Source organism: Coenobita brevimanus, chromosome 26 (genome assembly GCF_032717465.1).
Source record: "Coenobita brevimanus isolate Jiangsu-jjx chromosome 26, ASM3271746v2, whole genome shotgun sequence".
NCBI classification, from domain to species: Eukaryota; Metazoa; Arthropoda; class Malacostraca; order Decapoda; family Coenobitidae; genus Coenobita; species Coenobita brevimanus.
This window is the reverse complement of record NC_136979.1, coordinates 3,079,068-3,223,246: the sequence shown is the minus strand read 5'-3', so window position 1 is coordinate 3,223,246 and position 144,179 is coordinate 3,079,068. Positions and strand designations below refer to the sequence as shown.

The 144,179-nt window shown below is 40.3% G+C and overlaps 3 protein-coding genes across 4 annotated transcripts; 1 reads left to right on the top strand and 2 right to left on the bottom strand.

Moving 5' to 3' along the window:
- Positions 1–38,610: 38,610 nt before the first annotated feature.
- Positions 38,611–72,537, bottom strand: Snx16 (sorting nexin 16). Its single transcript, XM_080268111.1, has 12 exons — positions 72,438–72,537; positions 65,490–65,732; positions 61,017–61,105; positions 58,465–58,613; positions 54,692–54,781; positions 52,771–52,897; positions 50,538–50,629; positions 49,914–50,050; positions 47,569–47,646; positions 40,199–40,249; positions 39,824–40,051; positions 38,611–38,620 (listed from the first exon to the last, which is right to left on the bottom strand). Exons 2-12 carry the CDS (start codon positions 65,714–65,716, stop codon positions 38,611–38,613), a joined length of 1,278 nt encoding a protein of 425 aa, XP_080124237.1. The 5' UTR covers positions 65,717–65,732; positions 72,438–72,537.
- Positions 72,538–84,144: 11,607 nt separating this feature from the next.
- On the top strand, positions 84,145–100,579 carry Kr-h2 (transmembrane protein 33-containing Krueppel homolog 2). The gene is made up of 4 exons (XM_080268019.1): positions 84,145–84,340; positions 86,931–87,180; positions 87,955–88,088; positions 99,057–100,579. Exons 1-4 carry the CDS (start codon positions 84,162–84,164, stop codon positions 99,274–99,276), a joined length of 783 nt encoding a protein of 260 aa, XP_080124145.1. The 5' UTR covers positions 84,145–84,161; the 3' UTR covers positions 99,277–100,579.
- Positions 100,580–110,430: 9,851 nt separating this feature from the next.
- LOC145394048 (vesicle transport protein SFT2A) lies at positions 110,431–125,972 on the bottom strand. 2 transcript variants are annotated; one of them, XM_080268017.1, is made up of 7 exons: positions 125,912–125,972; positions 120,355–120,451; positions 118,242–118,265; positions 114,768–114,937; positions 113,372–113,489; positions 112,380–112,522; positions 110,431–110,790 (listed from the first exon to the last, which is right to left on the bottom strand). In XM_080268017.1, the coding sequence occupies exons 2-6, from the start codon at positions 120,433–120,435 to the stop codon at positions 112,391–112,393; spliced, it is 525 nt and encodes a 174-aa protein (XP_080124143.1). In that variant the 5' UTR covers positions 120,436–120,451; positions 125,912–125,972; the 3' UTR covers positions 110,431–110,790; positions 112,380–112,390. The 2 variants fall into 2 exon arrangements, with proteins under 2 accessions (XP_080124143.1, XP_080124144.1); XM_080268018.1 differs by lacking the exon at positions 118,242–118,265.
- Between the last annotated feature and the right edge of the window lie 18,207 nt (positions 125,973–144,179).

Below are 144,179 nucleotides of genomic sequence, written 5' to 3'. Positions count from 1 at the left end.
TGGGTATTCATGCCGTTGTTAAGTGATTCTGGATAGGGGAATCTGGTGGACACTTACCCGTGCCAGAAACTCCGGTTATGTGGTTACCATCCAGCGTGGCAAATGGTTCCCTGGTGTACAGGAAACCATTAGGCTTGTTATATATATATATATACTGTATATATATACTGTATATATATATATATATATATATATATATATATATATATATACTGTATATATATACTGTATATATATATATATATATATAGATAGATAGATAGATAGATATACATACCAGTATATGAAGAATGGGTGCTACATTACATCAAGGCAAAAGTGTATAGGCTACACATTTTGTGCAATGCGTCAGCAGTAAATGCATGCAGCCCCAAAGGCAAAACAGCTTCATTTCTTTGGCAAGTCACTCCTGGCCTGGGAATGGGGTAGAAAAGTTAGGCCTGGCTGGCCCGGGAAAGTGTTATGGTAATTGAGAAAAATTACAGTTTATGGATTAACTGACAAGTATACCAGACCTTGGGGAAGTAAGGTACACTACACCCTTTTACTCTGACTTGGTACACAACTACCATCTCTCTGGCCAAAACTTCCATCTCTCTGGCCAAAACTACCATCTCTCTGGCCATAACTTCCATCTCTCTGGCCAAAACTACCATCACTCTGGCCAAAACTACCATCCCTCTGGCCAAAACTACCATCACTGGCCAAAACTACCATCTCTCTGGCCAAAAGTACCATCTCTCTGGCCAAAACTTCCATCACTCTGGCCAAAACTACCATCTCTCTGCCCAAAACTACCATCACTCTGGCCAAAACTACCATCTCTCTGGCCAAAACTACCATCTCTCTGGCCAAAACTACCATCTCTCTGGCCAAAATTAACATCTCTCTGGCCAAAACTACCATCTCTCTGGCCAAAACTACCATCTCTCTCTGGCCAAAATTACCATCCCTCTGGCCAAAATTACCATCTTTGGCCAAAACTACCATCTCTCTGGCCAAAATTACCATCTCTCTGGTCAAAACTACCATCTTTCTGGCCAAAATTACCATCTTTGGCCAAAACTACCATCTCTCTGGCCAAAACTACCATCTCTCTGGCCAAAATTACCATCTTTGGCCAAAACTACCATCTCTCTGGCCAAAATTACCATCTTTGGCCAAAACTACCATCTCTCTGGTCAAAATTACCATCTTTGGCCAAAACTACCATCTCTTTGGCCAAAATTATCATCTCTCTGGCCAAAATTACCATCTTTGGCCAAAACTACCATCTCTCTGGCCAAAATTACCATCTCTCTGGCCAAAATTACCATCTTTGGCCAAAACTACCATCTCTCTGGCCAAAATTACCATCTCTCTGGCCAAAATTACCATCTTTGGCCAAAACTACCATCTCTCTGGCCAAAATTACCATCTCTCCAATTAAATTCTGAGTTGTAATAAACAGAGTAATGCAAGGATACAATGCTAATCACAAAGAAGTGCTACGGAAAGGATGTAGAGCACTAGTACAGTATTGCTTTTTTCTGCCACTGAGCTAAGGGAAATAAACTGCAAAGGAATTAAAATCTTTGCCAAGTTCAGATGAAAAAACTATACCTGATGTCTATGCTGACTTCCTCCTGACTCCTTGCTGATTTCCTTTGACTTCCTGGCAATTTCCTGCTGACTCCTTGCTGATTTCCTACTTACTCCTTGCTGACTCTCTGCTGCATTTTGATGGAAGGAAGGTTGGGGTAATATCAGGCAGGTCGGTTCAGCACCATCTGTGCAGGTAAAAATAAAGCCATTGGTGTTTATTTATCTATTCTCCAACCTTTAATCCTGTAAGGGGTGGCCATAAACAGATTGCCTCCAGGTTGCCTTGTCCCCTGCAATTCACTGCCCTCCTCCCAGAGAAATTACCATCTCTTTTAATAATGATAATAATAATAATAATAACAATAATAATAAAAATCACTTATCTCTTGAGTGATTCAGATGCTTTATGAATCCATAAATATGTGCTTTTTAGTAGAGAGGCTGTCTGTCCATAAACACACAAAATATACTGTACGATCTCTTAATAATAATAATAATAATAATAATAATAAAAATCACTAATCTCTTGACTGATTCAGATGCTTCACAAATGCATAAATGTGCTTTTTAGTATGGAGGCTGTCTGTCCATAAACACACAAAATATACTGTACGATCTCTTAATAATAATAATAATAATAATAATAATAATAATAATAATAATAAAAATCACTAATCTCTTGGCTGATTCAGATGCTTCACAAATGCATAAATGTGCTTTTTAGTATGGAGGCTGTCTGTCCATAAACACACAAAATATACTGTACGATCTCTTAATAATAATAATACATGTAATAATAAAAATCACTAATCTCTTGGCTGATTCAGATGCTTCACAAATGCATAAATGTGCTTTTTAGTATGGAGGCTGTCTGTCCATAAACACACAAAATATACTGTACGATCTCTTAATAATAATAATAATAATAATAATAATAAAAATCACTAATCTCTTGGCTGATTCAGATGCTTCACAAATGCATAAATGTGCTTTTTAGTATGGAGGCTGTCTGTCCATAATCACACAAAATATACTGTACGATCTCTTAATAATAATAATAATAATAATAATAATAATAATAAAAATCACTAATCTCTTGACTGATTCAGATGCTTTACAAATGCATAAATGTGCTTTTTAGTATGGAGGCTGTCTGTCCATAAACACACAAAATATACTGTACGATCTCTTCATTCATTCATTCATTGCCAGACGCCATGTATCCCAAACGGGGTGGCCAAGGGCTTAGAGTTAATTGTTTTACAGGGAGGGGCACTAATCCTCCACCAACCCCACTTGACACTAATAATAATAATAAAAATCACTATTCTCTTGGCTGATTCAGATGCTTCACAAATGCATAAATGTGCTTTTTAGTATGGAGGCTGTCTGTCCATAAACACACAAAATATACTGTACGATCTCTTAATAATAATAATAATAATAATAATAAAAATCACTAATCTCTTGGCTGATTCAGATGCTTCACAAATGCATAAATGTGCTTTTTAGTATGGAGGCTGTCTGTCCATAAACACACAAAATATACTGTAAGATCTCTTAATAATAATAATAATAATAATAATAAAAATCACTAATCTCTTGACTGATTCAGATGCTTCACAAATGCATAAATGTGCTTTTTAGTATGGAGGCTGTCTGTCCATAAACACACAAAATATGCATTAAATGACAGGCACCACCTGAGATGCCTGTGTCCCACCCTTACCAATGTTGTGATGACGTCAGAGTTATGGATTTCCTGAACCCAGTCACCCTCACAAGACTGGATACAGGCGGGTCCTGTTATATGACTGGGATGTGTTAATGGATGACTGCTTCAATAATGGATATGATACTCATATAATGCAGGGGGGGATACGTACTGTATAATGGAGTATGACGTGGGAGCAGGGCAGAGAAATGGCGGGGGACCGGGTGACATGGAGGTGATTTGTTTGTGGCCACCCCTTATGGGATTAAGGTGTCTGACAACAGACAGACAGATAATAAAACTTACGGGAAAAATCAGGATAGGTTAACTGATCCCACCAGCATCACCGAACCTGGGTCTAAATTGCCCATTCTCATATCATCCATTTCTTGTATTGCAGACAAACATGTAACTGAACCCACATGTACAGTACTCTATTGTACGGCATTTAAAACTACTTTATCATTCCAAATTGTGAAGTCTCGTATGACTGGATGCTCTTACTTTATGGCATTTCAAACATTATGATACTAGTTTTTTATCACTTTTCTTGGTTCCAAAATTATGAAGTCTTATATGATTTGATCCTCATACATTATGGCATTTGAAACAACATTATGATACTCTTATTTTTAATCACTATTCTTGATTCCAAAATTGTAAAGTCTTGTACGACTGGATTTATGGCATTTGAAACACTAACAATAACTACTATTTATTCTGAATCACATTTCTTGGCCTTTCACCATGTCCTTTCCATTTTTTTTTTTTTTTTTTTTTACAATAGCATCAGTGTGGCAGCTTTGAAATGTGAGAATCAGAGTTTGCCAAGGCTGCTGTTACAAATCATGAAGTTTTCACAAATTCTCTGCAGCCAACTGCATTTCAGCAATGGAATAAATCTGAGTGGGTCAGGTTAGCTGAACTGAGGTTAGGTCAGGTTGGATTAGAACTGAGATGAGGTTAGGTTTGGTCAGTTTAGGTACCGTACCAAAAAATCGGGTTAGGTTAGGTTAGTTTATGATAGGTTATGTTAGGTTGTGTTAAGAGGTTAGATTAGGTTATAAATGAGGTTAAATTACAATAAATGAGATTAAATTACATTATGATAAAGGATGCTGGGTTAGGATAAATTAACACAGATGAGATTAATTTATATTTATGGTCAATTTAGGTTACAAGAAACTGGATTAGGTTAGATTAGTTTACGAGGTTCCATTAGTCTGTGTTAAGAGGTTAGATTAGGTTATAAATGAGGTTAAATTACAATAAATGAGATTAAATTACATGATTATAAGGGAAGCTGGGTTAGGATAAATTAACACAGATGAGATTAAGTATGTGATGAAATGGTGTTCCAAGACAGCCATCATAAGGTTTGGTAAAGGTGAAGTAGGTCAGGTTAGGATAAATTAAGTTAAATTACATTCAGCTGGGTTAGGATAAATTAACACAGATGAGATTAGTATGTGACAAACTGGTGTTCCAAGACAGCCATCATAAGGTCAGGTAAAGGTGAAGTACGTTAGGTTAGGATAAATTAGGTTAAATTACATTCAGCTGGGTTAGAATCAAATTACCACAAGAGAGATTAGATGATTGTCCAGCTGGCGTTATAAAATGCCGACCTGCTTTTGGTGTCAATCGGCAGAGTTGTGATTATAATTCTAATTCCATCTACTGCCAGACGCCTTAATCCCGTAATGGGTGGCCACAAACAAATCGCCTCCATGTCACCCTGTCTCCCAACATTTCACTGCCCTCCCCCAGCTCACACCACCCTCCCTCACATACCTCTCCATTCTATCCCTCCATCTCATCCTCAGCATCCTCCTCCCTCTCCCTTCCTCCACCTCACTTACATACACTCTCCTCATTAGTCTCTCATTCTACATCCTCTCGACATGGCCAAACAATTCACTAATTATAAAAGAAATACACATCAACACTTTAAAATACACACAGAAAATACCATAAAAATAATCTACAAGGCGTTGTTAGGAAAAAACAGGAAAACACGGCTATCATATTAAAGGCAATCAGGATTTAATATCTGACCTGTATGAGTGTCATAATTCCCGTAGCGGTGGCCCAAAGCTGTCAAGCGATGACAAACCTCTCTCACCTCTTCCCCCTCATGGTCGCCCACATCCTAAGTTACAGCTCAGGTCATTATACACTCACCTGCAGCGTTTTGGTAGGCGGAGAAGATGCCAGGGCAGGCTAGGTGGCCAATACACACATAATATATCGTCCTTTTATCCTAAATATCAAAATAAACATTCAAAATACAATTCACATTTTAACACCGACGCCAAATCCAGAGAAGCAAAACACCGGAGGAATGGAAAATCTCGCCTTCGGGACAAACTCATAATTTTACCAATTTTTCAATATATATAGCATTTACAGACGACTTTTGACTTCCCATAATTATCACTATATTCACATCGCACGTGCTTGTTTCATAAATATAAAAAAAATAATATTTTTCACACAACTATAGGTGTTTATTGTTGTAGTTTTTTTTTTTTTAAAGTTTTGGTAATATAGTTCCCATACTTATTTCCTATCCGATTTCTTCAAGAGAACATTTCTGTACATCAATATCTATACGGAAATGTTAAGAAACCAATCGATATAAGAGAACTTAAATAAAACACAGAGGTTGAGAATAGAAGAGTTGACCCGCGAGATTTAAAAGCCTCTCTCTCTCTCTCTCTCTCTCTCTCTCTCTCTCTCTCTCTCTGCTATTATACATACCATATAGGTTATAGTGCAAGGCATTGTCATGGTACATAAAGTTCTCTCTGCTACTATATACATCATAATATAGGATACAGAGCAAGGAATAGTGAAGCATTAGCACCAAGCCATAATATGGCTATATGGCACTGCAGGAGTAGGGGGAAAATAAACTGCCAGAAGATCTTTAGTGGAAAAGTTTCTAGAGAAGGGAAAGAAGTTGTATGCGGCTTTCATGGATTTGGAGAAAGCATATGACAGGGTGGATCGACAAGGATTGTGGAAAGTGTTAAGAATATATGGAGTAGATGGGAAGTTGTTGAATGCTGTGAAGAGTATGTACGATGGTGCGAAGGCTGCAGTGCGTGTGGATAGTGAACTAAGTGAATTTTTCTCTTTGAAAGTTGGTTTGAAACAGGGATGTGTCATGTCTCCATGGTTGTTCAATCTGTACATGGATGGGGTAATAAAAGAGGTACAAGGTAGGGTAGTGGATGTTGGAGTGGCCCTGGTGAGAGAGGATAGTGTTTGGAAACTCCCTGTACTGTTGTTTGCAGATGATACTGTGTTGTTGAGTGAAGACGAAGGGGAGCTGCAAGGCTTGGTGGATGAGTTTGAGAGAGTGTGTAGGAAACGGAACCTAAAGGTGAATGTAGGGAAGAGTAAAGTGATGGTCTTTGAGAGAGGTGAAGTTAGTGAATGTACAGCGAGGTTGGATGGTGAGGAATTGGAAAATGTGAGTACGTTTAAGTATTTGGGTAGTGTGATGAGTAAGGATGGAGGTCTGGAGGGTGAAGTGCTTGAAAGGGTACGGCAGGGAAGAAAGGTTGCTGGTTCCTTGAAAGCAGTGATAAGAAACAGGGAAGTGAGCATGGAAGTGAAAAAGTTGCTACATGACAGTATTGTGATACCAACTCTAACGTACGGAAGTGAAGCTTGGACATTGTTGGAAGGACACAAGTCAAGAGTGAGAGCAGTGGAAATGAGTTATTTAAGAGGAGCCTGTGGAGTCACGTGGAGAGACAGGCTGACGAATGAGGATATAAAGGAGCGTTGTGGTGTGGATGTGGATGTGATAGGAAGCGTTATGAGGAACACACTGAGATGGTTTGGCCATGTGGAGAGGATGAAGGATGAAAGACTGACGAAGAGAGTGTATGTGAGTGAGGTGGAGGAGGGAAGAGGGAGGGGGAGGCCAAGGATGAGATGGAGGGATGGGGTGGAGAGGTACAGTATATGAGAGAGGGGGGTGTGAGTTGGGAGCAGGGCAGTGAAATGGCGGGGGACAGGGCGACTTGGAGGCAATTTGTTTGTGGCCACCCCAAACGGGATTGAGGCGTCTGGCAAAAGATAGATAGAAGAAACACGGAAATATCAAGAAGAGGTAGGACAGAAGAGGAGAAGAGGACAGTAAGGAGATAAAGACTGGAGACAAACAAGCCCCTTTTAGTCGCCTCTTTCGACAAGCAAGGATGCAGGGTAAGTATTTGGCGAGCAACATTCCATGAACAATAAAACCTAACCACCCTTTGGGACCTAAAAATAATATGAAGGCAATGACGCCAGTGCACTATAGCCTACATCAGTATACAGCATGTAGACCCATATCACTGATTTCCTTGTGCGGTAGAGAACTATTCCATAAAGGGGAAAGTGCGCATATGTGACACGCTATACTACAACTACAACAACTGCTACTATTACCACTATCTATTTATCTATTGCCAGACACCATAATCCGGTAAGGGGTGGCCGTTTGTCTTTGAGTTATTATAGCCAGCTTCGTGTGATTGCAGTGGGAGTGCTGTGTAGCGGCAACTTTGAGCTTTAGTCTAACATTGCCGCATCACTCCATGAAGTCACCGAGATACACATACCTGAGTGAATGTGTGTTTAGTGCACTTGATTTGTTGCAGGCTGAACAATGAAGGACCTTGAAGAGCAACGTGTTGGTGTGAAATTCTGTTTCAGATTGGGAAAACCTTTTGCAGAAACTTTTCAGATGTTCCAGCAGGCTTCTGGGGAGGAATGTTTGAGCTGTACACAGTGTCACAAGCGGCTCCAGCGATTCAAATCGGAAGAACATCTACCAAAGACGATCCCAAATCTGGCCGGCCTTCCATGTCGAGAGACGACGATCACGCTGGGAAAGTGAGTGTTGTGATGCACCAAGGTGGTCGCCTGACTGTCCGTGAAGTTTTCGAAAAAGTTGGCATCTGTAAAAGTTCCTGCCACATGATTTTAACAAAAAAACTGAAGATGCACCGTGTTGCCGCAAAAACTGTACCACGAAAGAGAACTGCGTCACAGTCCGTCAGGAGCTGTTTGTTGCAATGCAGATGAAAACTTTCTGAAAAATATCATAACAGGCGATGAAACGTGGGTGTATTGCTGAAATATAGAAACAAAAAGGCACCATCTCTCTCTCTCTCTCTCTCTCTCATATGAATCGGTGTATGATAAGCGTATTAGCATCTTGTTAAACTGATGTAAAGCTTATATTTTTTTCCAATATTAAGTGTATCAAGTGCGAACCATAATGAAAAGTAAGACTGTATGAAAAGTACACGTTCCTCATCTTAGCGTTGGCATTTGGATACTGATCGTTCATCTCTGCAGCTGGCCTGCCTCATTGTCCTTCTTTTCCATCAGAATGCCTTGATGCTGATTTTATCATTCACTTCTCACAGCACCAAGTACCTTTTTTACTATTAATTTTGAAACAGACGACGACAACCACCTCCTCTCTCCCCTACAACAGCCTCCTCCTCCTCCCCCTCCTCTCCCTCTTCTTCCATAAGCTGTGTGTGGACAAGTGCGGTTGCTCAGTGTGATTTTATATTGAATTGTAGTATTCATTAACATTTTTTCTTAGCAAACTCATCTTGTTATAATTACACAAACTAAAACTTATACATGACAGAGCCGTGCAAAGTGGCTCATAGATTGTAATTAGTGGTGCATTAAATTGGATCGGTGGCAACTTCAGGTGAGGTGGTGCGTCGTGCATGTGTGCACATCAGGTGTACCAATACTTCAGATGCACTCACAGATCGACAGGTGATATTGTCTCATTTTATTTCCTATAAGATTAGTTGTCTCGGCATGCGAAACTCTTAGAGCCACTTTATATCAAGCCAGAGATGCTGAAAGATTAGCTAGTACCCTGTGTGGTTGTGTTTGATGCTTATGGATTACGTAACAAGTGGTGTGTGGCAGGTGTGGTTAGTGACGCGTTGACACAGCACGGTTGGCACACCTGCCCTGCTTAGCACCTGCCACTTGCCTTGCTCCCACACACTTGCCACCACTTTTTTTTCCTAAGAAGCATCGCAGCAGGAAGTCATCTTTATTTTTGTGTGTGATTTGGTCTCAGCGTGATCTTCGAGGACACGAGTGGCTGTGGACGCTGGTGGCCTGGCGCTGGTGTGGGTGTCAAGGTGTGGGGGAGACAGGAGGCCAGGCTGAGGTGCTACAAGACGCGAGGTGCACTGCCCCGCCACCACGACGCCACCGGCAAGGTCAGCCATTCTGATCTTCGTCCTCCAGTTTGTGAGTGCAGGGTCTTTGATAATTTCCTCTTACTGCAACTACCTTACCGGTTTAAACTCATTGCTTTCTGAATGTGGTAATTATTTGGATGTTATATGGAGTAGGGAAGGTGTTATTATCGTTGTACAGTTACTTAAAGCTTCAGTTACAGTAGTTAATGCTTACCTGCCTGCCGGCTTGTATCGTGCAGGTCATTTAATAAACGTAATAATGATTGCACAGATGATTAGCTGGATATTAAACATTGTTTCTTCTTCCCCCTTCCTCTTCTTCATGTTCTTCATCTTCTCCCTCTTCTTCCTGTTCCTCTTTTCTTCCTCCTCCTCTTCCCCTTCCTCTTCATCTTCATCTTTCTTCTCTTCCTCTTCCTCCTGTTCCTTTTCATCTTCCTTCTCTTCTTCTCCCTCCTCTTCCTCTTCCTCCTCTTCCTCTTCCTCCTCCTCTTCCTCTACCTGTTCTTCCTCTTCCTTATCTTCATCCTCTTTTCCCTATCCTTCTTCCTCTTCCTCCTCTTCTCCCTCTTTCTCCTACCATTCCGCATCCTCCCTTTTCCTCTTCTTCCTCTTCTTTTTCCTCCTCCGCTTCCTCTTCTCTTTCCTGTTCCTCTTCATTCCTCTTCTTCTTTATTCCTGTTCTTTCTGTTCCTCTTCTTTGTTCCTCTTCTTTCTCTTTATCTTCGTTCACTTCCTTTTCTTCTTCCTCCTCTTCCTTCTTCTCCTCTTATTCTTCCTTCTTTTCTACTTCCTCCTCCTCCTCCTCCTCCTCCTCCTCCTTCTGTTATTACTATTACTACAACTACTACTACTACTACTACTACTACCACTTCCTCTTTTTCTTTTTTCTTCCTCCTCTTCCTCTTCTTCTTTCTCCTCCTCTTCCTCCTTTTCCTCTTCCCGTTCTTCCTCCTCCTCCTCTTCTTCGTCCATTTCCTTTTCCTCCTCTACTTTTATTCTTCCTCCTCTTCCTCTTCTTGTTCCTCTTCTTTTCTTCCTTTTCATTTTCCTTCTGCCTCCTCCTCTTCTTCCTTCTCTTCTTCCTCATCCTCTTCCTAATCTTCTTCCTCCTCTTCCTGACCTTCCTCCTCCTCCTCTTCTTCCTACATTTCCTCTTCTTCCTTTTCTTCTATTCTTCCTGCCTCTTCCTCTTCTTCCTTTTCTGACCGCCTTCTCCTCCTCTTCTTCCTCTTTTTCCTCTTTCTCTTCTATTCTTCCTCCTCTTCTTTTCTCCCTTTTCTTCCTTCTGCCTCCTCTTCTTCCTATCCTCTTCCTCATCCTCTTCCTAATCTTCTTCCTATCCTCTTCCTAATCTTCTTCCTCCTCTTCCTCTTCTTCCACTTTTCTTTCCTTTTTCTTTCTTGAATCTTCTTGCTTTTTATTCTCTCCTTCCATTCTCTCTCTCTCTCTCCTTTCTCCTTTCTTCCTTCTTCTCTCTCCTTTCTTCCTTCTTCTCTCTCCTTTCTTCCTTCTTCTCTCTCCTTTCTTCCTTCTTCTCCTTTCTTCCTTCTTCTTTCTTCCTTCTTCTCTCTCCTTCCTTCTTCTCTCTCCTTTCTTCCTTCTTCTCCTTTCTTCCTTTTTCTCCTTTCTTCCTTTTTCTCCTTTCTTCCTTCTTCTCCTTTCTTCCTTCTTCTTTCTTCCTTCTCCTTTCTTCCTTCTTCTCCTTTCTTCCTTCTCCTTTCTTCCTTCTTCTCCTTTCTTCCTTCTTCTCCTTTCTTCCTTCTTCTCCTTTCTTCCTTCTTCTTCTTTCTTCCTTCTTCTTTCTTCCTTCTTCTCTCTCCTTCCTTCTTCTCTCTCCTTTCTTCCTTCTTCTCCTTTCTTCCTTCTTCTCCTTTCTTCCTTCTCCTTTCTTCCTTCTTCTCCTTTCTTCCTTCTTCTCCTTTCTTCCTTCTTCTCCTTTCTTCCTTCTTCTCCTTTCTTCCTTCTTCTCCTTTCTTCCTTCTTCTCCTTTCTTCCTTCTTCTTTCTTCCTTCTTCTCCTTTCTTCCTTCTTCTCCTTTCTTCCTTCTTCTCCTTTCTTCCTCCTTCTCTCTCCTTTCTTCCTCCTTCTCTATCCTTTCTTCCTTCTTCTCCCCTTTCTTCCCTTTTCTCTCTGTTTCCTCCTCCTCTTCCTCCTCTCTCTCCTCCTCCTCCTCCTCACTTCTACATCCACTACTGTTATGTTACTACTTCCACTACTATTCTACTTCTGTTTTTCCTGCGTCTACCTTTACTTCCACTTCTAATTTTACAACTACTTTTCTACTTCTAATTCCTCAGCTTCAGTACTTCAATATCTACTTCAATATCTACTTTACTTCAATATCTACTTCTATACTACTACTACTACTTCTACGCCTGCATCCTCAACTGCCATTTCTGTTTCTACATCTAATGCTCTCTCTCTCTCTCTCTCTCTCTCTCTCTTTCCCTCCTGTTTTCCCTCCACCACTGCCTTCCCCTCCTCTCCATTTATTCCTACCACCCTACCTTTCTTCTCCTCCCTCCTGCCCCTCCCTCTCTCTTTCCTTCACATTTTTTCTCCTTCTTTTTCCATTATAATCATGGGAGAGAGAGAGAGAGAGAGAGAGAGAGAGAGAGAGAGAGAGAGAGAGAGAGAGAGAGAGAGAAGGAAAGTGTGCCTCGTACCCGCATGACCTATACCGCCAGGTCAGGGGTCAGGGGTCATCCAGTGCAGGAAATATCCAAAGCGCTAACATGACCACCTTGCCAGCGGTCAATGCTAAGGCTGCCCAGATTATGAAGTGTGAATGTGACTTTGTTCGTTATCTTTTGTGTTCACTGTTTTTGTACAATGTACTCCCATGCTGGCAATGTACGTCAGCCAACACGCGATGCACCCTACCCCTGCCTACTTGTGTACAGTCGTGACCCGCCAACGTGCTACCTATCCTTGCCTTTGACATGAACTCGTTGCTATCTATCTATCTATCTGTCTATCTATCTATAGCCCGACGCCCTAAACCCGCCAACGTGGTGCCTATCCTTGCCTTTGACTGACTAGGTAATAATGCCAATGGACGAGGCCGCTGCTGACTGCACACATGAACTCAGTGATATCTATTCTATCTATCTATCTATCTATTGTCTATCTATCTATCTATTGCCCGACACCCTAATTCCGCAAAGGGTGGCCACAGACAAAACGCCTCCAAGTCGCTCTGTCACCTATCCTTTGACTGCCCTCCCCCCAGCTTACTCCGTCCTCCCTCATATACCTCTCAACTTCATCCCTCCACCTCATCCTCGGTCTTCCCCTCCCTCTCCCTGCTTCCACTTCACCTACATACACCCTCTTAGTCAGTCTTTCATTCTCCATTCTCTGCTAGTCTCCATTCACTGCTGCATCAGACAAAACACTGGGGTTCAGTGGTAATGCCGCGTGCTGTGTTGTGATACGGATCTGGTGATGATACGGGGCAGTGATGACCCGATTGAGGACACTGTTGTACCGTATTGTACCGCTGGCTTATACGCAACGATGATACGGTATGCAAATACGCAACGATGATACGGTACACAAATACGCAACGATGATACGGTACGCAAATACGCAACGATGATACGGTACACAAATACGCAACGATGATACGGTACGCAAATACGCAACGATGATACGATACGCATATACGCAACGATGATACGGTACGCAAATACGCAACGATGATACGGTACGCAAATACGCAACGATGATACGGTACGCAAATACGCAACGATGATACGGTACACAAATACGCAATGATGATACGGTACACAAATACGCAACGATGATACGGTACGCGGGTGAGCAACGATGATACGGTACGCGGGTGAGCAACGATGATACGGTACGCAAATACGCAACGATGATACGGTACGCAAATGCGCAACGATGATACGGTACAGAAATACGCAACGATGATACGGTACGCAAATACGCAACGATGATACGGTACGCAAATACGCAACGATGATACGGTACACAAATACGCAACGATGATACGGTACACAAATACGCAACGATGATACGGTACGCGGGTAAGCAACGATGATACGGTACGCAAATACGCAACGATGATACGGTACGCAAATACGCAACGATGATACGGTACGCAAATACGCAACGATGATACGGTACGCAAATACGCAACGATGATACGGTACGCAAATACGCAACGATGATACGGTACGCAAATACGCAACGATGATACGGTACACAAATACGCAACGATGATACGGTACGCAAATACGCAACGATGATACGGTACGCAAATACGCAACGATGATACGGTACGCGGATAAGCAACGATGATACGGTACGCAAATACGCAACGATGATACGGTACGCAAATACGCAACAAGAGGAGACCCAGCCGTGGCAAATAAAATTCCTTTGATGGCAGTTAGCGAGTCGTATTCCCGCTGGCATTGGAGACTTCGTAGCATGTCTTCTTAGCGGTTTGTTTAGCCTATCACACCTTAATAGTCTCTTATACGTTATTCATATCTTTCCATTATCAACATAGCTGCCGTTGATAATGTAAAGGAGGATATTAAGGTCCAACGTGCACGATAAATTGGCGAAGATGAAACGAAATCTCCAAAGCCAAGCAGAAAACACGCGCGGGATTTGAAATTGAAACGTGAGGACGAAAATGCATAGTACACTGCGTGCAATAATAATCCCTTAACCCCTTCAACCCGCCGACTTATTTTCCACACACAAAATAGATTGTGTCACCGGATTGAGACGGTTAATGGTCGGATTCTGAGAGGCTGGATGTTTAGTAACTGTTCTTCCTTAGCGATTTATTTTGTACAGTACACTGCAATATTATTTTGCATGTACAGGGTACTTGATGAAAACCATGTCGAAATTAAAACGCTACAAATGGCCTACAGGAGAATGTTAATGTGTAATGTACGGCATAAATCACTTAGGTAAAGGTGCTACGAAGCCTGCTAGTGGATGCCAGTGTAAGGTAGCTCTATGATGCTGGTAATAAGGCTCATATCCCAGAGATAAGCGATGGAGCACACACACGAGCCACAAAATTAACACAAAAGCAAGAGGCTGTCGCTTCGGGCTCGGCGCCAAATTTTTAAAATATCCTTAAGATGGAGATTTCGTAATACCACTTCCTCGGTAATTAATTTGGCATGTGACACATTAATATTGATTTTCATGTAATCTGTCACTTTCAGAATCGACGTACACTCCATTTATAACATACTGGAGGATTTTATGGAATATGCGCCAAGTAATCGCCGAGGAAGAGACGCTACGGAATCTCCAAGGCAATTTCGGCCTGAGTTTTAATGTCGGCACAATTGCAAGTCAGAGTAACATAGAAGAGAATATTAAGGTGTATGGTGCTAAATAAATCGCTGAAGAAAAAGTGTTACGGAACGATCAAAGTTAGTTGAAAATTAATCCGTAATATCGCTGGAATGGTGGGCTTGGCATCACTTGTTCCTTAGCGATTCATTTTCAAATTAGGCCTTTCCGTTGGCTTGTATGATATTTATACTTTGCTAATACCGCCATAGTTTGCATCAATCGCACACGAGACGATATTAAGGCTGAGTGTGCAAAATAGTTCGCCGAGAAAGAAATGTTACGAAATCTCCTATATGAGAGATTTCGGCTTAAATTTAAATCTCGGCTCAGTTGCCTCAGTAACACAATAATTTACTTTATCTCCCTAAGTTGTATTATTTATTAGTTTGTTTGGTCAAACCATTAAACATTTCAAAAAAATATATACCTGCGACAAAAAGTTTTGAAATTATCACGTAACTGTTAAAATACAGTATTACTCTCAAGCTACAACATGAACCGGATTTAAGGCACACGCAAACGTTTCACCAAATCCCATTTTAATCACATGCAAATGACATAATTTAATAACAACAATAAAATTACCTTAATACATCTGCTCAGTTGGATTAAAATTTGACGTTTTACGTAAAATGTTTTTCTGATATCCCGCCACATTAGAGAAACGTCTCTGCAAAAGTTATAAGGAGCCGTATATGGAACTGAATACTTTGGGTTCCTATTTGAGAACCAAAGCAAATATACCACAAAATCACTTCCAATAAAAAAAATAAAAAAATAAAAACGGGTGGGGTGGGGTGATATTTCGTGTTTGATACCGAATGCACTGAAATAAGTTATAGTTTGCTAGATTATATAATCTTAAGCAGTCTATGAAATACATATGCTATATCAGGCTGTTTAACAAGGTTCTTTACTAGTTTAAGTTACACATTTCTGACATTATGTAAGTGCTGGCGACCATCATCCACACATTTAATGGACTATTACTTCTTCCTTCACCTTTATCATTCTTTTTCTGTGTCTGCCCTCCTCTTCCTACTTCTCTCATCTTTCCTGTCACTTTTTATTACTCTCTTTCCTTTTCAGGTGATTGAGTGACAAGCCACTCGGTTTCTTGTAAGCCAGGAAATGCCCTTCTCTTCCTATTTCTCCCTTATTACATGTTATTACTCCTCTTTCCTTTTCAGGCGATTTACATTGACTGACAAGCCAAACGGTTTCCTGTAAGCCAAGAAACCATTTACTACGCTGGATGGAAACCATATAATCAACCCATACTTTAGTTGGCGAACTTGGTGGAGGGTTAGTGCCCCTCCCCTTAAAACAACTAATCAAGACAAACGGTCACTCCTTACGGAATTATAGCATCTGGCTATAGACTGATAGATCAGTAATTAAGAAAACTTTGGCACCAACTTCTCATACTTATTTGCATAGTTTAATAGTGTATTAACACCAGTGACTTTCATATTACCGCTGTGCTTACAAAATGAAAATAATATTGGTGGATATCTAAGGGGCCCTTCAACATAATCAGATTTAAAGTCCCCAGAAAGCAAGAACCGGCAGTGTTGTGGGGGGTGGGGTGTACTTTTGAAAATGGACCCGCTTCCTTTTTTTTTTTTTTTCCCTAGAATTCCAGATGGCACAGGGGTCAGATGAGATGATGCATGGAAAGAGGAGTGAAACACTCCCAGATTTATCAAGGATGCTCTATTTTGCATTATACATACTGTACCTGTGTAGCCCCATTGTTTCCTGGATAAGACTTCTTATCAGTGAAAGGTATGATCAATATATATATATATATATATATATATACACACACATGAGGGGCTTCACCAGGGATTAGTGTAACCTTTGTTCACCTCCAAAATAACTTTTTATAAAATGACCCATTAGCTATGTCTCTATGAAAGTTCTTGCCTTGAGACTAACACACAGAAGACACAGAAACAGGGGAGTTGGCTAATGGAGGGTCAACTTTGCTCAGATTTTCTCTATGCTAAACCATTTTTTAGGTATTCCCAGTTACTGTATCTGTTTTCTGTCCAAAATTCCTGGGAGATGGGTTCAAATTAAGTAAAGGAATATTGTGGTGATGTGGATATAACTGATAGTTTTAAGAGAAATATTCTGTGATGGACTGGCCATTTGGAAAGGACAAAGAGAGAATGGCAAAAAGAGTGTATGTGAGTGGGGTGGAAGGAGAGGGGAGGAGGGGAAGACTCAGGATGAGAGGAGGGATGGAGTGGAGAGACATGATGGAGGGGTGAGTGAGTGGATGGAGGGCAGCCAGTTGGCAGGAGACAGAGTGATGTAAGGCAATTTGTTTGTAGGCACTCCTTACAGGATAATAGTATTGCATCTGACTATAGATGGACAGAGATGAATTTACCAAGCAGTGAAAACTGCCACTCATAAAAGATGGGAGACAAAACAGATTGTGTGTTACCTGGTAGAGGGAAAGCCAAAACTGGGGCATACAACCTTTTCATACTTTACTCTAGTTAATACTAGACAAACACATTCAGTCCAGAGTCTGAAAAGCCTGAGTGTATTAACACTATCACTGTTAACCCTCTCATGGGCAGGACATTTTTTGTACTCATAGTCTATTCCAGCTATGAAGAGACAGTTTTTCTCAACTGAGCGTGAGACCTGACATCCTATAAGATTTAATCAACAAATACTTCACAGTTACAGGAATCAGGCAGCTCTCACAGTTTGCAGGCAGCCTCCTTTGCTGCCACCATGAACTGAACATGTATGATAAGTACACAGACTGGCTTTACCACCCAAAGTAAATGGGAGAATATAAACTCATACTGTATTTGTGTTATACATGGCCATTTATTAAGAACAGTGATTTTTTTTTTTTTTTTTAATCCATTTGGAACTTATCATAATACAGTCATACTTAGTTTAATGTTAATTATCATCTATAACGGTCTTACAGCACCACCAAATACCCAGCTTCAGTATGGCAGTTCTCTTATTGATATAAATGTTATTACAAGAGCTTACTAAAACAATCTCACATACTGTGCTTTATCTGAGTTCAAGAGCTTGTCATAAAAATTATTTATTGCCAATAATATTTGATTATGACTAGATATACTTTGTCTTTATACCAGGTAAAATTATGCATGATAATACAGTATCAGTGCAACATGCCAGTAAATGCAGCCTGTTAATCTTCTGTATGGGAAAACATCACTTGGGTGTTGTATTTACAATACTGGCAGCTGAGAAAAAACCCTGCCTGACAAAGGGTTAAACGAATAATAATAATCATAACAATAATAATAAATCATAATCATCATCATCACCCTGACATTTTTTCCCACCTAGGGATAAAGCTAGGTTGGATCCAGAAAACAAGGAAAGAGAAACTACAAAGATAAATAATAATTGATATGCCCTATGAAAATGGTTAGACACTCAATCACATACCATTCACACCTCAAGAATCCTGGCATCACCTCACAGGCCTAACAATCTCCACATTTTTCTTATTTACAAATGCACTTCACTTACACCTGCTGGAGAGAATCAATCTATCAATTATCAAGTAAAGAAAAGGGTGCCAAACCCTTATCATACGTTTCTCCAATCAATGTTCATTCAATCAACTCGATCCTCGACAGTTTCCTTCCCTCAACACCTAACATACCTTGCTTCCCTACACACTCATTTACCATATCCATCCACCTTCTTGACCTGCCATGTTTCCTCCTAATTTCAAACTCACACACATAAACCCTTTTCACCAAACTACAGTATCTACTTCCATTTTCTCTTATGACCATAAAATCTGATCAAATAGAGTCTGGCCTTGCTATATGATATGAGTTATGTCATATGAAGTCCAACCACATATCGATTTAACATACTGTACTGTATAGTGAGGCGATTATATCATGGGTTAAATTTGGATACATTTTTGGTCAAGAGCCACCCAAAAAAAAATTCTTAAAAAAAGTTTCTAACCCCACTTAACTGTTAGTCATTTCAATTTACGACATTTCACTCATTGGCTACCACCAAAAATGTCTAAAAATTAGTTTCCAATTCACATAAGCCAGTAGTTATTTAACTTCACTGCATTTCACTTGCAGCTTCGGTTCCAGCGCCACATTATTGTATGTTTCATCACTACACAAACATACCCGAGTGACTAAGTTCAAAGGCCTTCTTAGATCAAACAAACAATTGTAAGCTTGCCTCTTGGCAATCATATAAGTGATGAAAATAGCCATCATACATCAACCAGTGAGGCTTCATACAGGATCATGATATTGCAATAGCAATTTTCGAGACTGCTCGCCGAGGTCAGGTGGAACTCATCCCATCATTATAGTGATTCACTTCACAGTGATGTAACATATAGCAAGGCCCAATTGTAGCACTCTTTTTCTACTCTTTTCTACTACCAACAGACTTCCACTCCCTCAATATGACTAAAGCATCTAAGCACACTCTCTTCTGCCCTTTTACCACATCAACAGACTTCCTTACTCCCACACCTTCCATATAGTAGAATACTGTCTTATCCTATCCAATATTCATGACAAATTATAATAATAATAATCATCATCATCATCATCATCCATCCATCCATCATCCAATCCTACATTGCCCCATGAGGAGCGTAGGAGCCCGGGGCTAGGCAGTTGGTCCCGACATATAAGATGAGAGTGACCAGCCTCAATCACTGAGTGGCATTACATGAGCAATCAACCCCAACCACCCCTTGGATATAAACCTACAAAGACTCATTCCAATTGGAGAACCCTAATTACCCACTAAACCACCAGGTGCCATAATTTGGTCATATGGTTACCACCCAGCGTGGTAAATGGCTTCCAGGCGTACAGGAAGCCACTTGGCTTGTCACTCAGTGTAGTCACCCATAGGCAGAAGGAAGAGGAAAGACTGAAGGAAAGAAAGACAGAAGAGGGAGTGTAAAGTCACCCATAGGCAGAAGGACGAGGAAAGAACAAAGGAAAGAAAGACTGAAGGGGAAGGAACGAAGAAAGGAAATGGCAGAGGGCAGACACCCAATGCAGCACTACATCAAATGAATGGATGGTAACAGTAATAATAATAATAATATTACCTAATTCTAAATAATAATAATAATAATAATAATAATTATTCACCCATCTTAAATATCAGGACCAACTTGCCTAGCCCAGGGTTCCTACGCTCCTCATGGGGCGACATAAGATTGGATGATGGATGGATGGATAATAATAATATAAAAATAATAATAATTCTATCTCTATCTATCTATTGCCAGAGGCCTTAATCCCGTAAGGGGTGGCCACAAACAAATCGCCTCCATGTCGCCCTGTCCCCCGCCATTTCACTGCCCTGCTCCCAGCTCACACACCCCTCTCTCATATACCTCTCCATTTCATTCCTCCATCTCATCTTTGGCCTCCCCCTCCCACACCCCCCCCTCCACCTCACTCACATACATAATAATAATTCAATAGTATTAAAATACCCCAATTTTTCATCCATGTAACTACAATACACATTAAATGTGTACTATACTGTACTGTACTAACAGTTCATGAAGTAACATATTCAAGACAGTTTCCTTTACTGTCTGAGTTCTATGAAAATCAATACTTACACAGTACTGTACTACTGATAAACAGAAGCTCCTGAACATCATACTGCAGAGATAAACGTGGCCAGTCCTTTCACTGTATTAAAGGTATTAGTTGGTTTAATTTAATGCTATGTTTATTAATGACGTATAAACTTTAAGATAAAATTAGTAATGTATTTATTAGATCAACAACTGCATTAACAAATATAAACCCTAAGTACACTGTACATTATGTGTTGGTGTATTGGTGCAGAGGATGAAAATGCAGGATTACATTTTCTTCCAATCTCTGGGATTGCCAGAGACAATTTAATATCCTAAGTATTGGCCTGAGCTCTAGTTTCTATATATCTGTATTCACGTTAAGTAACAAGGCTATTGTGCAACTGGGTACTGAACATTACACTACAAAGTTTACAACTTCTGGTGTTGTAAATATCAGCATATTTGTTGTGTCAGAGAGTTTGTGATAAGGAATGTCATCAGGCAGGGATAAGAAATGTAAATATCAAAAGGGTCACTTAAGGCAGGGCTGGATTCAGCACTCTATATAAGGGGGGGGGGGGATGTGATTCTTGTCAGAACCGCCAATAAACTGTTTAAATAATCAATTAAATGTACACTGCTTGATTCCATCAAAGAAGTACTATACAATAATACTGTATAGGCAAGTGCAAGTGCAATAAGATGCACTAAGATATTTATTGTATACATTTTGGTAAAATAATGGTGTTCCTTTGGTATATGTAGGAATTAGCCTGCCAAAAATAGGGGGGGTGCCCCCCTTAAACCCATGCCTGTCCACATCATACACTTCAACTATACTGGCCACTACAAACAACCTAATAATAATCTGTATCATGTATAAAGTGCCATATGACCAATGTCTTGCTGTATTATATAGTACTATTAAATTTATGCAAACAAAATTTTGCAGCTACACACTGGCAAGAGTACCAGTTTATAGTCAACATTTTACAAACCCTGGAAGGACTACAATAACTGAAAACATATAGCTTTGATGGTGGTGGCTACTTTGAATATTACATCATACTGTACTTGTAAATATAGGTAAGTCAGCTCTTGGACAGTGTTGCATTACACTGTCACTGAACAGTACTTGCCACTTATTCAAGAAGAAATACTATAAGAAAGTGCTAATTAGTCTGCAAGCCTAACAGTTATTACCCGACCATATCACTGACCACAACATATTACATGAAAGAATTATTTCCACACAAAAATATGTTGCATTCTGGGAAGATATAATAGTTTCAGCTTGACCTGGATCCTCTTTCAAGCTGTCCTGAAACTTTTGTTACTTCCCAATGAACATAATATTCATATTTAGGTACAATTCTTCCATGTGAACAATTCAGGGTACTGTGATATACAATAAAAACACACAGCATTTTTCAGTAAGCTAATGTCATATGCAGACAGAACCTCCCAAGACTGTAATACATCACACCATCTTTCACACACTATATGAATTATGGCTACACTGCCAAACATAATTCTTAGCTATCAGACGCTTGCTAACTTTACACCACGAACAAACAGTTTATGAGACCATTAAAAGACTACTATAAAATTTTTCTACTTCAGTTTCAACAAAGCATGAGAGAACTGGCACTGAGATAAACTGGCACATCAACAGCAGTGAACTGGTGGGTTAAGAGCACTTACTTCTGAGTAGGAAAGAATGCATCAACACTGCCATTACTATGAAGCTCTCAGCAGATAAGTACTGTACCAAGAAAACAAATCAGAGAGGTGCAAAAGATTGTCACAAATGTGTGAAAACTTAATTATGCATAGTGGTTTTTCTTCCTATTTGACATCTAAAATACTGGAAAATATAAACCCTTATAAAGCTGATTCTTTTTAACTAGCTCCCCCCCTGAGACATTCTTTTTTAGAATTAAATTATATGTATATATTTATATATATATACACACACACACACACTCACACCACACTTAAGCTGAATATGTTATAGATTTATTGTAATCTAGCTTAAAAAATAACAAGGAAATACCAGACATATTCAGTACACATATATTCACCAGATAATATATCACATAACCATAAAATCCAGCCACTACATCTGGAACTTGGGGATTACAGTGCTTTTGGATTTTTTTTTTTTTAAATTGAAAAATGCATTAAGACTCTATTTTATCACAGAAATGACAAAATACTATATATGTTCAATAAATACATACATATAATTTCAATACTTAATACATTTTGTAGAATGGAAGCCATTTACTGCCAAACAGATTTTGAACATCACTTCCTCTATGGCAGTCAGTGCTGCTCAAACAACATCTTTTAAGAGGTGATTAGCACTTTACTGATTAATAATGAAAAATATTATGCAATGTTTGTTTACTGCCTCCAGTATATTATCTTTTATATTCTATTCATTCTCATGTTACTGTAGTGAATGACTGAATGAACATACAGTAATCTCTCAATTATCCATCATCACAATATCCAGCCCAATGCAACATCCAGAGCTTATTGCTCAGCTCCATTGAAACAATATCTGGCGAAATTAGGCAAATGGGAAGCAGTTGGCGGTACTATGCATTTTTCGGTGACAAGTGTATCATCTGGCTCAGACATGGGACTCTGCAACAAGCCAGCCAATCATAATGCATTGTGGGAGCAGCCCACTTAACACCCCAAGCCTACCGTTGTTCTCTGTCTCTCCTGTGGATGTCGTATAGTGAGGATGTATCTGTGTGTTGTGCATTTGTGACCCATTTGGTGGCTACCCCCTAATGCTGTGACAGCCTGTGGCCACCCTATGCTGGAGTAATCTTTGTGGGAGCCATGCATCACTAGACCAAATGAGATTAAGTGCACTGTACTGCACAGTGTACTACTCTACCCACAATCGATGCCAACACTAGATGAGTACAAAATGATTATAGCATGTACTGTATTACTGTACTATACATACTGTATCAACACTGTATTGTATTTTACACTTAATTTTAATCTTTTACTCATGGGTAATATTGTATGAAAGTTTTTAGGATACAAGGTCGAGACAGATAGCTTTAAGCAGTGACACATCACCCGGCTCAACGCCGAATGGAGGACCAATTGGGAGTAAGTACGTAATATCTGGCGTGGGGGTTGGCTGAAATACACTGGATACTTGAGAGATTATTGTACTGCTGTATCCTTCTTGCAAACTTCTGACAGAGGTGAACAGTTCTCCTGTACAGTATATGTTTAAGTTAAAGGCATACAAACAATCTCCACTGACCTTTTCTTATTCTGTTTTTGCTACATATACTGCTTTGCTCAACCTAGGAGACTCCTCATAATGGACAGGCCAATGAAAAAATATATGTCCAACTGCAGTTAAACAAAATGAAACTGATGAAAAAAATCGCATCGGTTTTCATCCACATCTGCACCCAAAACAAGGGCCAATTCTCTGCTAACTATAACCCTTTGGTCAAAAGCTGAATTTCTCCATATACTGTATAGCATTCTCTTGGATCATCATCATCATCAAAACCCTATTCCCACATATTTTGATACAGAGAGATTTAACTGTTTAATTTTTATCTTTTGTCAGTTCTTATTTTTTCTAAACATCCATACCACATTTTCTCAAACATTTACCATACCCAACCATCATCATCTTGGCCTTCTATACCACCTTCTACCATCAAATTTGCTCACTTGTGCCCAGTTCACTGGTCCAATCACATCCATTCTCTCTAAAGTGATCATACTATACGAGTACACAGCGCCGTTGTCTCAAATGTGATCATACTATACAAGTACACAAAACTATCTTCTACAATTTCATTAGTGGACTCCCCACTCCATCTCTCACACATCTCAGTACTTTTCATCCAGTCCAATTTACTCACTCCACTTAGAATCGTTAACATTTCTAATTCCACTACTCTCAATATACGCTACCCTACATAGTGTGAAAATAATCAACATGGTGTTAGTTATAAGGAGAGTGATTACATGTATTTCCACTTGTATATATAATTAGTGAAGAATATATGCTAGCTTTACAAATTTGGTAATGAAAAGTTATATTTGACAATGAAAGTTGAGGAGATTGGTAATGTGGCTGTTGCGATCTGGCAACTCTGTTACCCCACCAACATCAACAGTCACAGCTTAACTCCGATGGAGAGCAGATACTCATAACAGTGCAAGCCACAGGTGCTTGTTTTTTGTGAATAAAACAGTGAATAAACTGCAATACCTTGCCACTAGAACACACGGGAATTTACAGTGTTGTGCAGTGTTAAGAAATTAGAATTTACAGTGCAGAGGATTAACTGTGGACTGCAAACTGGTGGTTCAAACCAGTCCAAGAGCAAGGGACTTGTAAGTACCCAGAATGTTTAATATTGTATAAACTCACCTCTAAAACCTCATTTTATGGTTCTTTTGCATTTATTTCAGTCTTTTATGTCCCTTATTGGTGTGATTTGGGTCTTAAATAGGTGCAATGCATGTCCAGAGGGAGTTGTATAGGTGTTTTTCAGAGTTAGGGTCCATAAGTACAAGTCCATAAGCTGGGGCCCAATATCCGGACAGGACCACTATCCGGACCTGCCTATGGCTCTATTGATCCGGATATTGGAGGGGTTACTGTATTATTATCGTTCTCATTCCTTACCAATAACCAATATATATAAGTTAAAATTTGGCACAAGAAAAACCTCATGCAGTTTTTAACCTCTGTACTTTGTTTGTGTTCTGTATCAAGACCTTCATAGTACCAATCACCTTTCTTCCTTGCATCCCTCTTCTTGATATTTCCCTTGCACACTTCCCTTATCTTTTCTGTTACTATATTAAAGCATTGTCAGGGACAAAAAGCTAATCTACTAATCCACTCCACTTACTTCACACTTAAGACATAACTGTCACTCTCCTCATGGACACATCATACCAAAGAGAATCATCTAAAGACTGAAAACCACAGTAAGTCTCTCTCAGCTTGGAAATATCAACCAGCATGGGAAAGTGATGAGCAGAAGTAGTGAAATATACGGTAAAACTTTTGTTCCTGACCGTACTGAAAATCTATTTCTCTCTCACCATTCACCAAGATATAACACTATGAATCACTTTCTCATTCAATAACCATCAGTTATTTGCATTTCTCCCAATTATTCACAAATCTTGATTCATTCTGCTAAGACTTCATTAACATAAGGCAAACAACACCACATCATCTGCATAACTCAGATCTGAAATACTGTGTTCAGTCTTCACCATCTACTCTCAAGTTCTCTTCATAACCTTCTTATAAACGAATCCATCACACACACACCTGTCTCACTCCAACTCAAATACTGAACCTGTAATTCAAATATACACCTATTGTGCATAAGCTGTGTTACTATCATAGAAAACTCCTTACAGTATTTAGTAATTTTTCCTTACATCATAAATAACACTGAACAATACAACTTTGCCATAATAGTATTACCAAGTTATTTAATATTTTCATCAGATTTACAATTAACAAATCTTACTCTGTTCTAAAGAAGAATCAGCCTTATTATCACTGCCATGTCTGAATTCATCATACCATGGGTCTTCTGAAAGCTCTAGTCATTTACACACTCAAGTGATCAACATTCAAAACAATTATGCAGGTACAAGTAACAGTCATCATCATCATCATCATGACAGCACCACATCAAGGCAGTGTTCCTTCAAAGAAGAGTGCTTCAGGACTTCTAATACTGTATTCAAACCAATACTTGGATCATACACGTAGCACCTACTCATCCATCCATCAATAATCCAATCGTTTATTGCCCTAACAGGAGCACAGAGTACCAAGGTTAGAATACTCAAACCAGACATTCAGGATAATCATGGCCACTTACTCGCCCCTGAATGCCATTATGCTTGCAATAAACCCCAAACAAATCCCTAAGCACCACATCCAGCTGGACTGCCAATAATCATTAGATCACCAAACATCCATTTACTGGTTATATGGTTGCCACCCTAGTGGCAGGTGGGGGCGCTCGCCATCCACTCACTCACTCGATGTAGTGCTGCTCTCTGATGTCTGCCTTTTCCTCTCCTCCATCCTTCTTTCCTTCCATCCTCTTCTGTCTTTCTCTCCATCATTCTTTCCTCGTCCTTCTGCCTACAGGTGACTTTACACTCCCTCTTCTGTCTTTCTTTCCTTCATTCTTTCCTCTTACTTCTGCCTGTGGGTGACTCTACACTAAGTGACAAGCCAAAATTAATGGTTTCCTGTACACCATGAAACCATTTACTACGCTGGGTGGTAACCATATAACCAAATTTTGGCGCTTGGTGGTTTAGTGGGTAATTACTGTATGGCACTCCAATTGAATTGAGCAGGTGAAGGTTTATATCCAAAGGATGGTTGGAGTTCATTGCTCACGTAATGCCACTCAGGGATGAGAGAAGCTGGTCACTCTCAGCATAAATGTCGGGACCAACTTGCCTAGCCCCAGGCTCCTACGCTCCTCATGGGGCAACATAGGATTGGATGATGGATGGATGGTTATCACCCAAAGTAGTTAAGTACTTCCTGCATAAAGCACCATTAAAAAATAATAGTACCAGTAATAATAATAATGTTGTGAGCACAGAGTTTACACATATCAGAGCATAACATTTTGTCAGTCTGACACTGGACATAACCAACTCTGAATTCCTGAAGTTTCTTCTATCCACTGGGAACTAGAAAAACAGGAAAACTGTGCAACTGATGCAGTATTCAGAAAACTGTGCAACTGATGTAGAATTCATTCTCTAATTAGAAGCACTTTTAAATAAACATGGGAAACACTTTTCAGTACAGTGTCTCCAATCTACTTACCTATCTTAGTGTTCAACCAGGAATGGCCACCAAAAAATGATTCACTGTAATATTATACCAATTAGTGGTTGCAAGCTAGGCAGTTGTGAATACCCTGAATTACCTGTTTGAAAAGAAATGTTCTTAATCTATGTCATGCAGTGTCTCAACAAAGCACAACCCTGTCAAATGAAAATACTGTACTGTATTGTAACAGGGTTACAGACTGTGCACTACTCTCATTTTACATAATAAGAATCTTTGATAAAGTTTACTCATATACCACCTAAGGTTTTTACATTCTAATTTTATAATATGCACAGTCTCACTATTTCTAGGTGTATACTATTAAACTTTTGAAGAGTAAACCAACCTTTGGTACACAAAACCCGTGAGCAGAAACTTATCTGGACCGATTTGCTGATAATGTAGTACAAAGTCTCCTGGAACTGAGTGTAGCATATTCTTCAAACTACAGTAACTAGTAAAGACAGTCATAATAGGAATGTGGTAGTGTCAAAAATATATAATGTAAGACACAGACAAAAACTGTGCCTGTACTTCAAACACACTATCATATGGTCAATAACATGTAAAGTACACAGATGTGCAGTAAATTCCAATAATTTGAGTACCTTATTATCAAAATTATTATCAGAGAACATTTAGTACAATGCCATCTATTGTACCAATCTTATTAACTGACTCAAGCACTTGCAATGCAGTTGATTTCCCTTAACTTAAACATTCACTACCAAGGATCTCTCTTAATTCATTTTTTTTAATCTTTTGTAGGAATATCATTGCTATCTGCACATGACTTTATTCAGCTTCAGAGACACCACTGAAACTAAGGGACAACCTCTTCACTATGAGAGTCCTTTTCAAGGCTGAATAAAAGTCTGACTGTAGCAAGAATATTTCAAGGCTGAATAAAAGTCTGACTGTAGCAAGAATATAAGACATCCTCAGGCTGAAAAGGTTAAGATGAACATAACTGTCTGGCAGCAGCTGGAATATAATTTATATCACTGCACCAACAGACTTTGTAAGCAGTCTGGTGCATGAACAAAATCAAGTATATTGAGAAACAGTTCAAAACTTTATGTATTATACATAATTTATGACCAGTGAAGTTACTTTAGTTCATTTCAGATCTGAGTGCAATACAACCAATCTGATCACACATTTGCATGGATGCATTTATAAAATACTGCAACATTTCAAAAGTTCCAATGATAATGTGAGATGTAAGACAATAATATTTAAGTAGTGACTATTAAACAACAGATGTCAATCTTTAGTTATGACTGTTCTGCCTCCTGTACAGTATTTAAATGACTGTTACCTGAACTGATGGATATGAATGGAGGTATGAAATATTTAATATACTGTAAAGTAAGTCCTCATTATATACAAGGAGCTATTAGAAGCCCTGAATATTTCTGCCCTAACTAATGTAGAGTATGAAGAGATTTAATTCAAGCATTAAAAATATTCGAAGGACCCAATAACATGGCTGTCAATAAATACTTCATAGTTGATCACTCAAATTATACTAGAGGCAATGGGCATTCAAGAATTGGCAAACGATTCCAGTTGCATAACGCTAAGCATCTCTTCTTTAGCAGAGTTGTAAATATATGGATCAAATTGCCCTCCAATGTAGTAAACTGGGATACAATACTGACCTTTAAAGATCACTTGGATAAGTTTCTGTCTTCTAATCCCCAACTTAATATGTTTACCTTTAAAGGTCACTTGGATAAGTTTCTATCTTCTAATTCCCAGCTTAATATGCTTACTCCTGAATAAAATACTTCTGTATATATATTGTATATATATATATATATATATATATATATATATACGATTATGTGAAGCTACAGAACGTGGTGAATGTTTTTTGGCATATCCGATAGAGCCAGGATTCCGGGGGCTTGAATGGTGAGTGAATGGAGGCGTGGCCCATTGGACTGGGCAATTTTGGGCTGTCTGGACATTGCTACTCCTCACCCTGCCCTTGGGTGTGAAAGGAGGTCCGGATGATGATGATGATGATTATATATATATATATATATACAGTATATATATATATATATATATATATATATATATATATATATATATATATATATATATATATTTTTTTAGAGCTCAGATGATGTAACCCACAGAACAAAAATGATAATAATGTTGACTTCCTTTTCAGGTAGATAGTTTAGATTAAAATTTCCTTTCCCTCTTTCCTATGAAATTTCTATGACAGTATGCTGCATGGTGATCCTTCTCACTATTTCCTCCTGGCTCCGGCTGGAGGGTTTGGTGGGTAGGGGGGGAGCCTTCCTGCTTTTCTATCCTTGTCCTTAACTGGTAGAATAGATTTGTTAGTTACAACCTTCCCTACATCAAACAACCATGAAAGGACCAACAGGTCTGTTGCTGATTGCTTTCCTTTGTACTCCTTTGCATATGTCATCATCTTTTTCTTATGCTACTTTTTTATATTCTGTTCCTGATATATTAACTCTTTGCCTGCTAACCTCGTCAACTGATGATCTTAGTTCAACAATAGGTAACTATTATTCGACTGAGGATCAAGTAATACAGAGTATGGATATTTTATTTTTTGTGTGTTTTATAGTGGACATAGAGGTACGGTAATTTTTTGCATGATTTATGAGTTAAGAAAAATTATCAAAACTCTTCTACCTAAAAATCAGAGTTGCCAGTTTCCCAAAATTTCCTGAACCAGACATATGCAAAAAGTTGCTAGATTTAGGAACACATCCCTGGCTGATAACAAAGCCTTATTGTGTGTAAGCCTTAAATTATTTAAATATCCTTTATGGAAAATGGCAGCTCCAGTTACCTTCTCACTCACCCACCCAGGTTATCACTCCCTCTTCCAAATGTTGTAAAATTCGTTGCTCAAGCAGCATCACACTTTCTATTATATACCAGTACTTGTAATGTCAAACTGTGTTTGCAATTCTCATTCAAAAAATGGTCTATATTCCCTATGTACTTAAGTGGTAATGCTTTAAAATCTTATGAAACACTTCCTGAGCAACTAAAAACCTGTCAACAAAATTATCATTTAGCAACAGCTGCAATGAATGACTAATATTCTGAAAATAACAAACTATTCTCAAGCACTTACATGTATGAATATCTGCTACTGTATATTGTATCAGGTGAGAGATCAGTATAATGGACTGCACTAACAATAAATTTATATAAAACTACTTCAACTCAATGAAGCACTGACTGTAGTGTATACATTTTGTTTTGTTTTTAAAGGCTCCAACATGCTTGCCTGCATCAGCCTTGGTCACCTAATCGCAGCTCTACATGCTGCTCGATCTCTGGCAGCTTCTGTATTCAGTCCCTTATCCCCGAAGTCACGCTCAATGACTTCATCCCAGGTCTTTTTCGGTCTACCTCTTGCAACCCTACCGCTAACATTAACACTTCTCACTGTACCCAATTATCCCTCATCCTCCCCACATTTCCAAACCATCTCAATATACCTCTCCTCATCACAATACCAACACCCTCCAATCCCATCCTACCTCTCGACTCTTCCATCATAAACCTAGCCCCCCCAAGCTTCACACTCTGGGACGCATTGTCATTTCTGTACGTTTGAGCCTGTGAATATCCACTTCCTTTACTGCCCAGGTCTCACTACCAGACAACATTACACTCCGAACAAATGCCACATACAAAGATCCCTTAGCACAGACGGAGAGCTCTCTCAATGCCAGGAAAGGCAACAGCTCCCTGAACTTCTTCCAACCACTCCTCACTCTAGCCACAGAATTAGCTCCAGCCCCACCTCCAGCACTTAACATGCCTCCCAAATAACAAAACTCTTCCACACACTCGAGACTCACCAGCAAGATCAATCCTTTCGTGCCTGACAATTCCCACATGTTCTCCCAGACACTCCGCACATATAAAATCAGCATTATCACACAGTCTACCTCTAATACCACTACATCTCTTATACATCCACTTATCACAACCACCGCACAAGATTGAATTACTTCCCACGTCCTTGTGACAAATCACACGTGGCCATTCTCCCTCGTCTTTGACAGTGCAGCCACCAGCCCTTGATACCATCACTATTGTTTTATGTGCATTTACTCTTAGCTCCTTGTGTGCCCCATAACATCTCTCCACTTCCTTAGTCTTTGCTCTGTTTCCCTTTCATTCTCTGTATTCAACACCAAATCATCAGCATACAACACCTCCCTCGGGAGTCCATTTCTGAAGTCACGTGAGAGGGCTTCAAGTACCATGATAAACAATAAGGGGCTCAAGACTGACCCCTGATGCACACCAACAATCACGCAAAACTCATCACTCAAATCTCCATTCGCCTTTACTTAGGTTCGAGCACCCAGGTACATTGCCATTACCACCCTAACCGGCCACTCCTCAATCCCAAGCTTTCTCATTGCCCACTTCACCACCACTTCAGTGACTCTGTCAAAGGCCTTCTCCAAATTAACAAAAACAAAGTACAGATCCCTTTTCTTTCCTATATATTTTTCCTGAAGCTGTCAAACAAAAAATATGGCATCAGTGGTCCCTTTGCCAGGCATAAACCCAAACTGCATCTCATCAACATTCACTCCTCTGATCATACCTTCTAGACTCTTTCCATTACCTTCATTATCTACTCCAAAAGCTTTATGCCTCTATAATTTCCTCTTTCCAGGGCATCACCCTTCCCCTTGCCCCTTGCACACATTAACAATTACACTCTTCAGCCAATCATGTGTAATTTAAATTTTCAACCCATCACCTCCAAATTATATTGTATCGTGTACTGGCCTTACAATTACTGCTGTAACGGAATTTTTAGTATTTCTATTTCTGAAAATATCAATCCTCTTTGGGTCTATCAATTCTTATACTCAACCATACAGTAATCCTTCTACTACTCCTCTCTGTCTATACATGCCATATACGTCTCACACTCTTCTCACTTTATCTAAGACATACAATCACTGTATAAGATAATCATCTCTACATGCTGCTGTTTCTATGACTGTAGTGATATACAGATCTTTTAACCTTCTTCAAAAGGTAAATTTAAATTTAGGAGTGACAATCTTTCATCACATCTGGTAAGTTACACAGGACAAAAAACTAAATACCTTAACTAGAAGTATTTGACTACCTTTTAAATGCATAAACATTGTAAAAATGCATTAACTCTTTGGCTTACATTCCTTCATATAACAATGGGCACATTATCCTTCACAAAATAATAGCACCAAGAATTTTTGATGAAACATAATCAATTTTCTGTCAGAATCATAAACTCCAGTCGTGATAACTAATATCCTTGCATAATCCATCATCATCATCATCCGGACCTCCTTTCCCATCATAGGGCAGGGTGAGGAGTAGCAACGTCTAGACAGCCCAAATTTGCCCAGTCCAATGGGCCACACTTCCATTCACTCACCATTCAGGCCCCACTTCCAAACAATCTCTCCCCCTCCTAAATCTTTCCTCTGCCTTCCTTTCATTCTCTGCAGTAAACACCAAATCATCAACATACAACATCTCCCACGGGAGTCCACTTCTGAAGTCACCTGAGAGGGCTTCAAGCACCACGATAATCAATAAGAGGCTCGAGACTGACCCCTGATGCACACCAACATTCATGGAAAACTCATCACTCAAATCCCAATTCACTCACACCTGAGTGCAAGCACCCACATATATAGCAATAACCACTCTAGCCAGCCACTCCTCAATCTCAAGCTTTTTCAAAGCTCGCTACATCACCTTACTAAGGACTCTTGAAAAGGCTTTCTCCAGATTAATTTACAAAACTGAAGTCTATTTACTGCTATCTAGTTTTGGGCAACTGCTTTACATTATGAAATAGAATTTCTGATGTACCATTACAGTGAATTAACTGATTAGATAAGGCTGACAATGGGAAGCAAAACATACAAAATTTTTCTGACCTTGGACACTGCTACTCCTCACCCTACCCTAGTGGGAAAAGAGATCCGGATGATAATGATGATGATTCTGACTTGGATGATTTATCAAATTTTAAAAAGTTTTTCTTGTCAGATTTGATTATATCATGTCCTGTGTTACTCTGTGAAAAATATCTTTACTATCTAACAATACTTCTGGAAATACAGTAATTATAAACAACAAACAGAATGTTATGTTTCCAAGTAATTCTTGACAACACAAGTCTTCATATGCTGTATGTACAGGAAGGATGGGAAAACATCACCTAACATTTCATCTCTTCTTCTTACAATTTTCCTTTGCTGATTAATATTCTTAAGCTGAGAGAGGCTTGGTATATTTTTCTGTCCACTCATAATTCTTTTTGTTATTATACTGCAGGTATAAAGGTGAAGTAAAATCTAAGTGTGAAGCAGACACAGTGGAACTGTAGGCAAACTTTTGTCCCTGTCTGCAAAGTGCAAACAATTAGCTACGAAAATACAACAGGTATTGTCTTCCAAAATACAAACACACACAAAAAAAACAAAATGCTTCCTACCAAGCGTAATCAGATAAAAACTACATCAGGCAAAACCAAAAGCAGAAAAATACAACCTAGTGCTGGAATAAATGTCGATAAAAGGCCCAACATACTGAATTCACAATTAGGATGTACCAATTATTTTGCATTTTCTTCCAACAACTTCACTGTTCAATATTATAAAGCTGTCCATTACCACTGTTAACTACACTCTTCGTATACTTCTGGAAATTGGCCTGACTCACTTTCCTCCAACGTCTCAAAGAATAATCAACCAAATGTCTGATGCCTAATACCAGCAATCACTTTAGCATGAAAGTCACATCAAGCCATGATTTTATGACCCAAATACCACTCGTCTACCCTTTAATCATTATCTCCCAACAACAACCTATTTTTACATTTGAGAGGTGTTACAGATCAACCGAGAATCCACATATTCCACAGCACATCCTCCACTGTGCCTCTACAGCAGGCCATAGTCAAAAGATGATGTAGCTATATGACTACAGTGCTCGTCAGAAGTATTCAGCGATGTCCGCCGGGCGCGCAATACTTATGGCCCAAAAAGAATCACCCATTTTTGGGGGTAAGAATTGAGCCACAAGTTTGAGCTCCGAGCATGACGTCACGGTAGCCTGAGGCCTTCTGACGCGCTGGTTGGTTCCCGCCTCAGTTGCCCACGGGCTGCCTGAGAGAGAGGAACTCCGCCGAGTGTCCCTCTCAAATTGCGCCATTTTTTACCGAGTGTCCCGCAGTGTTTTGGCCTTCAAAACTTTGTTATGGCACCTATCCGTGAACTATCGAGTGAAATCATATCCCAGATCATTGCTCTAAAGGAGGCAGGCCACCAGACAAAGGAAATTAGTGAATTGGTTGGTGTGGGACGATCGACAGTGCGTCGTTGGTGTGCGCGGTTTCGGGAGGAAAACAGTGGTGAAGTTCCCACAAAGAAACCGAGGTCTGGTAGGCCTAGGAAAACTTCCCCAAGGTCTGTTAATGTTTTAAAACGTGCAGTGGAGTTTAATCCTTGTGTGAGTGCAAGGAAAATTAAGGAGAGCAACCCAGAAGTGTTTGGTGAGGTGTCAGTGAGAACAGTGTCTCGTAGGGTGCATGAGCTTGGTTACACAAGTCACAGGCCTGTGAAAAAGCCTCTTCTCTCTAGCAGCCAGAGAATTCGTAGGCTTGCCTTTGCTAATAAATATCTAAATTGGGGTGAGGAGCAATGGTTGTCAGTGTTGTGGTCTGATGAGGCAACGTTTAGTGTTACCTGTAACAGAGGAACATGCAAAGGTAGTGACCCACTTGACCCACGGTATGTAGAAAGCACAGTTAAACATCCTGATTCACTCATGGTATGGGGTTGTTTTTCAGGGAAGGGTTTGGGGAAGCTTGTTGTACTTCCCAAGAACCTCAGAGTGAATCAGGATGTTTACCTGGAGCTTCTGTGTGATCATTTACCAGACTCCTTCGAGCTAACAGGTGCACGAGTGTTTCAGCAGGACGGTGCATCTGCTCACAAGGCCAAATCGGTCACCAATTGGCTTCGTGACTGCGAGGTATCATTCATGACAGACTGGCCAGGAAATAGCCCAGACCTCAACCCGATTGAAAACCTCTGGTACCTCGTAAAGAAGAGTCTCCAAGGGAAGGACGTGAGCTCTCTGCCTAAGCTGGAAGCCGCCATTCGTGACTCCTGGGACAAAATACCCCTCCAGCACCTCAGGAGCCTCGCCCTTTCACTTCCAAGACGTCTCAGGTCCGTGAAGAAACGTAAAGGCTACCCTACGAAGCACTAAAGGTAAATAAAATGCATTATTTATATGTTTTTTCAATGTTGAAAGGTTTGTTTCTCAGGAGGGACGCAGGGCGCCCCATACTTCTGACGAGCACTGTATATCAATCCCTTCAAGGCTTGCCGAGATTATCTAAGATGAGGAGGGGTTCTACAGTTTGCCCAGTTTTGCTTGGGGTGTTGTCCTGTCATCTCAGTAAAGTCAGATCTCTCCTGCTGCAAAGAGCCAACCACACTGTGTTTTCATGACATTACTCTTGCGCTTAAGGGGAAACCATAAATTTATACTCTTCTCCTCAACCCAAATGTCTAAAAGACAGATCCCAAATACAAAAAAGTTTACAAAACCCAAAATAATTTTAACAAAAATTATTTTGTACACCTATCACAAACTTTTTTTTTTTTTTGCCATACTATCTCAACTGAATGTTTACTACACTGCTTATAAATTTGAACTGGATGAAAACTGAAAAACACTTCAGAGCACAGTCTACAGCTTTCCATCTAATCAATACTATCCAACATCTTTGTCTTGACAAGTAGCACATTAAATATTCCTGATAAATGATGATTAAATAACTGCCCAAACTACTTAAACGGCCTAACCTTTCCATCAGCTTTATAACCTGACCAAAGGTCTACATGGAAACTGAAGATAAAGTGAATTAACTACATAAAACCAGAAAAACAGATAGGACTTGGTGGATGACAGGATAATGTTCTACTAAAAAAATACATGAAGTGGCAAACTAGCTGAACAACCTTGACACCAGTATTTCTACACTGATATAAATGTGACAGGACAAAAGAACTAAAAGGGCTCTCAAGTGACCAGATGGTAATCATCACCATAATCATTCTCACCTTAAGCTTTCATGTGCATTCTAAAGACAAAGGAGGATGGAATCTTAATCCTAACAGATCAGAATGTTCAACCATCCATCCATCATCCAATCCTACGTTGCCCCATGAGGAGTGTAGGAGCCCGGGGCTAGGCAAGTTGGTCCTGACATTTAAGATGAAAGTGACCAGCCTCACTCATCCCTGAGTGGCATTATGTGAGCAATAACCCCAACCACCCCTTGGATATAAACCCTCACTGGCTCAATCCGACTGGAGTGCTGTAATTACCCACTAAACCACCAGGCGCCATAATTTGGCTATGTGGTTACCCCCCAGTGTAGTAAATGGTTTCCTGGTGTACTGGAAACCATTCGGCTTGTCACTCAGAGTCGAGTCTCCCACAGGCAGAAAGAAGAGGAAGGAATGAAGGCTAGAAAGACAAAGGAGGAAGTGAAAAGTCACCCGAATGCAGAAGGACGTGGAAAGAATGAAGTAAAGAATGACAGAAGAGGAAAGAAGGAAGGAATGGAGGGAGGAGAGGAAAGGGCAGACACCCGAGAGCAGCATTACATCAAATGAGTGGATGGTGAGCGCCCCTCTAAGCTGGCAACTTATTTTTAGTAGTTTCACATAAATCACCCAATAATTGAACAGACGATCTCAAGCCTATGTGTGACAGACAATAGGGCTACCCACTTGCTGTGAATGACAGGTACGGTATAATATCTAATGGAAAGTGCACATCATCCATCTGATGCATAACAGAATTTTAATTCAATTCCGAGGGGCGTAAGTGTGTATTTTAAAACATGGGATGGTGTTTTATCTAGCTAGATGGTTGACTGACTTATGCATTGATGTGAATAGGGTATATCCTGTATTTATTCACAACTGATTATTATCTTATACAATCTTATAAAACATACGCTGGGAAGAGGCACCACTGGATTCTGTGATTAAAATAGATGTATTGTAATGATGATAATTACAACCTCAGGATACTAAAATTACTCGGATAAATGATAATCCTGGAAATCTTAAAAGTTGAAAAGCCTACTTACATGTAATGCAAATAACTGAGGGCTTCCTATGGAAAAATCAAAGGTTATATACCTGCCTAACTACTATTTGGTTATACAGAAGACATATCACAGTATCAGCATTGATTAATGTTATCATTTGTGCATCCAATTATAAGTAACCAACCACAACACTGCAGCTCTTAAGAAGAGCCTACAATTTCATTCACAAAGATTGCATGGGAATTTTGATAACTTTCACTTAATTCTTCCAAAATACAGCTATATAATCTACTCAAACTGACCTACAATTAATTTGCCACACTTTGGTGCAAATACACCACAAAACATTAGACGTAAACTGCCTCCTTAGGGAGTAGAAAAGTCTTCAGACTATATATATAACTTGCATTCCACAAGCTATTCTGGGAGCAATCTGTAATATATGGCCAGACATTTGTGATCAATCTGGTGTACATCAACAGTATCCTAAGCTAAAATATTTTTTGAAAAGTGGCTTCTTTTCCTTGACTTCTAGAATAGTAATTTTCATTTTACTCAAACCAGTAATGCAATAGTGTCTAATTACGGCATGCTGCCTTGAAAAGAAGGTATTACAAAATATAATCTTTAATCTCTATTGATCAACACACGCATACTTACATCCTGATGAAAACTCATACAATTAACTTTGTACCAGATAAATATATCAACCTAAATTCTTTTTCTTCAGTGCAGGACTGTAAGCCTATACAGCATATCAAAATAATAACAATGTAGCAAATATATATATACTTTTAAATACATATGTCACAGGCCACCAAGAAAATATTAAAGATTTCTATAAAGCTCAAACTACCATCTCTCCATTGTAAGAAAACTCCTGCAAGTCATACTGTACTGTAGCATTCTTCCATTTTATGAAATACAAACTACTCTCCATATTCTCAGGTTTACAATACGCAGGTTATGGTGTCTTAATATACACCATAAACAAACAGATTCTAATGTTTGATGATGTTATGGGGCACTGCAATTAGATTTTAGGGAATCATATAGTTAAATTAAAACTGCAGGAGTCATTTTGGAGAGGTAATTATTCAGGGAATTTCACCATTCACAGGCTACTTTGTAATATATTCCCCATGAATATGGAGGGCTGATTGTATAAATATGCACACGTGAAATTTTTGTACAGTACATGGAGATGCATAAAATTATACATTTATGGATATCAAAATATCAAAATATATCATTCATATATACACATCAGTAATCAGCACTAGTATAAGTCTAGACATATGATTCAAAGAGTATGAAATAACTAAACACTGTCATTAGTAACCAGTAAGTGCCACGTAACAAGTCATGAAGGAACAGTATTACAACAACAACCCTGCAATCATATCTGGCTTACTATCTAATAAACCATTCACCATTTATTGCCATTTCTATGTAATCCAAGGAATGAGAATTAATTTTGCTGTTTCCTCTACAGAAATATAACCAATGGATTAATTACAGTACTGTAGAGATGCAAAATTCCCAAAATCTAGGCACTGGCATTCATGTATGTGATCTGTTAAAAAATATACATATATAGGTGTACATATATCTATATCTATCTATCTATCTATATACTGTATATATATATATATATATATATATATATATATATATAAATATATATATATGTATGTGTATCAGGGCTATTGCTAACTGCCGATAGCTGCGAGCCATTTGGCTCCTAGGGTTTCATATTTACGAGCCAAATAAATTTTTAGTAGCCAAACTGACTACGAGCCAAAATATTTTACAAGAAATAAATATATTTATTTACACACTATGATGATTAGACTCATATAATGAGGTTTTAAACATTCACAATGGCAACAGGGAAAGACTTAATAATCGATCACAACGTATTTTGTTCATTTAAGTGAGATTTATTTTGTTGTTTACTCCTCGCCAAAGTGGATGTACTTTCTCCTCGCCACAAGGCGACTTGCATGTAAAATTTGTTCGCCAAAGGGAATAAATACTCGCATTTGCGAGCTGTGGCTCGCCAAACATGAGCCCTGTGTGTATATGTATGTATGTGTTAAAATATATATATATTAATGCCAAAGACAACCCAACAAATCAGGGTTGCCACTGCATAAAAAAATAAAAAAAATGCAAGGGAAGTATACCAAGCTGCAATTCTAAACCACTCTTGCTTTTTCTCACTCACCTAGGTTCTCTCTCAGCTGTGTCCAACTGAACCTGGCTCTGTGACTGTGTGTGGCTATTCTTACAAACATTCCCTCCATCACTGCTGCTGGTGGGAACTGAGGTGACCGAGGTTGACCTAGTAAGGAAGGCCTTCTCAAGAGTTCGTCGCAAAGGGGACTTCACCACATGGTTTGGCTGGCTTCCATGCACAGGGCTGGTGTTCACATTGGAACCAACAACTCCATTTCTGCAAATTATATTAGTAGTTGTAGGCAGTCGTCTTGATTAATGATTGACAGTCTATTATACAAGGAAAGTACAACCATAATGAAGGTGACTGGAATATTTTCAGCATCACTGTCTAGTCATCTTCTACATTCTTTATATATCTCACCTTGACATTTGGGAAGTGCCTCCAAAGCCCTCTTCAATGGTCTTCTCACAGCTGCAAATATCAGAAATTTAATTTTAAAAGGGCAATGTGTTAACCCCCTTAATTGTCAGTAGTAGGTGAATTCAAAGTCAAGGAGTGGTTTCCTGATAATATATTAAGCACTGCTGTACACCTCCACCCTTACTCACCTCCGTGCTGTTACTGACTGGCTCTCCAGCCAGCGTGCTCCTCTCAACTGAGAGTATCAGCAAAATTTGAATCAAGCCAGACCTTAGGTAAGGGATTTAGGTCACATCGACCTACTTAGAACACACTTATAATATACTTACATACTATAAAATGCAAATGGTTACAATTTTCCCTCGCATTAAAAAAAAGCGTGTCTCCTGACACAGTGGTGGAGGTATCAAATCATAATATGGCAGGAGTGTAATTGGACAGATAATACAGTCAACTGTGGACTGCATGGGAGTATTATAATGTAAGAAGTTGGATGCAATAAGGAAAGAAATATATTTACAGTGTATGGCCATGTTAGAAAGGCAAGGAAAGTGATAATTATTAATAAATGCAAAAGAATGTAAGCAATGCACTATCATGTTATAGGTTACAACTTAACAAGGGATGTAGTACAGTATATGACAAGCATAGTGACAGCAGACATAATGATATAGTATACAGTTCTGGTCAAATTCACAAATGAATTTCCAAATATATATATATATATATACTGTATATATATATATATATATATATATATATATATATACACGAGGTGTGTTCAAAAAGTATCCGACCTTTGTTCATAAAAAATACTCGTATCCAGATACAACAAACTTACACTAATCTCCTTCAGAGTAGTCCCCTTGGGCTGCCACACACTTCTCCCAACGGTTCTGCCACTGTCGGAAGCAGCGCTGGAACGCCTCTTTTGGCATGCCACACAGCTGGTCCATCGCATTCCGCATGATGTCTTCTCTGGGCTGAAATCTGTTCCCTTTGAGGGGAATTTTCAGCTTGGGGAAAAGCCAGAAGTCACACGGAGCCATGTCGGGAGAGTAGGGAGCCTGACGAAGCACAGGTGTGTTGTGTCTGGCCAGGAAACTCTGTATCAAATGTGAAGAATGGGCAGATGCGTTATCGTGATGCAGCTGCCAATTGCCTGCTGCCCACAGGTCCGGCCGTTTGCGTCGCACAGCATCACGAAGGCGACGCAGAACCTCTTGGTAATACTCCTTGGTGATGCTTGTGCCGTGTGGTGCGTACTCGTGATGAACCACGCCACTGGAGTCGAAGAAGACGGTCAGCATGACTTTGACATTGCTGCAGACCTGCCTTGCTTTTTTTGGCCTCGGGGATGTTGGATGCTTCCATTGTGATGACTGCAACTTGGTTTCTGGGTCGTACCCATAAACCCAGGACTCATCGCCAGCGATCACTGTGTTGAGGAAGTTGAGATCGCTGTTCACAGTCTCCAGCATGTCCTGTGCAATCTCCAAACGGAGTTGCTTCTGCTCAATCATTAGCAGCTTTGGTACGAACTTCGCTGAGATTCTCCTGAAGCCCAAATCCTCCTTCATAATGGAATGAACGGATCCAATGCTGACGCCCACCTCGTCTGCAAGTTCTCTGATCGTGATTCGACGATCCTGCATCACCAGGGTCCTCAATTGGTCAATGACGATCTCATTTCGGGATGTTGAGGGCCTACCAGAACGTGCTTCACTCTCCACTGATGTATGGCCATCTTTGAAGCGATTGTACCACTCCTTTATCTGTGTGTTGCCCATTGCTTCGTCCCCGAAGACCTGTTGAATCTTGCGGATCGTTTCCACTTGGGAATCGCCAAGCTTTACACAAAATTTGATGCAGTAGCGTTGTTCAAGTTTTTCCGTCATTTTGTCAAAAAAGAAAATCCGACGGCTCTCACTTACACTTCCTCACTCATCGGCGGTCTGCCATCGAATGACAGCTTCTGCTGGTGGGAAAAAATTCACGCATGCGCATTAGGAACGCCTACATACGTGCACCAAACCACGTCTCCCTAGCTTCATTTGTTTACGCACGAAAAATTAAGGTCGGATACTTTTTTAACACACCTCATATATACAGTATATATATATATAAGGTAAGCACTGGTAATTATAATCATATTTCTATGAGGAACATATAGCACTGAAGACACAATAGTTTATCTACACAGGAAGGCACTATTTTGAGAGTGACCATACATTCATTTCCCTTTTCTTATTTGTACTTTATTAGTTTTCACGTCACTGAATCACTGCGTAGTAATTATGTTTATATTATCACATTTTGTTTAACACAATTTTCAGCCCTCCATAGGGATTCTTCTTTCAGTATGATCTTCATATCTTTACTGACCATAATCAGTGTCACTCAGAACTACCAGTTTCTAGGTCTCGTGCATGTCGCACCAATTTTGCTGCAACACAGATTTCGTGCAGTCTTTTGTCCATTTGTCTGACAAAACAGTATAGGATACATATAAGTCATAACCTATAACAAATAATATCAACATGATGTACTGTACCCATCTCTTCATCATCATCATCTGGACCTCCTTTCCCACCCTAGGGCAGGGTTAGGAGTACCAACATCCAACAGCCCAAATTTACCCAATCTAATGGGCCACGTTTCCATTCACTCATCATTCAAGACCCCAGAATCCTGGATCTATCAGATACCCAACTCTTAAAAAATAAAAAAAAATAAAAATAATAATAATAATAATAATAATAACCATTCAAATCTATAACTGGATCTCTCTCTCTCACAAATTCACAAATTATGATACTCTATCAATGCAGCTTCAGTCACTGTCAATACTGTACTTCAAATGATGCTCAGCTGTTTGAGGCAACTGACAGCAAACCCTTTTCTGTATCCTCCTACTTTCTCTACACTCATTTCAAAGCCAAAGGCGGATGTTGTGTATATATACGCAACGACTTATTTTGCTCTCGAGTTCCAGAACTCGATTCTTCTGAATTCTCTACACTCTGGCTTCGGCTTTCCTGTCATTCTCTGACTAAATATATCTGTGCTGTTTACTTATCCCCTAATTCTACTGACTATCAAAAATTCTTCAACTATCTTACTTCTACGATGGAACACATTCTATCCAATTCTCCTTTCTCTGAAATTTCCATTTTAGGAGATTTCAATGTTCACCACCAACTTTGGCTCTCCTCTCCTTTCACTGATCCACCTGGTGAACAAGCCTACATCTCTTCTATCCTTAATGACCTAGAGCAGCTTGTACAGCACCCTACCCGTATCCCAGACCGCCTTGGAGAGAGCTCCAACATACTTGACCTCTTCCTTACGACAAATCCTTCTCCTTACACTGTTAATCTTTTCTCTCTGTTGGGCTTCTCCAATTACAACCTTATCACCTTAACCTGTCCTAACAATCCAGTACAGCCTGTGGACCCTCCAAAGAAACATCGTCTGTGGCACTTTGGACCTGCGGATTGGGAGGCCCTCAGGCAGTACTTCTTTGATTTTCCCTGGAATGATTATTGCTTCCATGGCCGGGAACCATCTGAGTGTGCCTTACGCATTACGGAGGTTATTCTTTCGGGCATGGAAACATACATTCCTTTCTCATATCCTTTGTCTAACGCAAGAAAGCCTTGGTTTAATCACGCTTGTTCTAATGCTGTCCGCAACAAGGAGAGGGCCTACAAAAGGTACCAGAGCCAACCCACCCCTGAATCACATCATCTTTACGTTTCTGCCCGGAATCGTGCTAAGTCTGTTCTTCACTCTGCTAAAAATAATTTCATCCGTACTAAACGCTCTCAACTCTACAACTCAAATTCTTCCCGCTCCTTCTGGCACCTTGCCAAAAACCCTTCTAACAACTTTACCTCATCATCCTTCACTCCTCTTTTCTACTCTGATGGTTCTGTAGCTATTTCTTCTACTGATAAAGCAGAACTCTTCACTCACACTTTCTCCTCTAATTTCATCTTAGACGATTCCGGTGCTGTTCCTCCATCACTTCCTCATGGCTGACATTAAAATTTCTTCAGCTGATGTATTTTCTGCCATCACTGGCCTCAATACTAACAAGGCATATGGGCCTGATGGAGTCCCTCCTGTTGTTCTCAAGAACTGTGCTTCTGTGCTTACACCCTGGCTTGGCAAACTCTTTCGCCTTTGTCCATCAGCTTGTACCTTTCCTTCTTGCTGGAGGTTTGCTCTCATTCAGCCAGTCCCAAAGAAGGGTGACCATTCCCAACCCTCTAACTATCGTCCAATTGCTGTAACATCCTGTATTTCAAAAGTTTTCGAGTCAATTCTTAATAAAAAAAATTTTAAGGCATCTTTCCCATCACAACCTTCTCTCTGATCGTCAATATGAGTTCCGTCAGGGACGCTCCACTGGCAATCTTCTCACCTACCTTTCAGACTCCTGGTCATCCTCCTTTCGGGACTTTGGCGAAAGCTTTGCCATTGCACTTGACATCTCAAAGGCTTTCGATCGAGTCTGCCATAAATCTTTAATTTCCAAACTGCCCTGTTACGGTTTCTATCCTTCTATCTGTGCCTTCATCGCTAGCTTCCTTTCTGGTCGTTTTATAGCCACTGTTGTAGACAGCCATCGCTCTTCTCCTAGATCTATCAACAGTGGTGTTCCTCAGGGCTCTGGCCTATCACCAACTCTCTTCCTTTTATTCATCAATGACCGTCTAAGCTGTACATCTAACCCTATCCACTCATACGCTGATGATTCCTCCCTTCACCTTTCCATTCGGTTCCCGCAACGCCCATCTCAGCAGTTACCGTACTTCAACAAACAAGGGATGAGGCTATGGCACACCTAATATCTGACTTGGCCCGTATTTCTGACTGGGGTAAAAATAATATAGTTGTTTTTAACGCATCTAAGACTCAGTTCTAACACCTATCAACCCGACAAAATCTTCCACAAGTATACCCACTAATGTTTAATAATATTCAGCTTAATCCTGCATCATCCTTGAACATGCTTGGGGTTTCATTTACTGGGGACTTATCTTGGAAAGATCATATTAAACCTCTTGTAAAATCTGCTTCAAAGAGATTAGGTATGCTATGCCGACTCCGTACCTTTTTTACCCCTGCACAATTGTTGACTCTATACAGGAGTTTTATCCGCCCCTGTGTGGAGTACAACTCTCATGTGTGAGGAGGCTACCCACATACAGCTCTTCTCAATACGGTGGAGTCAAAGGCTTTTCATCTCATTAACCCCTTAAACGCGGCTGTGTACGGCCGACCCCCCCGCTGTGGCGGGGTTGTAGCGGGGTCTGAGTACCTGTGGGAAAATATTTGCCAAAAATCAGAGATTAACCCTAGAGCATTAAAATTTTTATGGCATATAGTACTTACATTCAGCTTTCTCCTGAGACACATGTTGAGCCTTCGTGGACTACCCAAGGACTTGTGGAGACTTGCAAAGTTGGGTAACCAAATCTTCACTTTCACACCTCCAGCAACCCGGTTTCCCCTCTACCACAGCCTTATTCTGTCACAGTAAACTTTATACTACAATGTAAAGGTAGTTAGGAATCTGTATTTGTACAATAAGCACTGAAAATAAGGCTAAAATCAACGGAGCGTACGGCCGACATGCACTGTGGCGGTGGTCTTCCCGTCACTCAACAAACATTTCCATTTTCACAGCTAAAAACATGTATACTACATTATTTTCAATCATATTACTTCCCAAAAGATCACCACGGCACGCTTTTTATTCTGCCTTACGTCCGCCACTTTATTCTCGTTCCTGTCGGCCGCTTGCACTGACTGGGAAGAGCTAGAACTCGCCATAATCTCACTTTGAAAGCCTGCAGTAAACTGACGCTAAACAGGGGCAAACCGTGAGAAATAAAGCTAGTGTTACAACTGGGGAAACAAGCGTTTCCTAGTAGCATAAACTGCTTGTGAGAGGCGATCGCAGATTTACAGTTCTGAGTGCTCAGAGTGCTGCCATGTATCACAGCCAGGCTGGCCGGGCCGTGGTGGGGGGGGGACGGGGGGAATACGCGATATTTGGCAACAACTGAGGTCAGTAGTACAAAGGTAAAGTATGCTAGTTGTAGCTAGAGGGTGGTGGTACTGATAGACAATACCAGCTGGAGCCTGCTTGCCCGCGGTTATTCAAAATTTACTCAAATCGCAAACGCGACGATCCGCCGTTCTGTCCTTTGGGCCGACCGTCGCAAATGCGACGATCCGCGTTTAAGGGGTTAACTCTCCTCCTCTTACTGACTCCATTCAACTTCTGTCTCCTCGCCGCACTGCTGCATCTTTATCTCTTTTCTATCGCTACTTCAATGGTCACTGCTCCTCTGAACTGTCTGCATGCATTCCTCCACCTCTACGACGGGCGCGTAGCACCCATCTAGTAGCAAACTCTCATCCTTTTTCTGTCCAACTCTCTAATGCAAGAGTTAACCGTTACTCCCAGTCCTTCATTTATGCAACAAGTCAACTCTGGAACTGTCTCCCTCTGTCTGTATTTCCTGCTTCCTATGATCTCCAGTCTTTCAAACGCAGTGTGTCCAGGCATCTCGAAATGATCGGATCTTGAATTTGGCTCTCTCTTGTATTTTGTTTTTCTCTTGGAGGAAACTGTTATTGCAGGCTCATGGCCTTTGGTTCCTTCTTCTTCACATAAAAAAAAAAGAAAAAAAAAAAAGAAAAAAAAAATCACTACCAAAACTATATGAACTGTTTGTTGTTCCTTCTGCTGCATAACCCCAGTCAGAGTGGCTGAGCAAACCCGCTGACCACAAGTAAGAAACTGACTCTATGGGTCCATCTAACCATCACACTTTTCTGGTACACAGTGCCTTGTCAAGGCTGAATCAGGGTCCTTCCCCATGGCAAGGTGCAGGGAAATATGAGGAGGTTTGGCTCCTGGGTGGATGCTGCAGCAGCTTCACTCCACCCATGGTACACAGCACCACCGTGTGTAGGCTCATCACCATCTGTTTATTTTAAATCTTGTGAACATATTTACCTTAAAAATAAAATCACACATTGTCCTCAGTGGAAAAAATTGCTTGTGTTACATACATGTGCAGGTACTTGTTGTATGAGCCAACAATGTTGACATTTTTGTACATTAATTCCTCTTGGGAGAAAAAAAAAAAAAAAAAAAATCAGTACCAGATTTCACACTCTACAAACAATAACAATTACTGGTATCATATTCTTTTTGACAGTTTTCCGAGAGAGTCCATCCTTAGTACGTATGAAGTATTAATAATGCAGAATAATCACAAAGTCCCATCATTATACTGAACAACTACTACCAGCAAGACAGCAAATATAACAAGAAGGGTACTCACATATTGAGCAGAGCAACATTAAGGTCATGTGTTGAGCCTTGGAAGTTTGTCTCTCCACCCTTCAACTCACACTCCAGTCTGCAATTATATCCAGTTATAATGCTATGTTAGACCATAAGACATGAAGCTATGTAAATGCTATAAAATAATGTGAGGTAATAACTTCATATATAAATAGAATATCTTATACAGAGTATGACAAATAAGGAGTGTAAAGTCAAGAAGAGGAGGTGGGATTTAAAAAGGAGTTTATCTAAAACGTGGAATTTCAAGCAGTTTTTCAAACTGTAAATAATAATTTTCAAAACACTTGGCACAGTTCAAAGTGGTTGACTGAGATATTCCATGGGTTCAAGAATATATCATGGAGCTAAACTTCATTCTAAAATGTACGGTATATCAAAACTCCTAATTTTAAGCATACTTTTTTAACATTCCTTTTTGCTATTAAGTCTACAGTAAGTTATAGAAAAAGGTCTACTAAATTTCCACTGCTGCCTACAAAGCTAATGTGCTAGTGTCACTCAATTTACTGTACCAGTTGTATGGATAAAGCAGCAGCATTTCAGAGAGCATCTTTGACTTCCAGTGAGAAGTGCTGGTACAACAACCAGTTTGCAGTTTAATATGAAAATACAGAGGTAATGTTCCAGGAATATATTTACAGAACTAATTAACACCTGCATGAGGTTTTGTATAATATATTCTTACCACTAAACAATTTTATTCATCTTAATCTCATCAAGTATACAAGAAGTCTTTCCTGAGTTGAAGAAAGCTAATGTGAAAAGTCTTTCCTCAATAAACTGCCATCATTCATGATGCAACTGACTTATGTTGATTCTTTTAAAGGACAGCTCAATCAAGAGGCACAAAAAGGGGAGAGGTGTTATGATGGATGATTATAAGGTTTAATTGCTGTCACTTTTGCTGATGAAGTCTGTAGCATTTATTGTATATAAGTCATGTCACAATTCATGTTATTCGAAAAAGCAAATGAGTGAAAAGCGCTAGTGAATTCCTTAGGAAAAACTGGTGCTTTTGAGAAACAGAAGACATGAGTATTATTATTGTTGTTATCCATCCATCTATCCATCATCTAATCCTATGTTGCCCCATGAGGAACAGAGAAGCCTGTGGCTAGGCAAGTTGGTCCTGACATTTAAGATGAGAGTGGCCAGCCTCACTCATCCCTGAGTGGCATTATATGAGCAATTCACCCCAACCACCCCTTGGATATAAACTTACACAGGCTCAATCTGATTGGAGTGCCCTAATAACCCACTAAACCACCAAGCACCATAATTTGGTTATATGGTTACCACCCAGCATAGTAAATGGTTTCCTGGTGTACAGTAAACTATTTGGCTTGTCACTCAGTGTAGAATCACCCATAGGCAGAAGGAAGAGGAAAGAATGAAGGAAAGAAAGACAGAAGAGTAAGGAAGGAAGAGAGGAAAAGGCCGGCACCCAAAGCAGCAATACATCGAGTAAGTGGATGTTGAGTTGTTGTTTTTGATATTATTATAGGAAACCATTTACTACGCTGGTTGGTAACCATATAACCAAATTATGGCGCCTGGTGGTTTAGTGGGTAATTACATCATTCCAGTTGGATTGAGCTGGTGAAGGTTTATATCCAAGGGGTGGTTGGAGTGTAATGCCCATGTAATGCCACCCAGGGATGAGTGAGGCTAGTCACTCTCATCTTAAATGTCAGGACCAACTTGCCTAGCCCCAGGCCCCTACGCTCCTCAAGTGGCGACCTAGGACTGGATAATGGATGGATCATTATTACTACTACTACTACTACTGAATAATGCTGTTTGAGGGTAGCAAAAATAACATTAATTAAAAAAATCACCAGGTTCTCTTAACTGATTTCTTCATTAACTATGTACAGCTCAAAAATAACAATGGAAAAAAAATTTAATGCTGTCATCAGTTCCTTTCTTTCATTATCTATGTAGAGTACCATTTAATCCTTTACTGCCCCAGCAGGAGCACAATGGCCTGGGGCTATGCTACTTAGACCCAATATATATGGCAAGAGTGGCCAATCCCTAACTCCCGAGTGGCATTTATGTGGGCAATAAACCCCAATTACCACCTGGCTGCAAACTCTTAAGGGGCAGATCAAGCTGGAGCACTTTATCCCACTAGAACATCATTAGCACAATGATGTCTCATTAATTTTATTTTTTCTACCAGTACCTCAGGATGATTCTATTCAACTCAAGGGAGGTATCTTGTAGTGAAAGGGTTAAGCGTCATTTCTGGCTATAAAGTTCTGTTCCATGACGCTATTTTTTACGAGTCAAAGGGTATGGAGATATTGTACTGACCTTAATGCCTTAATAAGTGTGTGCTGCTGAGCCATAAGAAAGGATACCTGAGAACGCAACACGGCAATCTCTCCATCCTTCTCACGCAGTTGCTCCTGCAAATCAGCTACACTCTCCTCCAGTGTCTGACACATTGCCTGTGATATTTTACAGCAAAGTTATTATACATGAAAGGCAGTATTTTCTTTCATGGCCAGTTCAGTTTCATAAAGATCTCATAATAAGTACACAGTGAGTTCTTATCATCATTTTATGCACCCTTACACTGCCTAATTACCAGTTAGGAGGTGCTGCAGGATGCCTTTAAAGAGTAGCATAAATGTCCAATAACTCCCTCCCCATCTCCCAAGAAGAGGATGGTGGACTGCAAAAATAAATCATACTGCATACAAGAAAAGTGAAATAGAGGACAGAGGACAAGAAGGACAAAACTAGTGGATGCTGAGAACCATGTGACCATGTGGTTGCTTTAGTTTTAGGATTGCTGTTTTTTGGCTGCACAACTGGCAGATCTTTTCCTCATAACTGGTATACCTGTATGAACTGTCTGTGATCATAACACCATTCATACATATGTGTTAGTACAGATCATCAGCAATACTGTATACTGATGCAACAATTTACCCGACTCTCCTCCAGTGTGTCATGGGGACCAGGAGGATGATCAAGACAGAAGAAATCACGAACACACTTCCTCTCACGGATTGTGGTGTGGCCTGAGAAAGGAAGTCATATTTTTATATTGAAAAAATAAATAAATAACAGAAAAAGGCAGCATTTGGCTGGCTACCACTGACTACATGTGGTATCACCATAAGTGCGACTTGTAGCAACTAGCTAGGGATAAGTGACCACATAATCATCAGTCTAAAGTAGGGTACTCAGTCATATGCAGAATCAAAGCCTTGGCTGAAACTTACACCATTGTATTGCAGCTTAGATTTCTTCTTGCTTTTAAATTTTATTTCGGTGCAGAAGGAAGAAACCAAATGGTTCAAGTATGCAAGTCATCTCTTCCAAAGAAAACTGAACCAACTTAAGAAAGTCACAAGAAAGATGTGCTCATTTTGAGATATCTGAATGCACTGCACTTATCCTGTACTGTGCCATGTTCATATATATAAGGACAAACCAACAGTGTCAAATTTGCCGAGTCCATATACATACGGACTAACTCACAGTACCCCCAAACTGCCGAGTCCATACATTTATGGAGACATCTGCGCTAAACTGTCTGAGTCTGCCCCTAGTGTGTGACAGAAAATGGGTTGACAGGCACCCCTCCTATGCCTTATACCCCCCCCCCAAAAAAAAAAAAAAAAAAAATGAAAATACGTAAAATTAGCACAGAACCTAACTTCCCATCATCATAGTTTCGACTGTAGCTGCTTTACATACACCAGGTTGTGTTTCCATACCATAAATACTCCATGCATCCACCTAATCAACACCAAAATGGACTATCTATCCACATCAGCTGCTGACGGTATCTGAAATTTGCCATCTGATGCAAATCTAGGTCATGCTGCACTGCCAATGAGATTGTGCTTACTCCCAACTTCCAGTCAAAGTTTGAGAACTTCCCAGTGATGAACTAACTGATAGTGATGCATAAATTGTGTATATAATGAAAGTAATATATGTAAATGAATGTAAATAGAATTAAATCATAAAATCACATAATGTAAGGGTGTTGAAAAATGTGTGATTTACTGCAACTAATGTGATTGTGTGAAGCATGAGTATTTATAGTGCCTTATACCGATATAATACAATAAAAAAGTGAAGGTGAAAATACGTACTTTCACCATGGAACCCCAACTTCCCATCATCATAGTTTTGACTGCGGACGCATTACGTAAACCAGGTTGCGTTTTCATGCTACAAATACACCATGCATCCTCCCTCTCTACACCAAAGTGGACTATCTATCCACATAAACCACTGACGGTACCTGAAAGTAGCCATCTGATGCAAATCTGGGCATGCTGGACGAAAACACCTGTTTTTGGGTGGAAAACAGCCGAAGTGAGCACTTTTACTATCACTATGCTTATTTTGACGACTTTTCAGGTCTGTTCATGGAAAGAAAAGAAAATTGAATATGGCAAGCATTCTAGATAATTCTGCCACCCAGACACATGGCAATCTACGCACACACGCCGAAAAAGGCTTCGGCAGTGAACAGGTTAAGAGGCTGGAAGTCATACGCAAAGAGAAATACTCAATATGGAAAATTAATCCAGAGATGATGAATCATGGTATGTACTGCTGAATTCACAAGTCTGTGGTACAATGGATGGCACATCAAGTATGAACTGATAAGGCTGAGTATGTCACAGCACATCTTGCTGAATGGTCTGAATCAACCTCTTGATAGTGGTCACACTTTACTGTTACTCCAGCATTCCCTCTGCATCTACAAAGAATGACAGTTCAAGCCACTGCAGCAGGAACTTCTAAACTCATCTATATATATGGGCATTAATTTGTATTTGTGGTACACCGTCCAAAAGTGTACGATGGGTGCATGCACATCCAGGCAAGCATGAGGCAGAACTTAGAGACATCAGTTCATACCATCTACTGTATAGCATCTTCTTCCCTAGATATATCTTCTGTGAATACTGTACCTTAAAACACAAGAGACTATTTCTGTTGGGAGCTCAGCAGTCTTCTCGTAACTGTTCAAATAACTGAATATAGATGATTAACTCACTCATGGTCAAGACAGATGTAACACTGTGTTCCAGCTAAACCCAGACAATTTTATTTCACTGAGTCACAAGAGCCTACGAGTAAAAAAGAAAAAGGGGGGAAAAAAGAAGTACAGTAAATCCTTATCTCAGCAACTCACTGATGATATTATTGATGAAGGCCTGAAGTCCAATCTGCCTGTCCTCCAGGAAGATGGGATCAAAGTTGTCTCCAAACCATCGCTTGGGTGGCAGTGCAAATCTCAACCCAGGGAACTCTGACTGAAGCTGAGTACAAGAAAACAGAAGATATATAATTCATTCATCAAAACAAAAGGATGTTGAAAAATTTTTAATACAGTAGACTCAATTTTCCCTTGTCACAATTTCCATCCAATCGCATTATCTGGCACTCTTGTCTTGACCCTATTAAAACAATATACAGTGAAATTAGGCGATATCCAGCTCAAAAATGGGAAGTAATCAGTGGTACTATGCATTTTTCAGCAGTAATGTGTACCATCCAGCTCAAAGATGAGACCCAATCAGCATATGGCCACCCCCTGCAACATGACACCCAATCACAATGCATTGCGGGAGCAGCCCACCCAATGCACCAAGCCAACCATCACCCTCTCATTCACTAGATGCTGTATAGTGAGGACCTAACACTTGGTCGCTCATAATCATGCATGTATATGATTACAGGTACTGTACTTATTGTTTATGATATGTATGATTATAATTACTGTATCATGTGCTCTATTACTGTGCTATAAATACTGTATCAATACTGTACCGTACAGTATTTATGCTTGATTTTAATCTTTTACTCATGGGTAATACTGTAGGAAAGCTTTCAGGATAGAGGGTCAAAACAGACAGCTTATGGTGGTGATGTATTATCTGGCTCAATGCCAAATGGATGGGCGACTGGGAATGCTGATGCAATATCCGGCACTTTGCAATATCCAGCAGGGGGGTTGGCTAAATTATGCCAGATATTTGAGAGACTACTGTAGTGTCTGTATATGAGAAGGGAGACAAGAATCTTACTGTTAAAGAAAAGACAAAAAGAAAAGGCATTTATGAATAATGAAGATAAAGAAAAAATAAAGGTCAACAGAAGGATTTGTAATATCATGGTTAGAAAGTGAGTGAGAAACACTAGTATTACAAGAATTGATGGTGTAAGAGAGGTTCTCTCTTTATATATAAAAGGAACTAAATATAGTTACTCTATTGAATTATTCCTCCTCTTCTTCCTAACACTACTTTGCATTACATGGGTGGATAACTCAAAATATGAAAATCAAAGCATGTAACTTTAAAGTTATCAACAAAGAGGCCAACAACAAGGAGCCACAAACACATTCACTCATTATCCAAGCTTTCAAAATTCTTGGCAGCATTTCAAAGACATACAGCTCCCACAAAATAATTCTTTATGTAATTAAGTAAGGTTCTCAGTAAAATGGGCTTGGAATTTTTTTTTTTTTCCCACAACACCCCAACTTAGTCAATAACTGTAAAATGTAGAAAAGCATGGGCCACCAGCCTGGAATCCAAATACTGCAGTCCTCATTATAAGTTGCCTTGCTGACAAAGCTTTTTGCTATTAAGTATACATTAAAAGAAAAACTACACAGCAAGTTCCATTCTTACCTGTACAGTTGACCTGCTAGTTTCCTGCACATTACAGCAACAGTTGTATGGAAAATGCTGTAATATTTTGGAATATACCTCTCACTTATATGGAGGACTGTCTATACAGAGTACAGGGGGTTTACTCTATGTCTGTGTTTTTAATATGAATTACTAACCAGTATGTACACTCAATACACTGGTGCACACTTACCAACAACCTGACACCACAGCTAACTCCTACAGCAATATGCCCAGTAAATTCTGCCCCACACTGGTAAACTTATTTTCACAATGGTGCCACATATTACTTGCTTGTGGCATTTCCTAGTCAACAATGGTATCATATGCATAATGCTTTTTTTTGATACTATGTACTGTATACTCTATCTTGCTTTCCTGACACTCATGCTGGTAAAACATAATGAACCAACTCACCCTCTTGTTGAGTCTGACAAAGTCAGTATAGCGACGGAAAACAAACCACTGGTCACCTGAAGGCTGGTGAAGGACCTGTATCTTGAATACCTGTCAAACCCAAGTACAACTGGTGTGAATTATTGTTCCTGATATTTAAATTTAAGAGTACATATTGGTGTGCTTTTAAGTAGGAATATCATGTATACTAGACATATAAAACATGAATACCACAACTAAACCCTCAATAAATCTGGAACACATGATGCTTCTGAAATATTTTAATCAATTTTGTAATAACTATGCCATATGTTACCACCTGTGACTCTAAAGCATTAAATTTTTCAATAATTTCAAAATCATCTCTCCTAAGAGCTTCACAGCTTCTGAACAGCAATACCGAAGTGTTCCTGACATTATCATTTTCTGTATATCAACATACAAAGCAACTGGTTAGTTTCAATTTTCCAAAGATCACATGCAGATAAGCACCTGAGTAGTACCCCAATGTACTGATTATGCTAGAATATGAACTAATCACAACTTCTATACAACAGACGGAACAATAAGAGAAGTACAACTTGGATCCCAAGTTATCAAATACTTATTAGGCTCACTGATGGTCAGAAAAGATATACAGTAAGTATGTAGACATCTATCAGACATCAATTTCTATCAAGGGAAAAAAAAAAAATCACACAACAGTAATTATCAAATTCCTTCAAGTGCAGACTCTAACTTCTCTACAAATAGTATCAGTAATGGAGAGGAAAAAAAAAAGAAAAAAGGAAGAAAACAGCTAGTCTCATACCATACTGACTGCCTATGGTTATAATTTCATGAGTATTTGTGGGGTATTTACATGCCCTGTTTTACCCTGCTGTAAAGTACACCATCATCATCATCTAATCCTGTGTTGTCCAATGAGATGTGTAGGAGCCTGTAGCTAGGCAAGTTGGTCCCAACATTTTAGATGAGAGTGGCCAGCCTCAATCATCCCTAAGTGGCATTACATGAGCAATAAACCCCAACTACCCCTTGGATATACACCTGCACAGGCTCAATTCAGTTGGAGAACCTTAATTACCCACTAAACCACCAGGTGCCATAATTTAGTTATATGGTTACCACCCAGTATAGTTTCCTGTGGCTTGTCACTCAATGAAGAGTCATCCTTAGACAGAAGGAAGAGGAAAGAAAGAAGGAAAGAAAGACAGAAGAGGAAAGAAGGTAGGAAGAGAGGAAAGGGCAGTCACCCAAAGGCAGCACTACATCTAGTGGGTGGATGGTGAGTTTCCCCACCTACCACTGATGTAAAATACAAAATACAATAAAAAAATATTTTCAGTAACTGTTCAAACATTGCACCTTCGTGAGGATACAGTAATTCCTTAATTAACAAACTTTCACCTAACATATGGTATTTTTTACATCATTATCATCATCTAATCCTGTGTTGTCCCACGAGAAGTGTAGGAGCCCAGAGCTTGGCAAGTTGGTCCTGACATTTAAGATGGATAGTGACCAGCCTCAATCATCACTGGGTGGCATTACGTGAGAAATAAACCCCTACCATCCCTTCAATATAAACCTGCACAGGCTCAATCCCACTGAAGCCTCTTAATTACCCACTAAACCACCAGGTGCCATAATTTGGTTACATGGTTACCACCCAGCATGGTAAATGGTTTCCTGGTGTACTGGAAACTATTTGGCTTGTCACTCAGTGAAGAATCACCCATAGGCAGAAGGAATAGGAAAGAATGAAGGAAAGACAGACAGAATAGGGAGAGTAGAGTCACCCATAGGCATAAGGAAAAGGAAAGAATGAAGGTTTAAGGACAGAAGAGGACGGAAGGAAAGAAGGAAGGAAGAGAGGAAAGGGAAGTCACCCGAAAACTGCACTACACTGAATGAGTGGATGGTGAGTGCCCCCACAACAATGCTGTTCATCAACACAAGAACACTTCACATGACATGCCGTCATTCATTATTTATCCCTTAAATCCAGTGAGGACTTTTTTTTTTTTCTGCTACAAGATTATTTTATTCAAACTGAGAGAGAGAGACAAGGTGATTCTCAGTGTTATGCGCCGATGTGTGGCGAGAGATGAAATGGTGAGGGAGCTGAAGTACCTGGATGCAGTAACAGAAGAGAGGTAAATGTGCGGGGGAAATGGAAAGCAGTGCAACACTGGGAAGGGAAGCGGCTAGTGCTTAGAAGGCCTTGTTACGAAACAAAAGTCTGAGTATGGGAACTGGAAGAGACTTATATGAGAGTTTTAGTGCGCCCCTCAACAGATGCATATGAAACTGGTGTGGCACGACTAAAAAAAGTCAAGAGTTAGAGCAACGGACACAGCGAGTGGTCAGTGGACAGAGAAAGAAATACTGTACCTTGTCATGCGATTTACGATATGAAAATCTGTGGACACCAACATCAAAGAGTGTGTGCTTAAATGATATATTCATCTAGAGAAAATGGATGTAAACATGGTTGTGAAGAATTATACGTGAGTGGGTGTCAAGGTGGGAGACAATGATGCTGGTCAAGAAGTATGTGAATAGATATGGTACATGAGTGCAAGAGAAAGTGATGTATGAGGTTGTTGAGACTTGGGAAGCAATAGAGGATTAAGCTGGCTGGATGAATTTTGTTTGCAGGTGCACAGGACAAGGGTATGGAACCTCTTTTAAAACTTATACTGTAGTTGTTAGACAGATTAACTAACACGTAACATGAGGTGCATGTGTAGGAATGATTATGCCTGTGAGGTGGAGTTAGGATTACAGAGCTTGAATGGTGAGTGAATGAGAGTGTGGCCCATTTCACAGGGCATGCTATTGATTACTTCTCCCTCAATCATGCTTTTTTTTTTTTTTTTTCCCCGGATACTAGCTCAATACATCTTTGGGTGAAAAAAAGAGGTTGAAACAATGACAACGATGATGACAACAACAACGATAATGGCAGTGACAACATAAAGGAGGAGGAGGAGGAGAAGATATCCCTTGTGGAGATGAAGTTAATGAAGAGTATATCTAACTCCTTCAGATTTCCAAAGATGAAGAAACTGTCAAGTGACAGCAAAAATAAAATGAGATTTATGTCACCAGATTGAAGGGGCTAGCCTAAGCAGTCAGGTTGTGCTGTGAAGAATCTGAGTTGATACAACTTGCAAGCATTTGTCTCATTTGTGACTTATTATTTAGATTGCTTAAGAACTTGATTATTAATAACAAACAAATATATCCACGCACAAAACAAATACAAATACTTGTCAGAGGATTTAAATATCATCATCATCATCATCATCATCATCCAATCCTACATTGCCCCATGAGGAGCGTAGGAGCCCGGGGCTAGGCAGTTGGTCCCGACATTTAAGATGAGATCATTATTTTAATATATCTTTCTGGCTAGTGCACAGCATACATCTCAGTGAAGCAACCTTCACTTAACATAGCAGTCCCGACATTTAAGATGAGATCATTATTTTAATATATCTTTCTGGCTAGTGCACAGTATACATCTCAGTGAAGCAACCTTCACTTAACATAGCAGTCTTTAAGAAGAAAGCTCCACTGTTTAGTGAGGAATCAATATATAACATCTTAAACAATATACAGGACCATATACCCATACATTCCTCACAACTTCCTTGCCCAACAGACTTTCTTCTTTCCTTACTTCAATTCTTATTCTCCATATACTGTACCTTCTTTCCCCATCCCAAACAGGTCAGACATACAGTAATTGGTCTGATAAACAGATAAAACTGAATATTTCTCACAGTGAACCGGGATCTCTCTTCCAGAACCTCGTATCCAACAATAGGCATACGGTAGAGACAGGAGTTGGTGGTATTGTTGTTGTCAGGGGTGGATGGGAAGCCTAGTGTAGCCAGAGGCTCAGACAAAGGTGATGGGTCTGTAGCTGGCCCTCCTGTTTCAGATGAAAGGTGACATTAGAACAGAGGTGGAAAAGGTAAGCAATGCATTCAAAAAGCATTAGCTCCATGTAAGCCAAACAGAACCCAATGCTATACACAAGATGAAAACTTAAAATGGGAGAAAAAATATCTATATACTTCAAATGGTTTTGGGAAAGGTTGTGGTTAAGTGCTACAGATGTGGTTTACTAATTATTTGACCACAAAATCAATTAACTAAATATTTACATTTCACTATAACAGCCTTATCTTCCACATTATCCATAAATTTGTCAAAGAGACATCCTCACTATTATCCTCATGCAAGTCCTGAATGGCACAGTCCTAGTACATGTCATTACTGTCAGTAAGGTATTAGCATCAAAGAGTTACATATTATGACAGTAGATATGTAGCATCATACAATATGCTTTGTGAGGGAAAACTGCTGGATCTCATGGAATGGACTGTCTACTGTCTATGCCAGTGTTGGATACACAGTCTAACCTCATTAACCACCTAATACTCTACCCATACCTCTCATGTTGTAGGTGACACTATGACTGGAATATTCTAACAAGTCTAAACTACACTGACAATGATGATGATAATGATGATGATCAAGGGGATGGCAGTGCAGATTCTGAGTGATGAATAACCATACCTTCAAACCATCCATGCATAACAACACGGGAGAGGGAGCTTTTTGCTAAGCCATCTTGGTGAGGAAGCAGTCAACATAATGCATAATTTTTGCAAACTGGCATAGGTTAAAAGGAAAATACAGGAAAATGAAAAATAGGGGAGTAACAGTTCTTTTGTACAAAGGGAAATTTAGTAAGGATAAGGAAGAATTTAAGGAATCACTATGGGATCAGTCTGCTGAGAATAAAAGGGAAGATGTGTGATAAGGGATTTACATACAGAATGCAGTGCATTTCAATAGAAAACACAGACAAGAAACATGGTGTCTTGAGAAATGGTAGGGAAATGAGGATGGTAATAATATGGTGAAAGGGGGAGTATCTCAAATCTGAAGTGTTTAGATGATGCAGTGTTGCTAATAATGAACAAGACTTGGCAGACTAGTGCAAAGTTTTATGGATGGATGTTCGAGTCATCTTTGAATGAAAAAGTACAAAGGACAGAAGTAAGTGATAGTTGTCAAAAAAGTGAATTTGTTTCATGTGCTTGTGAATGAAGCTGACTTGAACTGGTGAGAAACGGTGTAACTGAGAGCAGCAACAGAAAAGTGAGGGATATGTGCAGAGGAAATGGAAAGCAGAGCGGCACAGAGCAAGCGGCTGGTGCTACGAGGGCTTAATACTCAACAGCGGTTGGAGCGTGGGGACTGTAAGAGGAATGCATGACGGCATTTTAGCACTCACATAAATATACATGGGAAAGAGATTTTCATGAGACAAGAATATAAAAACCTAAGAGTAACAGTAGTGGACATGGGATAATTAAGGAATGTGTGTGGAGTGAGCAGAATGGATAAGATAAGAAATACTGTACTATGATTCATCAAAGATGTGGAGTAAGAAAGTACAGTATGTTGACAATCAGACTGAAGAGTGTGTGTGCTTGAATGGATGATCATACGAAGAGAATGGAGGTAAGCTAGGGGGATGAACTGGGTATATGTGAGTTTGAATGTGGGAGCGGGCACGGTTAGCTATGAAGTTGGATGGATATTGTATACGAGTGTAAAAGAATGCAAAGTATGTTAACTGATGAGGCTAGGAAGATGATAGGGGTCTACACTGGCTGAATGAAATGTGCATAGAGGAGCACATTACAAGAGTAAGACATCTTTCTCTTTTAAATTAACAGCCTAGCCAATCACTTTTTATTCTGTCTGGCTGATAATGTGTAGCTAGTACAATTATAGGGAAAAACAAAATAAATACCCTGATAGTTGGGCCTGTGAGGTCGAATAAGTATATAATTCCAGGAACTTGAATTGTGAAAGAATGAATGAATGCCTGGCCCATTTCATTGGGCATGCAGTTGATAGTTCTCCCTTACCATATTTCCTTTTTACTTGCTTTCAGGATCCAAACTCATCCTATCTTTAGGCAGGAAATGGGTGATGATGATGATGATGATGATGATGAGCATGAGTTTTTGCACAGGATTCTCCAAAGGAAGAATTATACAGGACGATGATGAGAATGACAACAACAAGGATGACACTGATGATGCCAATGACAACAATGAAGCTAATCACAATAATAATGACGATAATTATGATGATGATGCTTATGATAATTAAACTATAAAATATATATATATATATATATATATATATACTGTATATATATATTCAGATATAGATATACTTCCATACATCATACAAATACCTAAACTACAGCAAAAGCATTAGTATAATGATGCAAGTAAACAGTTACCTGAGTCAGTGGTATTATCTGAGCTGGGAGTGGAATCCGAGGAGGTCAAGTTACCGGTGGAGTTGTACCAAGCACGTCGTCCCATGTTTCTGCATCATTATTATGCATCATTATTATTATTATAACCATCTTGCATTGGAAAAAAAAAATGTGCAATATATTACAGCTATTATAAAGAATAATGTTTGGAATCATATCATGGTTAAATACTTCACTGAATAAAAACTGACAAGGGATTGAATGATAAGTGAATGAGTGTGTAGCCCATTTCGCAGGGCATGCTTTTAATCAATTCTCCCACTATCATTTTCTTTTTCTTTTTTCTTGCCACTTGGACCCTATTTCACCCCACCTGTGGATGGGAAAAAGACATTGGATGATGATGACAATGATATCCATTGTAAACTTTTGAACAAAAGCCACAGTATACAGCAATTAATACAACACTAATGCATATATCATAGATCAAGATAATTCATTCACTCCAATGATGCAGAGTACTCTCTGGTTAATCTTGCTATCTCCATATGAATTTACTCACCTTTGGGAAGACTCTTTAACCCGTTAACTGCTCTACACAGCCTGGGCTGTTCCGAGTGCGACTGCTCAATACAGCCCTGGCTGCGCAGGTGAATTTCGAATATAGTGCCATGGTGACCAAGGCCGACCCATGCAAGCATGTTTGAGCCTTCAAAACCGAAACCGAAACCGAAAAAGAAAATGAAAACTATACATTCCAATAGGGAATCAGACACTTTGATGTTCATCCATGGCTTTACCAAGGTAAATATTGAGCTAATATTTCGTTACTAGGGTAGACTGCCCAATGCAGACGCATTTTTTCACACCTTTTTTTTTCATTGCGTTGTTGTTGTCAGCCTGTACCAGATTAGAAATTGGGGGCAGGGGGGATAAATAGCTAAAAGATTATATTTTCAAAAAATATGATCAGTTTTTCTTTCATTATTTACAGTTTAGGAGTACAATGCAAATAAGACATGCGTCTCGTTAGGATATAAAAACCCTAATCTGACACCCCTTGACTTAAGGAGACGCAATAGTGTTAAACAAAAAAAAAAAAAAAAAAGTGCCAAATTATAACTTCTATAGCTGCTAGAAAGCAGGAAACAAAGAATGCTACCTTAGACTGTAGGCTTACAATGCTTAGTCAGCAGAAGTAATTGAGATTTGCAGTATATAAATCAAAATTAAAAAAAAAGGCACAGAATGTATCTCAAATTACTCAGTTCCTGCATTGGCTCCATGTAGGATGCAAACATAAGACTTTAAATGATGCAGGGAAGTGATACACCAATCATTTATCAACTACTTATGATTACTGTATATGCTGAAGCAAAACTAAACTAAAGCTGTACTAAGAGACATAAAAAAAGTAAAGGCTTTCTGAGAATTGGCATAGGCCTAGTTGTTCCTTGGCTTAAATTACTTTTGAAAGTAAGAGGTGATTGATACTGTTATGGTAGATGGGAAAATAAAGCCCTTCAAACGATTCTGTTTTTAGGTGCACTTGACATAGTTTTTAATCATGCTCTAGCTGTAATAACGATCAGATTTCATGCACCTGGAAAGAAGTAAAAGGTTAGTATGATTAAACAGTGAGGGGACCGTGCATTTCACTTATTAGAAGAGTTTATTTATGACGCCATAAGGAAACGCAACCAGGCCACCCTATGCACAAGCACGTCTCTATAAGCATTACGCAGTGCGTCTCCATAGGTACTGTTCTACTCTTCTTGTTCTCAAGGTGGTAACTCCGTCTATGGTGAAGGAAACCCAACCTTTTTTATACCAGACATAGAGGTAGGGTTGGCATTCTACCAGTGAGCTTTATGACCCTCTGGCTCCACCTCAAAAAACTGCGTCTGCATAAGACATCACCTCGTTTTACAGTACCTATGGAGACGCACTCTCCCCTCCCTTCAGGCATGCAGGTACAACTCTTCTGGTCGTGCAGTGGTATTCTTCAAGCCATGCACAGTGCACCAGCAACAACAGAAAAGAAGATTGTATTAGGGAAATGAGAAAATCGGCCTTAAAAAAAGTGAAATTCTTAAGATTTCTGTAAGAAATCTGTTGAAAAACACACTTTCTTTCACATGACCTCAAGTTGTACCATTACATAGGAAAATAAGATGATGATACCGCAGGAGACTCTCAGGCGATGGTTAAAGAATGTTTTGGCACACTACTCATGCTTCCATCTATTCATCCCCCGTATGTGGAAGTTTTTTTGTTCAAATGCGTCTCCTTCGGATCTTGAATTTGGCTCTCTATTGTATTTTGTTTTTCTCTTGGAGGGAACTGTTACTGCGGGCTCATGGCCTTTGGTTCCTTCTTCCTCGCATAATAAAAAAAAAAGTGCGTCTCCTGTGGCACATTTACCCTATATACTCTGGCATGTGTTCTCTCAATTCCTAAGGCACAATTTGGCCCTTGGGAAATTTCATTTTTACCCCTATGTCTGCAAACAACGGACACCTCCAAAAAAATGCCATGCACAGTTAATGGGTTAAACTGCTTCGCTGAATACAGTGCATTATTTCATTCACCACTGAAGTTCTTTTTAAACAATCTATCTGTCTATCTATCTACAGTACAACCAGATGCCTTAGGCTAACCCCATAAGCCGTGACCACATGCAAACCACCTCCATGTTGTCCTGTCCCCTGCCATTTCGATGCCCTCCCCTCTCTCATACACCTCTCCACTTCATCCCTCCAACTCAACCTCGGTCTCACTCCCCCTCTCCTTCCCTCCACCTAACTCACATACACCCTCCTAGTTAGTCTCTCATTCGCCATCCTCTCCATATGGCCAAACCACCTCAACATATTTCTCCTAATGCTTTCTATCACATCCACATTCACACCACAATGCTCCTTCAATTCCTCATTTCCTAGTCTGTCTCTCCATGTACAGTAACTCCACATGCTCCTCTCAAATAACTCACTTCCATTGCTCTCTCTTGACTTGTGTCCTTCCACTAAGGTCCAAGCTTCACTTTCATATGTTAGAATGATGATAACAATATTGTCATGCACCAGACTTTTTACTTCTATGCTCACATCCCTATTTCTTATCACTGCTTTCAGTGAACCAGCAACCTGTCTTCCATGCTGCATCCTTTCAAGCACTTTATCCTCCAAACTTCCATCCTTACTCATGACACTAAACAAGCACTTATATGCACACACATTTTCCATTTCCTAACTATCCAGCCTCACTGTGCATTCTCTGATTCCCTTTCTCTCAAAGACCACAACTTTACTCTTCCCTACATTCACCTTTAGATTCTACTTCCTACATACTCTCCCAAACTTAATCACCAAGCCTTGCAGTTCCCCTTCATTTTCACTTAACAATACAGTACAGGAAATTTCCAAATGCTGACCTCTCTCAATTGGGCCATTCCAACATCCACTGGCCTACCTTGTATCTCTTTTATAAATCCATCCATATACGAACTGAACAACCATGGAAACATGGCACATCCCTGTTTCAATCCAACATTCAGACTGAAAAATTCACTCAGTTCATCATCCACATGCACTGCAGCCCTAGTGCCCCCATGCATACTCTTCATGCATTCAACAGATTTGCATTTACTCCAAATATTTTTAACATTTTCCACATTCCTTGTCTATCCCACTCTTACATGTTTTCTCCAAATCCATGAAGGCAGCATACAACTTCTTTCCCTTCTCTTGAAACTTTTCCATTACACACCTTAGGATGAATATCAGATCTACAAAACCTCTTCCTCTCCTGAAACCTCCCTGCTCCTCTCCAACAAATTCCTCTGTTATTTCCCTGACTTTGTCAATAAGTATCTTACTGGCTAAATACTTTTCCTATTACACAAAAAAGACAAATGCCCCTATGATTATCACAAACTTCTTTTCCCCTTTTCCTCTGTACAGAGGAATAATTACACCTGCCTTCCAATCCTCCGGGACTCTACCTTCCTCCCAGGTCAATCTGCACATCTTCCATATCCATGGCACTACTATCCCCATTCCATACTCGAGCATTTCACCATACACTCCATTAGTTCCAGAAGATTTCCCCCATTTTGACTTTCTTCATTACTTCCACTGCTTCCATCCTACTGATCTCTCCTTCCCTTCTCATCTCCCTCATTCTTCAAGCCATTTCCCAGTCACTTGTACTAGCGTTATTTTCATTCTCTACGTTTAACCATTCCTTAGCAGGTTCTGCTCACTTTTTCTCCCTTCTCCACCAGCAATCTGCCATTTTTGTCTTTCACTCCCCTACTACCTTCTTTAACGTCCTGTATTTCTTTTTTAAAATGCAGTTGAATAAATCCTTCATTCACCCTTTCACTTGCAGATGTTATTCATATCCAGTATGTTGCTGAAAATCATCTGGAGAGGGCAGGAAGAGAATAAAAACATGTCATTCGACTGAAGTGGTTAAACCTGAAAGACTTACCTATCCTCCTGAGCTGGAGGTGGTGCAAGGAGACTGGTGCTGCGGTTCCCATTGGATGTGTTGGAGATATGATTGTCTAATACCCCAAGATGACTGATGACCTCCTCTTGCACACTCTCACAGTTTAAGGCTTCTCTTGAGGGTGCCCGTGAAGTCACTCGAGAAGACGTGGGTGTGCCTTCACGTGAGGCAGCTTTACCTCGGTTCACTGCTGCTACTCGGGACATCCTGCCACTTTGTTATCTGTACATAAAGAAGAGCATATGGGTTAAGGCATTCCAACTTGAAGTTGCCCATACAAAAATTGCAGTATGTGAGTTAAGGCTCCAATTGGAAAAAAATACCAGCATGTGGGCTATGGCATTCTAATCGACGTGACCCATACGGGTTTCAAATCAAGAAATGGTTTAGGCTAGTGTTAACATCCCATTCAGGGTACAGTGGCTAGTCAGTCATGTCCTCAATTACTAAACTCATTAGCCAACCCCAAGGCCCACATGCTCCTCATAGGACAGTAAAAGACGTAACAATGCAAAAAAGCTTCCTTTAAATTTACTGCATACTAAATACAATCAAGTTTTTCATAATTATGGTACTGTCATCTTACAAATTTATCCAAACTGCACAGCTCCCTCTTTGTATTTCTTACAAAGAGCAATAGTCATAATGATACAGACTGAGACAACTACTTAAAGGATCAAACACTTACCAGTACTCTTAATCACTCAAAACTTCTTTGGCAACTGCTTGAAGGACAATCAATTGCTTCCACTTATCAATGCTATCGCTCTTTATCTCTAAGTTACCTTTATCTACTCTCCCCTAAGAAGGGAAGTCTGTTCTATCACCTGACACAACTAACCCTCTCATGGTTGGGACAACTCTAGTAGCATTCTATTCCAGCTAATGCCAGATGATTTTATTCAGCTGAGAGCAGCTTGTAGGGCCATAAGTGTTACTACTGCCACCACTGAACCTTTTCATGGTCAAAATCCTGGTATTTTATTGCAGCCAATGCCACATGATTTTATTTGGCTGAGGGTGAGCCACAGGAGTTTGAGTTTTAATACCATTAGCTCATATCAGCATCAACAACCCAGACCATCTACCAGTGGGTGAGTACCAGTATGAAAATAAAGCAAGATGAAATACTACACATAACAATTTACGATCATCAGCCATCCAAGGCCCACTACTGATCAAAGGCTTCTCCCACCTTTCTCCTTGATATGTGGGACTGTGTTAATCTCTGGCATGTGCAGACAGGGTGGAACAAAGCAGCTGTGACATCTGCTCAGGAGCCAAAGTTTCTTACTTCCCAGCACCTCACCATGGGAATGGACCATGGTCTGGCCTTCATGAGGCACTGTCTACCACAAGGGAGTGCATGTTCCCTACATGGTGCATTATTATCTGTAGTCCTTGTAAGACTGGCCCTCTGAAGCAGCTGTTTAGCTGTGGTTAAGGGGTTTGCTCAGTGAGACAGATATAAGTTAAGCAACAGAAACAACAACTACTGCACCTCATCTTTCCACCTCCTATATGACCTTGTCCTACTAGCCTACTCTTACCATTTTGGATGTCCAGCCTTTACTGTCACTCCATCTGTTATTTTTTTCTTTTAGCTACATGTTCCACTCATTAGAAATACAGTTCAGTGTATAAACATACACAACATGTCTTTGCCTTTCCTGGGGGTTACATTATGTAGACACATGTGAGAAATTTATTTCTGTAAAGTAGCAAAACCATTAAAATCAGGCTCTTACAGTTATTTCACACACACACACACACACACACACACACACACACACACACACACACACACACACAGACTAACTGTCCCACCCCTTATAGTACAGTATAATATATGTACAGACATTCAGCAAACCTGAAATAATCAAAGCACATACTGTTACACACCAATTTACCCTTGCTCGCCATTTCGTTGGACAGTTTACCACTGCAAACCTTGAAAATCATGAGCATGAGTCCTTACAAGTGACCTACTGAATGTGTAAGGCTGAACAATCAAACATAACCTAGTTCTGAGATGGGGTATCCATAAGCTTAGCAGCAGAAGGTAAATACAGCCCCAGAGCTTATGTTAGGTGTGTTGGGCATATTTGATGTCTGCTGAAGGCAACAAAACCCATTTATGAGAGTAGTTGTGCTTGTGTGGAGATAGTGGGAGATGATCCACCTATCTATCTATAGCTGGATGCCATAATCCTGTAAGGGGTGACCGTTTGACTTTGAGTCAGTTGTTTTACAGGGAGGGGCACTAATCCTCCACCAACCCACTTGCTGACATGTAAGGAACATATATGGGTTGGTTATATGGTTACCACCCAGTGCTGTAAATGTTTTTTTGCCTTACACGAACCCATTAAGCTTGTCACTCAATGTAAAGCCACCTGAAAAGGAAAGAGTAATAAATAGTGACAGGAAAGATGGGAGAAACAGGAAGAAGGGAGGACAAATACAGAAAAAGAATGATAATGGTGAAGGAAGAAGTAAGCCGCACAACATCAAGTGAGTGGATGATGATCGCCACCACCTACCACCATGGATGATGATTATTGAGATTTTTGTTTTAAAGCGTGTAAAACAGGGGTGTTATATTGCTTTGGTTGTTCTCTTTCTCATATATATATATATATATATATATATATATATATATCTATCTATCTATCTATTGCCAGACGCCTCAATCATGTTTGGGGTGGCCACAGACAAATCGCCCTGTCCCCCGCCATTTCACTGCCCTGCTCCCAACTCACACCCCCCTCTCTCATATACCTCTCCACCCCATCCCTCCATCTCATCCTCGGCCTCCCCCTCCCTCTTCCCCCCTCCACCTCACTCACAAACACTCTCTTCGTCAGTCTTTCACCCTCCATTCTCTCCACATGGCCAAACCACCTCAGTGTGTTCCTCATAACACTTCCTATCACATCCACATCCACACCACAACGCTCCTTTATATCCTCATTCGTCAGCCTGTCTCTCCATGTGACTCCACAGGCTCCTCTTAAATAACTCATTTCCACTGCTCTCACTCTTAACTTGTGTCCTTCCAACAACGTCCAAGCTTCACTTTTCCACTTCCATGCTCACTTCCCTGTTTCTTATCACTGCTTTCAAAGAACCAGCAACCTTTCTTCCCTGCTGTACCCTTTCAAGCACTTCACCCTCCAAACCTCCATCCTTACTCAACACACTACCCAAGTACTTAAACGTACTCACACTTTCCAATTCCTCACCATCCAATCTCACTGTACATTCACTGACTTCACCCCTCTCAAAGACCATCACTTTACTCTTCCCTACAATCACCTTTAGATATATATATACTGTACATAGATATATACGGTACTGTACATATATATATATATATATATATATATATATACCGGTATACATATACGGTATATATATATACAGGGATATTTGAGAGCTAATCTGCCTGTAAGCTAATGATGCAGTTATGATGGCAGAAAGTAAGAATGATTTGCAGAAGGTGCTAGTGAATGAGTCTGAAAGAATTTGCATCATCACCATCATGAGTCTGCACGAGAACGAGCAAAATACTGTAGCTAATGGTATTTGAAAGGAAAGAATATGACACAATAAACTTTTCCATATCTATACTGTACCTGTACCCTTTTTTTTTTTTTTTTTTTTTTTTTTTGTCAGGTATAATATACTGTATACATCTCGTGGTGCTTTCCTGTACAGGCCTAGTTGCGAAGGCCAATAGCATTTCTATAGGAATCATAGTTGGCTATTATGGTCATTTTACTCAGCAGTCTTTGGCAAGAAAAAATATATCTGTTTCTCCCACATCAGCTTATTCACCTGACTTAATCACCTGAGACTTCTAATTATTCTTCAAACTGATGCTCATGATGAAAGGACTATAACACTGATGGGACTAAAAACATCCAATCTAAAAATACTGTATGAGCATCCTGATGAGTATCATGAGAGAAGGTTTCTACCAATGATTCCATCAGTGCTAGTAGCACTGACACAAGTGTAGACAAGGGTGGGGTGTACTCCGAGGAGGATAACTGAAGGGAAAAAAAAAAAGTTTGCCAATCATTATCAAAATTTTTTTGTTCACTAACAAATTTTATGACACTTCATGACTCTGATCACCATTTACAATTTCCCCTTCCTCTACTCCTAATTACTGGACAGGAATATCTCAACAAATGGTCAGAGGAACAAGAGCAGGGAAAGTCAACCCTTTTTTCAGAACAAAAAAGGAAAGTCTTAAGTCAGATCCACATGAACTATCATTATACCCACTACCCCATTCATCACCACCACCACCACCACCACCACCATCATCTCTGATGGATTGTTCCCTCCTATGAACCTACAACAGAGGAACTGCCACCAGGCTAATTTGCCCTCACATAGCCTACCAGTACCTCTCCCACTTTCTCAGCTATTTCATATTCTTTTCCCACTTGTGTACTGCTCTACTCTTCCGCAGACATCAGGTCCACTTCTTCCATTATCCTCATTTTCATTTTCAAAGGATTTTCCTTAGTTCCCTATTTGTTAAGTTGCTCTACCAGACCTTTTATCTTACCAGAGGTATGGTGCCGTACCTCCATGAATCTGGGCTGTGGAGTTCATAAATAACAAACTAACACATTTGTAAATGAATCACATGGATAACACTCTGAATCAATTGGTGAAGTTCCAGTTTCATTTTCTTCATACAGTAAACTTATAACAAGTTTGTGCACTCATAATAGGCTAATAAAACTTTGATGAAGATAATCAGACAGTACATCCTGTGCTATGATTGCTCATTTTCCATGTGGAATACAAGATGACCAACTTTTATTTTTTAAGAGGCATGGAAACATACAGTAACCCACTAAACCTATCAAAATGGGTTAAACTAGTTTAATACTATTAAGAATTGGAGTCTCCTCTACAAATAAGAGGATCAAAACCTTGATACAGTCTTGTTACATTTGTAGGCATCTACTGTGAAATTACTGACCATTACCGTATTCAAGGTAAATAAAGAATTAAGGTAAATATAGAATTAATAAATAAAATATAAAATTAATAAATTAAATCTATAATATGGAATTAATAGCCTAAATGCTGCTGTTTGCTGAGGAAACAATAATGCTGAGTGAAGATGAATGGGAGTTGCAAAGTTTGGTGAATGAATTTGGGACACTGTGTAAGAAGAGGAATCTGAAAGTTAAAGTAAACAAGAGTAAAGTTATGGTGTTTGAGAGAGGAATGAAGTCAAAGAATGCACAGTGAGGTTGAATGGTGAGGATATGGAGAATGTGAGTGCATTCCAGTGCCTGGGTAGTGTGATGAGTAAGGATGGAAGTTTGGGGGATGAAGTGCTTGAAAACGCAAAGCAGGGAAGGAAGGTTGCTGGTTCACTGAATGCAGTGATGAGAAACAGGGAGGTAAGTATGGAAGTTAAGAAGTCACTGCATAATATTACAGTATTGTGATCCCTACCCTCACATATGGAAGTGAAGCTTTGACCTTGTTGAAAGGACAAGTCACAAGTGAGAGCAGTGGAAATGAGTTACCTGAGAGGAGCATGTGGAGTGACAGGTTGACGAATGAAGTGAAAGAATGTTGTGGGGTGGATGTGGATGTGACTGAGAAAATCAGAAGAAAAACACTGAGATGGTTTGGAGATGGAGGGATCGAAGAATGAACTACTAACTAAGAGGGTGTATGTAGGTGAAGTGATGGGAGGGAGAGGGAGGAGGAGACCAAGGACGAGGTGGGGGGAGGGAGATGAAAGGTATATGAGGGAGGAGGGAGTAAGTTGGGGGGAAGGCAGTAAAATGGTGGGTGACAGAGCAACTTGGAGGCATCCTGTCTGAGGCCACCTACTGCTGGATTAGGGCGTCTGGCTATAGATAGATCGACAGATGTTTCTGCAAAACAGGAAGGGCTGGAAAATCAACTTTAGGGGTTAACATTCATCAATACTGCAAATACAGTATGTTCAAAAATCTAAAGGACCATACACACAGCTACCTCATGAAAATATACGTTAGGGTCGAGGTTCAATGCTAGAATAGGCTTTTTTTTCTTAATGCCTTTAAACCGAAATTATTCCTTAGTTCATAAAATAGTAAATGTATGCTTCAGCTACTCGAGGCTGCAGAAGGACCTTACCAATGAAATTCATATTCTTCCAGTGTGTTTTCTGTATTCTTTTGACTACAGTATTTTCAGGGTGGTAAATTACCTTTTCCTGCTGAAAAGTTTCCCAGTTTTTACCATCACATTCCCTAAGTCGTACCTGCAATTGTTGCTTCTAACGTGATGGAAGAATCTTACGCAACATACTCAAAGGTGGATTTTGTTTCCCAACTTCCCAACTCAATGCTAGGTTAGGTTAGGTCACACTGGGTTAAGTTAGATTAAATTATCAGGTACAGATAAGGTGGTGTGGGTTAAACACTTAGGACAGTCCCTTCTGCCATTACGCTGAAGAATCAAATGAGTTGACAGCAAGACGGCTATAAACAACAAGGAAACAGATTTTGCATTAAACTTTAACACCCCAAAAATAATAAAAGAAATATAACTATCAGGAAGAAAAGCAAATGATTTGGTTTGGTGTTTCTACTGCTTCAAATAAAGTGTACGTTTATCCATAAAATTAACCATTTTTTTAGGTAATATTGAATAATTTCCTGGTAATTTCCCAATGAAAGTCAGCCAAACACACCCAATTTTGATTCTGTGCAAAAGGCAAGGGCAGGTTGACACGAATCTAACCTCACTTTCTACTCATAACACCAAATGCAGAAGTCTACTGCAAAAAGAAGTTAAACGAACAAAGTGTCTTCGTCACACCACTCCCCCTGATGCCTAAAGCTACCATTAGCTTCTCTCCACAAATACTAACAACTGATAAGGGCCACTTACCATCATACACTGGATAAAACGGGTTCTGGTAAATAAATGAACACAAAACGTAGTAATTCCAGCTATCTTCAGGACCTCCCACCGTGGGCATGCAGATGAGTAATCATGGAGGTCTATAATATTGTGGAAACAAACTGTACTTTGCCGCTTCACTGTCATGTATTTTGTCATCTATCCCCAATTATATGTAAAAAAAAAAAAAAATTATTATTCCTTACCAGTTTCACATCCTCAAGGCAAAACTGCAATGAAAACGAAAAATTTGCTCCGTACTTACTTGCCAGCTGTCTGAGTCACACATTTGTAAACAAAGCACGTTGTTGCCAGTTGCCTTTCAGATTTTTAAAATAATTTTAATTGGCATTGTATATTGAAAATAATTATTTTATATGCTTACCTTGCCAACTAATGATCACCCATTTACCATCTGCACAAGACGCTTACTTACTGACATTAGCTCAAAGAAACCCGAAGAAACCTATTTCACGTCAATTTGCCCTTTAACTTACTTCCTGCTTACATGTGACAGGAACGTGTGCTATTTTTGTTCTTCCAATGACTGAACTGTATGTTCTGTGGAACTCCAAACGGAAGGGGCGGTGGCCACCTCTTCCTTTACGGGCTCCTTTTTCGTATTTTTTCGACTACTGATTAAACTTATATGACAATTTGGTTGGTATTCGGATATGCTTTAAGAAATTAATCTCATTTAACCAAACCAACAAAGATTATACTGTACGCAGATAGATAGATAGATAAAGCACTAGCCAAGTGCAACAACAAAACTGGCGTCCCCCTCACCAAAACATCTCGGTAACTAATAATCATCGGATGTTAGAACAGATTAAGTTAATTTACTCTAGCAAAATAGGAATCGACATATTGGAGCTCTCTTCACATGGCTCACTCGCTGTTGCTTGCTTTGCCACCTCCGATGGACAAGCTGTCGCAGGTGGCAGCCAAAATACCCCCTCAGAGGACATAAATCGAAGTCAAACTCGTAATGAACCTTTACGTTAATGATTTAGAAGATGAAGAGGAAATGTAATCCCAACGGGCTGAAGACTGCCACTCGGTAACCTGGTAGTAGAAAAGCAGTATTATAACCTCTGATTATAGGGGAAAATCATATAGCTACACCGAAGACAGGGCAAAGACATGCTCTGCTCAATTCGCCAGGCTCCTTAAGCAAAAAATAAAAATAAAATTCTATATTTATATACCTAGGCTGCTTCCCCCCTCCCACCAAAAGGGGGGTAACCGATACAGGACGACACACTCCAATTTGCTTATCCATATACACACATTTACTCGTATCTTAGCCCAAGGGAAGAAGGGACAGATCCTCACTGCACCACACCGCACAAGCGTCAACTGCGCAGTGCAATCAGCAACAACCGCAGCAGGGCCCGACAGAGGGAGCTAGTTTACCCCTGCCACATCATAATGGACCCATCCCCTTACCCGCACCTCACCTGATCATCTATCAGACCAAATGTGAGAGAAAATCCCATCGGGGTCGCGTCACCATTTATTCATTCACTCTTTCTCTCCAGTCATCCTATCACGCGCAGTCACTCTTCCTTGCTCTACAGACATCCCTCTAGCATCTAAAGCACTCTTCAGACTCCATCCATCCTAATTGAGGTCTTCCTTTCAGCCTTACAAAAAATTCCTAATACTAATCAAGGAGCTGCACAACCCTAAACAGCCTAGATGGAGTGTAAGCTCATCAGCAGAAGATCACGAGAGATTGGGGGGGGGGGTAGTGATGCTTGGCCATCTCCAAAAAGAAGGGTGTTTCTGGACACCCCAGCAAGAGAAACATGGAAAATGCATCACACGATGCTCGATAACGAACCAATGAAACAAAAGGAAACGTCACCATGGCTCATGAGGTTTTCTAACAAGAGACCTATCATTTGCTCCCTAAGTCTGGGATGAATCCTCCCATCACATTTTATAATGACTGAGTTGTCATGTGCAGACTGAACCCTCTTCATCAAGATGTCTCCAAGTACACAGTTATTAATCGCACAGAGAGGTTGCTTCCAAGGCCGTGTAAGAGTGCTCTCTGGCCCGTATCTACACCTGTGGTTTGAGAATACATTTGCTCTAGATGCTGCTACATGAACTTCTCCAGTGTTTGAAGGGGCTGACATGATGGTCTTACACCTGATGATTCATGAGCTGAACCTATATAGGTCATAATAGAACTGTCCAGCTTCCTAAACAATTAAGTCTGTGTAGACCAGGTCTACCTCATAATTACGGTACTCTTGCAGCCAGGGATTACTGACGGTCGCCCATGCTCAAGACAGTGGAAAAAGATAGGGTACGGACACCTTGAGAGGCCCGTTGTCAATGACGGAGTGTGCAGAGAGTGGAACCTCCGTCGATCACCCGCAAAATGGGGCCAGAATTTCTTCACTACAAGAACGCCATTGGCACCACGGACTTTCTATAACACCCAGTCAGTAGACTCAGTACATATTACATGTGAGGTCTGTTCTCTGCCTCATTATTGTAATGTGCCGGCAAGGGTGACTGGTGTCCCCATGGGTGGGTTGGAAGGGGAAATGTTCCCCCGAGCCAGACCATGTTAGATCATACAGCCTTGCTTGGTGACAGGAGGGCGATACCCCTCCTGGCATGGCAACTACCGGGCGTGGCTAAAACTCACGAATCCCTGGTCCCGAGTCCAACGCTCTACCACTGATCCACCCTAGCTGCCCTCAAGGGTGGGATGGAGTCGACACGAGTGCGACCCGTTCGTGGAAGGGAGTTCAAACGTGAGACACGCATCAAGAAGAAATGCAAGCATAACATGATCCATGAAAAGCAGAGGTATGCATTATCGCCATGTCAGCAATGCTATTACCGCAATAACTGTATACATACGAGGGATCATCCTGAAGACATGAGAGGAGCTAGCTGCCCACACCGAGAGTCGAACCCTGATAGTGGCTGCCGCACCAAGATTCGAACCCTAATGCTAGCTTCCTGCACCAGGAATCGAATCATGCTATTCATTAAAATACTAACTACTCGTCACTGCAGGAGCTGAACATGTCGCGTTGCGCATGGCGGTAGTAGGGGGGCAGGATTGGAAAGGACCGGTAATGTATATAATAATAATGCCACCGACGGAGGCCCTATGACCTTCCGTAGATTCAAAGATTGGGAAAAATCCTCATATAAATCTCTCACGAACAATTTCCTGAAGAAAAGTAAGTCAATCTTACCTCAAAATAGCAACAAACTTCAAGCACTGACTTCGGTACAGAGCAAGTAGATAATACCACGAAAGGACAACTTGCCTTTGCTGGTGATATCCCAACACAACATGCCACATACCATCATACCGTCTGCTTGTGGCGGATCCATGAGCCATCGCCGAGCTTGAGTATTACCTCATGACAGCCACACGGGACAGCTGTCTGAAATTGAGTTGATCCGGGTTTTGTAAGTTGTAACAGATGAAAACATCGGCAAAATTGGCATGTTGTATTAAAATCTTTCCTTGAAATTGACTTATTACTTATTCTTAATTTAGAATAGAAAAGATTATGAACTTATGAAATTATTTATAAAATATATATGAAAATTATAAATCTTATTTATAACCTGGATAATAATTCAGGCGATAACCTGAGGAGTGTTGTGTACGGGAAGGGACGGGCTCAGCCTTTTAAGTTACTCTGTATATTGTAGGTAAGTTGATAATTGGAGATACCTGTACTGTTAATTGTTTGCAGCTTATCATGCATAAATTATATTTGGTGATTTTGTTGGCCTGAAAGTTGCTTATTAGGTAAGCTTGGAATTTCTGTCCGTCATGTCTCAATATCCAGATATGCTAATCTGCTCGATATGTTCAGTAAATAATACCCAAGTTAGGACTTTATTATTTCTTTACCAAACGGGCGTAGCCTTTCCATATTCTTTCACAGATTACTATTATTCCCGGATTGCTACACCTGGGCCATTTTATAAACTTACCTCAGAAGGCTATAAACGAGGATTTAGAATGCTTAAATATTCTGCCATTGCTGCCGGTAGTTGGTCGTGTTTAACGTTTCTAATGCACATTTTTTCATTTGTAAGCTGGCAGTCAAATGCAAATGAGGTTAGGTTGGTTTGGGTTTGGTTTGGTTAGGGTAGGTTTGGTTGAATCATTATGTTTAACCTAGCTTTGACGTGGGATACACTGACGTGTCCAGCCAGAGCGATGGTTGGTAAACAGTGTGGCCAGTCAGAATGATTGTTGGTCAACACTGCCGTGGGCAATCGAGCCATTTCCTTAAATACCCCAATATAGGTACTGTGTACTGTATTTTGTTTTTCTCCAATCACTTCTTGCAGTCACAGTTCAACAGTTAACTATCTGTACTGCATGTCTCTCAATCTATCTATCGCTTCGATCCCGCAAGGTGTGGCCATAAACAAATGGCCACCATGTCACCCTGTCCAATGCCATTTCACTGCCCTGCTTCCAGCTCACATATCTCTCTCTTATATCTCTCTCCACTCTATCCCTCCATCTCATCCTCAGCCTTCCCCTCCCTCTCCCCCCCTCCACCTCAATCGCATACACTCCGCAATAGTCTCTCATTTTCCATCCTCTCTGCATAGCCAAACATCCTCAGTGTACTTCTCAACACTTTCTATCACATCCACATCCACACCAGAGCAGTCTTTCACTTCCTCATTTGTCAGTCTGTTTCTTCATGTAACTCCACATGCTCCTCTCAAATAACTCATTTCCACTGCTCTCACCCATGACTTGTGTCTTTTCAACAAGGTCCAAGCTTAACTTCCATATGTTAGAGTTGGTATCACAATACAGACATGCAGTGAATTTTTTACTTCCATGCTCACTTTCCTGTTCCTTGTCACTGCTTTCAAAGAACCAGCAACTTTTCTTCCCTGTTGTACCCTTTCAGTCACTTCACCTTTTATACCGTACTTCCATGCTCACTTCCCTGTTCCTTTTCACTGCTTTCAAAGAACCAGCAACTTTTCTTCCCTGTTGTACCCCTTTCAAGCACATCACCTTCTAAACGTCCATCCTTACTCATCACACTACCTAAGTATTTAACTGCACTTACATTTTGCATTTCCTCCTCATCCAGCCTCACTGTATATTCAGTGACTTCACTACTCTTAAAGGCCATAGCTTTACTCTTCCCTAAATACACCTTAATATTCCATTTCTTACACACACTCCTGAACTGATTCACCAAGCCTTGCATTTCCCCTTTGTCTTCAATTAACAATACAGTATCATATGCAGACAACAGTTCAGGGAGTTTCCAAACACTACCCTCTCTTAATAGGTCACTCCAGCATCCACTGCCCAACCTTGTTTCTGTTTTATAACCCCATCCATATACGGACTGAACAGCCATGGGGACATGACACATCCCTGTTTCAATCCAACATTCAGATAGAAAACTTCAATCCACACACTAGCTACAGCCCAAGCACCTTCATACATACTCTTCATGGCATTCAGCAATTTCCCATTTACTCCATATATCCATAATACTTTCCTCATTCCGTGTCTGTCCACCCTGTCATATGTTTTCTCCAAGTCCATGAAGGCTGCATACAACTTCTTTCCCTTCCCTAGGAACTTTTCCACTAAAGACCTTAGAATGAATATGTGATCTACACAACCTCTTCCCTTCCTAAAACCTCCCTGTTCTTCTCCAACTAATTCCTCTGTTATTTCCCTAATTCAGTCAATAAGTATCCTATCATATACTTTTCCTACTACACTAAGAAGACAAATGCCCTTATGATTACCATACACTACTCTTTCCCCTTTTCCTTTGCACAGTGAAATAAAATACCTGACTTCCAATCCTCAGGAACTCTACCCTTGTCCCAGGTCAATCTGCATGTATTCCATATCCACTGTACTACTATTTCTCCCCCATCCTTCAGCATTTCACCACACACTCCATCAATTTATGGGGCATTCCTCATTTTGATTTGCTTCATTGCTTCCACTTCTTCCATCCTGCTGATTCCTTCCTGTATTCTTACCTCCCTCCTCCTCCCAGCCATTCCTCACATTACTTTCATTCTTTATGTTCAACAGTTCCTTAAAGTGTTCTCTCCATCTCCTCACTTTTTCTCCTTATTCCACTAGCATTATACCATTTTTATCTTTCACTCCCCGACTTACTTCATTATCACCATATCTAACTTTCCTTACCTCTTTCCAGAACATTCACTTACATTCCCTCCACTTTATACTCAAATTCCATCCAGATTCCTCTTATATACCAAAATTAATTACCTTGTTGCTTACAAGGTAATTAATTTTGGTATATATGAGAAATCTGTATGGAATTTGAGTATAAAGTGGAGGGAATGTAAGTGAATGTTCTGGAAAGCAACGTTGGGTCTGGTTAGTACTTGGATGGGTGACCGCCTGGGAACACCAGATGCTGTTGGCATCCCTACGTGTCAAGTGGGGTTGGTGGAGGATTAGTGCCCCTCCCTGTAAAACAATTAACTCTAAGCCCTTGGCCACCCTGTCTGGGATACATGGCGTCTGGCAATGAATGAATGAATTACCTTGTGATTGTGAGTTTGTTATAGGTGGAATTGCTGCGTCCGTTTGGTGAAGAATTACCAATCCTTCCTTCATTAGCTTCCATATATTCATACTGTCTCCCAGTGATTGTATCAAACATGAGAAGAATCTGTAGTATTGAAGGGGTTAGTAAACATACTGTATCTAACTCGTCCTGTCCCAAAAGTCTCCTGAGTTTAATAAAACCATCTGGAGATACAATGTCAAGAATAAACCAAAATGTGCATCATTGGAGTAAAGGAGATACAGCTGGTAGAGAAGAGCTTACTGAGGAGTGCATATGAAATTAGCTACATGGAGAACTGAGTACTGGTAAATAACTTTTAGTATGCAGGGTACAAAAGCAGAGTAAAAATAGACATAATAAGATGTGGTCCTGGAGAATTGAGGTACCAGGCACTGTATTAACCCCCTCTCACCAGTGATGTACTGTACTTTTGAATCGGTCCATTGCTAGATGGTTTTCTAACTTAGGAAGGATCTCCAGTGGTGGAAAGGATTATGAAAATTATGTCAAACCTTCCTGTTGGAAAAAGTCTCTTTTGAGTTTAATAAATTCTTTTGTTGATAGAAAATTTGGAAAAGAAAAAAAAAAAAGTCATCACATGATTGAGAGGGTTAAAGTAGTTTGTAAAGAATGCATGGAAAGGGAATATATGTATCTGTGAAATAGTAGGTGAATAAGAAAAGGAAGACTGGGATTGAGGTCAAGAAACTGAGCGGATGTGTATGTGAGGGAGGATTTTGGAGGAAGTGATGATGAGTGGCAGTCAGACTGATTGGGAGGTGTTTTTATTATGGACTGGGTGTCTGGCAGAAGGTAAGAGTGTGATATAGTGTCCAGATTCATACAGAGATCTGTGAGTGTTGAACATAATGGTTTCAAATATACAGGGAGACAAAAGTATGTCAAAATGTTGAATTCAGGGTGATTATAGAGATAGTACCCTAATGAGAGGCATTAGGAGATGTTAATAAATATAAGTGCTGGATTTCATTTGCTACGGTATGTTCTGATCTCCCACAAAATCTCTGCTTAATCGTATTGATTTAATGGTGATAGCTAAGAGCTGGCTGTGGCTGTACTATGGTAGAAGTTTTGAATGCTTAGAAAGTTTATGTAGACTAAACTTCAAAGGTAAATGCACAGAGACGAACATTTGCCTATTACACAGTTTAACCTCTTCTGCTCTTCACTTCCTTCTCTGGCTAATGCTGTATTCTTGAATTGAGAGATGCTTGGTATCTCTCTGTGTCCATAGATCAGTTTCTTACATAATGCATCAGGAAGGAGTGTGAGAGATACATCGGCATTGTGAAATACTTTACAGGCAGTAGAACATTAAGCAAAATTTTGTCCCTGGCTGTACTTTCAAACTGCAGTCCACTGTAATGTAAGTGGTGTAACTGTGTTACTCGACACATTTTGTGAAGTAATGAGTTTTTGTGGTTGCCCTTTGTGGAATGATAACTTTTTGCTGATTCATCATACCACAAGATAACCACATCCATTATCAGAACGTGCCGGCAGCTAAAGTTTGATCATAACTTGGAGGTCTTTAATTATACTTCATTTCAATTTAAAACTACAGTATATGGTACCCTGTGTTAGTGCTTGTAATATAGCCTAGGGATGTGGGGGCTCTTTGCAAGTGGGAAAAGACAGGAATAAACAACATCATCTGTACAAAGGAAAGGGAAGTCTGGGAGAAAGTAAAATCAGTCAAGGATCAGCTTGGGCATACAGAGGAAGGTATACTGTAGAATCTAAGTACGGTACTTACGAGAGGGTGAAGCATGATACAGAAGGTGGAGTAAGTCAGTGTAGAGTGGTTTTTAGTAAGGGAAGCTACAGTAGATATGTAGATCAAATGCATTTGTACTCAAATCACTCTCATTATGTTAAATCAGTTTTTTAGATCAGGGCTTCTGTGAGAACCAGGTTATGTCTGGAAAAAAACAAACGGTAATATTTTTGTGACAAAAATACAAAAGTGTAAACAGACATTTCATAGTGGATCCAGAAGTTGCACAGAGTGTTGGTAAGCAGCTAGCTACATGCAGCACAGTACCAGTATTCATTATAAGTATGGGATGAGTTCTAAAATATCACAACTTTGTACATACAATTACTACTGTAGAATGAGGGAAAATGGGAAATCCACTTCATAGGTAGCAGTGAACTTTAATAGGCAAATATTCATTGATTTGCAGCGTAACTACTTACTAGCAAAGAAGGATGTCAAAAAACAGTCATGATCAGCTGTTGTTAAAAGATCCTAATATGTACATTTTTGGATGGAAAGTAGTCATATACAGTATACAGAAATTACCTTTCAAGCATTTATTAACCCTTTCATTAATGGTGCCATTTTATACACTATTTTTGCTACCTCCAGACAGTATCAGAACCCTGCAGTCTGAAAAGTCTCTCCTAAGTTGAATAAAATACTCAGGTGATGGTAAGAATGAACTTAAAAAAAAAAAAATTGTGGGATTGAGCAGGTTAAACTCTTTGTATTAATGAACTTTTCTATTATTATTATTACATGAATCTGCCTTATGCCTTTATTTATTTATTTATTTATTTATTTATTTATTTACTGCTATTATTGTTAATGGTAAAAAGACTGACTTTATCTCCTCATATGAGTTACAGTATACCATTATTTACTGAATAGTAGTTCTGACACAAGGTAAGCTAATGCAATGAACTCAACAAATACACTACATGGGTGCCGTTGTAGTTCTTATGAGTTGTTGATGTCATCCTTTTCAGCATGCTTCCTCCTCAGTCCCTAATACCTTTTCCTAACCTGCTAATACAGTTAAAATCTGTTGTCATTTGATGTTCTACTCAAACATGTAATTCAAAATATTTTAAACTTTAATTTGGTGACTAAAGTCTCTCAATTGGCAAATAATTCCTGAGCGCAAGCCATGAACCACTGCTGCCAGACAGAAAAATTTGAAGCCAAACAGTCTTGTAACAGCCAAATTTGACATATTTGGCTTGAAAAATGCCAGCCTGGCAACCATGTTATATATCCCAATCAGCTGGTACCTGGTACCGTAAACAGGATCTGATCACTCACTATTTCAGCTGCAAACGAGAAGAAAACAGGCAAGTGATAGAGATAATTGAACATGCAAATGCGGAAGATGACATTGAAGACGAAAATAGCTTGCCATTGGATACAGACTTTGAAGGTTTTGATGAAATGGTGGCAGAGGCAGAGGCCGAAGCAGTGAAGGAGGCAGTTATGGAGGAGAGGCCCACAAGGGAGGCCACAGAGTCGGGCGTTAGCCTAAATGTGTCAGCCTTGGATACCAGTTTAGTCAATCAGTGCACCTCAATTTCTGTTTATGGGTTAATTTTCAAAAGTTATGTTATTATACTAATTACAGTCAGTCCTAACCTAATGCGGTTTGCTGTAGCTTGATATTGCTCTAATGCGGCACGATTTTGCAGAAGGAAATAAACATTCTAATGTGGGCACTGTTAGCGTAATGCAGTAATTTGAACTGGACGGCCTGTGACGGGGTGTGAGTCGCACAGCCTCACAATACTTGACGTCATCACCTGCCAATCACGCTTCACCTTTATCGCCCTCCCAGCCACCCAACCAGTTAGGGCCCCTCAGCCTCCCTCCAGCCTCCTGCGTTCCCCTCTCGGCCCATTCCTACCCACACCATCCTCCTCAGCTTGCCTCGTTTTCTCCCCCTGTACCTCATCTCAGCGACATTTGTGCTTTTCTCCTCACGTAAGGTACAATAAATAAAAAAGTCCTATTGACCTAATGTATTTTTTATAACCATATTAATGCTCTTAGGAGGTTGAAATAAGGGGGTATAAAAAAAGTTTTGTACCACAATGGGGGGAAAAGTGGACTTTGGGCAGGGGAGCAGAAGGAAGTAGGGTTTTCAAGAGTCCCTGTAACACGATATTTGCCTAACGTGAGGTCGGTGCGGAAGCAAATATCCACATTAGGGGAGGACAGACTGTACTTATTACCTCTCAGCAGTAGAATAAAAGTGGAATTGGAGAAGACTCAAGCTTTTTATTGACCCCTCAGAACCGTTTAATATTTTCCCCATATCATTAAGCCTTTGTATTTGGCAAAATTGGGTTAGGAAGGTTATTTTGGCACCAATTAGTCGCCAAAATGGAGGATTTACTGGAAGTTGGAAAGCACGGATTACTTTAGGTAATGTGCACATATTATTTTACTTTGCACATAATTTCTCCATTCTGTGGTTAATAAGACAATTGTATGCATTAAACTTAGTTGTGAATTATGAAGTAAATCAGGGAAAACTTACACACTGGGCCACTCCTAGTTTATCTGCCAAATAAATCAAAACTTTCCCCAGTTCTTTGAATGTTCACATACCGGTATGTTGGCTGGTGTACTGTCGAGTACAGCACATATGTTCCAGGAAAATTAATGATGATTTTGTATGGATTTTATTCCCCAATAACCACATCCATGCGCAGTGAGCACTGATATTCTGATAGCAAAAACCACAGCCAAATCTGGGGATAAGATTAAAGTTACAGTCTTACCAAACAGCTGTTAATGTAAACAAGGTCTCCTATGTATTGTGTATGAGTTCTTACCTCATTGTATGTAATAATTCCTTTTCACAAATTATAATATTTAGCCCAAGTTTTACCTTAATTTCCACAAACCCCTGTTTTCCCACTGAGGTGAATCACATACAGTAGTGTGACAGTTCCCACTTTTTGTGTTTTCACGGATGTCAGAGATCATTCTGTTCGAGTGTCGGAGGGATATGACTTTTTTGTTGGAGGGTACTGATTGTTTAGCATGTTTAGGGCATTTTGCAGTATATTTAAAACTATGGATTTGGATGGTGATTACGATTATTTGAGTGTATACCGGTAGTCCGAGTTTCTTGTGCTCTCCACACCTTTTTTTAATTACAGTACAAGTAAAAAAATTTATTATAGGTGGCCCCATCATGAATCTGCATTTTCTTTACTGTAATTACCATATCTAGCCTGCCATGCATTATTGCATAATACTAGTATAGTATAGTGTAATATAACTGCTTGTTTATCTTTCCAGTTAGCATCATAAACCAGAGCTATGCCAGAAGAACAGAATGAACAAGAACAGCGGCAGGAGGGAAGTGATGAGAGACCAGGAGGACGGGGTATGGAGGCCCTGAAGGCACATGTGTTGGAGCACAAGGTGGACACTGCACTCTGGGCCACCCGTGCTCTTACCCTCCTGTTCTGCATATCTTACTTGATCCCCATCTTTGGGTATGTCTTCAGTGTACACTTTAAATTATACAAAAATATACTATTGTAATCACCACTACATACGGTACTGAGTGATGGATTTCTTCAGGGAAAAGTATACAAATGTTGACATACTGTTTATATACTGCTTCAGGTATCAGTACTAGATGGGTGGCAGATAATACCATTGGAGTGAAGTGTGGCTACAAGCTTAACTTGCCACACAATGATAACTTTTAGGCAGGAACCATTCAGCCTCGAGTAAATACAGTACAGGTAGTCAGACTCAAAGCTAAGATTAACATATTGTTACAGATCTTATTACACATTGTAGATTTCTTTTCCACCCAACAGCTACCATCAAATGTTGGGAAGAAATTAGCTGGTTTTGCACTTGGTTGAACTCCCAGTCCATAAAAAAAACAATATATCAGCGCTACCGTAGCCAACACCAATATGGGGATTCTGTAAGAGGAAGTGTGGTGTCATTTCTATGTGTGTATGTATACTATGAGTAAAATTGAAACAGGAATAGTTGTTTTTGGTGGACAGCCACATGATTTCTTGAGTGAACAGCTTAGCACCTTACATCCAGTGACATCCTATTTTCTCCTTGTTGCTGCTTCCAGATATTTATCACAGGAAGGGCCTTTCTTATGGAAAGGGTTTTTGAAGGCTGTAAGTAACCCCTCCAGTTCAGAAGTCTTTCATAAGCTGAATGAAATCGTCTGGAGGTGGCAGGAGTAAAATGACAGAAGATGCTCCTGGGCTCAGTGGATTAAGGCGCAGATGTAAAGGTGGTGATTGCACATGGTTGGATCATTAGGCCAGCACTTTGTTGTGTGAATGCTGGACATTGTGATAAGGGCTGTCTTGTGTGAGGTGGAGAATTATATAATGTACAGTACTCTGCAATGTTGACCGGAGCATCTGATGTTTGAGTCAGGTGCATGTACATCTACCACTCCCCATCTGGAATCAGTACTACTCAGAACTGGACACTTTAGAGGGTGTGGTAATATGTGCATTCATGTGTTCTCACATACCTGCATTCTGTTAGGGATCCTTCGTGATGTATGTACAGGTTGTCACATAACCACTGCCATTACATCACCAAATTTCCATATGCATGTCTCGCCCTACACTCTAAAAGTCTTCTGTACCTATACAATGTAAGCAGCGCTAATGGGGGATAGTTCACTTCTCTGTTGACAGAAATTGGTATGCTTTAGTGTTATGCACCAATTGCCCTTCAGTTTTGCCAGTCCAGATCAGTCAATAGATCGTTTCATTTCATTTTGTTTTGTTTATGAAGGCTCCAATATGCTTGCATGCATCGGCCTTGGTCACCTAGTGGCAGCTCTCCATGTTGCTCAATCTCTGGCAGCCTCCCCTTATCCCTGAGATCACAATGACCTCGTCCCAGGTCTTTTTCAGTCTACCTCGTGCAACCCTACCCCTAACGTTAACTCTTCTCACTTTCTGTACCCAGTTGTCATCCCCATCCTCTCCACATGCCCAAACCATCTCAATCTACCTCTTCTCATCCCAACACCATTACACTCCAGTCCCATCCTACCTCTTAACTCTTCCATAATAAACCTAGCCTGCTTGCTCCTTACATTCAAGGATACACTGCATATCCACCTAATCATTGCCATTTCTGTACGTTTGAGCCTGCAGATATTCTATTCCTTTCCTGCCCAGGTGTCACTACCATACTGCATTACACTCCAAACACATGCCGTATACAAAGATCCCTTAGCATGGAGGGAGAGCCCTCTCAGTGTCAGGAGAGGCAATAGCTCCATGAACTTCTTCCATCCACTCCTCACTCAAGCCTCAGAGCTAGCTCCAGCCCACCTCCAGCTCATAACATGTCTTCCAATTGACAGAACTCTTCCACACACTTGAGAGACTCACCAGCAAGGTCAATCCTTTCACTCCTGACAATCTCCACATGCTCTCCCCGACACACTGCACACCTGAAATCAACATTATCCTGTAGTCTACCTCTAATACCACCACAACACATATGCACCCACTTATCACAGACACTGCATAAGATGGAATTACGTCCCATGCCCTTGTGGCAAACCACACATGGCCACTCTCCCTCTTCTTTGACAGTGAATAGTCAAGTTTGTTACCTGGGCAATTTGTATGAAAGTAGGGATGGGTTGTGTTCAGTGTGCAGTCTAGGTCAACCTTGTCAACAGGTGTGGCTGCAGCTTTTACTAGAGAGCATAGACTCATATTGTGCATGTCCATTGATGTAAGTGTGGATATTTTGAATGGGTCTGTTTGCATTTTGCTATGAGTGAATTGATCATGTTCTTACTTTTTCAAGTAGTCTCTTTTTATTGTCTGGGTATGACTGAATGGTTGTGCTTATAGTGACATGGGTGTTGGGTACCATATGCTAATACAGTAAACTGTGATTTCCTCATCTAAATGATCCTTGCCTCAAAAATTGTGTGTGTGTGTGTGTGTGTGTGTGTTCAGTGATGATTTGGAGTGCTTTATTCTGTCCTATTTGGAGTGACTGCTGCAGAAACAGTAAACATATTTTGTAAGAATCACTAGATTACCGAAGGCTTTACCTCAACAGAAACCCCTACAGCAGCTACCAGAAAGTTCTGATGAGTAATGCTGCCACATCAGCCTTACGTCTTCACCAGCGCATTCCCTCAGTTCAGTTCTCCCGGGAGTTCTTTGCCCAGCTGCTGATGGAGGACTCTGCACACTACCTCCTCTACTCCATCATCTTCATGTACACCAGCCCTCTCACCATGGTCCTCGCACCAATATTCCTGTTTGCTCTCCTTCATTTTGCAAGCTATTCCTTGGGACTTCTTGATGTGAGTTGCCGGGTTTATGCCATATAAAATGTTATTTTTGCCATATACTATACTGAATATCTTGCACCTTGATGCATTCAGTATTATTCATATTGTTGCATATATTGAGCCATATTGTAATGAGTAAGCCTTTGTAGTTCTTGTGTTCACTTTAATTGTTCAAGACAGCAAGCAGTAATGCTACTACATGTAGCTTGCTGGTTGTATATAGTTAGTAACCAGGTAGTAGCAGTCTACTTATAATGGAGGAGGAGGGGTCCTTCTGTATAGCTCAGTAGGTAGAGCACACCACTAAATTGCATTACTTTGAAGACTTTTACAACTACGTAAGATATAAGCACATTGTTGGAAAGTTTATGAAAAAGCAATTGTTGATACCCAAGTGACTTTTCTCAAGATTTGCTACCATATTGCTGGTGGTGGTGGTGGGGGGGGGGGGGGAATATGTTATCTTGGAAAATGTTAAAAGTTACAGTGAACATCCACACATTGTTGAAAACATTTATAGAAGGTAATAGGTGTACTAAGTGGCGTTTCTCAAAATTTGCTACTACAGTCTATTGCTGATAAAAACCCAGACTTTGACAAATGGAGCACAGTAACTGGGTTGTATCAGAAATTAAGTTTGTTTGCTTGAACATGTTCCACTTATTTGAGTATGAACACCTATAACCTACCTGCCAGCTGTTTATGAATTTAGCTAAGCAAAGGATTTTTTTTTTTTTTTTTTCCCCATCATGAAGCTGAACTGTGAGTATTCCTTTCTGGTTACAGGTAGCTGGACAAAATAATGCTCTTGGTTCAAGGTTCCTGATATCTCTTGTGGAGTACCAGCACAGAAACATCCTGCGTGCAGCTGCGTTTGTGGAGATCTTCCTCATGCCACTGACTGTGGTATCTCTTTTCCTGTAAGTGATAAAGTTTGATTCACTCTTTCTGTAAGTGACATAGTTTTTAATTACAGTTCTTACACCGCTTCTTTTATCCAGGGATTACTTTTTTCTTTGTAACTTGCTTTATTCATTCTTCATCATGATTTCCACCATAAAATTAGGTGGTTAGGATCCATAAACAAGGAGGAGAGCACAACAGTAGAGCTATCTCAGTTTACATGCACTCCAATTTTATTATTATTTTTTTAATTATAATTTTTTATGACATGTCCCCTTTTTTTTTGATAAGGGCTAAGGCGTTACCCCTGGGTAGAGGAGTCTGGTTTTGGACCGTGTAGCACATTATGACCGGATGTCTTTCCTGATGTCTACCAATGACCAGTTGGTGGACTCCAAACTCTGACCCTTCAGTCAGACCTCTCTAACTCACTGAGCCGCGACTACTACAGCCAGCTAGGTGACAGGAGATTGCTACGGTACTCTCCTGGCTAGGCAGTTTACCCAGGTGCGGCGCAAACTCATGACTCTTTGTTCTCAAGTCAGGCACTCTCAACAAACTAGTCTCCTCTGTACAGTGTCATACACTACATTGTATCTTTTCAAATCATGCACATTCGGCATAGATTTAAGTCAACTGGAATTACAGATGACATGTGCCCTGCTAGTTGGATAAGCCCACACAACATAACACACGTGTAATGGAGCACTGCTCAGCACATGCCACACTAGGATGCAGACACAACATCACCAGAGTAGAGAACCTATGGGACAACTCAAAGAGGTAGTTACATACCAACAGTTGACAGGTCCACTGGGTCAGGCGTGACTGGGGTTCACCAACAACAACTGTATATGAGTGGGGAGGGTATGAGTTGGAGAGAAGGGAGCCTGGGGAGGAGGACAGATTTAATTAACTTTATCATCATCATCCAGACCTCCTTTCCCACCCTAGGGCAGGGTGAGGAGTAGCTATGTCCAGACAGCCCTAATTTGCCCAGTCCAATGGGCCACGCTTCCAGCCACTCATCATTCAAGGCCCCGGAATCCTGGCTCTGTCAGATACACCAAAAACATTCACCATGTTCTGTAGCTTCACATAAATGTATCCGACTGAGTCAGTCCGGACGCTGCCACGTAAAAGAGGGGTGCCAAATCCCTGATTATGCACTTCTCACAACATTCATCCAGCCAGCTCGATCTCTTTTCAGTTCCCTAGCCTTACCAACTTCCAAACCTCTCTTCCTCACACACTCATCCACCATATCTCTCCACCTTCTTCTTGGCCTACCTCGCCTCCTCCCTCCTTCAAATTTGCTCAGATATACCTTTTTCACCACTGTATTGTTATCCATTCTCTCCACATGTCCTATCCACCCTCTGTACTCCACATACATTCCTCAGTAGTCCTGTCTCCACTGCTCTCACTCTTGACTTTTCATTTTCATGCCACACCATAGTCTCACATCCGTATGTTAAAGTTGTCACTAACGCTCTGTCATGTAAACCTCATGGAGCTGCAACACTCAAGCCTCTGTTCCTTATCAAGGCCTTCATTGCACCAGCTACTTTTCTTCCTTGTGTCACACTACTTTCAACTTATTTTGCACATTTTCTCCTCTTTTCTATCACTGTTTCCAGGTATTTGAACTCTCTCACTAGTTCCAGTCTTTCTCCGTTAACCGTAACGTTGCACTGTGAGTCACCTTCTCAGTAACCATCACTTTACTCTTTACATTTGCTTCTAAGGCATGACAATCACAGATATCAGCAAAACTCTGCACTAGCCTACCAAGCTCTTGTCTGGTACTTGCAAGCAGTACTGCATCATCAGAATACAGCAAATTTGAGATATTCCATCCATCACCATTCATTACCAACACCATCCCTTTCTCCATTACTCATGTTTTTACCTGTCATCACCCCATCCATATATATATTGAATGACCGTGGGGCCATCACACAACCTTTTTGCACGCCCATACCGGTCGTGAACCATTCACTTAGATGCCCATTAACCCTTACGCATGCTTCACTACCATTATAAAAACTCTTGATGGCACCTAGCACCTAACCATCTACACCGTACATGCGCAAAACTTTCCACACTCCTTCTCTGTCCACTTTGTTGTATGCTTTTTCCAGGTCCTTGAATGCCATAAACACCTTATGGTCCTTCTCACACGCCTTCTCAGGTATCTGTCTCACTGCAAATATTTGATCCACACAGCCTCTGCCACTCCTAAAGCCACCCTGTTCATCATTCACTAGGACTTCTGATACCTCTCTTACCCTTTGTATAATAATTCTTCCATATTCCTTTCCTACCACAATAAACTTATGCCACGATAATTCTTGCACTCACTTTGCTCACCTTTATTTTTGGACTGCGGTACAATCACAGTCTTTTTCCACTCTGCAGGCACAGTTTCACTCATCCAGGTCTTCTTACATATCTCCAACAAGCACTTCATTCCACTCTTTCCACTACACTTAAGCATCTCCACATACACCTCATCAACCCCAGTTGCTTTCCCATGTTTCTGCTGCTTCACAGCACTCTTCACCTGTGCGAGTGTAACTTTACCGCTGGTGATAATAATGTCCAAAGCTGCATCATATATATATATATATATATCATCAGCTGTTTGAGTCCACTACAGGACTGGCCTATCCTGACCGAAGTGGGGACAATACAGCCAATGTATCTCTACCAAGTGGCTTAGGCTCTCTGGTAGAGATTGTATGTAGGGTGAGAAGTGCTTGTAAGTGTAATTGTATTGGTGGAGTGGCTTTGGATGTGTGTGTAGTCTGTGAACCAAGTGTAATCGGCCCACGCAAGCTCTCTGGGTGCAAGCATACTTTATAGTATGCGACACTGGTTCAACCACATCACCCCTTGTGTCCACCAATGCAGTACATGGCCAGAAGAACGCTCCCAAAGTTTATTATATATTTATATATGTATAAAGTATATCTTTCATTTGTTTTTGAAGGCCTCAATGTGCTTGCATGCATCGGCCATGATCACCTAATGGCGGCTCTTCATGCTACTCAGTCTCTGGCAACTTCCTTATTTAGTCCCTTATCCCAGAGGTCACACTCAGTGACCTCGTCCCAGGTCTTCTTCGGTTTACCTCTCACAACCCTACCACTAACATTGACACTTCTCACTTTCTGCGCCCAATCATCATCTCCCATCCTCTCCCTATGCTGAAAGCATCTCAATCTGCCTCTCTTCATCACAGCACCAATACACTCCAGTCGCATCTTATCCCTCAACTCTTCCATCGTAAACCTAGCACCCCCCCCCCCAGGCTTTGCACTCAGGAACACACTGCACGTCCACCTAATCATTGCCATTTTTGTACATTTAAGCCTATGAATATCCTCTTCCTTTACTGCCCAAGTCTCACTAGTCACCACCATACAGCATTGCACTCCTAACACACTGCATACAAAGATCCCTTAGCACGGAGGAAGAGCTCTCGATGTCAGGAGAGGCAACATCTCCTTGAACTTCTTCCAACCACTCCTCACTCTAGCCACAGAGCTAGCTCCAGCCCCGCCTCCAGCACATAACATGTCTCCCAAATAACGAAACTTCCACACATCCAAGAAACTCGCCAGCAAGTTCAGTCCTTTCACACCTGACAATCTCCACCTGCTCTCAACACACTGCACACATGAAATCAGCATTATCTCGCAGTCTACCTCTGATATCACTACAGCTCTTTTGCGCCCACTTCTCACAGACACTGCACAGGATGGAATTACTTCCCACACCCTTGTGGCAGAACACACATGGCTACTCTCCCTTGTCTTTGACAGTACAGCCACCAGCCCAAAACTGACCCCTTGTGAACACCAACATTCACTCATCACTCAAATCTCCATTCACCTTTACCTGGGCGCCAGCACCCATGTACATGGCCACTCCACGATCCCAAGCTTTCTCATTGCCCACTTCACCACCTCTCAAGAGATTCTGTCAAAGGCCTTCTTCAAATCAAGAAAAACAAAGTACAGTTCCCATTTCTTTTCTATATATTTTTCCTGATGCTGTCGAACAATGAATATGGCATCAGAGATCCCTATGCCTGGCATAAACCCAAACTACATCTCATCAGTATTCACTCCATCTCTAATCATACCATCTAGAACTTTCTCCATAACCTTCATCAGCTGGTCTGAAAGTTTTATGCCTTTATAATTTCCCTTTTCCAGGGCATCACCCTTCCTCTTATACACATTTACAATTACACTCTTCAGCCAGTCATCTGGGACAACACACTCATATATAATCATATCAGATCAGTGACTAACCTCACTCCTATATCTCCTGAAGCGTTCCACATTTCAACAGTCAACCCAGACACACCTGCTGCCTTCCCCACCTGCATTCTACCTATTGCCTTGCTCACAGCAGTATATATATACTGTATATATATATACAGGATATATATACAGTCGGCGCAATGGAAGTCTGGACCCTCTAATTTGCACCATATATTTGGTAGGGTCCAAGAAATATTGTACGAAAATTCCTGTAGGCGGCGGATTTTTTTTCTGGTGGCTTCTAGCAACTTTACAGGCTTAACACCACATGCTGTGAGCTTATGAGCTCAGTGCCTGCCTGACTTTGGGTGGGAAAGCACGTCATATTTTCTTGTCCTGCCTGGCCCTTGTTAATTTCAAAGCTCTCGTTTTCACACCCTCCTCTGTCTTAGTGAATCATTGGAGATGGGTCCCAAGCCACTAACTGATGTAGAAAAAGCCTGAATTTTAACTATGAGAGAGGAAAATGTAAAAGTTAAGGATATTTGTATTCGAACTGGGTGAGGAAAATCTACCGTTATGGCACTCCTTGCTGCTGCCCGCCATCTGCCAAAAAACACAATTCCCCAACATAAAGACAGGCTAGGACCTAAAAAGAAGACATCACCAACTACAGACAGGTTACTGAAGCAAGCTGTGATAAAAGACCCATGTTTGACTGCTAGACAGCTGAAAGATATGTACCCAGAATTGCTGAAAGATGTGTCTGAAAAAACCATACAGCATCAGCTTCGGAAAGACTTCAAGATCCCCGGCCATACTGCTGCACTGAAGCCTCTCCTTAATTTTTACATTTTCCTCTCTCATAGTTAAAATTCGGGCTTTTTCCACATCAGTTAGTGGCTGGGACCCATCTCCAATGATTCACTAAGGCAGAGGAGGGGGTGAAAACGAGAGCTTTGAAATTAACAAGGGCCAGGCAGGACAAGAAAATCCTGATGTGCTTTTCCATCAAAAGTCAGGCAGGTACTGAGCTCATAAACTCACAGCATGTGGTGTTAAGCCTGTAAAGTTGCTAGAAGCCACCAGAAAAAAAATCCACTGACTACAGGAATTTTCCTACAATATTTCTTGGATCCTACCAAATATATGGCGTGAAATAGAGGGTCCAGATTTCCATTGCGCCGACTGTATATATATATATATATATATATACTGTATATGGGTTTTCCCGAATGCATCTTGTCGTTATAGCAGGGACGACCTTATATATGTATACAGGTATATATATATATATATATATACACACACTCACACTATAGTGTATATATATATATATACACAGTATATTATACTGGTGGTTTTGCTTCTTTAACCCCTACACCGCGGGCTTGTTTACCAATGACTTGCGTGTGCCGCGGGGTTATTTGGGCTCCAACAGACTCTCAAAAAATATTTGCCAAAAATCAGTTATTAGTCCTAGAATAATAAAATTACATATGCTTCCCTGGGGGTAGGGGGGTTTTCAAGAATACTCCCCCAGTATCCCTGCTTGTCGTAAAAGGCGACTAAAAGGGTTGGCGGAGGGTTAGTGCCCCTCCCCGGAAAACAACTAACTAAAAAAACAAACAAGAAGCCTCGGACAAGGACTGACCAAACGTTGATGACCCAGGACCGGACAAAGGACTTGGTAATGTGTACATGGAATGTAAGAGGAGCGAATGATGAGGTGAAAGAGAGAGAGATTGTCCAGGTGCTTGAGGATGCGAAAGTGGATGTATGTGGAATAACTGAGACAAAATGGAGAGGAGAAAGTGTGAGAGAATGGGAGTATGGATGGGGTATATGTGCAGGAGTAGATGAGAATGAGAGGGCAAAGGAAGGAGTGTGTATAGTTGTGAGTAAAAGATGGAAGAAGAGCATAAGACAGTATGGATCAGTTGGGTCAAGGATTGTGTGGGTAAAGTTGAAAGTTGGAATACAAATGTGGGCGATTGTGTGTGTGTATGCGCCAACGCAAGATCGTGCTAGAAGAGTGAGAGAAGAGTTCTGGACAAATGTGGAAGTGTGCATGGAAAAGTTTGGAAGGAATGAGAGAGTGTTTTTGATTGGTGATATGAATGGTAAAGTTGGTAATGTGAAGGTGGATGGAATAGTTGGTGAGTGGGGTGTGCCTGCTGAGATAGATGAGAATGGGAGTGCGTTAGTGGACATTTGTGCTGGGAGGGGTTGGTAATAGCCAATACCCTCTTCAGGCATAAAATGATCCACAGGTATACATGGCGAGTGATGAGAAGGGTGGGTGGTGAACTGAATGAAAGGAAGGCAATGATTGATTATGTGTGTGTGGATGAAAGGATGCGAAGATGTGTAAAGGATGCAAGAGTGTATAGAGGGGGGGGAGTGGACTTTCTGACCACTACTTGGTGGTGGCCAGAATTAGGATGCAAGTAAGATGGAGGAATAGAAGAAGGGAAAGACGAGAGGAAGGAGTAGTTGCAAGGAGAGTGGAAAGGTTACAAGAGGATGAGAAAAAGGCAGAGTATAAGAGAGAAGTGGAGGAACGATTGGGCAAATATGAATTGGAGCAGATGGGAGACGTGGAAGGTGTGTGTAAGATATTTACAGAAGAAATATGTGCAGCATGTGATGTGGTGTGTGGAAGGAAGAGAAGACGGAGGGGGTGCAAGGAACAGCGTGGTGGACTGAAGAGGTGAAACAGGCTGTGGCACAAAAGAAGAAAGCATACAATGAATGGATGAGAAATAGGGGCGTGGAAGAAGTTGAGAGGTGGAAGAGAGAGTTATATGTGGAAAGGAAGAGAGAGGTGAAAAGATTAGTAAGAGAGAGTAAGAAGAGAGTGGATGAGGAATTTGGAAGGAATTTGAGTGTAAAGTGGAGGGACTGTAAGAAAATGTTCTGGAGAGAAGTGAAAAGAGTAAGACAGGGTGGAAGTGAAGTTAGCAGGGGAGTGAAAGATAAACATGGTAGATTACTAGTGGAGAAGGGAGAAAAAGTGAGCAGATGGAGAGAACACTTTAAGGAATTGTTGAACGTAGAGGATGGAAGTAATGCGAGTATAAGTGGCTGGGGAATGGCTGGGAGAAGGAGGGAGGTGAGAAGACAGGAAGAAATCAGTAGGATAGAGGTTGTGGAAGCAATGAAGAAAGTTAAATCGGGGAAAGCCCCAGGAATTGATGGAGTGTGTGGTGAGATGCTGAAGCATGGGGGAGAGATAGTAGTAGAATGGATGTGGAAGATGTGCAGATTGGCCTGGGAGGAAGGTAGAGTCCCGGAGGATTGGAAGTCAGGTATAATTATTCCCTTGTACAAAGGAAAAGGGGAAAAAGAAGTGTGTGGTAATCATAGGGGCATTTGTCTTCTTAGTATAATAGGAAAAGTGTATGGTAGGATACTTATAGACAGAGTTAGAGAAAGAACAGAGAAATTAGTTGGAGAAGAACAGGGAGGCTTTAGGAAGGGAAGAGGTTGTGTAGATCAGATATTCATTCTTAGATCTTTAGTGGAAAAGTTTCTAGAGAAGGGAAAGAAGTTGTATGCGGCTTTCATGGATTTGGAGAAAGCATATGACAGGGTGGATAGACAAGGATTGTGGAAAGTGTTAAGAATATATGGAGTAGGTGGGAAGTTGTTGAATGCTGTGAAGAGTATGTACGATGGTGCGAAGGCTGCAGTGCGTGTGGATGGTGAACTAAGTGAATTTTTCTCTTTGAAAGTTGGTTTGAAACAGGGATGTGTCATGTCTCCATGGTTGTTCAATCTGTACATGGATGGGGTAATAAAAGAGGTACAAGGTAGGGTAGTGGATGTTGGAGTGGCCCTGGTGAGAGAGGATAGTGTTTGGAAACTCCCTGTACTGTTGTTTGCAGATGATACTGTGTTGTTGAGTGAAGACGAAGGGGAGCTGCAAGGCTTGGTGGATGAGTTTGAGAGAGTGTGTAAGAAACGGAACCTAAAGGTGAATGTAGGGAAGAGTAAAGTGATGGTCTTTGAGAGAGGTGAAGTCAGTGAATGTATAGCGAGGTTGGATGGTGAGGAATTGGAAAATGTGAGTACGTTTAAGTATTTGGGTAGTGTGATGAGTAAGGATGGAGGTTTGGAGGGTGAAGTGCTTGAAAGGGTACAGCAGGGAAGAAAGGTTGCTGGTTCCTTGAAAGCAGTGATAAGAAACAGGGAAGTGAGCATGGAAGTAAAAAAGTTACTACATGACAGTATTGTGATACCAACTCTAACGTACGGAAGTGAAGCTTGGACATTGTTGGAAGGACACAAGTCAAGAGTGAGAGCAGTGGAAATGAGTTATTTAAGAGGAGCCTGTGGAGTCACGTGGAGAGACAGGCTGACGAATGAGGATATAAAGGAGCGTTGTGGTGTTGATGTGGATGTGATAGGAAGCGTTGTGAGGAACACACTGAGGTGGTTTGGCCATGTGGAGAGGATGGAGGGTGAAAGACTGACGAAGAGAGTGTATGTGAGTGAGGTGGAGGGTGGAAGAGGGAGGGGGAGACCGAGGATGAGATGGAGGGATGGGGTGGAGAGGTATATGAGAGAGGGGGGTGTGAGTTGGGAGCAGGGAAGTGAAATGGCGGGGGACAGGGCGACTTGGAGGCGATTTGTTTGTGGCCACCCCAAACGGGATTGAGGCGTCTGGCAATAGATAGATAGATAGACATATGCTTATGGCACATACCTTCAGCTTTCTCCTGGAATGATTGTTGAGCCTTCGTCGGTTACCGTAGGACTTGTGGAGACCTCTGAAGTAGGGTAACGAAGTCTCCACTTTACACTTCCCGACAACCCGTAATATGATTACCACAGCCAGATACAAACACTATAAACACTATTCTACAATTTTCAAGTAGTTTGGGATCCATACTAAAAAAAAAAAAAACACTGTGAAAGCAATGGAAATTACGAGCGCGTCTGATCGTCGCACTGGCACTAGTTTGCTCATGGTAGCCTGTCATTTATTATTCATAAAACCCCTCACACTTTATATTTCTATTACTATATAACACTTATATATATCTACAGTCTTTATCCATAAGTTTCCTTCAGTAGTATTAGTTTATTGTCACTGTAGGGATTCAATTTCTTTCAGTAAAATACGTAGCATTCACTTTCTCGTCCTGTATACTGGCATTGAGAGTGAATGTCACTTTCATCTTCACTCTCATAACTCATAGCATTCAGACATGCTAGAGTGAAACTTTCACTTTCATTACTCCTAGGGTATATACTCGTAATCTTATAATACTACTCATTTACATTTCTATTTACGTTCTCTATTTTATTTACGTTATTTACATTTCTATTTTATTTACACTGTGTTGTGCACTGTCACTTGAAATAACTTATAAAACTATTTTCCATTGTTCACGTATATTTACATTCATTACTTTCACTTGCTGTTTACACATTATTTACACATTATTTACAATTCCACTTGCACTGTTTTACTCAATAGAAAGATCATAGTCACTCTTTTATCAATTGTCAGCCCTTTACCTCTTTCCACACGAGGTTTAGTAGGGGGTAAAGGTCACAGAGCCATTTGCATGGGGGTGAAAAAAAGGCCTTGAAGTCAGCAAGATGAAACGTACGTCCTCTCACTTCGGAAGATGAGAGTACACTGATAACGCAGGGGCAGCCTAGAGGCCTGCTTTAGGGGTTATTCAGAGTTACCAATATTACTTCTTGAAACAGCTAAGTCTAGCACTGATATGATTGGCAGGAAATCTAGACAATACATTATAAATCTGGTAGTTCCAGGTGAATGTAAATATTCTCCCTTCCCTCCTTACATGTATATTTATTACGAAAATAGATTAGAGGCCTACTTAGGAGATATATAATCAGAGCTACCAATGTTAAATCTTGAAACAGCTTTGTGTAGCACTGATATGATTGGCAGGAAATCTAGACAATACATTATAAATTAGGTAGTTCCAGGTGAATGTAAATATCACTTAGGCCTCTCCCTTCTCTCCTTACATGTATATTTATTACGAAAATAGATTATACGGCATATTTCAAGGGGAAAAAAACAGCGAAAATTAGCGAACGAGTGCACGTGAGGTGTTGTCAGGTGATAATTAGCCAATTCCAGGTGTATGGCACTCTCACTTACCTGATTTCTTACTTGTATATATTATTTGGTATAAGAATACGACATAGGGCTTATTTCAATGGATGAAATCAGTGAAAAATTCCAGGGAAGATTTACTTAGCGTAGCATGGCCGGGCAGGCGAGAGCATAGGGTAATGGAGGGGGGGTAGGGAGGGGAGTCAAGAACGGGGAGAAATGGCTAAATTGTCAACAATGGATGGGAGTACAGATGAGATTAGGAGTGCTGACTAGTGTTGGACATTGTCAGTACTGATAGATGATACAAGCCCCCACTGGAAAGCCCGGGTGAATTCAAAATAACACAGAATCACAAAAGCGACGCCCCGCGGTATGATCCCTTGCTCCCAAGCGTCACGAAAGTGACGCCCCGCGGTTAAGGGGTTAAATTGAGAATATCTGTAGTTCTTTCCAGCTCTTTGTGATGATTTCATTGCAGGCTTAAAGTTGCAAAAGTTGCTGCGATATATGCTGTAACCTTTGACTGGAGCTGTATGCAGACATCTTGAACTTGCATTTCATGTGAAAGTGATTAACCTGAATTTATATCTTATTTACAGTGGACGTGGGAGTCTGATTACTCCATTTGCCTACTACCGGTTCCTGACTTTGCGGTACTCGTCACGTCGCAACCCTTACAACCGCAACATGTTCCACGAGCTGCGTGTCACTTGTGAATACCTAGCCAATAAGCCTGGTACGCCAGCTTTCCTTCGCAATGCCATCTTCCGTGCTATTGCCTTTGTGTCGGGACTAGCCCCAGCAGTGGTTGTTCAGTAGCCTTGTTCTTGTCCTTACAAACCCAAGGACAGTACAGTATAAATATAGCATGGCAGTCCTGTAGGATAAGAGATGAGACAGCCAACATTGATTCTTGGTGTCTGAATTGGTGAAGTGTGCTATGTATTTGCATGTTAATGATCTGATTAAGCCCCAGGGATCCAACTAGATATTGTCATCAGATACATATCACACTTCCAGTTGGATGTATTTAGAATCAGAATGGCTAAGTCTGCCAGTTTCTTATGCAGCAGGGTCTCAGGTGTAGCTTAGAGGGTGGGTGGCATTTTGTGGGTATAGCTGTGTATGAGACCAGAAGTTGACAAAATGTTTCATACAGTGTGTTCTGAGCTTTTTTAAGGATAAGATTTCTGAAGAGAGGAGTAGAAGTTGGGTCGCACAGTACATTAATGTCTGACCGTTGCATTTTTCTAAGTATATTTTCTGGATGAAGAGGCATTTACAAAGGAATATATTTTGGTCTTGAGGTAGTGGAAGGCTTTATACTATAGCTACTCATTTTGTTGCATAGCATTCATTGTTTATAGGGCTTCTTTAAGAGGTTAAAAGGAGTATATAATTTCAGTTTATAAAGTAAATTTTATGCAGCATTGTAGTGATCTTGATGACATGTAAAAAAAATATATCTATCTAAATCCCAAGAGAAAAGGAGGTTAGAACATGGCATTTGATGTTTACATTATGTGGAAATAACATATCTGGCTGTTAACCACTTCACAACTACTAGTATCGTATTCTTGCAGCTGTCAGGTGATGTTATTTAGGTTAGGGAAGGCATCTTGTAGTGATACGTGGATGGGAGATTGTTGTGAATCCTTTCCCTTTGAGGTTGTCCCTAAACTGAGTAAAATAATCCAGCAGTAGCAAGAACAAAATTAATAATACATGAGCATAGTGAAGGGGTGTAATAGCTTGTTAATAAGATACCATTTGTTAAAAATGGTAAGAGACAATACCCATCAGCAATGTATACCATAAAATTTATTTATTTACCCCATCAGTCTGGTGATATTTCTTTTAGAATAGTCTTGTTAATTACAGACGTTTTATTAAGCATAAGAGATTTTTTGGGATTAGAGGGGTTACTTACAGCCTTCATTAGGTCCTTCACTTTGTGAGGTCTGTCCTGAGTTTAATAAAAGCATCTGGAAATAGAATAAATTTGAAAACATTGGAATGAAAGGGTTAAAAACAAGTGTGCATGTATTGTATTGAATGTATGAGTATTTTTAGTACTCTGATACTTTTTTAAGACCATAAACCCTCATGTTCATTCCATACAGTAGAGAAAAACCTTTTGTCTTGAGTGATGTGTTTTATACATACAGTATTTATATTCTTAGTTTCCTAAATACACAGTCTCTGTTAACTGGATTCATATGGCAAAAATGCATGTACAACTGATAGTCAGCTTTTTATGAACATCTGAATCCTGTATTGGCATATTTGGCTATCTGTTATTGTTTAGGCTCAGTTTTGGCAAGTTAAATGAAACCGAAAATTTTGCTCAAAAGGTTGCCTCTTTTTGTCACTATGTGGGCTAAACCCTTTGAATTCATTGATATACAGTATGTACTTTAAATCCTGCTCTACAACTTCAATGAGTTTTATATATATATATATATATATATATATATATATATATATAGCATCGCAGCAGCAGCCGTTTGAGTATCCACTGCAGGACCGGCCTATCTTGACATAAGTCAGGACGATACAACCAATGTATCTCTACCAAGTGGCTTAGGCTGTCTGGTAGAGATTGTATGTAGGGTGAGAAGTGCTTGTAAGTGTACTTATAGTGTTGGAGTGGCTTTGGATGTGTGTGTAGTCTGTGAACCAAGTGTAATTGGCCCACGCAAGCCAGTTGGATGCAAGCATACTTTATAGTAAGCGACACTGGGTCAACCACAGCATCCCTTGTGTCCACCAAAGCAGTACGTGGCCAGGTGAACAATCCCAGGGCGCGAACCCTGGTTCATATATATATATATTTATATTTATATATACTGTATATATATATCCATCCATCAATCAGCCAAGCCTATGTTGCCCCGTGAGGAGCGTAGGAGGTAAGGAGCGGTAGGTGGGGGCGCCCACCATCCGCTTACTCAATGTAGTGCTGCTCTCGGGTGACTGCCCTTTCCTCTCTTCCTTCCTTTTCTGTCTTTACTTTTTTCATTCTTTCCTCTTCTTTCTGTCTACGGGTGACTTTACACTCTCTCTCTTGTCTTTTTTTCCTTCATTCTTTCCTCTTCCTTCTCCTTGTGGGTGACAGTACACTGAGTGACAAGCCAAATGGTTTCATGTACACCAGGAAACCATTTACTACACTGGGTGGTAACCATATAACCAAATTTTGGCTCCTGGTGGTTTAGTGAGTAATTATGGTGCTCCAGTTGGATTGAGCCGATGAAGGTTTATATCCAAGGGGTGGCTAGAGTTTATTGCTCACATAATGCCACTCAGGGACGAGTGCGTCTGGTTACTCTCATCTTGAATGTGAGAACCAACTTGCCTAGCCCTGGGCTCCTATGCTCACAGGGCAATGTAGGATTGGATGATGAATGATGAATATATATATAGGCGGCCCTCCACATTCGCGGAAGCAACTTTCGTGGGCCTCACAGATTCGCGGATTGCCCCTCTGTGGAGCCAAGACTGAATTTAATGGGTATGGTTGTAATTAGTTGGGGCAAATATGTAGCTGATGACTTGCCCACATGCAAGTCATCAGCGATTTGTGATATTTTATGCTGTTTTCAGGTCCTAGGTATGGTTTATTAGGTATAGTACATGCACACTTGCTCACGGGGTGATTTGCGGCTGTAGAGGCATTTTTGGGAGGGTACACCAAACATTCGCAGAAAATCCACATTTGCGGGGGTCTGTCTCCCCTAACCCCCGCAAATGTGGAGGGCCAACTGTATAATACCTTCATGGACTCTCACTGCTAGATGTGCTTCCTAATTTGAATAAACTGGTTTGGTAACAGCAGCAATAAAATGAACGGAGACTTCATCATAACAAAGGGGGCAAGCTTTTGAATTGCCTGAAAACTTGCATGCTTGGATGTATCTGCAGCAACCTGGTGGAAAAGCAACAGGTGGGCATGTGGTATTACAGTATTTATTATGCCCAAGGCTGCTTTAAAACCCCTTCACTACGAGGGATTTTTTTTTTCTTCCCCCTACCTCCATACTATTTTATTCAGATTAGGAGATTCATCATGGCAAAAGGGTTAGAAACAGTCACCGTTCACCATAACAGACGAGGTCTCCTCCAACCTGTATAAAATTGCCCTCCAGTAACAAGAATAGTGTCATTATACTGAAGGAATAAGGTTGTATCAAGACACAATGATGAAAACAAACAGGATGATGTTTAAAGTTCATGTGGAAATGTTTGAGGAATATCGAGTTGGACAGCTATATGACAGTGTAAAGTATTCCACCCAAAATACTGCAGATGCCAGCACTTCAACTGTTGGCAAGTACAGTAGCCTCCCACAGTGAACGTATTCAGAGTATACGATTTGCCTAGTGAATGAGCAGGGGGTAATCAGGTCCCCAAAACCATAATGAACGATTTGAACTCTGAATGAACAAAATAAGGGGAAAGAATAGGCCATAACTGCCATCTCCCATATTGAATGAACCCCTCCCTCCCAGTAGATACTGCACAAGAGGCCAGCTCTGACCAACCTGTTAAGCAGAATCCAGTGGAGGACGACGATTTACTTCCGTCGAAGATCAGTAAAATTCTTGCGGCAGTGGATGTTCTGAGAGAGAAGAGGTCAAGACAAATGAAACCAGCTACCTTAGGACACAGGAAGTGCTCAGAGGGGTTAGAAACCACTTTTCATTATTACATTGAAAGGTGCAATATGGAAGTCAAAAGAAGAAAACAAACATCACACGCTACTACCGAATTAAAGAACAACAGGAGCCAGTTTCCTCTACATCGTCTATTACACTTCTTGGGGAAGACGATGATGATATGATGCTTTGGACTCTGAAGGTTTTATGGGAGAGGTGGATGAGGTAGAGGCACGTGGGGAAGTGGTTCAGTCAAATGATGAGTGCGAGACTGGTGATGGGAACGAGAAAGTGGAAGGTGATGTGCCAGACATGCCTTAAGTGTATCTCCCTGCCTTGGACCCATCTGTATTCAAGCCAATCAGGACTGCCATCTGCTCCATTTAAGGTTAAATAACCATGTGTTTGTTACATTTCATATATCTGTACTGTGTGTGTTTGAAATGTGCCCTTTAGTATATCTCTATGGCTCAAAAAGTGGACCTTGAGGGGCAGTGCCACCGGTGCTATTTTTCCCAAAAGATACGTTGTTCACAGTGAACGAGCTTGTCTGCCACCCATAAACTCGTTCACTGCGGGAGGGTACTGTATATTCTCATGCTTATAAAGTATGTATATGCAAGCTGTAGAGGAATAGTTTAGAATTTGTTGCATCAGATCATTGAGATAAAGCACAATGGTGAGTCTGGCAGCTTGCATGCAATGGCAGGGCAAGCATATGAGCTCTTCTTCACTTCAAAAACTCAAACTACCAGTTTTTTTTATGTTACAGCAGTGAATGATCTTTGCACAGTCAGTCAGTCAGTTCACTGTCATGTACTGTGCAGTTTTCATGAATAACATAACTTCGTGAGTGATGGAAACCTCTCAAACAAAGTAATAAAAACTTCGTTATTTTAAGTTTAGATACATATACCTGTACGTGATACAGTTTTCATTTACTTGGTGTGTAAGATATAAAAAGGATATGCTAATACCAGATCAACAGTGCATGATTGTGATGGAAGAGTTCAGAGTGGCCTTACCCAAAAAGTTTAAAATTACTGTAGTTAAATGAAATTTGGTTTACAAATTCATAGGAAACCCAACTCAGCTGCACATGCATTATTTTGATAAAAAGGGAATTTACTGTTGCAGATGCTCTGTACATACAGGAAATTTTTAACTGTGTTGCAAAGCAGCACTTCAGAAGATAGCAAAATACATATACAGCAATACTGTTCTGAAGTGGCCATATGCATTTTTATACACTGCTGACTACACTGAGCTGATGATATGTGGCTTGCTGTTACACCTCATCAAGTACAAGAGTAGAAGGTTAGCCACTTAACCCCTTGAATCCATTAATTTTTTTGTATTCTTTCTGTTTCCGGACAATTTTATTTCAGCTTAGGAAGTCGCTTGTCATGAAGGGGTTATCTAGTCCCTCTTGTTCAAAATTATCATGATAAGTTGAATAAAATAGTCTGGAGATAAAAAAAAACAGTATGTTATTGGATTGAAGGGATTAGTGAATACAGTGGTTGACGACATTTGATCAAATTATTGATCTACTTACTTGACTGTCACTGAATATTATATAGTTGTGTTGTACTTTAACAGTAAAGTACATTGTAAGATACAGCCCCGAGTAATGGATTTATGTTGATAGTTATACGAGAAGAATTATCACATAGTTTACATTAGTTTACTAAATGGATAAAATTACTTTTCCTTGTGATTAAGGTACTTTCAGTTATTCCTGCTACTAGTCTTTGAAGCATTTAGTAAACAACTGCAGTAGCTGTCTTAGATATAATTATATCATTAAAACTACAAATATTAAAGTGTCTTGAATGTAACAGTAACTTAACTAGGTGTTGAGTCTTACGTTGTTTAGGAACATTGTGATTCTGTGACTTACAGTATTTTAAGTATTTGTTGTTAGTTCAAGATATTTTTTAGCACATTTACACTCAGTGTTACTGTTTCATGCATGACACTCTATTGTTGCATCAGATTATCTATATTTAAAACTGTAAAATATATAATGATTTTTTTTTTTTTTTTTTTTTTTTTTTGGTGGATGAAACTGGAGATTAGATGTACTGCTTCCAACTTGGTACAATAATCCAAGTTGCTGAGAACTCGTAAGTGATAGCAACAAGTTCCAGTTGTGGATTTTTTTTCCAGCAGTAACACTGTTGTACATGAGAATCTTTTATGCATGTATGGGATGGATGGATGGATGCAGACTCATTCATGCCAAATCTTACCTTATACATTGCACACAAATGACATACACCTGACAAATCTCTTCATACCTATTTGTCCTGTGTATTTCAACCTTAACTGTAGCATGTCATTAGAATCTACAACTTTATTAAAGACAAATCTTAACTGGTGTTGAGCAAAAATCACCAAAGCACTAGACATCAACCAATTATGCAAGGGGAAAAGAAAATTGTTATTATATAAAGAATATATTTAGTACATCATACATCAGAAACATTTTGTACAGGAGTGTGTGTGTTGTGTAATAAAGTTATTGTAGATACTGGATTTTTTTCTGTACTATACTAAGGAAAGTATATGGACAATTCAGTATTATTAAATCAAAGTACAGTACTCATATACAAAACATGTTTCGTAATGTTAGGAACAACCATCCATAAGTTAATGCTGTCAGACATTTTATGTCCTTTGGCTGAAAGGGTTATCAGTAATGATACCCCCTCTTCAACCATGGGTATCTATGTGATAGACTTCTGGAGTGTAGGGTGAGAAAATCATGTGGACATGCGCTGGAATCCCTGCCTCTGAGTGAGTACGTATGTTACTGAGGGAATACTAAAGGGTGAAGATATGTCAGAGCACATGAATGGACATTCTGCACCCTCTTAGGTGTCTGCCTGTGCAGGCTTGTACCAGATAGTGAAAGATCGTGTTGGTGTGGCCCTAGGCTCATCTAAATGTAACGCCATTAAAATACATCCTGAAGTTGCCTTCCTGCAGTCCATCATCCTCTTCAGGGACTTAAATAGGTGGCTGGGGGATGCCTATACAACTACCAAAAAGCACCATCTGCTCACATCGATGTCATAAGGTTAAGGTGTTCCTCTCCACCAAAAGTGTCATACTATCCAATTACTGTACTGTACATTCATCATCGTGGGAGATTGGAGTACAGTAGGCTTATTTGACCTATCAATTATTTCAACCTTAACTCCAAAATTTATCAAAGTACAGTCTGGGTATCCTTTTTATAAAAGGCATTTAATACTGTACTGATTTGTATATGCATACGATAATATAATTTAATACTGTTTTTTGTATATGCATAGAATAATACAAAACATATCCAGAAGTAGGGTAAACTGTGTTAAATCCATACATCTCCATCCTACTACAGTACCATTTCTAACACAGTGGGGAGATCCAAAATATGAATTTATGATCTCACTGGGATCTAAAAGAGAAAGGAAGCATTAGGCACAATCCCCTTCCTGTGTCATACTAGGTATGAAGCTGCTTACAATACTGTAAAAGTGACGAGTGGTGGAGGCTGACATGTCTTTACAATCGGGAAGGGTTTCTAGGGACATTTTCACAGTTGCCCCCAATGCCGTCCCCATCTGCCTAAACATCTCCGAACAGACATTCTGGTTTTCATAGTTGCACCAAACCAGACTTCCAAAGCTTTCAATCATAGGCTGCATTCAGGCTGTCTCCAACATTAGTGGAACATCCTTGGGAGAGGGTTGGGGCTCCCTAACACATGAACCTGAATTAGCTAAAATAAAAGAACTGTTGTCTAATGCATATTTTTATCAATGTTTTGAAATCACATACCTGATGTAATATTGCTGAGATAATTATACAACCATCCATCTATCATCCAATCCTGTGTTGCTCCATGAGGAGCGGAGGAGCCCAGGGCTAGGCTAGTTGGTCCTGATTTTTAAGATGAGAGTGACCAGTCTCACTCATCCCTGAGTGGCATTACATGAGCAATAAACCCCAACTACCCCTTGGATACAAACCTGCACCAGCTCAATCCAATTGGAGTACCTTAATTCCTCACTAAACCACCAGGCACCGCAATTTGGTTATATGGTTACCACCCAGTGTAGTAAATGGTTTCCTGGTGTACAGGAAACCATTTGGCTTGTCACTCAGTGTAGAGTCACCCATAGGCAGAAGGAAGAGGAAAGAAAGAAGAGGGAGTGTAAAGTCACCCACAGGCAGAAGAACGAGGAAAGAATGAAGGACAAAGATGAGGAAAGGACAGACACCCAAAGCAGCACTACATCAGGTGAGTGGATGGTGAGTGCCCCTACCTACAACAAAACAGTGATGATAATAATACTTCATCATCATCATCATAATAAATAACGGTGATATCCAAGAATCTCGTACTTACAGTAGTATTCCAAACATAATGGCAAGTTAGTTTTTCTGCATTTTCAGTTTATGATAAAATACATATTGAGTTGCAGTATACATCATTAAATTTATCTTGATAAAATACATGCTGTGCTGAAGTACTCAACATTAAATTTATCTTGATAAAACAATTCTTTGGTAAAAACATTGAGAAGGGAGCTTCCAGCTGCATCTCTGTGCAATATGTCTGTATGATGCAAGTTCTGATGCACATAATATTGACAGCTATGAAAACGTTAATAACATTAGCATACAATAATTCCTCATTTAACACACTTTCACTTAACAAATTTTTCATTATACTGTACAGCAAGTAATCAATATTTGAACTCTTAATCATAAAACACACCAACAGACATTTTTCATTATTAACCAGTCAGAATGTGTGGCGGAAGGGTCAGAGTTTAAACAACTCATAAAAGCATTTATCTCAATAAATATATCCTGTTTCTTACATTTATTTTTTTTACTTTTACTTTCAGTCCATACTGATACACCCACTCACATCAGAAACACTTTACTATTGTTTGCCGCCTTCAGTATGATGTCTCTAAGAAGATGAGCATTCTTGCTAGATCGTGACCCTCTTCTGAAGCAATTTTCACTTAGCACAGTAGTTTTTAGATACACAGCTACGGTGTTAACTGAGGAAGTACTGGATTTTTTAATACAATAGGGCACATACACATTTCTGTTACATCCTCATCCTACCACCATTTTCCATGTGTTCACAAATGATGGGAACATCTTGAATACATCTCTCTGAGAACTTTCCCCACACGACACAACCAAATGAAAACGAAGTCACAGGCACGGTACAAACTCTCATATCTAAAAATTCAGTTTCTAAAAACCTCCACTTTTAAAAATACTTTTTCAAGAAAGCAGAGGGTGCTGAGATCACTTGTCCTCACACAATCAATGTACAGTATATGAGGACATTCTTTTTACTGATATATAAGGAAAGATAAAATACTATGATAAGGCACTTCACTATATTTACTACTACTACTTGCTGAGCTGCAGACCTCATATGAGGCATAATGAAGGTCTGTGCTGATCAAGCTGCAAACCTCCAAAGTTTCATTTCATTTATAAAGACTCCAACATGCTTGCAAGCACAATTTATATTGGTTAAAACTATGACTCGGGGTAGGTAAACTACCTTACGAAGAATTAGCACAGCTGGGGTTAATGGTACTAGGCTACTTATTACATGATTTTCTCATCATTTTTAATTATAATTATGTATTTTTAAGTAATGCCTTTGGACCTAAGCACTTCACATTTGACTTTATACTGTATAATTTTCCCTTCCTCACATAACACAAGGCTGCTAGCAACTTAAGTGCTAAGTGGTATACATCGCTATGACATTTCTGTAATGGCTAATATATTCTGTATATCATTTACAAATGCCCATTATTTGGTGATTCCATATACTTCAGGCACTAAATAAATAAATACAACATATTTCCAGAAGCAATATTATTAGCTAATGTTCTAACAATATTATGAGAAGCAGTTATACTGGAATACCATATTTACTGAACCTTTATACACTCTAACATTTTGTAAGTAAGATGGATAATTTACATCGACAGTGAGTGGAAAAAGCAAAATAAGGTTTTCATTCTGTTGTAAATTAACAGTGAGTGATGGCTGTAGCAGTAATAGGTGGTTAAACTGAGCTGGAGGATGAGTTCAAAATAATATACAGTGGGGTCTCTCAATATGCGAGAATATGGCTGATAAAATGCACTGCATACTGGAAATTTCACACATCAGAAACAACTGAACAGATGGAAATAACGTATATAGTTGGCACCTCACCCTATCTTTGTCATTTACATAACTTCCCCATTACTGATGATCATTTTAAGAAAGACTTTTGCTTAACCAGTTAACTACAAATGGCGGTTTTTTGGAGGTGTCCGTGGTGTGCAGACATAGGGGTAAAAATTAAATTTCCCAAAGGCCAAATTTTGTCTTAGGAATTGCGAGAACACATGCCAAAGTATACAGTAACAAAATATTAGCTAAATATTTACCTTGGTAAGGCCATGGATGAACATCGAAGTGTCTGATTCCCTATTGGAATGTATGGTTTTCATTTTCTTTTTAAGTTTTCATTTTCTCTTTCTTTTTTTGGCTTCGGTTTTGAAGGCTCAAACATGTTTGCATGGGTCGGCCTTGGTCACCATGGCACTATATTTGAAATTCATCTGCGAAGCCAGGGCTGTATTGAGCAGTAGCACTTGGAACAGCCCAGGCTGTATAGAGCAGTTAACGGGTTAAAGAAAGATAACAGAACTGTGAATGTAGTGTGCTAGGCAGCGCTCCATTGTAAAACTGCAGGATTAGCAACCTTACTTCGCTCGTCCACTTGCTGACCTCCGTAAGTCTTGACGGTTCGTAAAGTCTGCTTCTCGTCCTTGAAAATGTTCTTCATTGTCGATTCACCAAGTTCACGTCCAATGTTTGAGTTCCTTTTACCTTCCTTATTCAACTCTATAACCTTCATTTTCAGCTCCAAAGTGATCCTCTTATTCCTGGAATGATGCGCCGGGACCATGATGGAATAGGTGAGCAAGAGCAGATCTTCTACAATGCTAAATACACCACAATATGTGAGTGCAGCGAGGGCAAACACAGACTGAGAGTCTTGAAACTTGAAAGATGCCATGAGGGTGGGAGTGGGAAACTGATCAGCCATCTGGTAGTGGGTTCAGATACTACCATTTTGAGCGGAAACACCATTTTCCCCTTGCTTTCAGACGATGGATTTGCATTTCAGAATCACATTTCGCATTATTATCTTTTTTTTTTTGGAGACCCCACTGTACAGTATACCTGCACTTGGGCAACAAAGTTAATGGAGAATAAGGAAAAAAAATGAACAAGAAATTATTCCCCCACAATCACTTATTAGTTATACTACTGTACAACAACACAAGTGGAGAGTTCATGAAACATATACAGAACTGTACATGGCTAATCACTTTACAATTATAATGACCCATAATATAGTACTGACTGCTTTTTATCAGCTCAATGATATTCAAATTATACAAAACATACCGCTTAAACAAGAGTGAAAGGATATAATCAAGCTATAAAATATACTGTATACCAGCCTATAAACACATACACACACACCACTGTACGTATTGTATATATTTTTGGTCAACAACAGAGGACTTTAACAAACTGGTGGCACTGGTGGTATACCTTATATCTGCATCCACAACTGAAAGAGAAATGCATCATGTTGAACCACTGTATCCTGTTAGCTGTCCCCTTGAACCTGGGTGATGTTTTTCTTAACTTATTCTTGTTGCCACCACATGGTTTTACTCTGCTTGGGACATACGACTAAATGCCTTTCCTAATTCAAATTAAATTGAGGGGTTGCAGTAAAAAAATAATAAAAAAAATATTACTAATAAATAAAAGTCACCCAGATTCAAGGGGTTAAGCTTCCTGGATATATAAACTGAACAACACTTATAAATTAATACCAGCAATTAAAGTCATCTGCAGAGGATATGAATCACTGTCTTGCAGGTGGTATTTCTAGTTGGCACATAAACAATTTCAGCATGCTTTTGAGTGTTACCCCATTTTCATACCATCTCTTTCTTTGTTTTTTAGGATCCTACCTCAGGTGGCAAAAAAGATCAGGATGATTATGAAGATGATTTGTTTGTATCATATTATATCATTTATAAAGGCTCCACCATGCTTGCACGTGTCAGCCTTGGCCACCTAATGGCGACTCTCCATGCTGTTCAATATCTGGCAGCCTTATCCATGAGGTCACACACTATGACCTTGTGCCAGGTCTTTTTCAGTCTGCCTCTTGCAACTCTTATATCAAAAATTTAATTCCCTGACATACAATCTATCTATCTATAGCCTGCGGACCTAATCCCGCAGACAAAAGGCCTCCAAGTCGCTCTGTCACCCACCATTTGACTGCCCTCCCCCCAACTCACTCCCCCCTCCCTCATATACCTCTCAACTCCATCCCTCCACCTCATCCTCAGTCTTCCCTTCCCTCTCCCTCCCTCCACTTCACCTACATACACCCTCTTAGTCAGTCTCTCATTCTCTATTCTCTCCACATGTCCAAACCACCTTAGTGTATTTCTCCTAATTTTCTCAACCACATCCACATCCATCCCACAACGTTCCTTCACTTCTTCATTCGTCAACCTGTCAAACTGCATCAATATGTTTGATGATCATCAGCAGCTATTCTAAATCAATTATTTGTAAGACACTGTCACTGAACTGCTATGCCACCTATTATAGTTCATCCGCCTTAACTTGGCTGAGATTTTCATCTTTTTGCAGCTTATTCCCCATTATTCAAAGCCAAAATAATTCAGTACTTCAGCTCTCCATCCTTACACACAGCAATTCTTTGACTAAGGCTATGTTTCAGCAGTGTTAACCTCTTGTTACAGCTCAGCACTCAAGATGGAAAGATGGCCATTTTAGGTTGAGGTGAAGTGGACAGTTTAATCATCAAGACTTCTTTCACACTTAACTTTTTTCATTACTTCCAATGCTTTAACTCACTCACAAACATTTCCTTTGTCATCTCTAATAATTTTAAAGCATGGGGTCAACCTTTTCCATATCTATCTTCATCTCAGGGTTCTGTTTTCATTACCTTGCATAATCTCCAAAGCTTTCATTAATTCCTACGTATATATATTTTTTCTTTTAATTTTTTATGTCAACTTCTACTATGCCTTTCACAACAAAGTCTTGCTCTCTCTAAACAATTACCCAACATCATTTTCAATAACCTCTTTATTATTTCCTTACCTTAACTTCTCTCACAAATCAAGGCATGATCCAAAGCATTTCTTGGCAGCATCTCGGGCATAGGGGATGTACGAAAGAGAATACCACGTCATGGCAAGGAACTGTATCACAACCATTATCAGCGCCAGGGCCTTGTTATGAAGCTGGAAAGTTAACACATGTCAGTAAACATTAAACAAAGCACTGAAGCTGACTGTAAATAGTATACAATGAAAGAATTATACCCACATAAAAAAATGATCTTCATTGGAAAGATACAACAGTTTTACCCCAACCTGGACCCTCTTCAGGTAGAATGAAACAAAACATATGTATACAGTATATATATATATATATATATATATATATATATATATATATATATATATACAGTATATAAAATGAGTTGCAGAGACGGAGGGAGAGAAGTAATGGATAAGGTGGGGAAGACGGTGGGGGTGAAGCAGGAACATTAGGTGCAAGTACTATACCGGTACTCATATTCTTCCTACTTTGCATTAAAGGCAAAAGGCATACTAATCTCTTACACTGACGGGATTAATGACAACTACAGGTAATCACACCAGTTAGAAATGTATATATATCTTAAGCTGAATAAGACTGTCAAGAAAACAAGAGTATAACATATATGTAATACAGATGTCCAGTGGAAAATTACTGTAAATAAATCTTCCACTAATCTTTCACCTCCAGTGTGACAAAGGCACTTTCTTCTTCTTGTTCTTTAAAACACAGAAGTACTTATTATGTACTTGGTATCAGAATGGTGCTGACAAAAAATAAATAAAAATAAAAAATAAAAAAGGCCCATATTAGTGACATATACCAATAGTGCTTTAAACAGTTAATGACTAATTAACCAAAAAAGAAGTGTTGTAGAAGGCCTAAGAGATACGGTATTCTATTACAAACGGACACTGAAAGATATACAGGAAACGTGTCTCTATATTCAAGACAAAATTTCCTCTCTCCTTTTCACTTAGTGTACCTACCACAAAAGCTGAAACAAGTGTCATGGCCAGGGCAGCAAACATGATGATGGTGGCGATGATGCGAGTCGTTGCAAACATCCTCTTGCACTGACTCACTGGACCCATCAGGAAACATGTACTGGAAGGAAACTAGGAGTCATTCATGATAATCAGATATAACTTCATAAATGCTTCCACTACCTGAAAAGGATTAATATTAAATGCTCTTCTTTTCATCATTATCATCATGATTTTTTTCTCACTTATGGATGGGATAAGGTAAAATCTAGAAAACAAGGAAAGGGAAAGACAGATCACTACCAACATACACTGGTCACAACTCTAGAATCCTGGCTGCACCTCAAAGGCTTAACCATCTGTACATAAGTAGTACTACACATATAGAGTTTTACCACTAACTCATAAAAAGATTTATATCTGAGCCCCCTTATTCTCATCTATCATCAAATCTTGTACTGCTCTATTTTACTTGTTTTACTTTTAGAAAAGTAAGTGCAGTGCATAAAATAAATGCACAATAAATGGAAAAGCTACAGAACTTAACTATTCATAAAACAATTTACCAGTGATAATTTAACCATATATTGCCAGATACCTGATCCTGACAGTTACTCCAAGGTGAAACTGATAAAACCATCCTCAGACTTTTATCAAACAATGCCCATCCACCACATTACTGCAGGCTTATTCCTGTAAATATTCCTACAATTCAAAATTTCCACTGTTTTTGGCCTTCCTCTCATCATTCTCCTAACAAATCTGCTTATAATGTATAGTACTGTACTGTACTTTTATTCATTCACACACTGTACACCTACATCCCATCCTTCCACCTAATCCTCAGTCTCCCCTGTAAGCTCACCCACATACACTCTCCTAGTCAATCTCTCATTCTCCACTGACCAATGAATATAGACTTATCTGTTAAGAAACTCTTTAGCACCACTTTCCTAACAGTTTATTTCTGTATACTGTATCTGGTATGATTATGTTCTCATCTCTGACAGTTATACAAACTATTCTGATAGTAAAGTAATATTGTTACTATTGTTGTCATTGTTGTAGCTGTTATGGCTCCAGGCTCATCTAGGCATGAACATTGGACTGCAGGCTGAATCTGCCCTTCTCCTACAGTCCACCATCCTCCTTTTGGGAGAGTGGGAGAAAGTTGTGGGACACTCGTATAACTACACAGCAGGGACACCACGTGAAGGCATCTCTTTCCAGCACCAAAAAGGTGTCAATGGTCTATAAGAGATTATTATGGTGCAATATAATGAATAATTCGCTAAATGGAGTTACAAAGCCACCTAAGTCAACAAAAATACAGTTCATGGTCTTGCTCCTCATTTCCTTAAATTTTCCTTACCACATCACAGTCCACTACAATACCCACCTGCCCAGGCCTAAAATATTGCCAATCGTGTAGAAAACAGCAAAGATGGTGATTCCATTAGGCAGGAAGAGGAATACTGATCCCAAAAAGGAGAAGAGGAATCCTACACCGAAGCAGATGGCAAATCCCTTCACACGAGTATTCCAACTCAGGGTACTGTTGTCCATCACCTGTCAAGGGAACACACTGATGAGGCTGGTGAAGGACAAGAGGATGAGAAGGAAAAACAGGGTTGGCATGCATTAGTGATACCAAGAATGTCCGATTTCACAGTTCCGTGACTGCTGCTGCAGTTGTGGGTGTTAGGTTCAAAGGTGTCTTGGCCAATACATTCCCAGCGACATTTCTAAATGAAAGGGGTGTCAAGGAAAGCATCTTTGCTTGCCTCTAAACTGGTAAAATTTGAGCTAGTTTGAAAAAGGTGTGCTACTTGTACTGGTTGATCTAAGACCAATATGTATTAACTACAATCAGATTGTATATACTGAACTCATCAGTTTCATGTTCCTAGGATGTGGGACAAGAACCCCACCAACTACTTTCCACAACTCCCATCCACCAGAAAGTGATTAAATTTCCACTGTACATCAAATTTACTGTTTGCTTGCTTTTTAAGTCTGATACACAGAGACTACACTTGGGGAATAATATGTTTTCTGCCTTCAAAAGTTTATATACCTGCCCCACTGAACAGTTATTTGATAAGGTCACCTGTGGGACAGCAAAGTATATAAGTTCTAGCCACTTTGCTCAGACCTGATAATTTTTATTAATATGCCCTAGGGTGGGAAAGGGGGTCCAGATGATGAATGAATGAATGATAAAATTCATCCACCATGAAATATGTACTAAAAGAAGCTACTTCATATCCTTTTTGTTGCTGATATTACCATTTGCCTCATCATTTTATAATGTTATGGTCCATCCTCTCTGCTGTCCCAAACAATACAAAGTAGGAAAATGCAGTGTTGTGATTTTGGTTCTCATTTGTATATTTTTTACATCCACAACTGCATGGATTTAGTGAGACTATAGTTGCAAAAACAGTTGTATGAATTCGTAAGCCTGCTTCTCAGCTGCAGTTTACAAAGCTCTGCCGTACTACCAACCATGTGAGAGGGTGAGGAAGTGTAACTGCAAAGAGAAACGAGGAAGTGAAAGTCTGTGGGAAGGCGAGGGTGAGGAAGTGTAACTGCAAAGAAAAACGAGGAGGTGAAAGTGTGAGTGAAGGCAATGATATAAACAACAACGAAGAAAGGTGAGGAAGAGCAAAGGCTGAGAACAATAAGGAAGAATGAGGAAGTGTAAAGAGTGATGTAATGCTTAGAGTGGGGGAAGGTGGAGAGGAGCACAGCATGGGAAGACATGGGTATGCAAAAGAGAAGGGGACTGGAAGGAAGTGCAGTGTGTGGGGAAAGTTGCAATGACATGAGAGGTGATGAAGTGTAAAGACTGAGTGAGATGGAAAAGCACAGAGCAAGGGCGAGATGAAAAAGTGCACAGAGTGAGGAGATGTGAAGAAACTGACAAAATGCTACATGAAACAGGATGAGAATGTAAAAAGAAATAATGGAACGGAATGAGAAAGTAAAGACATGATGAAACAGGATGAGAAAGTATAAAAAAATAATGAAATAGGGTGAGAAAGCGCAAAGAGAAAGAAATGATGAGAATGTGTACGATGAGAGAAGTAAGGGAGTGTTAAGGCTGAGGTACTTGATAGGGGCATGAGGAAGTGTAAAATATGAGATGTGAAAAAAGGCCAGAGAGCATAACAAAATTATTTTTGTCCTATGTTGCCACAGTCCATGTTGATGGGAAAGTTATGTGCTCAACTTCTTGCTGTTGTTCTTCTCATATGAAAACAGATTTAAACCTCTACAATGCCCACACTGTCTTGCCAACAACACCCATCTTTAAAAGTCATAGTGTCTACATCCTGTTCCACCATCCACTACCATCAGGGGCTGTCCCATCTACTCCTCTTCACTCACCCCACCCTTTTTCTGACCAATCACACTGAATCTGTAGCTGAACCTGTGACTTTAACTTTCCAACATCACCACCCAACATACAATGCAAATCTTCACAGGGTGTACTACAGTACTTCCACCTTGCTCCACCACCAGCTAAACACTGTTATCTCAAACTACAACTGCTCCAACTGGGTATGCAACTCTACAGACATGACCTGAATGGATGAACTGATCGCTGAAGGAATCTGAAAGGACCTGAAACAACCACGTTGAGTCATCATAAAATCTATGGCACCAACAGAGCTTACTTCCGGCACATGTTTTTGTGGCAGTAGGACCTACAATAACCTGAACTGACAAAGATGAATCTGAATTGATCTGCCTCAATATGAATTTGGTAGAAAATGAAGCTGGATGACCATAACTGGTTTTAGCAGACACGATCAGATGTGAACAGATCTGAAGTTGGTAAATGGATTAACCAAAGGGATGAAACTGGACCTAAATCAATGAATATGGGCTGTTTTTTTTTTTTTTTTTTTTTTTTACTGGGCTTGGCACTTATTTGAAGAGTTCTTATGGCAGCCAAATTAATACCGCTAGTCACTTTGTTTTTACAGTTAACATACAATTTTGTTTGTGTTGGGAAGTTTCCTTCCAGACAAATGCAAATACAAAATCTCATCAGTGTTTATGGCAGTTAAATCATATGTAATTAAGCCTTGGCCATTTTGTTATTTTAATAATTAATATACAATTATGCTCATATGGGAAGTTCCTCCCATACTGAATAACCAGTTCTTGTCTCTCAACAACTGTCACACAATACACAGTCCCACACTTTGCATCTGAATATATAAGAACCCACAGTAATACAAATATAGCAACATGCTTTCTAGCTGTATGCTTAAACATGAAGAATGGAAACAGATAGAGAGGGAGATGTTAACAATGTCACTGGAAAGAACTGTTTACACTGATACTAAAGTACCGCTGTAAACAATTTTCCTGAGGCTTATCGATGACGTGTAAATTTTTTTTATAAAGTGGACAGATAGCTTGCAGAATTTGGTTAAGTTACTGAAGTGGTACTGTATGCTGCAGAATTCATTTTTGGGTTTCCTGTTAAATGTAACAAAAGCTTATAAAAAAGTTTATATACAGTACTAATAAAAAATGTCTAAGCTTCACCTAATGGTGAAGAAATACTTAATGAAAAAGGTAAGATACAACACAAAGCATCAGTCCATCATGCACAACAAAGTTACATTACATAAAGCAAAGTACTGCATTGGATTTGCAGCAATACCGGTACATATTACACTGATATACAACCTGATCTTAAGACTAATCATGAAATCCTGACATTAATGTTATTTCATAAAATCAACAACACATCTGAAGGTAACAAAAAATATCATATTGCAGCATGTCCTACACAAACAGAATATAAATGAATAAAACAATACACATAACAATGCCAAGAGTCAAAACTTACTCGTAGGAGTGGTGTGTCCTCTGTCTAGGGGAGAAAGAGCAGGAGTTTAGTAGCCAAATACAAGCACTCCATACACCACAAAAATTTTTCACTTATGTTGCAGAAGCTGAAAAATTTATGGTTAAAACAATCACAGAACAAACATCAAGCAATCCCACACTCTACAAAACACATGAAGCTGCATGATGTAATATGGTTTTGCTTTAATACCATAATATTTTCAATGATAGTTCTGTACATATAGTCCCTATAATAATTCTAATTTGTCAAAAGCGCATCCCACTGCTGAAAGTGAAAAATCTCACAATAAGGAATTTATAAAAATACTGGTATGAATCATAATCTTAACAAAGACTTGTGCACCATTCACAAAGTAATGGATTTTATATAATACATTAGGTAACCATATCTGCAATACATTATACAATTGGAAAGATTATTGGAAACAGAGTAACTGGAGTTAATAAAAAAAAAGTAAACTGAGTTAAATAATGTATGACATTCCTGTAAAATGGCACATAAGATGATCTCTGAGACTAAAATGTCTACCTTCAAAACAGGCACAGCATATAGCTATACTTTAAATACTGTATCTAAATCAATCTTAAATATCTATGGTTGTTGCTGCTGCTGTTAATCAACCCCAGTCTGTCAGGCTGGACAGACCAAACAACCACAAGGAAGCAACCACTCAGTAAACAGAAATCAAACAATCCATATCCTATTAGCCATTAAGTATCCTGACAGCATACAACAGCTTAGGACTAAAAATGCTCTACTGTATCCTCACAATGAACACAGTTCAATGTGGGGCTGATTCATCACTATGAATGAATAATCACAGAATTGTGAACCACAACAATTATAGCTGAAAACAAGAAGGACTAAAATATTTTCTACACCTACAACAATGTCACTGCTCCTAGCTCACCACATAATTTTGTTGGTGGCTTTAACATACAAGTATGGGAAACCTGATTAAGGAAAATGTGACTGCTCTACATAACACACAGTGCAAGACAAAATCTTGGTAAGAGCACTACATAAATCTTCCCCTAACAACAACAACAACAACTACAACAACAAAAATAAGGCTAAGTGTGATAGACTGGTTGAAGTACCTGACAACAGTTGTTTATAGCTTAAATGACTTTGGTGGCTGAAATACTCCCCTGTAACTGATGAAGTTAACAAGGAATGGGAACACATATCCTGCTCCAATGGATGTACAATAATTTTGTCAAAATGAAATGATATCCAAATGATGAGGAAGACAAAACTCAATGTAATTACTAAACTCCAGATGTTGAATGCTGATGAAAGATTCTGAAAGCTCTTAATTAACTATTACTGAAATGTTAGCACCTTTAATAAACCATGCTTTTCAAATCAGTCATAAACCAACAGCAGGCTATGTACTGAATTACAGTGAACATATTATGCACTTGCACATGCACACACAAATTAAGACGAATGATACATTAAGAATGGATGCAAATGAATCCTCCAAATCCCTGGAATTCTTATCTTGTTTTTGGTGACAATGAAGGGTGGTTACATCCAAGGATAGTTCTCTGCCATGTGAATACCTCACTGTTCCAGATGATTAACCATTATTTGGGTTTACTGATTTGTTAGAATCAACAGAAAAAAGAACCTGACCTCACATGCCATTACTGCCATGATGAGTGATACTGGTACCATGAATCATGCCTGAGTGCTGCATTCACCACCCCTTCCAGTAAAAAATAAATAAAAAATAAAAAGTCTCACCCTTGATATGTTTCAAAAGATCTACAACTGCAGTACTGCACATACTTTACTCAGTTTAGCCTAGGCCTTCAACAGTGGCCTTGGTCTCTACAATGCCCCCTTTCAGTATTTAAAAATTAATAATAAAAAATCTAGAAGTGATTCTTAACAATTCCCCCAATAATCACTTTCAATTCTTCCTTCTAACCATGAGGTAGAAAATTACTGTACTGTACCATAATTAGGAGAAGCAGGAAAGATTACATTTATGGAAGTTATCACAAAGGGGAATCAAATATCAATACCTACAACAACTACACCACTCATTTTACAACATTCTTATTTGCATTCCACACCGTACCTGTGTCATGATGTTTCCTCTTTCCTCCTCCTGTTCATCCGAATTATCTCGTCCACTTAGCGCCTTCCGAAGCTTGTCCATCTTTCCTCTTTAGTATCTGCAATGAACAGCTTATATAAAATCTAGGGGACTTGGTACCAGAGGATAGATTTTCTTCAGTTACAGCTGTATATAAGACTGTCTTCATCTTCCTCATACATCTACCAAACACTACTTATACAAACTCAAGCGCATGTTCAAGTAAGAAATATATCCAAGCAATATGATTCCTGAACACAATGAACTGCTATCATTTATCACAAAAACTGTTTATGATCCATAATGAATATGACCCAGAAAGGCAAGCTTGAAAAAAAATAAATAAAAATAAGAGAGATGTGCAGGTTAATAAACTACAACTGACATACCTTATCTTGTATGAGTCAATTACATTTTAATCTCTTTTAGTTTGGTTAAGTTACTGTATACTGCTGTAGTACCGTAAAACGCCATAACTTCGGACGGCGTCCAAACTTCGGACATTTCATAAAAAAATGTAATAATTCAAGTTTATTGGAAGAGAATGCGATATTTGCAAAAAATAATGATGTGGGTAGGTAGGGTAATCCTCTAAGACTATTATGTATTAATCCTATTAAACTAGCTTGAATATGTGTGGGTGAAAAAAATTCGTGAATCCATTGGAAAAAATAACTGAATTTTCTTACCCTGCAAAACTTTGTTCACACAGAACAAACAGTTTCAATTGTAAAAAAGTGAACAGTACGATTATATGTAGAAAAGTGCTGTAAGTACTGGGAAGTAAACTGTTTCAAAATATATGCATGGATAATCTTGCTATGCCTGCTTTAATGAATACTTCTTTATTTTGCAGAAAAAATTCCTAACTTCGGACAGACAAATTATTTGAGCCAAATAAAGTCCAAACTTCGGACAGACAATAATATTAATGGTAAAGTGATGCTAATTATATAAACAGAAAAACATGGCTAAAACAGCGAAATCTCCTATAAAGAAGAAAAGAGCCTACACCAGTAAAGTGTCCAAAAGTGCCCTGGAAAAGGCTAAAGATGACATAAATAACAAGAACATGAGTGTGCGCAAAGCAGCTGAAAAATATAAATTAAAAAAGAGCACATTACATGATTACCTGATACAAAAATATTGCAAACAAGTGGGACGTAATACTTCATTAAGCCATGATGAAGAGTTACTGGTGTGTCAGAGAATCCTCACATTGGCAGAATGGGGATTCCCACTCAACAATTTGGACTTGAGGATGTTAGTGAAAGCATATTTAGACAAACGAGGGGTTGTTGTGTCACGATTCAGTAACAATGTACCTGGTGTTAAATGGGCCCATTCCTTCTTCAAGCGCCACAAACAAACCCTTAGTAGACGATTGTCCCAGAATATAAAGACTGACAGAGCCAGAGTGACAAGAGCCATGCTAGCCGAGTTCTACAGTAACCTGAAAAAATCACTAGAAGGTGTGCCTCCAGAGAACATAATAAATTTTGATGAGACCAATCTTACTGATGATCCAGGTAAAAAGAAAGTCATAGTGAGGCGGGGCACTAAATATCCAGAGAGAATCATGAACTCAACAAAATCCTCAATATCTATTATGTTCTCTGGAACTGCATTTGGTGTGTTACTCCCTCAATATGTGGTGTATAAAGCTATCCATCTTTACGATACATGGACTGAAGGGGGCCCTCCTGGAACACTATACAATAGGTCCCCCAGTGGATGGTTCGACTCGTGTTCATTCGATGACTGGTTCCACAAAATTATCCTCCCCTATGCTAAACGCAAGACAGGTAGATTTGTCATTATAGGAGACAACTTGGCAAGCCATGTATGACCCAGTGTTATTGAGTCATGTGAGAAACATAATATCTCCTTTCTTCTCTTACCACCTAACTCCACGCACTTGACACAACCTCTCGATGTTGCTGTGTTCCGGCCTTTAAAAGTGCACTGGCGTAAGATCCTCGAGAACTTCAAGAAAACTACTGTTGGTAGGCTGAGTGCTTCATTACCTAAAGACTGCTTCCCAGCACTACTGACCAAACTGGTGGATAAAGTTAAAGGGACCACTGCTGACAACCTACATAGTGGGTTTAGGAAGTGCGGCATTTATCCTCTTGATCCACAGAAATCCATCTCAAGACTTCCAGAAGATTCAATCCAAGATACAGCTGATACTGGTACACCAGGACCATCTACCAGTACTGCCTTAGACAGCTCAGTGTTGGAATTGTTGAAGGACATGAGGCATGGAACCAGTCAGTCAAGCTCAAGTCCAGCTATAGCGAAACCAAGGCGAAAGAAAAGGTTGAATGTGTCACCGGGCATGAGTATTACTACAAGGGCACTACAAAATGAAACAGAGAGCCAGCATGAAGAGTGTGAAGTTGATGATCCACAACTCCAGCCACTGCAGCCACAATAGGATACAGCAGAGATAGCAGCACAGCCTTCCACTTCCACATCTGCACCCAACCATGAAGCACAAGCATCTCCCCTGACAGTCACCTCTACCCAGATTATTGGGGATAAAGTTGTTCCCTCAGATTGGGTAGTTGTGAGGGTTCCCTTTGATACCAAAGACAGATATAGGCATTATATTGCTATCATTGTGAAGGTAAAACCAGAAATACATGTCAGGTTTCTCAAACACGTTCAGGGTACACCTCACACATTTGTATACCCAATGGTTGATGACGGCAGTGACTGTGTGTGTGTGTGTGTGTGTGTGTGTGTGTGTGTGTGTGTGTGTGTGTGTGTGTGTGTGTCTTTAGAACCTGTAAGAAATGTTCAACATCATATTTTGTTATTTCGGTATGCATTTGTTGAGTCAATGAGGTAGATACTTGATAATTAAGTGAAGTTTTGTTTAGGAAAATGAGGACAGTTCCTCTTACAGTTTTGGGTATATGCAGTGCATTTTTATTTTATTTTTTCATCTCAAAAAGTTCGTGAATAGTTCTTAGTTCTATTTACGGCCAGAATACCTCACTACAATGTGATATGATGCAATTTAATGTGATATGAAATTACGAGCTCCAAAAAGAAGATATTTTGGGATACATCTCTATATATATGTATAACTCTTGGTCACGAGTGCCCAATATTTTTTTTTACACTTTTTAAAAACTTCTCAAGTGTCCGAAGTTTGGCCAGTGTGTCCAGAGATAGATCCCATTAACCATTCTCATGTTTAAAGGGAAAATACATGGATGTCCGAAGTTTGGAAGAGCTGTCCGAAGTTAGAAAATTTGTTCCTAACTTCGGACACTTGAAAATGAAAAAAAAAAAAGCACAAGTTTAGCTTGGCTAATTTTTTTAAATATATGGAGTTAGTAGGTACTCTCCCTGGCTACCACATGACACCAACAGGAATAAAATTGCACCATTCTACAAGGAGTTATTCATTAAAACACATAAAAAATGTCCGAAGTTATGGCGTTTTACGGTACTTAACCTGCAGAATAAAACTGGCCAACAGACATCACACTACTTTGCTAAATGGAGGAACATGACGTCCTACACTTCCCCCGCCCCTACATTTGACGGAGAAAGGATATTTAGGGTATGATATGTACCTTATAGGGGGGCTGGGAGGTAAAACAATTTAACTCATTCACTGCAGCTTGCAGAAAATCTGCAGTAATAGTGGTGTAAAAAAAAAAAAAAAAAGTTATTTCTTCTTGGGGAGGGGTCTTATTGGCTCCCACAGAAGTAGGCTGTATGTGTTTCATCTGTTACGTCAGTATATACAATAGTTTAGCTGCTACAGTGTCCTGAATCTGTACATTTTTTTCTGATTAACAAAAAATAATATACATACTGAATATATTAATACGGTAGTTTCTCTTATTACATTAGCTAAATACCAGGTTTATGGGTAAAAGATGGAAGTGGTCATACTGAAATATCTACTGTATTCTACAGCCAGATGCCATAACCCACGGGCAGGAATATTCCAGGTCAGAGTCTACCATGCTCCTATTGTAATGGGAAAATGAAAAAAGTATAGGAAACTCAATCGGTCAACATTGTAGTACCAGTACAATGCAGTCAGAGGCAGGTCCTGTCGATTATTTATCTACCTATCTATCTGGAGCCAAACGCCTTAATCCCATAAGGGGTGGCCACAAACAAACTGCTTCTAAGTCACCCTGTCCCCTGCCATTTCACTGCCCTCATCCAATTTATACCCCCCCCCCTCTTTCATATATGATATCTCTCAACTCCATCTCTCCCTCTCATCCAGTAGACTATTGAGGAAAATTGCAGTTTATGGGTATTAAAAAAAAAAAAAAAAAAAAAAAAAAAAAAAAATTTTACAAGTTGCCCATAATCGTGGCTACTGATACTGCAATAGCACACTTCTCTGTGCTACATTAGGCCGAACCTATTAAGATGACCAGGGACGACAGTGCCAGACACGTACTGCATTATCAAAAGTACTGTACATATTTATATCCAAGAAAAGCAAGTGCATCACATCAATAAATCACATCAAACACTATCAAATTAACATAGGTTTTATATAAAAATTTATCTAAAAAGACCTTTCCATGCATCACGAAGGGCTCCAGAGTAACTTACTGTATGTGAAAAAAATAATAATAATCCAAGACATTAGGTAAAAAATGTAATTTAAGAGATGTTACTATATACATTTACAGAAATCTCCACAGTTGTATGAAAGCACAAATTTGTCCTATAACACTCAAAAGGTTGTACCATTCAGAGGTGATGCAAACTGACACTGATGGCCTCTGGTGTATGTTGCTGAGGGCAGGACAGGGAAAACATATGCTTTACTCAGCAAAAGCACCTTACCAAATCACTTCTTCCTAATAGTCTTATATTTTTCTGATTATTTCTGTGGTGGTAAATACTGTCTGTCTGTCTGTTTGTTGCCAGATGCCATAATCCCATAAGGCCTGGTGGTACATCAGCGTCCCACATGTTTTTAGCTACCGGGTATGTTCAGCAGTGTCATCTGGTTTATCAACATAATGACTGAAGCAACTTTCCTAACCTAAAAGTTTAACTAAGTCTAACCTAACCTTGCTTAACTGTACCTGATAACCTAATCTCCAGTTGGGAAATGGGAGACGAAATCCACCTTTGAGTACGTCTGAGCAAGCTTCTTCTATCAGGCCAGACACAAACAATCACGGGTATGGCTTAAGGAACGTGATGATGATAACAGGGAAGAAAAATATTCAGCAGGGAAAGGTCATTTACCACCCTGAAAATGGTCAGAAAATGAACTGGAGGCATATTAATTGAATTAGTAAGGTCTTCCTGCTGCTTAAAGTAAAGCATACATTTATCCAGGATTATGCCACGTATGTTAATGGAAAAAGCGTGTGGTTCCTTAAATTATATGGGTGCGTGTCCTGCTACATCGATGATAAACCCTAATCTGAAACTTTTCAGGTTAGTACCTCCCCTTGTCTCGCTGCTTGCACCATTGCAGTTCCATATACTGTATAGGCAAAAGAAGATTTTAGACACCACACATGCTTGTCACCTTCAAGGTTATGGCAGTTACTGAAGGTTCCTCAAAGGGATTGCGGCTCCTGATGTTTCGCTGGCAGTCAGGAAGCAGAAGCGTAACAGTCACCTGAGACGTACTATCATAACAACTGTTCGAGGGATGGTGCTTCTAAAATGTGCAAGTATTATAGATGAAACTTGCAAACTACTTAATTATTTTATAAACTTCAAAAAGGCTACAGAGTCCCACAGCTACATGAAATACTGTAATATATAATTTTTTCCTTCTTATACTCACCCCCTCCTTCCCTGCACCCATCTGCAATGTTGTCAACACCGCGGTTCACTCGCCCCATTAGGCTACCTGTGGGGAGTGTGCCGTGGCCATGAAATGTTGTTGTTACATGCCTGTTTCGGGGCTACCGTGGCTAGAATAGCTCAATGGTGGAGCTTGCGCTTCACGACCGTAGGGCTGGTAGTTCAAGCCCGCATCAGGGTAGGGTATTTCTGGTGACTCTGAGATACAGCGGCCTCTCCAAGGATCTCTCCTTCCTCTGCAGAGCTATGTGGTCCATTGGCCCTAGCTCGGGGGATTCGCTTTTTCATTGGGGGGAGGGGCTACTTTGAAATGTCAGATCTCGGCACCAATAAATGAGTTCATCCGCGACTAGCTAAACGAGAAAGGGTGTTATGCTTTGACTATCGTCTGTGTGTGTGTGTGTGTGTGTGTGTGTGTGTGTGTGTGATTAAAAAACTCAAACACTTTTGATCCGATTCTGACCAAGCTTGGTGGCAGGGTTGAAGGTCTGCCAAGGAATAAATCTACTGCTTTTCAGAACAATAGGTCAAAGGCAAAGGCCATAAGACAAGGCAAATTTTAAAAATTTCACCCGATTCAGACCAAGCTTTATAGAAATGCTGAGGATAAGAGAGGAACAAAAGGATTCAATTTTAAGAACAATCAGTCAAAGGCCAAGGACACAGGGAAAGGCGAACTCAGTTTTGATCTTATTTGAACCAACCTTGGTAGAAGGGTAGGACAAGGTAGAGTAGGATTGGGCAAGGCTGGGCAAAGCTGGGCAAGAGCAGAGCAAGGGGGGGGGCAGGGCAAGATAGGGTAGGGTAGGGTAGGGTAGGGTAGGGTAGGATAGGATAGGATAGGGTAGGGTAAGGTAAAGTAAGGTAAGGTAAGGTAAGGTAAGGTAAGGGCAGGTAAGGTAGGGCAGGGCAGAGCTTGGTAGAGTGGGGTAGAGTAAGGCAAGCCAGGACAGGGCAGGCCGGGACAAGGTAGAGTGGGGTAAGATAAGGTTTTGTGTGGGCAAAGCAGAGCGGGGCAAAGTAGGGCAGCGTAGTAAAGAGCGGGGCAGGGCAAAACAAGGCAAGGTAGGGTAGAGCAGGGTATGTATGATACGGTAGGGTTGGACAGAGTAGGGTAAGGCTGGGTTGGGTTGGGTCACTAGGGTAAGGTAGGGTAGGGTAGGGTATGTCAGAGTTGGCAGATAAGGAAGGGTAGAGAAAGGTTAAGTTAACTAAGGCAGGACAGGGCAGGGAAGGACAGGACAGGACAGGACAGGACAGGACAGGACAGGACAGGGCAGTTCACAGTAGGATTGTGGAAAACTCAGGGACAAAACACCGGAGAGAAGGAGAGAAATCCGGTTACGCTGGGTCGCAGGGGCTGGTGTATATATAGATCCTACTTATGCTGTCTGCTGGGGAGGGGGCAGCTGAAGACGGGGGGCTGAGCCAGGTGAGATGGGGCGGGGGTGGGGGAGGGGGTTTCCATTGATTGCCTCCGTCTACCTGTCCTCTCTGATCCTCTCTGCACTCTCCTCCTGTCCCTCCATGTTGTCCCTGTCTCTGTTGGTGAGGTCGATATGGAAATGGATGCGATCGGAGAGAGATAAAACAGGAAGTTGTGACATGCGAGAGGTAGGTGGGTGTTGCGTGACGATAATCGTGTGGTGTGGGAAGGAGGGAGGGGGTCACAGGGAGGGAAGGAGGAAGGAAAGGGAGAGAGATATCGGCAGTGTGTGTGTGTATGTCTGAGTGTGAAGGCAAGGCGAGTGGTGCTGTCCTTCGCCATGGTAATTTCTCTGTGTTCTCTAACGATAAGCTGCTTGCTTTAACATGGCCTAAAATTATCATTTTTCCATCTTGAAAGCTGCGCAATACCAAGAAATTAACATAAACATACAGTGATAATTACGAAAAAAGTGTTATGGAAAGGGTGCGGGGCCGTAGTGTTGTCTTAGGCTGCCAATGAGCTAAAAGAAATAAGCTGCAAAATTACAAAAATCTCCACCAGGCTAAGGAGGACAAACTATAGCATATAAAGTGACCCAATAATGCGTAACGATGACACAAGGCACTGAAGTGGTAATATGGATCCAACGCTGAAGCCCACAGCAATAACGTCCCACGACAGCAACTTGTTGGGCAATTTTACTTCCGTCGTTTCACGCACACACACGTACAGTATCTTGCAGTGTCTACGGGTGTACTCAGAGTTATGTCGTTCAACTTCACTGGAAATCTAAAACCAGAATCCCGTTGGTTTAGGTGATTTCGCAGAATCTCGTCCTCAGCGATATATTTTGCATATTACTCCTTAAAACTCAGGCTCCTGTGACTCACTTTCACCTCATTAATGCATTTGGTATAATTCTGAATAACGTACAAAAGTTGTCCTGAACATAAAAGGGTTAATGTTCTCTTGTGTTACAACTTTCAGTACTGGTATATTCTGAATTAATGACGTACTGGAGAATGTTCAGGTGCGATGCGTAAAATATATCGCCAATGAAGAGATATCACAAAATCTCCAAATGCATCCACAACAAGACTCATACTCTCGATGAATCAGTGAGTTGTGACAAATTGGAACAGTCAGAGAAAAGTGTGTGTGTGTGTGTGTTTAAGGTCTGACAAATATATATATAGGGAAAAGGCTTAACCTTCAGAAACATGCGTGACTCCAGTTAAGAATCTGATAACGTCGCGCTGGTAAATTAACTTTCTTCGAACAAAACGGATTTTTTTTTGGTTTATTCCCCGACTACTATCAAGAAAATAAAAAGTTCGTCGAATATCACCTGCCAGTATTTCGTATTGCTATCCATATATCCTCATTCTTCCCTGAACGTCACCGAGTATTCTTCTTTCTCATATTCTGTTGTTGCATGCTTCATATTGGTGTTATTTTTTTGTCACGTAACACCTTCCCTCGTCACAGCCTGAAAGAATGGGTCGACGTACTTCTAATCCTGATATTACATGGACTTTCTACTCTAATTGTGTTTTCGTGGTGTGCGTGTTTTTTTTGGTCAGGCCACAGAAGGATCAGTGTGGGGACGAGTGAGGTATAACCCGCCCTAAACACACCATAATAATTTTCACGGGACTCAAATGCGCGCGTGCGTGCGTGCGTGCGTGCGTGTGTGTGTGTGTGTGTGTGTGTGTGTGTGTGTGTGTGTGTGTGTGTTTTCTTCTCCTATTCCATATACTTAGGGTCTGACTAACTGTAAACCAGGCATTCTATTTTGTAATCCACCGAATCAGTTTCTCCTCTAATCTAAAAAATGTAGCAAAGTTTTATCTATATATATTATGAAAGAGATATAACAGAAAAAGTTAACTAGTACTATAAGAATTCACTATTACAGACTATCCATAAGATATCCGGTATACGGTCGAAAGTAGACAGTGACGAAACAAATAACAGCCTCTGAGAACCACATCCTCCTTGCCATGAAATATATACAAAAAAACAGAACTAAATAAAACAAGATCACATTGCAAAGGATCATGAAACTAAACTCTATTAAAATTCGATAAAATTTATTTATTTATTTATTTATTTATTTATTTTTTTTTGCGAAGATATTAGGTTTCAGGTTTGAACTCCCTTTTATTGTCTGGAAACCTCCCCAACTCTCTTCAATACACCAAACATATTATTAACTCGAGTATAGCTAATCACAGATGCCCACAAATAATAGTATATGCATTTCGATGGGCCTGTACATGCTGCCACAATTTCGGAGGGTCGCTGAAGAATCACAATGTAACTTTTTTTCTTTCCTCCCTCCTTTCTCCTCACTCAAAATTCTGGAAAAAAGATGATTACCAAACTGAAACCTCTGCACTCCTTAATTAACCCATGTCAGTTTTTTGCTATTTAGAAACACATTATTTGATTCAATGGAGTGTGAACTGTACAGGAAAAAAAAAAAAAGCTTGAAAATATGAATCCACGTCGTTTAGCAGCTCAAACAAAACCACACGAAGTGATCTAAATATGGGAACAGTGAGAAGTATATCCGGACCCTCACAAAAAAGACAAAAAAAAGAAGGGCATGGGTAAATAAAAGAATTCCCACAAATAATAACAATGGCAATACGTAATAATAATAAGGGAAGGTGAGGGAATGTCTAGACCCCTTGGAATGCGGAAATCAATGCTGGGGAGTTTAAATGCCCTCACATAAACCATAAATCGAAGTGAGGGAAAAGGCAATAACCCAATCACTGTAAGTCTTCGGGGTGGAGGACGGGCAAGGAGTGTTTATTTTCTTTTCTCATCCCTGTAGCACCTTTTCATTTGCGATTTATTCTAATTTTTTTAATTTATTATCTTACAGCTTAGCTCCTTGGATAAGATGACGTTTTTAGTTTATACTTATTAGGAGGACATATAAGTGTGTTACTGGGTACTGATGGGTTTTTACGTAATCTCCTTAACACCTCTTCCTACGCGATTTACTTTGCTTATTTCAACTTGCTACCCTCTTCTGTGATATTCAAATAATTCTAATATCGCCAATACTCTTCATAAATAACGTACCAAATTATATTAACCGTTAGTATCCAAAAATAAATCGCTAAGGAAGAGGTGCTTGGGAGCCTCCTTAAGTGACAAGATTATGGGCCTTGGTGTTTACGTAAAGTTGCAAGTGTCAAAGTGGATATTTAAGCATCTAAGTGGGTGTCCAGGGAGAATGTAAGTGATTAATTTATATAATGCCGTTAGTGTCGAAGTGGATATTTCTTCAAGTTTTAACTAGGCCGCGTGTATGTGGTTATTTTAGTGGGTATATGGTGTTGTAAGTGCCGGGAAGGATACGTAACCATATAAGTGGCTATCCGGGTTAAGCTTAAGTTGTTATTTAAGTGTTAAGTGCCGTTGACATTTAAACATGCAAGAGGCCATCCAAGTACAGTTTAAGTTGTTATTTAAGTGTTCACCTGTTTTAAGTGCCAAGGCGGAGATTTAAACATTCAAGTGGCCACCCAGGCTTAATTTAAGTTGCTGTTTTAGTGTTCATATGGTGCTTTAAGTGTTATGAAGGACTTATAACCATTGAAGTGGCTAGGGACAAATGTGACGAGGGGAAAAAAAATGACGAAGACTTAATTTTACGTCTATCGATCTCACAAGGACCTTAAGCCAGCAAGTCCGTTTCTTCTAAGTCTCAACCTTCCCTCAGAACACGTATAGAACCTAGAAGGAAGGGAACTGACGGCCATGATGCAGGTACGGCGGGGCGAAGGAGAGTACTGCAGTCTCAAGGATGCACACCTGGCCCACTACTTCTCCAGGAGCGATGTTCTACGCCACCTCGTCGGCATGGGCCTGGTTAGTGTACATGTGTGGGGTGTACATGTGTAAGGGTGCTTAAATGTGGGGTGTAGGTGTATGTGGATCTACAGGGGGTGGGTATACGTGTGGGATGTGTCTGTGTATAGGGCTGCATGGGTGTAAGTGTACGGCGATATAAAAGACGTGGATGTGTAGACTGTACCACCACCAGCACAAGTTCGTCGACCATCCCTTTACAGAACAATATTTAAAATTATTTGTCATTCTTCTGTAACACCTCATATCGTCACAGCTGGCTAGGAAGTGTCAGTGGACTTTTGACTGCGATGTGAGTGGTGTGTGAAGCTACGTTTGTGGGACGTGTGTGTGTGTGTGTGTGTGTGTGTGTGTGTGTGTGTGTGTGTGTGTGTGTGTGTGTTTGCACTTAGGTGTGGTGAGCGAGAACATGTGTTTGGTGTGTGTGTACGTGTATGGAATGTGGACATGATCTCTCTCTCTCTCTCTCTCTCTCTCTCTCTCTCTCTCTCTCTCTCACCCCTATCCCTTCCAGGTACGTCGAACAGGTGAGGTGGTGCCCGAGTGGGAGGTGAGGCAGGAGGAGGCGAGGCGGGAGAGGCAAGAGAGGGAGAGGCAGAAGCAGGAACACCAGGACAGGCTCAGGCGGGCGGAAGAGGCAGCCACAAGGAGAATCACACAGAAGATACGGAGGAGAGAGGTGAGGCAGGGGGTTGGGGAAGGAGGTGAGGCAGTAGAGTGTTAAGGAAGAAGGTCAGGCAGGAGGTGAGGCAGGTGAGGCAGAAGGTGAGGTAGGGGGTAAAGCAGGTGGTTAAGCAGGAGAGAGGAAAAGCAGGAGAGGGGAAGGCACAAGTGAAGAGGAAAAAGGAGAGGTTAGGCAGGAGATTAGGCAGAGAGTTAGGGTGGCTGAGCAGGCAGAGAAGGAAGCCACGAAAGAGGAGGACACACAGGATAAGGAAGAGGGAGGTGAGGCAGAAGTAGGGAGACAGGGTAATGGCATGGGTTAGGTAGGAAGAGAGGTGAAGCAGTGGTATGGGTAAGGCAGAAAGGAGATGATATAGACGGAGGAAGATGAGATAGATTATAAGTGTTTAAAACGGAGTGATGAGCCTGAAGTATGTGTAGGATCAAACCCCAAATGGTGTCTGATCATCTACCCTTAAATGCATTGGCCTAAGGTAGCCTAGCCTTGGGCCCCAACACCTCGAATGGAATAATTTGGGACTGGGATAATTAATTGGGACTGGGATAACTTGGGACTGGGATAATTTGGGATTGGCTATTACTGTAATCGTCTACCAAGGACTCTCAGCCATGTGATCAAATATAAGCTTCATGAATAAAACATAAACTATCGCTATGGTTCTGAGAAAGTTCTAAACTAAATTTCATAACTCTACTTCACAACATATATAAATTCAGCCTATCATTTCCACCATCTCTGATTCACACTGTATATATAGGAGTATCTTATCGCAATCACCCCACTGACACAATTCCCTATCAGAATATTAGCCACTTGTTCTATTTATTCAGATATCAATGACCTTCCTTTTGTTTCTTACACTAAGTTATTGTTGTGTGTTTTCCATCAGTTCTATAGGCCATTAATGCTTCAGATTTTTCGCTCTAATTCCCATGCAACCAATAGTAAACAAACAGACGGCTCCTGAATGCGGCGTAGTTGAAGACGAAAGGGAGTTAATCTGGAGAGGAAAATGTCTTTCAAAGGAGACGATAAATATATTTTCCCAGGCTCTAAAACACACACACACACAGACACACACACACACACACACACCGCTCGCTGGTGCAGTGGTAACGTTCCCGCTTGCCAACTGGTGGACGGGAGTTCGCGCCTCGCTCAGGTTGCGAAAAGTTTCAATGACGAAGTGGGTGGTTACTGTCCCCCTTGAGCAAGGGGACGGGTGTGTGCGTGTGTGGTCACAGCCTTGCCCTTTGATCGGACTATATGAGCTCTCAGCTCCCTTCCGGGAGGGTAAAAGCTGACAATCACGACCATCAAGTGATCCTGACCGACCCGGTGAATTACACACACACACACACACACACACACACACAGGTAACATGGATTTTTGAAAGAGTACACAGTTTTATAATCTCGGTATATACCGTAGTTGTAAAATGCATCTCTAATTCCGTAATAGTATATGGAGCTTTTCTTTATAGTACCTAACGCTTTAAACATTAAATATATTCATTACATATATACAGTACATTAACATGCCACTTCTCAATTACTTCGTTCGCTATGGCATTGTGAAGACGCTTTAAGAGTTTGGATACTTTTTTTTCGTTTCTTTTTTTGCTGGTATACTTAAAGACTGAGGCAGTTTTTTTCTATTAAATAACGATGATGAATTTTCTATTTTATTTTGACTACGGAACAGAGGGTTTGATGCAGCTTAGGGTGAGCTTCAATTAGTGAAGGCGTTAGTGAGGGCTGAATTAAACCCTAAAATCTGATGTCTTTCCTAAGCTCAGAAAAAAAAAAAATCATATGATTATAACAAGAACTGAATATAAAAACGTCATCGCAGTTAATATTTTAAACGATTTATAATATTTCAATCGAACCAACATTAAAGGGAACACTGACTTTAAAGATCCACTAAAAAATACGGAATGCCAAGTTCAGCTATCTATACAAACGATAAGACTTCTCACGCAACAAATTACTGAATATAAGGATACGTCTAACCTCCACTCTTCGTTGGACTATGTATGCATTTTACTATGACTAACGCTAGACAACTTTACCTGCCAACGAGAACCTGCCTTGCGATGAGTCAGGGTAATGAGAAACTCGTTGATATGTTAATTTACGTCAGTTGCTCCTACTGCGTGTATCTCCACTCAAGAAACAACGAATAGAAATTAAGAACTAGGTTAAGTGCATACTGGAGTGAAGAGATGACAGTGGCCTCCTCCCTCTCCGGCAGGTCCGACGATGGATGAAGGCAGAGCTGGAGAGGGAGTGGAGGAGGCTCTACGTCCTCCACCTAGAGCAGGAGATGAAGGAGAGGGAGGAGGAGGAGGAGAGGGAGGCAATGAGAGAGGAGCAGGAGGAAAGGGAGGAAAAACCAGAGGAAAATCAGTCACAAGCAAGACGGAGTGAAGGACAGAGGAAAAGGGAGGTGAGGGGAGGCGATAAAGACGCTATAGTTTATTCACCTTTACTTGGCGGAGATTTTCCTTCTTTTGACGCTTGTTTCCTAATGGTAGCATAAAACAGCACAACAACTCTACATCCTCCCTATGGCACTTCTTCGTGACTTGCATCATATTCTAATGCTTGAAAGGAGCTGGGGTGATTAAAAAAAAAATGTGCAAGGGGGCGGGGGACTATTTTCACCTTCGTAATCTCAAATAATCTACCTCTTAACTACACTCACCTAAAATAATCTGTGCATCTCCTGACTACCGCTATTGCATATAAACTATCGCTTAACTATCGCCATCTAAATTAACCATGTCTTAATTACAACCATCTGCAATAATCCCTTCATTAACGCCATCTTCATAGTTCGTCTACAGCGCAATACCTGACCGCCATTTCTACACGTCTGACCATACTCTCTCTCTCTCTCTCTCATTATAGTTCTTACATACAAATTACGCTAAACTGCAGGTATATCAGTCACTCACGTATTCCTTTAGCTCACGACTGCCATGAGGTAATTACACCCTGCCAAACAATTACTGCAGAATAACGTCGCCATTATCGCATGATTACATAATTAGCGTTATTTTGTATGTCAGTATCATAATCAGTATTCTTTTTGCAACACTTCCTTCTCACGCAAAGTAGGAGTTTCACAATAATTAACCCCTTTATGGTCGGGTCAACTCTAGTACTCTACTCCAGTTGACGCAAAATGAATGTAATAAGCGCAGGGTGAGTCATACGGGCTTCAGTGTTAATGATATATATATATACAGTATATATATATATATATATATATATATATATATATATATATATATATATATATGTATATATATATATATATATATATATATATATATATATATATATATATATATATATATATATATATATATATATATATATATATATATAAATCCTTCTACCTTAACTTGGCCCAGGTTTTAGTCTTTTTGCAGGTTATTTCACGCAGCTAAATGGCAGTATAGACAATACCATGGCTCTCCATCCTTTCCACAGCACTTCTTCGTGACCAGCATCATAATCTAGTGTTCATGTTGGAATTCAGTCCTCAAAATGGAGAAACCGTAATTTTAGGCCAAGTTATTTTAAAAAGGATATGCTGCCATCAACCATTTTAAGGCTGTCACAACTCAAGTATTCCGTGTGTGTGTGTGTGTGTGTGTGTGTGTGTGTGTGTGTGTGTGTGTGTGTGTGTGTGTGTGTGTGTGTGTTATGCAGTTCCGATATAAAATATTCTAAATGACAAAATACTGCTTTAATAATACAACTCGTGTTCGTCATATTGAGAAAGTTACATCAACCCCTCCACTACCATGGGACTCTCCTAAACTGAATAAAATCGTCTAGAAGCAGCAAGAATGAAACCATATCATCGGAGTGTGAGCGTCAACCCTTTCAATCCCAAGATGTATTATTTCATTGTTACTGTCTCCATACGATTTTACTAAATTCAAGAAGGACTTTTGTTAGTGAAGATTCTGATGGAGGCTGTAAACAACCCTTCCAGTTCGAAAAATCTCTCTTGGGCCGAATGAAATCGTCTGAATATGGCAAGATTATAATAAAAGTTGACGTTACCTGGCTTTAAGGGTTCTACAGGTCCAACTCACCTTACTTCGTTGCTCCTTTTAAGCGTATCTCCACTCCGCCTCATCTACCGCACTCACCCTGTTGAGAAATAGAATACTGTTACCGTAGTTACTGAAAACGGGATGATATTCTTTTCGTATGACACTTCTGTAAATTAATTCGAACAGTGTGTGTGCTAATATCATCATCATCATCATCATCATCATCACCACCATCGTCATCATAATCATTAACATGACTTTACCTCCGGATGAGGTGAAGTAGGACCCAGAAAACAAGGAAAGAGAAAGCACGAACGACGGGGATAATGCATGTAGTAAAAAGAACCAAACATCCACCTATGCAGCTCTTAAGCCCTAAGAATCCTGGCGCCACCTAACAGACTTAGCTCTCTGCACATACTGGACTCTTTTTTGTTTTGCATTACTCCCGTTAGAAGTATTTTAAATACACACAACGGCCAGACAGATTCAGTACATAGAGAATTAAGTAAAAAAGAGGTCCCAAATCACTGCCTTGTGCTCCTTCGTACATAACTCATCCACAGAACTCGACTTTCATTTCCTTTGCTTGATCAACTTCATTCCTACTTTCCTCGCACATTCATTTACCATTTCTACCCACCTTCTTCCTGACCTCCCACGCTTCCTCCCATCTTTAAACTCATTTACATTTGCCATTTCACTACTTTATCTACTTTCTCTCAATATGACCACACCACAAAAGCATACTCTTGTCTCCTATTATCAACAGACTTCCTTACTCCGTATCTTTAGTGAATCACATTATTTCGTATTCTAACCATTCTACGCATCCGCACACATTCCTTTATAACTCTTGGCATTTCGCTCTTATACTCTACCAGTCTCACACCCATATGTCAATGCAGGCACAAGCACACTTTCATGTATTTTACCGCCTCCACACTTAGATCTATTAAGTATCAGGGCCTTCATAGCACCAGCAACCTTTCTTCCTACCTTGCGCCACTCCATTTTCCACTTCCTTTGCACATTTACCTTTCTCTCGCTCTCTTTCTTTCTTTTTTATTACCGCACCAAGGTACCTGTACTTTAACTTCTTCACCAGTTCCAGCCTCTGTCCATTTACAAGCATGTTACACTGAGAGTTACTTTCTTTCTCTCTAACCATCACTACTTTTACTTGCAGTTACTCCGGACTAATATAAATGCATCTGGCTACATCTTACCATTACGAGTATATTACACACACACACACACACACACACACACACACACACACACACACACACACACACACACACACACACACACACACACACACACTCACACACACACACACACGTTAATTCACCTATTGTACACTGCAAAGATATGCTATACTTTCATTTCCATGCTTATTAATGACGCCAATTTTCCCCAGCGAGAAAGAAGTCGAGCGGCACAATCCACCTCGCCTTCGGACCAGCAACACGTCCTCCACTTCGACATTGAGTGGAACTATCGACCTGCCAGTGTCACCTCCCGCGGCACTACCCCTGGCCAGTCCAACACGGGGGGATCCTCTGGCACCCCTGGGGATTCCTCTGGCACGGCGGGTGGCTTCTCTAGCGGCACTGCTGACGGATCGGGAGAAACCTCAACACCAGACTGGGCTCGACCTCGTAGTGAGTCTTGGTTTGTTGCTGAGCTGATGATGATGGTGACACATGTTTCTCTCTCTCTCTCTCTCTCTCTCTCTCTCTCTCTCTCTCTCTTTCCTGAACAGGCATGGATATTACTGGTTAACATCTCAGTATATCATGGTCTGATTATAACCCCTTGCGTGATAGGGCAGGAGAGAGAGAGAGAGAGAGAGAGAGAGAGAGAGAGAGAGAGAGAGAGAGAGAGAGAATCTAAAAATTCCAAAAGTCGTACCGTATAGCGCAACGACCGAAAAATCTTATAATCGCTTAATGAATCGGGGGAAAAATGCAAAAAAACATCACCATTAAGTAACAGTGAAAAATTATACACCATTAAATAGCATAGTAAACAAATTATTATACATCATTTACTGTTACGAAATATTAACCTCTTACGCACAAAGTCATAAAGATTTATTCCTGACCTGTTTCCCTATACCTTCCTATGATATATGTGTTAAGTGAAATATGGCGTGAGCTTACCCAAGACTTTTCACAACTTCAGTACTTTGCGAGCAGCGCCGTATCCCAGTTTCCAATCTTCAGGGCAGACAACTTTGCCTCAGAATAAATCGCTATGGGAGAGGTTCTACGTAATCCCTAGGGACACTTAGAGCAGGACCCCTGGTGTTAGGCGGCGTGTGTCTGTATCAGCTGGTTGCAGGGTCGATAGGACGCCCTCACTGTCCCCTCTCACCCGCCTGCTTCCCGCCCTAGTCCTATCAGTCCACGAAATCATCCTGCATCGACTCTCCTCTGTTCACTTAAACTATACCCTTTTTTCTCTAACTTAGCCTAAAACTGCCCTCTCCATGCTAAATACAGAGGTGTACAATTGATCATGGATAGGATAGGATATTATTCATTAAGGGGTGCTATGGAATGGAGGTAGTGCCACAGTATTGTCTTATTCCGCCACTAAGCTATGTGAAATAATCTGTAAAGGGATGAAAACAGGCGTAAAATCTGGCGTCTCCATCTTGAATGCTGAACTACAAAATCAGATTAATAATATACTACCGACCTATCCTGAATCAAATATCATCTGTTCGCTTTAACTATGCGTAAAATTGGCATCTAACTCGAATGCTAGCTATAACAACAGATTAACAATTGACCACTAAATAACCTTTCGTTGACTATACTCTTTTCAATTTAACTACTTGTACAGTAGATGTATAATTGGCATCTCTCCATCTTGAATGTTGAACTACGGCAACAGACTGACACAAGAGTATGGTACTAATCACGAATAATTGCCATGAATAGGAGAGCGATCTGTAGTATGGCCTTATTCTGCCACCGAGCTGAAAAGTGAACCCAGTGGACTGCAGGCTTAAGCTGTCCGTCTCTTGCAGTCCACCATCCTCCTTTTGGGGGGCAGGGAAGTAGTTGAGGGACGTTTGTATATCCAGGCAGTTAATCTTTAGGAACTGTCAGCTCCTACCATCCAAAGACGTCTTCATCATTGTTCTTCCTATCTCCAGACGATTTTATTCAGCTTTGGGTGTTTTTCCAAACGGAAGGGGTTAGATATATCGCTAACAGGGGGATTTCTTGTACTGCATAAAATCGTCTGAAACCAAGGAAAATAAAATAATGACTTCGTTGGATTGAAGAAGTTGATGTCATTTGAAAACGTCGGGGACTGAAGAATTCCGCTACGTGACAGAATTCGGCTACATGACACAGAATCCAGCTACATGATAAATCCGCTACATGATACAGAATTCCGCTACGTGACACAGAATCCCGCTACATAGCACAGAATTCCGGTACATGACACAGAACTCAGCTACGACGCAAAATTCCGCCACATGACACCTAATACCCCTTCGTGCCATACCAACCAGGCGAATGGAATGTAGGTCAGCTGATGGTTGAGTGTCGCATGCTTGTTATAATACCACTCAACACCCCTGTGTGTGTGTGTGTGTGTGTGTGTGTGTGTGTGTGTGTGTGTGTGTGTGTGTGTGTGTTCTAAGATAAAAAGTGTATCTATTATTTTAACTTAGATTATAATATTGTAGGACTTATTGTGTCTTCCCCTTCCTCCTCAAGAGTTCCTGGTACGGCCTAGGTGTGGGGGTCGACGTGGGGTGGTTGGAGAGCCCTATGTAGCCTCTCTTGGACCCAACCCTGATCCTCGCTATCTACACATCCTTAAGCCTACCAACAGCTGCAGGGAGGTAACTACAACACACACACACACACACACACACACACACACACACACACACATTAACTCCTTCCTTCCAAGAGGTTTCCCCTAAGCTGAGTTAAACTGTCTGTTCCGTAGCCAGAAAAAACATAGTAGAGACTATGTTGAGTGTTATATTCTGTCCATTATTTTCAGGTGTAAAAGTGGACGAAAACATAATACAACAAATCGTCAATAAACAGACAAATAACGATGAATAAACAGCACAAGGCAGATATAAACCCGTGTTAAGGTAGGTTTTAAGCATAACTTTAAGTAGCAAGTCCTCGTTTTGTGTTAAATCCTCGGTATATTACAGAAATATCAGGTTCTTTGATACAGCTTGATGGTGGAAGACAGAGTGACAAGGAGGCGATTCGTTTGTGGCCGTCCTTTACGAGATTAAGGGGTTTGGTAAAAGGCAGACACATACATACAAACATAAAAAAAAAAAAATAATAATGTTCCACTTATTTACAGCACCAAAATACATGGAAAAAGTTGCGATAGTTAGGAACACATCCCTGATACAAAACACAAGAATCACCTGTATTTTGTGTGCTAAAGTGTATGTTCCCCTACAGGTGTGGGCCCGACTCTGTCCGCCGCAGCAGGAATGTTACCGCATGCCCCGGCCTCCTCCCTCGCCGCCGCCACGCCTGCGACTGGTGTACGCGGGGGGCGGCGCTCCATGCCACACTCCCACAACACTACTCCTCCAGCAGCAGCCAGCGGGGGCACACAACGTCACGGTCTTCCATGGGGTGGTGTGTGAAGGAGGTGAGGCACGAGTACACAAAGAGGCGTATGCTTGTTGGTTTGGTAGGCTTTTTAACACTTCCTCCTTCGCGATTTATTTGGCGAATTACACTTTAATATTTGGTGGTAGGTGGTGGTGACCATCATCCACTCCTTGATGTAGTGCTGCCTACTTCCTTCACTTCTGGCGTTCTCTGTCTACGTCTGCCCTCCTCTCTTCCTATTTCTACCATCCTTCCGGTACTTTTCATTACCCTTCTTTCAACTTCAGGTGGCTCTGCACTGAGTGACAGGCCTAACAATTTTCTGTAATCCAGGAAACCATTTACAGCGCTGGGTGATAACTATAAAACCACATAATGGGGTAATGTGGAGCTTATTATAGTGCCCCTGTTAACTGGATGAAGAGACGCAAATAGAAAATCCATCCAGGATCCAAAGCTTCAAACTCATGGCCGTGCTTTGCTGTGGCAAGGCGCCGCCAGGGAACGTGGTTCATTGCACGAAATGGTCCTGAAGAGACGGTTGCTTGCCGTCGGTTTATGAGTCTGCTCGGCCAGACAGACGGGGGTTGCTCAACAACAGTACTAATATCATCTTCTACTACTCACGTAATTTTAGTTTCGATATACTGTAGATTGCCTCAGTAAAACACGAAATGATAAGAGATATGTAATATGCAAAACTGAAGGCTGAGGAAGGGGTGTTACCAAGCCTTCTATTCCACCTGAAATACGTCCCATAATCTGAGTTACTCTCACTTCGACAGACGAGATAGAGATCAATTCTCTGCGTCGCGACAACTTCCCCTTCTCTTTGACCATCTACGAGGACGGCGTGGCTACGGGGCGGCTTAGTGCGTGCTGCGAACACCGCTACGCTGCCGGCAGTAGGCTGGGGGGTCGCTCAGGACATCTCAGGGTCATCTCCATCGTCGGGGGCGCGCCGTGTCTAAGGTAAGTAAACCCTAACAGTCAATCGAATATTACTCCCTTCAAGGTGTAGGAGCTCGAGACTAGGCATTCGTAATTTAGTACTTTTTGTGAGTGTCCTACTGTAGGCACTGATTTAAGAGCTCGTTCCCTGAGACCCACCAGTCGTCCCACGTAGGCCTACCATACACCTCCGTATGTCACCACTACAACGCTAAAGCTCACCGTCCATACTGAATACATGCTAGATCTCATATAGGACTGGTGTACTGGTTTTTAAGAGGGGTGCTGTTACATGTTGGTGGATCTTATGGTACGTCAGTAAAGTCTGCTATAATGAAATTCAAATCCTTAAACTGTTCCCTGACCCAGTTGGGATTCGAGCCCGAGTCCAGTAGGAGAGCAGGCCACCTCTGTACTGACTAGGCCACTTCCTCCCCTTCAACCAGATGGCGTACTTTTCAACTGTTTCTGGTTACCCAACAGACGATTTTATGTAATTTAGGAGATGGTTAATGATTTTACCCATTACCTACAATTTGAAGAGTTTCTCCTAAGCTGAATAAAATCGTCTAGAGGCTGCAAGAGTAAACTAAAAAAGAAGTCATAGGACTCAAGGGGATAACTGTAGACCACCAGCCAACTTCCCTTCATGGCTTTACGTGATTAAAATAATAATCCAGTCGCCTCTCAGGAATCGAATCTAATTAAGTCCGTGATTTCGAGTAAGGCGTTTTAACCATTAGTACACCTGGCACCTAAAATAAATAAATAAGGTAGGGAGAAATGGACATGATTGTGGATCAATGCCCTTCTCTGGAAGCGAAGGGGAACTGGAGGCAAGGCTACCACAGATCGAAAGAAACGGGGTACAACAAGACGGGAATGAAAGAAGGTTAGAGTCAACTGAAGAGGATTATTATGTCTGCTATCAGAAACTGGGCACGTAACTCAATATTACGCGTTCTTAGTGCTATAAATTATCTCACTACCTAACTTTTTTGGCTTTTGTGTGATGGGACTAACTGTGATCTGGAACGGACGGCTGTGGTGTGTGGTAAGTTATCTGGAGCCCTTTACTAACCCTTCTGTTGGTGCTGTGCTTGCATGACGTCCCTTTGCCTCACAAACTGTGCTTAGTTCTCCCTCTCGGTCAACTCAGTGTCATTTGTCACCACATAGCCAGAATCTCTCTCTCTCTCTCTCTCTCTCTCTCTCTCTCTCTCTCTCTCCCCACCAGATAACTCCAGGCATTTACATTTCCACCGATACTTAGTCGTATCAGCTAACAGTACACTACCTCGAAGTTTCGGTACGCTTGTAAAAAAAATTGTAAAAAATCTGTAGGTGTAGATGTAGGATGTCCTTAATAATATCCTCTGCGACTTCTATGTTAAATCGGTAAACACTTTCTTAGATGCCAATTGCGGACGGTGGAGCAGCGACACCGGAGCCGAGGACGAACCGGAGCCAGGAGAGCCAGACCCGCACCAAAACCTGCCTCTCCGCCCAGCTCACCCTCAGGTAACGTACACTCGCGTCCGTACGTAAGGATACAGATGTGGTCGTGTGGGCTACTCTAGTACTAAGTGCTATTGGAATAGGGAACTTCTCAACTTGCTGCCTGATGTACAGAAGATAAGTGGACCAGGCAGTAAGTGAAACAGTTCCACATCTAACCAGCGGAGGACACTACAATGGACAACACGACTGTTCATGTATCTTTAGTTATGAACGCGGCTGCATATCATGCACTCTTCCTCTTCATGGTCAGGTTTATTTGTAATGATGGTTCACTGTTAACTATAAGACGATAATTACATGCCCTGTTCTCAAGTTATTAGCATCATCATCAAAGGGTGGGAAAATCCAAAGCAAGCTCATGACCTTTCTCGGAGTATGAGTCAGGGGGAACAGGAAATCTTAGGTACGATGTCCCCTATTCTGCACTGCATGAAATACAGACTTTGGGAGGAAATGTCACCACATCCCTGCCTCAAGAGAAGAATAGGGGTTTCCAGCCCTTCACACCTGCCCCCTTTACCTCTCTACTTCAGTGATTTTCCATTTATTCTGGCTACTGGCAAGCGTTTCTGTTCAGTTTAGGAGAAACCCTTTGACTGCAAGGTTGAGTTACCGTTTACGCAGGAAATAAGTTGGTAATACTCTTTCTTCCCTATCCCCACGGACTCTGTATTAAGTAGAGTTAATAACCATCCATCCTATCAACGAACTGGAGGCATAATAAAGCTGTTACTGTCTGACGGAGAGCATAGATACCCTGAGACACTTCCAGGTATTTAACGCCCCTTGTGTACTACATA

What these genes read in the sequence shown, in the direction of transcription:
- LOC145394048 (XM_080268017.1), bottom strand. Translation starts at nt 120,435, where the DNA reads ATGGACAAGCTTCGGAAGGCGCTAAGTGGACGAGATAATTCGGATGAA. An exon ending in AATATTTTAGGCCTGGGCAG is followed by an intron (nt 113,490 to 114,767) that starts GTGGGTATTGTA and finishes GTTTCCTTCCAG; the next exon opens with TACATGTTTCCTGATGGGTC. An exon ending in CACTTGTTTCAGCTTTTGTG is followed by an intron (nt 112,523 to 113,371) that starts GTAGGTACACTA and finishes TTAACTTTCCAG; the next exon opens with CTTCATAACAAGGCCCTGGC.
- Snx16 (XM_080268111.1), bottom strand. Translation starts at nt 65,716, where the DNA reads ATGTCCCGAGTAGCAGCAGTGAACCGAGGTAAAGCTGCCTCACGTGAA. An exon ending in ACACACTGGAGGAGAGTCGG is followed by an intron (nt 50,051 to 50,537) that starts GTAAATTGTTGC and finishes AAAATATCACAG; the next exon opens with GCAATGTGTCAGACACTGGA. An exon ending in ACACTTATTAAGGCATTAAG is followed by an intron (nt 47,647 to 49,913) that starts GTCAGTACAATA and finishes ATATAATTGCAG; the next exon opens with ACTGGAGTGTGAGTTGAAGG.
- Kr-h2 (XM_080268019.1), top strand. Translation starts at nt 84,162, where the DNA reads ATGCCAGAAGAACAGAATGAACAAGAACAGCGGCAGGAGGGAAGTGAT. An exon ending in ATTCCTTGGGACTTCTTGAT is followed by an intron (nt 87,181 to 87,954) that starts GTGAGTTGCCGG and finishes TTCTGGTTACAG; the next exon opens with GTAGCTGGACAAAATAATGC. An exon ending in ACTGTGGTATCTCTTTTCCT is followed by an intron (nt 88,089 to 99,056) that starts GTAAGTGATAAA and finishes TCTTATTTACAG; the next exon opens with TGGACGTGGGAGTCTGATTA.